Here is a 139,491-nt window from a genome sequence, read left to right on the forward strand (position 1 = left end):
TTTTAATTTACTGGGGCGAGGTGGCAAAACGCTTGACCTGAAAAGTCTAGAATAATAGATTTCACAATTCCATGAAAGTCGATTTACATAGGCGTGACGATATACTTTTTTTAAACACAAATAGTGTGATAATGCTGTTCAATTGATGCTCATATGTTATTTTTAACACGGAATGGAACATAATTTTATCATATTCATTTAATTATTTACTTCATCTACTACTCACCAGTTTTATATATACCCATGTCAGCAAACCATATCGCAGCGGTATGCAAACGCAACATTTTTTACATAAGGGCACTTTTCCAACATTTTTTTTTTCACTATTTGATTTTAGAACACACAGGAATAGTTAATCAGCCAATTTAGCTATATACTTCTTCTTGAATCTTTGCTTTTCTACATTATATCGTAAGTACTCAGTGATCGCACGACTCAGAAGTTATCAACTGACGTTATTGCACTTGAAAATACCTATATCAGAACTATATTTAGAAATTGTCACATGTGCGACATGTGCGATCGAATCTAGCGCTTAGCTTCAGCAGCTGCGCTATAGTTACACAATCCTTTAATCCAATACTTATGTGTCCAAACCTTTTAATTACTTCAAAACTACGCAACTTCTATTTTTTTTCTAGGTTTCAGATAGTTTTGTTCATGTTGTATATTATAACACTAAGTACAAAGGTTCGCCTCTGAAAACTTAAACATAAAACCCTATTTTTAAATATTTTTCTTTTAATATAACTTATTGCCTACATAATTTATCCTTATTCATACAAGTCGCACTTTTCATTCGGCTAATCGGCCTTTGTTTTTGTTTACTTTTTAATGTCAAAAGTCAAATCCAAATGTCAACTTGTTGATTACGCGTTTAGTTATTACGAAATAAAAGTTATGTTTAAGGCGTATTTATGCTAATAGATCCTTAAACAGTCATACTTGTATATTTGCCTTCTTAATTTTGCTTCTTAATAGCTGATTATGATATTAATAAATTTATGTTGGTAGATATTTTAACGGCTTTACGTTTTAATAGCAAATTTTAGTCTTAGTACTGTTACCCTCTTTGTTATTCTTATTCCTTCTAAATCGAAAATGATCCCACGGGATCATAAAATCGGTACAAAGATCCAATGTGTTAATCCAAGAAACAAATTATCTGTGTACCAAGTTTCGTCTAAACCACTGCCACTGTGTATAGGTAATCATTGCCGGAGTTAAACGATTTGGAAATTCGTGCCACTGTAGTACAACAAATTGCTATGTCAAAAGCAAAGTTTCAAGGAGTCGCAAATCTATCTTATTCAAGTTAGTATTGCTCGACGGCTCACTACGTCACAATACTTAAAAGTAAAACTCTTGCCATTGTAGAAGCGTGCTAGCAAAGCGAGAAAGAGAGATGCTGCTGTCACAACTGCAACAGTCATGCTTTAAGAAGTCTGAAGTGATAAAGATGAAGATGTGACCATTTTTTTTAAAAGAAATCTATGTTCAGGAGGGCTCTCCAAGCTTAAGCACATATAATATTTTGTAATTGGGTGGCATTTAATCAAGGTTACTAAAGAAAACAAGCAGTTACATTTTTAGGGTTTTTATTGATATACTATTTTTATTTATAATAATACATATTAAAAAAAGGTATTAAACTCCTCACGGCGGTCTCAAAAAAATCTCATAAAATAGATAATTCATATAAATACATATTGATATTGTCTCTCCGGATACAATAAGTGAACTTCTTCCGTTTCATGATTAAAGGTCTTCTTATTTTAGTGTCAAGTCCGAGTACGTCATGTCCGGGGTATGTAAGGTCTATTTGGACATCTAGACCTTACATAATCGTCGTTACCCTAGCAATTTGTGGGACATATAAAACGTCCCGTGGGGCATTGTAATGTACTTATGGCAGATTCAACTTTGCCTTTTCTTGAGTATAACTTCCAAGTTTGCCATTTCTTAAGGGGAGATCTTAAAAGTTTAACCTTAAATAGTGGAGATGGAAACACACACTTGATATTATATCTACTTATAAATATTATCCATACCTACCTAAAAGAAACTTTCTTAAGTAGGTAAAGATACTTATATCTACATGTAAAGCTATGCATCAAGATCGCAAAGTAGAAATACAATGTCAATGGCATAGCTTCAAAGGCTTACGCTAAATTTTAACATTACGCCTCAACATCGCCTGTGCATACACGAAATACTTTTTAAATAATAAGTAGCTCGTGTCCACCTCGGCTTCCATAAATTACTTATTGTGTCAACAATAAGTAATTTATGATAACTTCGGCTTCCACAAACTACTTATTACTAATCGTAGTTCGCTGCCGCCCCCACTAACTCAGTACTCACGAATTACTCAAGTTAGTTAGAGCATGAGTAATTTGTAAGTCCAAGTAACATTAGTTTCCTTTAATCTAGCCAATTCTGTCCGGCCATGGTGGATCTGGTGCTGCATCACCATGGCTGTACGCTGACCGGGAAAGACCTGGTGAACAGGAAAAGAAATTAAGTGTCTCCTATTTAAATTCACTCCTATCTTCCTTGATTTTGTTTTTGATAGTGAATTGATTAATTCAAATGTTAAGCTGGTTAGGTGAAAAATAGAAATTAACGAATATTAATTACCTTGGTCAAAGGTGGCGGCGATCCGCCGCACTCGGAAAGGTGTACTCCAGAGTGTCAGGTGAGGTCGCTCTCCGTCTGGAAATATAACAAAAACTAATTAACAAATTGCACAAAGAAAATGTATGTTGGGGGTTCAACAAGATTTTGAAAATTCAAAATTATTTTTGCCCTGATGTCAAAACGCCTGTGATAGTATTAAGCACTTTATGTCAAAAACTTTTAATCTAGAAGTACTGGACTAATGGGACCTGACCACGCCCTAATCTGATTCTATTACAAATGAATTTTACCAAAATGAATTTTATGACAAAATTATAGATCAAAATCGCAGTCACTGGTATACGCAAGCTACATTAGAATTTACAGGCAAATTAGTCGTGGGGGAAGTGGAAATAGCCTAAATGTATTGACATACATACCTTGGTATCAGCAGAACTCCAGAGGAGGCACGGCCCCAGCCGTGGCTGTCGTCAGAATGAGGGATGGACGGCGCTGCACCCGGATATAAATAGTCGCGGCCTGAATGCAACGCGCAGGTCTCGATCGATACTTCATTTCACATAGGTGATATTAATAGTACTAGGTACTAAGTACTGTTGCTGACAAAATGTTTGAGAAAAATGAATGATTTATTAGCCACCTGTGGACTACGAAATCTTAGTAATCCTTTCGATCTCATGGATTAAAGCATCTTGAAGGGAATAGAAAGAGTTTGCGTTAAACATCCCGCTTGCTCATTGTCATGTTGAAACCTACAATTTAGTTCATGAAACCTGTATAATGAATTGCCAGATAGACATAAGTCCCTATGCTGCATAAGGAAACAAAATGGGCTTAGTGCTAGCACAAAAACCAACTAAGGTGACTCGGAGACTGGATAAGTCACAAAGTTCGAAAATAATTCAATATTTTTTTGAAATGACTTTTGTAGCGGCCTGTACATGGAAGGTTCTAGAACGACTGAAAATTATATACCTCCACTACCACCATCACCCACCCCATCCAGTTTCCTTTGTTTAAAATTTTCCCTCCCAGCAAGGTATATTTGTGTGAGCTGAACAACATGGGAATCAAACTCACCCACACAAACGCACCAGGGGGAATGTTCCAGATTGTAATTATGAGGGATGTTTTGCTACTTGCACTCGGATACAGTTGCCTAATTGAAACGTGCATGCCATAATTAGCATTTCTTTAAAGATGGAAGATTGGCCTTTATCTAGCCATCTTAAATTTTTAGTAAGTAGTGGGCAAAAGGCGGTTTTATTCGACCAAACTTATCAGTCAGCCCATTGTGAGTAGGATCCTAAAGTACCGTGTAAACGTTAAGCTTCGGTAATTTCCCTTAATAAATGTGCGCAAATAGTAATGCCAAAATTTGGCTTCTTGTTGGTATATGAGTGAAATAGTGAGTATTGAAAACTGAGTAATTTAATCCTTACTTGTGTTACAAACTTACAAGACACCCAGACTCAGACCAAGCATTCGTGCTTCAAATTTTTGTGCTACGCGGGTATCGAACCCGCACACAGGTGGTTTGGAGTACTATTTTTTTTTTTTTTTATTAAAACGACTCCCGCATTAAGGAATTTAATCCTTGTGTCGCGGGAGGTTTCACAAACATACAAATCACATGCGCATTGACACCCAGGCTCAGAACAAGCATTCGCGGATCGCACAAATGCTTATCCTACACGGGGATCGAACCCGCGACACGACGCGCACTGGGTTCAAATGGTAGCACGTACATCATTTTACTACGTCATCATATGAGTACGTCAGAATTACTGTAAAAGCTTATTAAATCAACGCTGAGGGTTTTGAATCGGGGATAGTTAGTTCCCCGTTATCATTCGAGAAGATTCGTCTGAATGCAACGCGCATGTCGCGATCAATATTTGATTTATGACTGTAGCTAGTACTGATGTACAGGTCTAGAAAGCCTGTAGCGAGCCACCGCCCGCCACACCCTATTCGAAAGGTCAAAGGTGTATATTTCAATACTTCAAAACGAAAACTGGAACATTTTTAACTCGTGCCAGATTGTCTTACAGGCTTGCAAGAGGATTTTATTCAGAATCATGACCTAGCATCATTTCGCTTTGTCTTATTCTTGGAAATAAAAATGAAGTAACCGGTTCTAGAACCTAAACCTTCTTCTTTGATTTAAAGTTAATGTGCAATGTATGAGCCTTGAATTTTCAAGTGTGCTGGTGTCCTGGACATGTCTATTGTTTTCCTTCACCTTTGTTAGCAAGAGAAAATTACTTTCTACAACATTAATTTTAGGGGTTCGACCTTTACGTTGGCTTTCCTACTTCAAACCACTATACTACTATTTTTAGCGCAATGGTACGGTCCTTAAATGAAACTATGTTCACTATCCTACAACCTTACAAGTAACTTTCACCCTCTACATGTGAATGATTCTTTGGTCACTGGGACCACAAGAATTTGGCACGTCGCCAGTCTAACTCCACAAGTGGTTTAGCAGGGGTTCCTTAGACAGTTTCCACTTTAAACGTAGACGCTAGTCTTTTGAAAGCCGAAAAACGTACCACGTCATGTTTAGAATTTGTGATATGTTGGATGGTAGGATGTTGAAATGGCCTAGTATTTGCCAATCATTTGGCTATCCGGTCTATTACACACAAGAAACTAGCAGTAAAGAGATGTAAAACATTGAAACTTGGTGTCATCCATGATCCACAAGTGTTTTTAGATTTTTAGGAGAAAAACTTAACTGTTTGCTTTCATAAGGGGTCATGCAACGCGCATGTTGAAATTGATATTTGATTTATGACAATAGCTAGTCAGCCAAAGGGTTTTCGTCATTTCATTTCTCGTCATTTATGTTTCCATTTCAATATGACAATGTCTTGATCTACTCTGATGTTTCTCGAATTTTAAAATGGTGGATAGTCGGTTTACTGTAAGCCACCTATGCAACGCGCCGATTCCAATTAAAATTTGAATTCATTATGAATTTGAAGTTAATTACGAATATGAATTAATTACGGAAATGGGAGCCCGCGACCGAGTACCAAGAAGTTACTAATGTAGAAAATATATCTAGAGCGGATGTTGGTGGCCACACCCCGTATGAAGTAAGTCGTTTTTCTTTAATTTGTAAGTCTACCTAAAATGCAAAAAAAGCAATATTTTCAATCCTTAACAGGTCCTTTTTCTTTCGTTTTATCTGGACCTGTCCCATTTCGTTTAGTTATAATATATAATTTGTAACAACACGATATAGTCAGACACTAATGTAGAAATTAAGGCTTACACAAAATCTGTAGGGTATGGGCCTTCCACGTCGGTTCAAAATCAAGGGATTTGGCACGATGCCAGTCTAGCGCCACAAGTACTTTCAGTTTCTCAAACATTTTTCCATTCACAAACTTAACCTAGACCTAAAATTGAAAGATGTTGCTTGATTCTTAAACTTCGTAAGGGATACCGGACATGGTAATGTATAAGTTATCCTCAAAGTAAAATCCAGGAAAATCAACTAAACCTATTTTGTTCTATTCCAATATCACATTCTCTAGCCAATATCATATTAGGTTTTAAACATTTTCCATAGGTACTTGAAAATACGGGAGACTAAATACGTTCTGAACGCATTCGAGAGGAGCCATCTGTATGCAACGCGCATGTCACAATCGATTCTTGATTTACAACCATAGCTAGTATTCATATTTCATATAGATGTTGAGAGCCTGTAGCCGATCCACCCAACCCACCCACCACCCTTTGGAAGCGTTTTATAAATACTTTTATTTTGCCAGCACTAATTAATTCAACGAATGCGCCGCGAGTCACGAGAACTTTAGTGTTAAAATTTCTGATATCTCTTTAAAATTCGACACATTATATGTGATATTTGGGGACTTTCTTCGCCGTTTCTTCTCTCACAGCAAAAGAAGCACTTGGAAGCGGTGAAGGGTGGGCGAAACTGGGGGCTGTCGAATGTAACCTGACCTTCAAAAAGTGCTACTTAGTGGCCTAATTTGAATAAATGATTTTTGATTCTGAGTGAGTATGTCGAGTTTGCATTGAAAAGTGCACCTTGGCAATGCACGAACACCAATTTTAACATAATTCCTTTCAGCTTTTAGGTTCACATTATCCCATTCTCTGTAATCAAATCTTGCAAGTAACATTCGAGCTGAATTTTTATTCGTATATGACTATTGCGTGCCATTTGTGGTATACAAATGGCACGCAATAGTCACGGACGAGAACGGTTATTTTTCAGGCACAGGAGGTATTTAAAATAAGACGTTGTGAATTGATTATCTAGAAGCTTCAGTGACATGCACGAGAGAGAATAAATGTATTTATTATTATTTTTTATATCATAAACATTTTCATAAAAAAAGGAAATGTATGTTCATTTTGCTTTAACATTCAACAAGTCATAGATGTGGTGACGGTACCACTCGTTCCACATACTCTATGCAGTGAATTCTAAAATCAAATGTCGTGCAGAATATACAGAATAAACTTTGAAACAACTAGTTTTCAGGTATATAGGGTGGGTGGTTGGTTGCAAGTGGGAAGCACCACCCACCACCCATCCGCGACCCACCCTCTCCCGTATCCTGTTGCCAGGCTCCGATCGATAATTACTGAAGTACCTATCCGGTAATAGCCATCTAGAGAGCTGAAATAATTACTGCGTTATTGAAATGCCAATCTAGATTAAACCTACTGAGCGCTTGTTGTTACTTGTTATTAGTTACATATGTAATTATACAAACATCAATTTCACATTTCACGTCATCATCATCAGCCCATAATAAAGGCGAAAGTTTGTGAGTGTGTGTGTATGTTTGTTACTTCTTCACGTCAAAACGGCTGAACTGAATTTAATGAAATTTGGTGAGGGGTTAGCGGACACCCTGATTAACACATAGGCCGTTTTACTAAGAGAAAAGTCCTATTCCCATGGGAATATGAAAATTAATTGGGGAACTTTCGAAGCAAGCACTTGGTGTTCGATGGTAAGCACTTGGTGTTCGATGGTAAGCACTTGGTGTTCGATGGTAAGCACTTGGTGTTGGATTGTAAGTACTTGGTGTTCGATGGTAAGTACTTGGTGTTCTATGGTAAGTACTTGGTGTTGGATGGTAAGTTCTTGGTATTTGATTGTAAGCACTTGGTGCTCGATGGTAATTACTTGTTGTTGGATTGTAAGTACTTGGTGTTGGATTGTAAGTACTTGGTGTTCGATGGTAAGTACTTGGTGTTCTATGGTAAGTACTTGGTGTTGGATGGTAAGTTCTTGGTATTTGATTGTAAGCACTTGGTGCTCGATGGTAAGTACTTGTTGTTGGATTGTAAGTACTTAGTGTTCGATGGTAAGTACTTGGTGTTGTAATATTGTAAATATAAAGCTATTAAATAGTAAAAATACAGGGTGTAAGGAACACCGTACCACCAAAGTCGCATAATGACTTTAAAATAACGTGTTAATTAATATTAAAGAAGTCGCTACCGTCGGAGATTAATATTTATAGATTTAGTCATTTTTGAGCACGCAATGAATTGGTTACCGCGCGATCCTTACGCTCAGCGTACGTACTTACACGAACTGTAATGTGGTAGGAGGGCGACACTCGGCGACACGATCGAAACATTCGAAACGCGCGCGCATTTTATAAAAATGTTGTGATGTAACGAAAAACAATCACAAAAAAATACCAATCAATTTACACTATTCTGACTTCAATCTGTGTCTTGTGTATTATTAAATCAAACCTACTCTTACCTTAATCTCGCTCACTTCTAACCAGATAAGGTTCGAAAATTTCGAAATGTCCGCCATCTACGTGCACACAAATTTTGGCGCGGCGAAAAATCTGCTGCTGAACCCGGGGCAAAAAGTACCGCGTCCAGTAAATGTTCATCGCGAGACTTGCATTGCCACGTGCTTCGCCATAACACATTAGCATGTTGTCATTCTCCCGGGCGGTAAAATAACCTATCGAGCTACTAGGATCGTAATTTAAATAATACACACACAACACACGCACTTATATCACTTAACACAATAAAATTGTCTGCCTACACGATAATTAGTCCGCGAATTACCCGATTGCACATGCACATTCGATTAGCGTAAGGAACAAACTGAGTAAAAATAGGTACTGTTTTGAAAAAAGCCGAACTTTCGGTTTTACCTTTGAGTAGTGTTGGACCTAGGTACCTATGATTCTTTATCGATAAATTACATGAGGTCGAAGTGAATATCGTAAAATTATTCTTGACAATAAAGTACTTAACTTAAACCTTTAAAATTGATTAATCACAAAATGTACTTTTGTGTAAGAACATAATTGTTTTATGTGACTGGAATAATTATTCAGCAGTTCGTAGGAAAAAAAATTAAAAATTTTTAGGCAGGAATTTCATTAGTAGATGATGGATATTAGTAACAAAACAGACTTTAATTTTAGAAAAAATAAATGATTGTTTATAACAACATGTTTTAGAACTACAGAATTCTAAACAATAACAAACTGTTAATAATAAAAGGTTTTAATAAATTTCGTAGTACGATAAGTTGATAAACGCTGAGAAAGTGATTTTTTATTTTATAACATGGAACCCGTGTAACAAAAATCGATGTTGTAACGGAACGTTACATGAATAATCATGTTTTGTTTCTACAAATTATAAATTGAACTACCTACATATTGTTCATATTATAGTTGGCAGCGGTGGGTATATTTATTAAATTCTAACTAATACATAACTACTACAGGGGGGTACCTATCCCTGCAGAGGTGACTACAGACAAAGTTGTAATCCACGACCCATAAATCTTCGTGTGCCTCCGGCTGTGTTTTTTTTTATATAATATAAATTTTGAAGGTACACACCCGTTTTATTTTTTTATTAATCACCTACCTAGGTGGGAATAAACGGGTGGAGGTTACACTGGCGCCCAATTACGTGGTTTTGTCTGTTCTCGCTTCTGTAGTTAGTAGTTAGTTATTGTACGGTGAGTGGGTAATTTTATTTTTTTTATTTTGTAAAACGCTTTGTGTGTTTGCTTGCATCAACTGGAGTGAAGTCTTATAATCTCATCATTTCCGTTATTTTAGTATATTGTGTTAACGTTAAAAAAAAAAAAAAAAAAAAACAAAAAAAAAAACTCATATACAGGGTGTTTTTTTTATACAGGCTGTTCAATTTTTTTTATAATATTGCTATCAGCCGTGGTAACATTTGAATCGTGCTGTTTTTTTCCAATTCTTTCACACCAGTTGCAAAAATTGTTTTGTCTGCTTTTGTTCGCAATTTTTTGTTTCTTTCTTTCTGTTACTTCTTACTTACACAGCGTTCTGTTAAAGTAGATTATAACGGAACGGAGTATTTTTTTTCTTTCCATAAAATTTTGTGTGCTATTTACAACTTTCTCCCATTTTGATTTTTTTTACCCGTATTTAAAATGGCATACCCTATTAAGTTTCTATCATTACAAAAGTCGGAATTAGAATACGAGGTAGCCGTACGAGGTGAAACCCCAGCTAATACTGTGGCGGATCTTAGACGGCAGATCTGTAAGCTCAATCTTTGATCAAGTCCAAAAATCCTTGCATCACGCACATGTCAAAAATACATCATATTATAATTTAAGACGTAAAGCTTTCGAATTTAATATTGGTGATGTAGTATACAAACGTGCTTACGTCCTGAGCGATAAGGATAAGCACTTTAGCAAGAAATTAGCTCCCAAATACATTAAGTGCCGGGTCATTCAAAAGCTATCACCACTAGTGTATGTTTTGGAGGATATGTCTGGTAAAAATTTAGGGTCTTGGCATATTAAGGACTTAAAAATTCCTACCTACAAATGAATGTGATCTTTGTTACGTTTCCCCTTACACTATTAAACGATATTAAGACCTGTTACCAAAGTCAATGACGAATATATTAGTCGTTTGATTTTTTTTGTATGTTAGGACACGTCGCACAATTTTAATATTGTGTGTTGTTTATTATGACTGGTTTTGAGAGATGAGGGAATGATTGAAGTGAATGTATGAATAAAAGGATATCGTAACGAGTTTATCATGTCTGAACAACTTACCATAAAATATAACCTATACATGGTACTGGTAGCATGGTTGAAGAACTTACCAAAAAAATATCACCTATCCCAACTAACGATCCCCACAACCCTTTCATCGAATGGAGAAAATATGAATAGTCAGAATAAGAGATATTGTTTGCGGCCGCTGCCCGGGGGTCGCCGGGGCGCATCTGGAGCCGACGCTGGATGCCACAGCATGCGAACCGTAGGCGACGGGGGACTGAACAGGCGGGTTCCCCTCGAACAAAATGCTACAGCCGACCGATCATCGTCACCCTCATCGTCCGAACATTCATTATTTTCTAACATCCCATCTCCTTCATCGACACATACCTTATTTAGATCACCTATTTCATCTCCATCATCTATATACTCATCCCGTTCAACAAGGTCAACAGCTGTTGTGCAGGAGGCAATGGCCAACTGTCCTGCACCCACTGTTGGCCCATCTCGTGCGCGCAAAAAGTGGACAGAAAGTATGAACAGATTCATTTGGCGCACATACTTACAAATTACAAAATGTGAGACAACACAAATGAATAATTATCTAGAACCATTACACCAAGCATTTAACGAAATTTATCCCGAAATGCAAGCCACCCGGCAGCGTCTAGGAGACCAAAAAAGGGCTATATTAAGAAGAAAATTGTTGCCACAGCATGTATTAGATGAAATAGTTTCAGAAATTCAGGACCACATACAAACTAATGACTCTCATCATCTTACCATTCATAACCATAGTCAAATAGAATATAGCACACAAACAAATTTCAATAACAAAACCAGGTTAAAGTGGTCCGAGGAGGTCAATGAAGACATAATTAGGTGTTATTTTGAAGTGACCGAATTAGAGATAAATAAGACTGCATACCGAAAAAAGCTATTCGAATTATTCAAAGAAAGACACCCCCACCTGTCTCATGTAACAGAACAGCGGATTGCAGATCAGAGAAGGTTAGTATTCAATAATAAGTCGTATGAAAACAAAATTTTAGAAATAAGAAGAGAAGTAGAAATTAAATTAACAGCAGAGAATCATCAAGCAAGTATAGAACAAAATCTTAATTTAGAACACATGCAACTTATTCAAGATTGCTTGCTAGACAATACACCTGTAATTCCAGAAGATCCTACATCAGTTAGTGTTAACAGTATTAATGATAACAACTTAGCTTACAATAACATATATAGAAGAATAGAAACAGAATTTGATAGGGCCGTTTTACAGTTTAATAATACACACCCTGAGTCTAGACCATTCATTCCGAAACAAAAAACCTCACGAAAATTTGCTCAGATTGTAAATTACTTAAATAATATGATTCTACCTAAGTACTTGAGTCACGACCTAGATTTTAATTCCCTACACACATACATTTACTCAGCAGCCTATTCAGCTGCCACTTGTAATGGAACTAGATTTAAAACACAAGAAAATACAAACAGAAGTAGTGACAGCCGAAAGCCTACCTGGCAAAGAAGGATCGAAAGCAGAATCAAAAAGTATAGACTAGAATTAGGAAGACTCACACAGTATATAGCAGGAAGAAGAAATAGAAAAATCGTAAAAACAGTAAAAGAGATAATGATAAAATATAATACTCATTCAAAACACGAGGAACCGAATACAGAACCACAACATTTCCTTGACACCATTAAACAAAAATTAAATGCAATTTCAAGTAGACTCAGACGATATTTAGCTTGTACTCAACGGAAAAAACAAAATGCAACGTTTGTTAATAATGAAAAACAATTTTATAGAACATTAGGTAACTCTTCGCAAATCAACCCTGAGGTAGCCTCTGAAACACCATCCCCACAACTTCTACAACAGTTTTGGTCTAGGATATGGGAAAATCCAATACAACATAATGCTGATGCCGATTGGCTGCACAATACAGCAAAACACGTGCTGATTAATGAAATGGAGTTCGAAAACATCCCAATCGACACATTTGCACGAGTCATTAACAGCACTCATAATTGGAAAGCCCCTGGTACAGACCACATTCATAATTATTGGTACAAGAAATTTACTTGCACACACCCATTCATTCATAAACACATATGCCATTTCATACAGTCACCGGACATCATGCCTTCATTCATTACACACGGAATTACGTACATGCTACCAAAAAACTCAGATCCAACAGACCCTGCAAATTACAGACCGATCACTTGCTTACAGACTATATACAAAATTATTACTGGATGTATTAGTCAGCTCATTTACAAACACCTTGAGAGCCACAATATCCTTGCAGAACAGCAGAAAGGATGTAAGCAAAATAGTCAAGGCTGTAAAGAACAACTAACAATAGACGCAATAGTTATGAAACAGGCCCAAACTAAGAATAGAAATATTCACACAATGTTCATCGATTATAAAAAAGCCTTCGATTCTGTCCCACATAGCTGGTTAATATATATACTTAAACATTATAAAATTCATCCTAACATTATTTTATTTTTAAATACGAGCATGCTGCAGTGGGAAACTAAACTTAAATTAATAAAGAATAATCCTGTTACCACTGGGCCCATAAAAATACAGAGAGGCATATTTCAGGGTGATGCCTTGAGTCCCTTGTGGTTTTGCATGGCGTTGAATCCATTGTCGGAGCTTCTTAACAGCACTAATATTGGTTTTAAATTAAAGTATAATAATTCTGTACATAGTATTTCTCATCTTCTTTACATGGATGATATTAAATTATTTGCAGCCAGTCATACAGACCTTACAAAACTAGCCGACATAACGCAATTGTTCTCTACAGACATAAAAATGGAATTTGGGGTAGATAAATGTAAAATATTTTCAGTTAATCGGGGTAAGATACAAGCTAATTCATACATATTAGATTCAGGGGAACAAGTAGAGCCAATAGATGAAAACAGTACATATAAATATCTAGGATTTCATCAATCCAAACAAATTCACCAAAAAAATGCAAAGTTAGAATTAACAAATAAATTCAAAAGTAGATTAAATCAAATTTTAAAAACTCACTTAAATTCAAGAAATATCATTAAAGCCATAAACACCTTTGCGATACCGGTCCTTACATACTCTTTTGGAATAATAAAATGGTCGCAAAGTGATTTAATTAAACTACAACGTATCGTCAATACTCGTATGACTTCCAATAGAAAACACCACCCCAGATCGTGTATTCAACGACTTACATTACCCCGCCAAGATGGCGGCAGGGGACTTATAGATATACACAATCTACACAATAACATAATCGAAAAGCTACGTAAATATTTCTACTCTAAGGCCGAAGAGTCACAACTCCATACACATATAGTGGGAATAGATAACAAACTAACTCCATTAAACCTATGCAACTCTACTTGGCAAATAAAACTGGTAAGTAAAGAACAGAAAATGAATATGTGGTCACAAAAGTCTTTGCACGGGAGGCACTTTGCTGATCTAAGCCAAGAACACGTCGACAAGAATGCGTCGAACGAGTGGCTGCGGCGAGGTGAACTTTTCCCAGAAACAGAGGCTTTTGTGATCGCTATTCAAGATCAGGTAATTGACACTCGCAACTATCAAAAATTCATCACTCGTATCCCAAACTTACCCACAGATCTATGTAGACGATGCCACAGTAGTTCAGAAACAATTCAACACATCACTGGTGCTTGTAAATCAATAGTTCAGACCGATTACAAGCACAGACACGATCAAGTGGCATCTATAATTCACCAGAACTTAGCCCACAAACACTCTTTTATTCAACAAAAAATTGCATATTATAAATATAAACCCAGCACAGTTCTAGAAAATAATAGATTTAAAATTTATTGGGATCGGACAATAATAACAGATAAAACCGTACATTTTAACAGGCCAGATATCACAGTTTTAGACAAAGTTGAGAAGACTGTATTCCTAATAGATGTAGCAGTGTGCAATACACATAACCTTCTCACTACTTATACTGAAAAAATGTCCAAATATATAGACCTTGCGACTGAAATAAAGCGGCAGTGGCAAGTAGAGACTGTTAAAATAATACCTATTATAATATCGACGACTGGTGTCGTCCCGAAAAGCCTTCAGCCCAACTTAAACCTACTCGATATGCCCAAATCCACACTAACATTACTACAAAAAGCTACGTTGTTGAATACCTGTCGTCTCACACGCAAATTTCTCGCTTCATCATCATCATCATCGTAATATGCATATACATACATATTATATATATATATGATATTTATTTATCTATAAAAATACTTACTATAGCTAGCACACTTGGTCGTGACCCGTGTGTTAGCTTTCCTACCCCTTAGTAAAAAGGGAGACTACTATGGTAAAATTTCGAATAATATTAAAATAAATAAAATCAATTATAACTGTGCAAAACTTAATTAATAAAAATAAAATAACAACATGAAAATGAATGCATTGTTCTTTGTTTACGCGTGTTTTGGAACGCGCCGAATGAACCGAACGAACCAAGAATGAGTTCGATTGAGGGAGATGGGACATACTGGCCAGTCGCTCCTAGGCTGATGCGAGCGTGTTACCTCTGACCACTTTCCGTCCTGTCAAGCGTCCTAGCAGACACGGCCGTTAAATTCAAATTTAAAAAAAAAATAAGTTGAGAGTGTTCAAGTTGAATACTTGCACTTAATATTGTTGTGAAGATCCCGAATTAGGGTAAGTTTTAAATAGCACACAATTCACCCATCTTGATCATATAGTTGTTTGTTATATGTTTCTTTTTATTTGCAGCTTATTATGTTCTATGTGCCACTGTACCTTTGTCTTGCTTTGCCACTCGTTTGTTACTGTGCTGTGTTACTCGCTTTATGTTGCTTAATTCACCAAGCTAATGAGCTAACACTATTTAAGTAAAGTAGTAGTTTCAAATAAAATTATTGCTTCAATCTACCTGCAAGTAAAATAATATTTTTTTATTCAAAATTTAAATATCTCAACGGCCATAACCGTAATTTTATGTTTGTATTTTTTTTCCGTTAAACTGCTTTATGTGTAAACTCCGTTCTGGGTAGTACCGCCACGTCAATACTACTACATTTAGATAGGTATCGCTTCCTCGTTGTCGACGGTGGTACTCCAGCACGGAATTTATTAGGCCGAGTTCTGATTAGCTCGAACGGTGATTTCCAGGTTTTTTCTTCCGGCTTTAAGGAGCCAGCAGCATCCTCGCGTTCGGGCCTGCCTACCAACCGAGGTCATCCGAGGAGCCCGCTTCCGGCAACACCAGTCGCACGTGCGCGCCATCTCCATCACCGGTGAAGTCACCGTACAGCTCAGCACTGAACCTCGGCCTACTTCCATCTCCGGCCAGCGGCGGAATCCCGCCACAACTACAGGGGGGTACCTATCCCTGCAGAGGTGACTACAGACAAAGTTGTAATCCACGACCCATAAATCTTCGTGTGCCTCCGGCTGTGTTTTTTTTTATATAATATAAATTTTGAAGGTACACACCCGTTTTATTTTTTTATTAATCACCTACCTAGGTGGGAATAAACGGGTGGAGGTTACAATGTACTATTTTATCCAGTGTCACAGGTACGTCACTCGCCGATACCGCTGTAGGTGTTTGTCGGCGCGCTGGCGGTGTCGACAAAGGCGGCTAGCGGTGCCTACAAAGCGCGCGGCTTTTTTTAAAGGAATAGTAGGCAGGATTACGAATAATGCGTGCGAGTGCGCGCGCAATAGTTGCGCTATCTCTTACGCTTGTCGCTCATGAGTATTGGTTCGGTTTTGACGTCACTTTCGGTTAGATTTGCAAGAGAGCGATGACCGACGAGTACCTTCACGAATCAGCTGATCGGGAGCAGTTTTTAGTGTTTCATTTACATTGCCTTTTTTTGTGAAAACGGCTTAATAATGATTTTGTTTATGAAAATATTATTGAAATACGTAGGAAAAATGATTTTATGACACATAAAATTAAAAAAACGCGAAAAAAAACTGCAATTTTCATGAAAAGACCGATGAAAAATTCCAACGCAGTGGGGTCTGGAATCATGTCTAGAACTCAGGTCCCACGGAAAAGTCACGGTGTTCCTTACACCCTGTATAACCGCAATTACATTAAGTTCTTAATATTCTAGCTGTTGTCATTTTAAATACGAGCATTACTATAAACTATAGAATATTTAGGATACTAATTCCTTTTTTGAAAATATTTTTAAGGGTCTCCTAAAACAATATTGTAACGATAAGTTGAGACACTAAAAATGTACAATGGAGTCACTTTGTTTAACTCACAATAAACCTAGTTGTTTAATTCAGATGTTTTATTTTATATACCAAAGATTAAAGTAGTTATATATTACGCATGGCTTAGAAATTTATTTCTTTAGGTAGAACATGATAAGAGAGTAGGGATCTTACCCGACTGGTCACTCGCACAAACGTTTGTCACGGGTAGTGATCGAACCCGCTAGCTAAGGGAGTTAGAACAAAATGGACACAAAAACAAAAATTTGTAATTATCACACAAAACTTGGTGAAATGCCAAAAATTCAATCAATCCTCAATTCGGACACTTATTTTTAATGTTTACTTTGCTATTCAATTTACGAGGGAGAATGAGAGAAAATTTCTTCACCAAAAAAAAGATTTCTGAAGCAAGAACGAGTAAAGGAGTATGATTATGTTAACATTTTTTTTATCAAAACTTAATAGAAAAAACCGGGGTAAAGTCCGTCCAGGATATGCAAAATGACATCAACACTACGGGATCTGAAAGTCAAAGATAAAGAATACCCGCTCTCACGATAAACAAGCGCGTAATAACACTTATCACTTAGTTTTAAAGGTTAAATGTAATATGAATTTATAAAACTATAAACAACTGCTGCAGTACTTAACGAACGTTTAACGAGTGCAGAAGTGTTTAATTGAAAAAAAAAAAAAATTAATAAAAAAAAATACGTTTAAATATTCTCCTAAGCAGGTTTTTGGACTTTGCAAGACTTAAAGACGTTTGAAATTTTTAACGGTTTTTTTTGGAGTAATAGGATATTGAACATCATGCATTCAGAGCTCCCAGTTTTTAAAAGATGCTGCTGTTGTTTTCCACTTCGTTATGGTTTGCTAGTATGGGGATACATCAAATTGGTACGTATTGCCTAAATTATATTTAGAGTTTGGAATAATAGTGTTTATTTGTTGAGCTGATTATGCTATCGGCAGGATGTTTTGCGCATTTATAGTTATCGGTCACAGAAATTAATTGGAGATCATATTTACTTTGTTTTTTTTTTGGTACACTAAACAACTACTGACTATATCAATTTTATATTTTAGTCCTCATAATCTTATTTGGGTCAAAAATGCGTCGATAACCTTCTAGCCCTAAATTTTGACTGTAGAAAGATCTCTCGTGTTTGCTCTTACTCGGTATACAGAATGTTCTAGAAAGCTTAAACAAATCCTGAAGACGGCCCGTAATCTTACCCCTAACCTGTTGAATAATGAACAAACACTTTCTTTTCAGACCCTTTTACATATTTCTTCCATCTTTTCAGGCAATTGCTGCCCTCTTAATAGTGTCGATTGCAATGGTAATAAGGTCCTTAACGATGGCATATCATGTTTACGGACTACATGAAAGAGTGTTCACATTCAGACTGACTGTGTTTATCATTTTCTTGTTCCTGGTCACGTTGGATTTCGCGTTAAGCACCGTTTTCATCGTTGGAGGACATAAGGTATGTTTTTGTTTAATTCTCAGCTCATATTTTAATGAATTTGCAAGTGTGGTATGGGGTGGATTTAGATGACATTTTTCAAACTGGATCAGACCCAATCAATTAGGATGAAATATTTCATGGTTTACAAATGTTTTTTTTTTAATTATAATGTATCATAACTACTCTGCTACATTGTTAATTCGGGAAACAACACCGAATCAACTTTTTTAAACACAACTTAATGTGATTGTCTAAATTAGGTAACGAGCTTATTAGCGGTCTAATTTTTTAAACTAACGCCATCGAAGGAGGCTTTATATTTTACCCAATGTTCTTTTGTTTCCAGAAAAATCTGAAACTGCTAACTGTGTACTATTACTACAGTATCGGTGTATGGATCCTGAGCATTTTGTTCTCATTATTCATAATCAGTACTTACTTCATCTACAGAGGGCCATACCGAAGTACATCGTTTTATGCGGTGGCAGACAATATCTTGGAGTGTTCGAGTCATTTTGTTAGTATGGGTAGGTATTCATTCATTTTCTTCTTCTTTATTAAGTTCAATAACAGTCAATTGTTCACACCCCGGTTATGTGCTTTGGTGATGTTGAATAATTCAAAAAATTGGAGTTGCAATATATGAGCCCTTTTTTTTGTTAAGGCGGGGGGAATCCTTATCCCCACTCCGTCGGGGGAGGAAATGGGTAGTGTCTGACTCTGACTGGCTAAACCTGAACCACTGTGCTACGTCATTCGCGTTTTTGTGTAGGTGTATGGCAATACGATGCAATCCTTCATAAACCGCAATATATAAGCCTTCGAAGGACAAACGTCTTTTTCATACACGACTCCTTCTGTTGAGTCAGGGTGTCTTTGTGGATGTGACTTAAATGTTTGTGAACCCGCGATACAAAATTAAACGCCTAAGAGCGGGATTCCTTCTTTTCTATTATTTTTTTTTATTTGATTGAACATTTCACTTGATTGAACTTTTCTTTTCTTTTTTTTACGTACACTGCTGTATTTTAAGGTATTTTTTATTAATCCGAATTCAATCTTTTTCAGTATCACAAGGCTACTTCTTGCTTCTACTTAGGAGTGAAATGCTGAAGCTAAAAAGCAATTGCGAATTCAGATTCGTGAACAATGCAGCTCAGTCTGAATGCAAGATGAATTGCAGTAAAGGAAAAGATACTTTGGGCGAGAATAATGGAGTGGGATGCACAGCAGAGTGCCACAGAGTCATCAGCGACGTATAATTTAAAAAAAGTTTATTATATCTTTTGATTAAGGAAAATTCTCCGGTACAGGGGGTCTATTATCAACTCATTAAGCGTGTGTTTAGCATTTCGAGAGAGAGAAGAAAAAATGTCAAGAAAAGAGAGTAGAGATGTTATATTTCTCCGAATGCTAATATGGATTTATTTAGGGTTTAATTTATTGATGTATTGGTTATTCCCAATGTATGGAAGTGAAAAGTCATAATCACGTTTATCGAAAGGGAATGTCATTTTCGTGTGTGTTTTCAGTCTATTCTAATGCGATGGACGACTGGCCTTAATAATGCTATGAGAGGTGGTGATAGGCCCCCAAATCATACTTAAATGGTTTTTGCCGTTCTTATTTTAGCTCTTTAATATGATACTGATGTAAGATTCTTTGTGATTTGATTTTTGTTTTCATATGTAAGATAATACTAAAATTGATGAGAGAATCGTATGGTTAAACTGTAGGCAACGTAGAGTATTTTTATTACACATTTTATAAAGAAGATATCTTGTTTTTCTTTATTTAGCAAGTCTCAGAATGATTTGAAAAGTAAAACATCCGATATTTCAGACAATTTTAAGTCGTGATACCAACGATTTGAACCTAAATTATTTGATGTTTTAAGCTTTCATACTAAAAATGTTGTGAAATAATGTCCACAAAGTAACAGTATTTGCCTATTGCCTACATTTATAACCAAAGGTCAATTTTATTGTTCGCCTACTGATAATACCCAACTTCCTCTACAGTCACCACCATGCGTGATAACGGTGTTTTTATATGAAACTAGAATATTATTGGGAACTGACAGGATTTCCCGGCGTCAGTCAGATTAAGTATCTTCCTGCATTTTCATAGGCTAAAGCGATTATATCTATAGCCGAGTGGTTGAGGTCACCACGCCAAACCCAATGCGCGCGACGTGTTGCGTGTTCGATCCCCGCGTAGGATAAGCATTTGTGTGATCCACGAATGCTTGTCCTGAGGCTGGGTGTCTTGTGCACGTGATTTGTATGTCTGTGAAACCCCCCGCGACACAAGCATTATATTCCTTACTGCAGGAGTCGTTGTTTTTTTTTTAATGCTTATCGGTTGGAGTTTGTGGTAACTCTACTTCCTGAGGAAGGTCAAGAGTGTTTAGCTATGACTCAATGATTTATTTCGTAAATACAATACTTGCATTCAATAATGGTCCTAAACTACCACCTGTAACTTCATTATGAAAGCAAAAAAGAATTGAGATTTGAGTAAAACTTTCGGACAACGCCATCTAGCCAAGTTGCTTAGTTTATTAAGCAACTTATGTTATGAGTATGAGACAGTTTATAAACATACTTTTATATTTCTAAATACACACATATTAGAGATAAATTACACCCATTGTCACGCCCATCCCACAAATTTGTCCTGGCTGGCAATCGAACCCACGACCTCCGGTTTCTGACTACTAAACGAATAGTGTTTTAGACTAAATGCATATTTACTTATCGGCTATCATTGACTTTTTTTGCATGTTATTATTTTTTAAAGTTATTACAAAAGTTGACAAACGTTGAGGGAAAATGGTGGGGAAAAATGGCTTCCAAGTACTGGACTTTGAAATCGCCAACCCGCAGTAAGCTAGCGCGGTGACTGCTTCAGCGGTGAGTGCTTCAACCTTCCCTATGTGGGAGGAGGTCTGTGCCCAGCAGTGGGACGTACCTATGTAAGCTGACATTATGAACAGTCCATGCTCAGCCCAGCTGTAGTCTATGTTTAGGCTGTTATCGTTCTTCTAATGTATGGATTAAGCTGCACAAGTCACATTTTACACTAATGAAATCGCTTAAATGTTTGAAACAGATAAAATTCAAAACAATTACATAAACGAGTATTTTACTGAACAATACCTATATAAGACATACCTACATCTACATAAACATAAAGCTTTTAATTTTGAATAGCACTGGCAGTGTCAAAATTTAATGAAAATATTGGATTCTTGCTAAAAAAAAAACCCACGATTTTATACACTCACATTTCTTGTTTGTTTGTCGTTCCGGTTGAATTTTTGTCACTCAATTTTGAGGCCCTTCCCGATTAGCTGAAATTTTTAGGGTAGCTTCCGATGACAATGCAATTTACAAGTATAAAAACGGCTAGACTGATTATAATAGATAAAATTTTAATGTGTGCATTGAAAAACGTGGGTTATTAGATTTTTTAAAATCTATTAATTATATTAAATCAGCCCTTCTCTTAGAAAAACACAGTAGACAATTATTTTTCTTAAACTGTCTTCCAGGATGAATGAGTAAGTATTCTAAAATAAAAAACGATAAAATTTGAAAATACTTTATTCAAAGCTTTCGATTATGATGATTGTAATCATATACATTAAAAGGAGGTTGTATACTGTTTTCGGAGTATCCAGCAACTTCTGGCCGACGAGGAGAGCCTACGTTCGATAACTCGACGTCAGTATTAGGTTTTAACTTTTCTATTTCATTCTTGACCAGTAGAAGGACGTATGAGTTCATATCTGTAATTGAAGTAAGAATACTGTGTTTATATTGTAATAATAATGATAAACATTTATTTCAGACTATGCGTCCATATTTTTGTTAGTAACAATATCTATACCTTAAAAAACTTATGTTAGTATTCGACAATTTGTGATTTACAAACGCTCGAATACACATTACCTATAGAAACTAGCAATTTTTTAATCGATACCTTTTCAATTGTTTCCCGAAAGAGGATTTTCTCAACTCTGATTTTTGTATATACCGATTACTTTGAGATTTTTTATTCGATTACGTGTTTTTTTGTTTGGTGCCAAATAGCCACCAACTTAAGTCAGCCCTTGGTGGAAAATATGATATTCTTTAGCCATTCAGTTAATGTTTCACTTAAAAGCCCACTTTAAATTTCTGTTTATAATATTTATTGCAATCATAAGCAAGAAATGTGGATAACAGTTATTTATGAAGAAGAGAAATAGGCTTTTGAAACGACAATAGACTTTCAGAATGAAATTGTTGGCACCTGGAAACAAACGCGTAGTTAGGTAGTAATCTAACTGCCAAATGTCAAAACTTCAATACAGGAATAGGCGAGAACCCACAAGTAAAGAACAATTTATCAGTTGTCATGATGAATACTTACAAACTTGTAGAAATAAAATCGCCACGGGAAACGCATTAGTCCAAATGGTGAAATAGTTTAAAACGATTTTCTCGTTGTTCTGGTAATATTGATACAGCCAATAGCTTGTATATAGACCGATGGCCAAGTTATATAATACGAACAGGATAAATATTGCTATGAAACCAATGTGGTATAGTTTCAAGATCTGCAGGTTTTCCTGAAACAAAGAAATATTGGCATTACCAATAGTGGACACAAAATGCTCAGACTAACAGCATAGCCTTTATAAATTAAATGTTGCCTATGACATGAATGTTTGTGAAACCCCCCGCGACACGAGGATCCAATTCCTTAATGCAGGAGTCGTTTTAAAAAATAGTTCGACTAAGTTCGACCTGATTTTTTTATGTAACTTTGTTGCACAACCATCCGACTAGTGGTGGTCGCCACACCAAATATACTGTGCGTGACGTGTCGCAGGTTCGATGCCCGCATGGGATAAGTATTTGTGTGATTCACGAATCCTTGTCTTGAGTGTTCTTATGACTTGAATGTTTGTGCAACATTACGTGATACAAGGATTACACATTATTCAATTAATTGTTAAAATTATAGTAGTAGTAGTTATTAAAATTATTATTTTGTCTGGTAGAAATAATTCAAATTTCCAATATAGTTTATTGTAGTTATAACTTAAAAAAAAAACTTCTGTGAATAACTAAATAGCAAAGGTTTACTTACGGTATGTGCTCCAGCGATGAGCAGAACCATGACAACTAGTTCAGTTAAAATCAGTAGAATGTACACCATATTCCTAATGTTGGTTAGAGCATGGTCACTTATCGCCATAAATCCAAAGAAGCTTACGATGAACAGATTTATTAAATTGAAGATCTGAAAATGATGAGCAAAATGATTAGCCTTAAATATTGACTTGAATTATAAAGAAGTATAGTATAGTTGCAACAGTATCAAAAAATGGACCCTCACAGACCATTTTGAGGGTCTACGCAATGTGCTGCATTGTCACACTGGCGCTGACGTGATGATACACCCTCAGGTATCAGGACTTACATGTAAAGTATGGTCCAAAATAAGACTAAGTTATACATGAGATAACTTGTTCCGACACAAACCAGACTCTCCAAAGAAATAAATTGTAAAGGCTGTTCAACAAAAGGTGTTTGAAGTGATTTAGTAAATTGCAATGTTTTAAAACATACCAGAATTGTATATCCCCATACAAATAATATGTATCGCTGTGGTAAACAATAACACAATTTATTCGTTTGAAAGTATTTTAAACACATCTTGACGGTAAGTTATTGCGATCAATTATTTAACAATCTTCGTAACATAAGTGGTCTTATTTTGCTTGTTCACAATGTTATAAAGACAAAACAAAAAAAATAGAAGAATTAAATATACAAAACACAATTGTTCCCTACGACAGTCACCAGGATACTGGAAGGACTATAAAGTTATTGTGAAGTTAAGCCTAAATCGTGTAAATTATAATATTTTGCTTGTTTTATCAGAGGATTCACTGATCGGTATTTTCGTGGGATGTTCCAGATAACAATTGTCAGATGTACCTAGAACTACGCTATGACTCAGGAGCGGATAAAACCAGTGGAAAATCATCAACTTTCAATTTTGTTTTTTTTAAACACGCTCTCTTGTTTTTTGGATGGGGGTCATGAAATCACTCCTTCCGCTTTGGATTGAGCGTGTGGGTTCGCGGTAGTGGTATGTCTGGACGTTGTCTATAAAGAAATTCTGTAACGAATCAGTCTCACATAGTTTGAAGGCGGAACGGGTTGCTAGTTATGGATAAATTACACCTAGATTCAGAACAAATGATCGTAAGTATTACAAAAATATTTTTCCTGTGGAAATCGACCTCCGGTCTAGTAGCCCGAGCGTCTAACCACTAGAGCAACTGCGCCGTCACATTAGCAGTTTAACAATACAATCAAAATCAACATATTGAAAATATACACTAACTTGTTCTGTACTTGTATAAATTGTACTCGCAAAACAATTTAACATTTTTATGTGATCATATTTTTAATGTAGTCTTTGAAGTAGTAGTAGAATGTGATTTGGAAATAATTTATTTTACCTTGAAACCTTGGAATTAAGGGAAATGAAACAAAAACATAAAATTTTGCAAAAATATTATTGAAGTCACGATACCTGGGTACAAACGGGGAGCACATTGAAAAACTAATGTCTTACATTAAAAAAACTGCTGAAATAAAATTTATTTTTCCAAACTTGAGATTCCCATAATTATAATAATTTAATTTTGCTCCGTAACCCGTCCAATGTTCAGAAATAATGTGTTTATATTCATACCAATTTTTTCTCCAGTCACCCTGACTTTCGGTACCTGAAGCTTAACATTTATTTATACAACTCTGCTAAACAATAGTCTATCTATAGTCTAAAGTTAATCAGTTTCGTTCAATCAAGTCATTTTTAACTTCTTCTTCGCTCTCTATTCCTTCTCCTCCCTTCTTAGTTCCTTCTCCGCCGTTCTCCACTCCTTCCTCGAGCTGCATCATACAGTCACTCTCAGCTGCGTTGTTCACGAATCTGAATTGACAGTTGCTGCTGAGTTTCTTTATTTCGCTTCTTACTAATAGCAGGATATATCCTTGTATAACTGAAAAATAATATTAAATAGGCTTTTAAGGGTTGAACATATTAGATGAATTTATATAATGGTCCTATTATATTCATTTAATAATCGGTAACGATTTCAAGTATAACACAAAATGAAGAAGACTTCAAAAATGTGAGGTTTTCGTATCTACAAAATTCTTGTGATTATTTTACTTTCGATGAGAAATAGCTTCTATTTGTTTCCGAAATAAAAATTCTTACTGTTAAGAAAAGTCCAATAAATTTTTGAATCACTAGAATTTTGAGAATTGCGGGTTATTTTTTAAGAACCACTCACGAATTTAATGTTTATGTCGCGAGATTTTCACGAACATACAAATCATCTGCGCAAAGACACAGAAAAAGCATTCGTCGATGACACAAATGCTCGTCCTACGCGGGGATCGAACCGACGACACTACGCGCTCAGTGTTTTTGGTGTGGTGACCTCAACCTATCCCTGCAGTTAAAACGAGTTCACAATGAACCGTTACGATAATTTTTGTGTTCAACATAACTAAGAAGTTCTTTATCCAAAAGTGGAACAGTTTCGTAATATAATAACAGTAGCATACTCACGTATGATTCCAGTAAGCATTATAAGGTTGGTAAGAAGTTTCCAAGAAGTTGAATAAGGACTAAAATGACCCAAACCGTACTTGTTCAAAATATGGTAAATATATATGAAGAATATTGCTATCGCGATGACCAACAGGCAAAAAATGATGAACTCCCCGAAACTAAAATAAAAGTAGATTTTCAACAGCAACACGTTTTTCTGAAAAAGGAAGTTTATTATTAGCAAGGTATCAATCGAACACTAGAGATTATAGTGATATAGTTACTTCTATTCTAGTAAGACGGTACACTACATTGAACTAGTTTCGACATTGCCATCAGCCCTTTATTTTTGGTACAGCTAAAAAAAAACAAAGAGTTGATCAACGTATTTTTTACTAGCTATTGCCTACGAGCCCTCACACTTCAAATCGGAAATTATCCCACGGGAACATAAAATCGGGATCAAAACTATCCTACCTGTTAATCCTGGTTATAAACTACATTTGTGTGACTCCGGTTGGGTCCGAAACTAGTCGGGCTACCCCGATAAATACGCGTGAGTAAACCGGTACATCATTTAATAATCAGAAAATGTATAACTGATAATTTTCAAATCTTCCCAATTTTCCTCCTATTGTCAAGATTGAAGTTACCAACTGAGAAATATATTGAAATCGTTATACACAAACCTTATGAGCTCCAATAATAAAAATTATGTTGATTACAAAATCAATTGAATCCAAAGCGATAGTGATGCATGTTACGATAAACCGGAAGCTTGTATATTCTTTTTCCGTAGCTAGTTGTATCGTTTCTACGTTCGAATAAAAGGACGCGATTATTTGAATCTGAAAAGGATAATTAGTATTAGTCTAAGTTAAAATCAACGAGATGTGGAAATGGAATATTGTACAAAAATCTTTAGAACATGAAAATTCTGTTCGGGGGTAGATCCTCACGTAGGACAAGCGCTTGGATCTGGTCTTTCTACATGTGACTTTAATGATTGTGGAACCTGTGCATTTCATGGTGCGGGCGTCAAATAAATAAAAAATACTTGCAGGAGCAGGAGAGAGGTTCACACACGTAAAAGGTTAGTTAATCCCCAATTCCGCTTCCGCAAATGGCCTTTGGATTAAATTTGACACTATACGTATTCTCCTCAGCATTTTTCAGCACAATAATTTTAAATTCAGTACGGAGCAAAACACTCACGGTCAATACAAAGAATTTCCAATTATTGTGTATAGAATACGAAGTTTCATTTTAATACAATTTCCAATGATTCATCGGCAATTGTAAATAGCAGAGTCAAAGTTCACTCCATCACGATAATCAGAAAGAAAAAACTGTATGGAGCAGCAGACATACAAACACTCATTTATTTTATAGATTAAATGTACTTACAAATCGGAAATATCCCCAAAACACCAAGCCATATCGTAGAGGCACACAACAGATGCATCGCTTAAACTCAGGTAATTCGACACGCATTTTAATACTTGACAGAAATTCTTGAAATATCCTTCTTCTTCCACTTCTTTTTCAGTATTGTTAATGACTCCTTATAAATAAACTTATAATATAATCGGAAAAATTTTTTTCACAGTTAAATTGTATTACTGTTGAAGTGCTATTTTTTTTGTTATATTGACGCCCATACGTCCACAGGGTTGAGATAAAATAGTTTTAAACGCTTTTTCGCACAACTACACTTTTTATATGATAAGTTGACATTGATGAATCATAAACACTATATTATTTACGACGAACATTATGATATTTTGGAATATCCCTAGAGATAAGATGTTTTAAAAACATCCTCTTACAGTTAGGTAGACAAAAGTTTGAGAGTGGAAGCTAATATTGATTATTTAAAAGATGCGATGATGAAGACATATATATTTTCTCTACTTCTTTACATACACGGTGATTTTTTAGTCGTCTTACAAAGCAGCCCAGTTCATGTATCCGACGAAATACCCGACGACGAAAATACCCCTAGGCGAGATTATTATTTTTTTATCATCAACTAAGATAGTAAGTACGAAGAAAAATTAAACAAGAGAAATGTGAAATATACTCATAAAAATGATAAAAACGCCGCCGCCCGCGCCCCTCGCCATTGTTACAAGGCTCGGACCGCACTCGCAACAGAGCTGTATTTCTAAAAACCTACGACTGGCATAATAATATTGAATAAAAATTGCATTTTAAACTTATTCAAATCTCATAAATACCTATTTTTTTTATCATGAACGTGTTCTAGTCATTGGATACATGAACTGGGCTGCTTTTGTAAGACGACTAAAAAATCACGGTGTATAAAACTGAAGAGTTTGTTTGTTTGAACGCACTAATATCAGGAACTACTGGTTCAAATTGAAAAAAATATTTTTGTGTTGAATAGACCATTAATCGAGGTAGGTTTTAGACTATATACCATCACACTGCGACTAATAGGAGCGAAGATACAATGGAAAATGTAGAAAAAACAGGGAAAATTATTCATCTTCGAGGGCTTCCGTTGCATGCGCTGCGAAAACGGTTCAAGATACCTAAAACAAAAGCTTTTCTTTAAAAACTGAACCGAATAAAAAAATATCATAACATATCTTCTTCGCACGCGGACGAAGTCGCGGGCAACAGCTAGTGTTACCTAGCTGCCTAGCTACCTAGCTAGTCAGTTACCTGGCTAACGTTGTTTTGCCATATAAGTTATTTGTAAAAGGGTGAATTTCAACAGGTCCTATATAGTCTTAATTTCCGTGGATTTTTTATTTTTCAACTTTAGAACAAGACAAAATAGTGTGTTCTCAAGTTTTTGTTCAGTTATGCAGTTTTGCTTAATATCTAGAAGATAGCTTTAAAACTAACGAGATATACAAGATTGAAAATTCCGTGCCACGGCGATGAAATGCATGCACGGCTATGAAACATGCGTCCATGGCAATGAAATGTTATTACAAATGTGTACAATATATATCAATGATAGAGTTAATAATTAAAATAGAAATAAATGAATAAATAAATACTATTAATTTATACTATTAGAAGTAAAATTAAAATACATACCTATAAATTTACACTTAATATTTAGATATTCAATAAAAATAAAAATACACATATACAGTATAGTTTTTTTTCTTAATCATGCAGTGGCGATGAAAACATAAGACACGGAAATGAAACACGTGGCCACGGCAATGAAACGAAACTGTTTTACAAGGCACGGCAATGATTTCTTTTTCATTTCCGTGTATTTTTCTTCATTACCATAGCAAATTTTGTCCACGGAAACCACGGCAATGAGAGCACGGTGATGAAAATCAATTAATATACATCAATTTACTAAAAAACTGTTAATAATTCACTGTAATGAACACTTTACAAATAAACTTAATATAAATGGCATTGTATTGAATGCTCAATCGAGCTTAAAAACTTATTAAAATAGAAGTTAGACCTATCCACGGCGATGAAAGAAAAAATGTCCAGTACCAAAAAAATCGGATACTTTTAATTATGGCTCGAAAACGCAAGCACGTACACACGTCGTTCCTTGTTTTTTCCCCTTCGTCCCTTCGACGTTACTTATATGCAACGTTTAACGCACAACGGGAGCGACGCAAAACGTTAGAATATGCAACATTCTCAAATATGTTTAGGACATGGCGATGAAAGGCAGTTCTGGGACAAACGGTTTTTTAATAATCATACGTTGTATTGTTTAAATATTTGAATAAATGTATTACGAGACAATACTTTAACTATTCATGAATCAAATAAAACTAGGTTTTAATATAAATAACGATACATTTTTGTCAATGAGGTATTTTTTTTAAAACCTACTAATTCTATTAATAAAATATTTAGTGCTACAGATAGATTTCTATTTCATCTACCTAAAAAAAATCTTAGAACATTATCACAATGTTTTAGTACCGATTTCATCGTTGCCACTCAATTTTTGGAAAAATACGAATAAAAAAATGTTTGGGGTCGACAAAACTTATCTTTTATCAATAAATTTTTTTCAAACTACATAGGTACTGAATATGCGTTTTTAATTTCATATAAATCTGCCAAGCCGTTTTGGAGGACTATGATAACAATAATTGTGATACATTGATTTAATATAGGTATAAGATATAGTAAGTGCTTGGGTCGCTCCATTCATTTGTCATTTAAAGCTTACTGCTAAAAAACAAAAGTTTGCTGCGCCTTCCTGAGAAAAAGCGTCCTGACAGACAGAAGGACGGCCGACTACTTTGCTTTAAATAAAAGCATGATGGGATCCAGTAAAAGCCAAAATACAAAACATTAAATATATTGACTTAATATAATTGCATTGACTCACTTAAAATCTAATATTTTACATAAGTACTTTCAACTAATTTAAGGAAATAATTATTGTACCTACTTAGTGCAAAATAATGGCACGGTCAAAATATAGAATCTCTTTGTCAGTACGTGGACCTATCTTGTTTCTATATTTGGATAACAACCTCATTTTTATATATTGGAAAGGGCTCACTTTATTTCGCCCATTAAGAAAACACTTTTAAAATCAATAAGGTTCATTATTCTTTGACACGTATCCTATAAATTCGCAAGCGTCTTTGGCACTAGTATCGTTTTCTGTGAAACCATTTGCGTCTCTATTTGCTATTTCTGCATTGTATCTCATTGTGCACTCTGATTCTGCGGCGTTGTTCACGAATCGGAACTGGCATTTGCTTCTCAGTTTGATCATCTCGCTCCTCACTAGAAGTATCACGTAGGCTTGGATCACTGAAATATGAGAAGGATTTATTGTAAAATCTTTTCTGTACAAAATTTGAGACAAAACTCTGGTTTCGAAATAGTTGATCAAGAGAAAATCAGTAAAGTACGAGTCGCCACACTGAGGATTAAGTATTAATCAGCTAAAAAAGAATGCTCAAAATGGCCAAAACCAGAATATATTTATTCTAATGTTTTAAACTGGGATTCAAAATTAGATTGAGTAAGCTTGATGTTTATTTTATTTTAAAGTAAAAAGATGAAAGGCGAATTTATTAAATTGAAATCAGAATCGTGTACTGGAACAAAAATCATTACGTGTTAACAGCGAAATTAGTTTATTAAACTATGTCGCAAATGGTAGCGCCTAACTCCAAGAATTGGAATAATGGAACTTTTACTAAGCTAACATAGTACACAAAAAAGCTTATAACTCTTAGTTTCTTTCAATATTCGAATAACATACTTAAGATAAGTTTCATTTTTCCTCACCATATTTTAAAAGCAACTGTGTACCTTCTTTCAGAAGAAAGTAACAAACGTAAGGTTTATTTTCCTTTAACACCATATTTTAAAAGCAACCGAGTACTTGAAAACTTACAAATCTGAGCCAACAGTGATGATACGTCCATGAGTACGATCCAGATGTGGAGAGAGATGTCGATCTCACCGAGCTTGATCAGAGTCATCGTGTAGATACAGGACGCTATGCCCAGCAGTGTGGTGGTTGTCCACAGAATGAGGCTGTAGATGTAGTACGCTCGTAGCATCTTCACGTTTTTCTGTAAGGAGAAGTAGATTTTTGTAATAAATCTAGGTGGCATAGGTACATAGTTATAGATCGTCGGTTTAAGATAGTTAGTAATTAGTCTAATGATTTAGTTCACAAGCATTTATTACGTAGGTAAGTGTTAATTTTGTAAAATATAGGCTGAAGCACAGTTTTCATCGAACAAGAGTGGACCTTATCTAGTTTAATCCGTGTTTCGGAAAGCACGTTAAATTGTGGGTACGGTATTTTCACATCTTTCATTCAGTCGTTACGGGTACTCAAAAGCTACAAAGTCTGACCAAGGGGTATTGCTCAGATTACTGGTTTAAGGACGTCAGATAGGCAGTCGCTTCTTGTAAAACAATGGTTCTTAGCTGCAGCCGGTTAGACTGGAAGCCGACTCCAACATAGAACTTGGGAAAAAGTTATGGTGTTTTTTTATACCTAAGGTTTTATTATGAAGTTACAAATAAAAGCTTACCTTATGTCCTCCAATAATGAATATCGTGTTGAGGATTACATCGTTTAGGGCTAACAGTACGACGAAACCCAGTACGACCGAGTACACTGTGTACTCGACGAGGGGGTAGTTGAGCGCCATGCCCAGCATGCCGTAGAACGTGAGGGTGGCGCCCGCTGTCAGCAAAATAGCGATTATCTGAAAATTTAATATTAACAAAGTTAATTATTCAAAAAATAAATACTAATTTCGTAGTTCTATTTGATTGCATTTCCCACAGTTTTTGAATCTGCTGTGTTGAGTTTTACTAGCGGTAATTAAATAAACGACAGACTCAGAACAAGCAATCGTAATACATACAAATACTCGTCTGATGATGATCTGTTATCGATGAAATTGAAATTTAGTACGGAGGTAGAAAACACCTTGCATTAGCAAGTAGGCTTTTATTCGACTGATTTAAAAAGATAATGATATCGGAGCTATAAAAGGCGGGCGAAGCTAAGCAACAGCTAGTAAGTATCCTAAATTCTTTTGTTCATCGCTAATATTGTCCTAAAACAACTAGTATCACTAGGTTTAAACGCATGGCTTTCGATTTACTCAACAAATCAAACAGTTTAATTCTCCAAGGAACTAGTTAACAGCTTTGAATGGGAACGCGCCCTAAATACCAAAACGGAATTAGATGAAACTACTATACCGCATTCGTTTCGGCGATGCGTCATAGATTTTCATTTGTTTACAATTTAACGGAATGTAAATAACGTACGGTTCTTAGCTCGCTATTCATGAATTGAAAATTACCTATTGGTAATTATTTAGTTAATGGAATGAATAAATCTTCTTGTAATAATTCGTTTTCAAATCTGGGGCTAACCCTGTGGACGTTAGGCGAATCAGGGTGCCGTCCAATTTCGAGTTAGGTTTTCGATAAGTTTTATTGCTACACAATAACGTAATTTATAACAAGTACAAGATGCAAGTCACTAAACTATATTCTGCACTATTCTATATTCTGTGATTGAAGTCACAACTACAACTAGGATCTCGTAAAATCACTCGTTTTTCTAAACTTTTCTATTCATCAATTACGACACCCAGAATCGCAGCTGTTTCGAAATATCTATTGATTAAATTATTGGAGAGGGACGTCCATTCCTATCACGAACAGAACTCTGTTAAATAATATGTAAAAATCATCTTCAAAAAGATCTGATTGCTTGCATCCAGTAGAATTTTTGGAACATGGAATTTCTTAATAGGATTATGGATATTTGAGCTTAGCTTATTACCGGGCGGTGAAGACGAATGCCCTGGATTCGTTCTTATCGACCTGGTCAGTCACACCGATGCTAGAGAGTCAAGCGTAGGAAGAGTTAGGAGACCTTTGCTCAGCATTGGGCGAATAGAATATAACATTTAAATGTTGTTGGTTTACCATTGTTGTTAACGTAAATTAATGTTTAGAAATTTGTGATCTACATGTTTTATCTTGGGTCACTATTCCACACACGGGAAGTAATTTAGTTTAGTCTTATCTGAGGTTATCGTTAAAAGTCGGATGCCTAATTAGTAGTATCATACATAATTCTTTCTGGGCATTCTATACAGCTCATTACGACAAATACAAAGGAATTTAATCCTTGTGTCGCGGGGGCTGCACAAGTTTGAATTTTTGTCATACTTAAACACACCCGGATTGAGACCAAGCGTTCGTGGTTTACAAAAATTCTTGACCTACGCTCGGATTAAACTTGAAACGTCGTCTGAAAGTTTAAGGCTATAAGTCACATCTCAATCAAAATGGTCCAGCAATCCCAAACAAATTGAAGAATTTCAGGGTTACAACGATAAACTTCAAAGATTTCGCGTATAAGACACAGCATTTGCATAAATATAATAAATGCTACGGAACAGTGACCTTGAACCAACCAATATATAGCTCTGCAATACCAGCATCTTCCTCAAAACTTGGAAAACAACTACAAAGAAAAATGTTTCGATACTGGCATAAGAAAGAAGGTTGTCTATGTCCAGATATCAATTGGCTACAAGATTACGAAAAAGAGAAAGATACAGCAGAAAGGTATTTAATAAAGTATAGATCTGTGACACCCAGTAGCTGAGTGGAAGCCAGTAGGGCTGATGCTTGCCGGTGCAGCGAGATTGTACGAAAGGGTTACCGTGGCCCCCCTGGTATATGAAGGACAAAAGAAGGAACATGGGTGGGTCAGTAGAAGTTTGACACTCCCTTCTGGGAGAACAAAGAAAAAACGGAGAGTATCAAGTGCCTCCAAAAATATTTAAATAATTAAAATACTTAACAGTAGCTAAATCATAACATGATGTTACAGCAAATGAATTTACGTGTCGTTCCCACAATAATGATAAGGAATCATCTTTTATCTATTTAATTGATGGTAAGGGTAAAATGTCAACGTTTATAATAACAGAACACATTCATTCTCCATTCATGAGACACGATACCAACTATTGCGGAAGAAAAACACTTTGTATACACTTATGATAAAAGTAAATCTTAAAAAGTAACACGCAACAAAAAAAGTTTATATTCCAAATGTAGTGATGAGCATTAAAATTCGTTCTATTTTGTTCCCTATTAATCCAAGTTATTTAGTGCAAAATAATTAGAAACATCCATTCATCGTATAGTAAATACACGAGCAAACATTTGACATAAATGTAGAAAAGCATTTCAGGAAATTAATAACAAAAAACACTTGCGTTTCGTTAAATATTTTGAGTAATTCTCGGTTTCTTTGTTCATCCTTTTATTTTTAACAAACGAATGCAAAGCCCTTACGGGGTTTAGCATCGTCTTAGTTTATACTTCATGTAAAGGGCGTTAATAACCCTTGATTATCATTTGAATACCATTAAAATTTCTGACTAAACTGAAGAACACAAAAATACTCACTAATCGTATATATCCCCATGTTATAAGACCATAACGCAACGGCAAACAGAAACAACACCGCTCACACACTGGCAACTCAGAATGCATTCTAAAATTAAAACAGAACTAAAAATACACAGACGCGACGAATAAAAACTATTTTCTTTAAACTTTTTTAAAACACTTGTGTTCAGGCAACAGGTTGAATACGTACTGATAGCGTTAATGTCCAGTTTCTTATATTTAGAAGATACGTAACCGGTATTTATAAATAAGTTTCGTTCATTCAATAACAGAACTGTATCCCGGTCACAGGGCTATTGTCACTGTAATTAGTGACGTTAATGCATTTGTTATTATTTTTTCTATTGTTGTTTTGGTTACGGGGAAAGATTTAAACCCTTAAGAGCTAATGTGGTGATAAAACATTTTTGTTTCAATCGTTTTTTTGCTGTGGTTTTTTGAATCTCGTATCGCAACAAATTATTTGCGAAGACCAGTGGAAAATGGTAGCAAAAAATTTTCTTCTTCTTAAAACTTCAGTTTTGTGACAAATCTTGCAAACCAGTCGTGAAAACAATGAAACATAATTTAAGTCAAGTTTGATCATCTCGAGCCAATATTGGGTAATTGTTAGTTGAATTTGGAACTGTCAAACCATAGAACGCAAACGTCGTGATCAGAAGCCCTACAGCTACGTCTTAAAGGAATATTATAGCGCGTGTCGGAGAGAGATGACGCTCTACACCGTGTGTAGTGCTGTCACGCATCCAGAAACATAATAATATTACCTTAAGACTTGATTGTAGACCCTCAGAGGGCAATAAACAGGATAGTCATATTATACTAACATATATCAGTTGACCTTTGTCATATTATCTATTTCGTGACCTTTACAGTGTTATGTCATGTTATGTGATATTAGATTATGATACTGTATGTTATATCTCTTATTTAGTGACTAATTCTTTGTGCAAATTTATTTCTCTTTAGCCTTTTTTTACTGACCGAATCCTTTAGTGATGGAAGTTTGATTCATATTTGATCGCTTTCAGATCGATCGATTCCAGACGCCCCTGCGTTAGAATTACAATAATAAAAACACAAACATGCTTTAATACATTTATTCCTCAACTTCTCTTGTCCATTGTCTCCTCAGAGGCGGATCCACGAAGACCTGTGCTATATGGTTGGTGAAGCTGGACCGACCTTCTTGATAGCGATCCTTGCTTAGCTCACTCCTTATCAGAAGCAGAAGATATATCTGTAACACTGTAGATAATTGGTTTAAAAAAAAGAGTACTTCATCAGTAAATGATCTTTTTATTTTGATTATTGAAATTTTAATGTATTTATTAAACAACAGCTGATTTATGAATCAATTGAACTAACTCTTATTCAAATTTTCACATCGTACTTTCGGCTCAGACTTTTCTGAAATTATGTTTTTTGCGACCAACTTATCATCATCAGCTATTTTTGCATACCTGTAACATCAAAATTGCGTCTAAGAATTTGAAGTTAATCTAATCAAGTAATGCCTGACGGTTAGCCACGCCCCGCAATGATTGTTTTTCCTGAGTTTGCGTGTCTTTGTGTATATGATTGCATATCTGTGAAACCAGCCGCAACACATACCTAATACACGAGTCTTTATAAAAAAAAAAGAAAATATTGGAGCAAAATATGTTACCAAATCCAGTGAACGCGATGGACAGCTCAGTGAGAGCGATGCCGAGGCTCCCGAAGTGCCTGATGTCGTGGTACGAGAGCATCACCACCAGGAAGCTGGCGATCATCGTAGACAGCTGGTAGTAGTAGTACGCATGCATCAGAAGACGCCTTTTCTGTAAACACCATAAGATTGGGTATCGATGCCTACTAAACATTCATTAAAAAACCAATCAACAAAACAATTAACAAATCCTTTAAGTTTAATAGGTACCTACAACCTGTCTAATACATTTAGACCAGAGAATTAGGCGTGTCTATATTAGAAACCGATTTCCCGAAGAAAATCAATAAACAGGTGGTTGATATTATGTTGTCTTTGATGTAATTCCCTTTCCGGTTTTGTTTGGTACTAGTGACCTTAGTTGCTCATGTAAAACATGATCTTTAGAGGCGTAAGTGGCTAAGCTGCATCTGGACTTGGTGACCGATCAACATACTTAGCTGCATCCGGTTAGACTAGTAGCCGACCGACCAACGTATTCGGAGAAAAGGCGCTTCTGATGATCATGATTATTATATTATATGAGCATCATCATCGTCATTCCAGCCTTTTGACAACTATGCTGGGGTCGGCTTCCAGTCTAACCGGTTTCAGCTAAGTAGCAGTGTTTTACAAGGAGCGACTGCCTATCCGAACTCCTCATCCCAGTTAACTGGGCCGCTTTTATGACAAAGATGGCCACCCTGTGATCGATCCAACTATGCAGTTATAGCTTAGCCACGAGCTTTTCGATGATATTATTAATTGTATTTACGTAAAACATCTTACCAAGTGTGCCCCAATTATCAATACGATGTTGAAGACGAGGTCAAGTGCGTACAGTATGAAAATGACAAAGTATTGCGCTTCCATCACGACTCCTCGGTACAGCGCCATCGTGGTGACCGCCTTCTCCGTTTTGAACATCTGCCACATCAGAACTTGCATTCCTATAAAGAGGCATGTCACCACCTGGAAATGAACAGGAATTGTTTAATTAGGTCTTATTTGGATCTCACGAGGATTTATACCCAGCCATATTACCACTTTTAAGAAAAAAAAAACATATTGATCCTAAGTAAAATTACCTTAGGTAACGTTACTCTCAGAAAGTATAGACGATGTAAATGTCTCATGTCCAAAACGGACTGGACTCTAAAGACAAATTATATTTCTCCGAGTCTTTCGACGAACCGCTCAAAAATATTTAACTGTTGGTTGGGTTTATTTTGGAAGGTACATAAAATACACAGAATTCAGCGTCCTTATTTTTTTCCCTTTGGAATATCATTTTTGACTTCCAGTTACAAAAAAGACGGGTTAGCAGCTTGACGCGTATACTGATGCGCCCTGTGGCATCGTAACTCATCATTGGCAAAAAATATTTTTTATTATTATTCATGAACGGTTTTTAGCTTTTGGATGAGAATTTGTACAAAATGGGCTCCTAAAATGTTAGCGGGGTAAGCCTGCATAAAAGGGCTTGACTTTTATGCAGTTTTGAAATGGTCTCCACGAATGTCTCTTCAGTCTCACAACTTATAATTGTTTGTGTATTTGTGTGTTTCTATATGTATAAAGATATAGCATTTAACTTCGGTAAGCGGTAAAAATGAGATGAACCGCAGCTTAACAAGCGCTGATTAGATTATCAGACAAGAATGTTGCTTAGTAAAGGTCACACATGATCATTAGTTAAGTGATGTGTCCTGTCTGCGTCGTTTACGACAGTGTATAGGAACAGATACCTAACTGATACATTGTACGGATATCTATGATGCGTGAATTAAAACTGACTGTCTCACTCGACATGGCCCGAGTATTGTAGTTTCCGGGGATTTTAGGTTATGCGGAACACTTTCTAGTGTTCAAACCTATATGTAGACCAAAATAACCCGAAAAGGCTTATCAAAATCGGACCAGACGTTTTGAAAATTCACAAATAAATAAATAATCACTAGTAATTATTTTGTTTTGGTTACAGAATGGTTGGACAAAGGGCTGTTATCGTTATCAAATGCTCCTTAATTAATCTTAATGAGCTTCTAAGAATAAGTTAATATGGTAATCTTTTCTTGTATTTAAATGTAATGTCAGTCGAGTGCCTACAATATTTGCAGACCAGAGGAACACATAAATAATGTTTATGACATCCGGCACAATATTACGAATGTCTAAGAAAAGTTTGAACTCTAAAAATACATCTCTGAACTAATTATACCTGTATATTTAAGAAACAAATTTAGAAATAAAATAAAAACTGATCTGAAAAAAAGAATGGAAAAAATTACATCCATCACATTTATAACCGTAAGGGAAAAATACCTCGATTGTTTTAGCTGACATAGCAACAGAAATACATCATATGTAGCAATTTCCATCATATATAACCATATCATATGGCAACCAGTCTGGTGACAGCCGAACGGATAAACAGCGGAACATTAACTAATAATGATTGAAATAATATGGGCCGATTATTATTTAAAGCCAACGATTAGCAAAGGCTTAAGGAACCCTAGAAACGAAAAAAACAACTTACTAATCAATACTAGACATACATACTAACCAGAGTAAGATACCCGAACACGAGAATACCTCGCCTCAGAGGGCAACAAAAGCAACATCTTTTAAACGTAGGCAGGTCCACCAACATGATTCAAACTTTCACAATTATAACATAACACTCCTTCCCAGTCGGATAAGGAACATGTCTTGTGGTCTATAATGTTCGGACTACGACGCGGACGCGGAGAATAGAAACTGAGTTTGATGATCAATTTGTAGGGTTGTCGAATGTTGACTTAGATGCCAACTAAAAAAGGAATAAAGGACCATTTCTTCCGGGCTTACTTTAAGATCACTGGGTGTTAAACGATATGGTTTATCAATTACTGGAACTGGAAATGTTGAAACTTAACCTTTTTTGGAATCTTGTAGTCTTCTACCTCACTACATATTTTTATGATGCTTAAAGGCTGAGTATGCTCAATTTACTGCGTGAGGCTTTTAATTTGTCTAACTAATTGTTGTTAAGTTGAAGATGCTCCCTTCAATCGACTTCCCGCAATTATCAAAACATAGGGTTACGTAATCGCTAAAATAAACTTAATCGTTACGCCTTTGGAGGGTTTCAAAATTGCTCGTCAACTAAATGTTAACACGTAATAACGTTTTTGACTTTATAGTCAACTAGCTTTTCGCCCGCGGCTTCGCAAGCGTCGAGGTCGGTTATACCTATCGCGTTTCCAAGAGAACTCTTCAAAAGTTCGGGATAAAAACTATCCTTTGTTCTTTCTCAAGGTCAACTGTATCTCTGTACCAAATTTCATTAAAATCAGTTCAGTGGTTTAGCGTAGCAGACAGACAGAGTTACATTCGCATTTATAATATTAGTAGGAATAGTAGGGATTGAAAACTAGGTAAATAGCAGATGAATAAGAATGACAAAAATCTATTTATAAAAGATTCTTTGACAGCCCTAGGGTATGATTATCCTATTTGCTAGCGCCGCAGGACATGACGCCATGGAAACGTCATGGACTTGACGATTACTTGGTAGATAAGACAGCTCGGATGGAGATTGAGCAAAGAATGTTGAAAATCGTTAGTATGTTTTGCTTTGCCATTCAGGTTAATAAGGAATCTGTAGGTACCTACATTATTTTAATGATGTATTTTAGACTGTTTTCATTCTCTAGGAACTGAATTTCTCCATTAAAATCAGATAAGAAAATAATTAAATGACTACAAAGAGGAATTTCTTCAAAAGTACTTCACTATTTTGCCAAAATGCCATGATGAAGAAAGGAAAACTGTTTAAAGTTCTACTTTCTACTAAATCATCTTCTAATTATTTTGAAATTTTTATTCTGTTACAGCTGTAACAAAAAAACGAGATTGTAAGTCAAATAATAAATAACAAATTCCTCTCCCACACACACGTAAGCCTACAGTATTAATGCTGGCAATCTGCAGCACAGTGCATTGTTAATTCTTTAAATTTATGGAACTGAGGTATTCATTCTGAACCTACTACCAAAGCACACTTACAAACAGATTAACAAAGAACACAGAAACCTTACGTGAAATACATTGACGCTCCTATATGAGATGACAGTATTCTGTAACTTAGAAAAACAGCAATGGACTTAAAAATATAAGCTTGGCAGAAAAAGTCGGTTTAACTCGCATTTACAGGAAGTATCTGATAAAACAGAGCAAAGAAGGATGCAATTTTGGACGAGAGACGCTCAGTTCCAGTCGACGATAAGATTTGATGTGAAATGTATGTTAAGTGATAAAACATGATAGATCTGTGCAAATTAAAATGTCCCAAGATCCCAGTTGTTAGGAAATGTTGCTTCTGCATACCCACATACGTTGGTATTGCCATTTTCGGATACGCCGATTTAGTAAGTAACAACGTTTTTAACTTTCGCAAGCCTACTGCATAAACAATCTAGCAAAATATGTTTACTGTTCCTTTTGGTTTTCTTTGCTTTGTGTATAGCTTAATGGTAATTAATAAGTTTTGGTGGTAATTGATAATTGAATTAAAACGGAACAAGTTGTTTTTGGTACTCCCAATGTTTTTTTTTTGCCATTGCAATATCTATTTCTGTTTTTCCAAAAAAATGTTTAGGCACAGATCAACAGAATTTTTTAAGACTCAAATCTGTTTTCAGACGCTGGCCCTAGTTGCTTTCCCGATGCTTGTTTACGAGATGGTTGATGAACTGACGAGTGGTCGGCAAAGAGAAGACATCCACTACAGCGACCCTGCCGTCCACCTGCCTGTTATAGTGGCCGCAGCACTTGCTGATATATTGCTGACCGTGTTGCTACTGATCGGTGCTCATAGGGTAATGATTTGAGATTATTAAGATATCGACATTTGTAGAAGTGGTCTTGTAAAAGCAATACTGAAAATGACAATCTGAAATAAGACTAATCATTTAAGACAGAAAACACTAGGACTGGCCATTTAATCATAAACTCCGTTCAAGGAGTATAAAAATTTTGATGGATCTCAGTATTCAATAGATTAAGCGTCATCGTTCATTGAGAAAATAATAACGCCTGCAAGTTTCAGACCAGCAAACCATATTCTGATAATATTTGCTATAACATTAATTTTAGACTTTGTAACTTACTTTCAAATGAACGTTAATTTTTTAAAGGCATATACAAAATTAATTGTTATTTGATTTCACCAATGTCATAAATTGTTCTCGTTACGAGAAAATTATATTCTCCGACGTCGGTGTCCCAGTTTTCTATCATCACCAACTTTACTACTAAATGCTTTCTCTTGCCGGCACGCACTATACTTAAAGAAAGCTTGTAATTAAACTCGTGTGTATTATGAAAAAATATAGTTTTCAAGTAGTACTTATTAGCAAAAATCAGAGACCAAATATTTTATTAATGGTAAGCGGTGAGGCTATCAAGGATATTAAGTGGAATCGAAGTAAATTAAAACACCAGCCTCGTCCGAGAAAAAGCCTGGCAGAAAATCTTCGCTAGTTGCACCTTTTATTCCTACTTTTACCAAATCAGAGGGTCTATAATTGTGGAAGTGTGACGGCGCACTATACGCCGTAAAGCTGCCATATCTCTCTTCCAAACCCTCAATAATTTAAGACGACTAGTTTCGGACTCAACCGGAGTGTTGACACAGCGTAAATATATGTGAGTGAAAACCGTTGTAACAAATCATTATTTATCCAAATATTCCAGAAGAACAAGCTCATCCTGAAGATATACTTCTACTTCGCTACGTTCTCTCAGCTGATGACTCTGTTTGCTGACCTCCCGTTCGTCGACTACACGGAGTACAAGAAAAGTTTAATTTATATTTTCTTCGTCTGTAAGTATTCTTTTGTAACCTAATTTAATCTTCCGATTGGGCAATTTCCAATGCCTGAATAATTTTCTCACTTTAGTTATGTACTAATACTAGATTGTTCCCTTTACTATTTTAAATTATGGATGTAGGTATATTATATTTTATAAGACATGGCTCTAATTGTTTTTTTGGTGACAAAAATAATTCTTACTTTTTTGTACAGATCATTTCGATGAGCAATAGGATTAATCCTTCCAAATGCATTCCCTGATTTTATGATAAAAATTTAAGGAAAACGCAAAGCATCCATACAAAATAAGTGTAAACACAGAGTGCCTTCAAACTAAAAATAATAAAAAACAGATAGAATTCTGACATACTTCAATTTACGTGATTTTTTTGCTTTTACGCAACGATATCGTCACTTGGATTGCGTAAGCGCCGATCTTGCATTTTCATGATTGCAACAACAATAGATATTATATTTCAAAATATAATTTCATATGTAAATGAAGACTGGTTTAATGTCTTTATTGTCTGAATGCATGAAAGCATCCTAAGGTATTTCACATAGAACCGCTGAAATAAATGAGCCTGGGTATCCAGATGATATGAGAAAAATACATTAAAAGCATATTTCTTATTCGTTAAGTATTCTTTTAATCATGTGGACGGTTGAAGGATTAATATACTCTTATTTCAACTCATTTAAAATTTAGGATGATTTTTGTCATCTTCCATCTCAGCACAATTGAGACTATGGACCGCATCAAATTTCTTTAAAAACTTTTGATACTTACTAATTGGAAGATATATTGTCGAAAACTATGGTTGCAAGACCATTGCTAGTAACTATACTGGCTGATAAAACATACTATACATATATTTCTGTCTTCTTGCCCACAGTCCTGAACATTTACCTGCTATTCCTGGTTCACAATGTGGTGTACGTGAGAGAAGACAGTCTGGAGATCCAGTACAGAGCTTACGAGCCGCATCGAGTCAGCGTCTAAACAACACTTAATACTTCAACATTGTAAATACAACTTAGCTATAAAGTATTCTAGTTCTTTCATTTATGAAAACCTCTGATTAGTCCAAAGAGTTCCAATGTTATAAGTAAAATATATAGTAAAATATAAAGTTTAATTAATGCAATTTTTAAGAATTAATTTATTAAATGTTTATAATCATTTATTACGAGTGTCTAACAAATCAGCTTCAAAATTAATTTACTTCTACCTTATACGGGGACTACAGCAGTTGTGTGTGGTAAGGGTTTTTTAATATGTATATATGCCTGTTACGGCTGTTACTTCTTCATATTCAAACACCTGACCCTTCTATTATCTTGATAAAATTAATTTGAAGGTGTTAACCTGGATCGAAATTAAATGAAAGGATAGGAGGCAAGCGGAATTTATCATCACTTTTACATGACTTTTTTTCAAGCATGATGGAGTCAACATTTCCAATCTGAATTTATAAACAAACTCGGGAGTTGTTATCTCTTTTTATTAGCCCAAACACGTTTTTCAGCTGACCTCTTTTCATGCGAAGGAAACACGTAGGTATATCTATAATCTAAGTGTATTAGAATTAACACAGAATCACAAAACAACATGAAGTCATAACAGCGATCATCTCAGAAAACAAGATGAATAGTAAAACAAGATAAAAGAGGAAACAAACGACTGTAACACAAAACATTGTGATCTTCCCACGGTGCATGCACATCACATGAACCTAGATCTTACAAAGGTATCTGACTACTTTATGAGAATATGTTGGTTTGTATGGGCTGAGATACTTTCATACTTACCTAAATGCCACTAGAATTCATTCAGGTTTAGCAGATGTGAAAATGTTTCCTATTTTTTGGTGGGGTAGTAAAGTAATCTAAAATCTTCGAAAAATATAGACGGATTGTGCCTGCTTCGATGGGAAAGAATCTAGATAAGACAATTTTCAGAAAGGTACAAGAAAGTTTTACCTTCTAAGCTGAAGATAAGTTTGATATCGCATTACCCACTCACTGCGTCATGTAAAATGGTTCAAAAATTTAACGCATGTAGCCGGAATATGTGTAGCATCGATTTTTATGAAAATTATTCACGATCAACTCTCTAAAGAACTTAGGGGTTTCGTTACAGGTAACTAGGTTGAAGTGGTCAGATAGGCAGTCGCTCTTTGTAAAACAATGGTACTTATCTGAATCAGGTTAGACTGGAAGCCTTTACCCAACATGGTTGGGAAAAGGCTAAGACGATGACGATGACGAACTGTCTTTGCATATAACGATGTTGGAGATTTTTTTACAATATTGAATCCAATAGGCAAGTGAATGTAGAACTTTATTATACCTACTTATTTTATTGTATAAAAAAAAAACTACCAGTCCTGAGAAATAGTTACAGCTACAGTACAACGATATAAAATAACACACATCGGACTGAGAAAAAAAGTAAAAACTACAAACATAAACAGTTGAACGTTTGTCGAAGCGCTTGTCAACTCTTGCGCAGGCCGCGGGTCAGTGTTGCACCGATCGTCGCCGTAGACGCACGCGCCGCGATGGCTACCTCTATCGAAACTAGTTTGAAGTAAGTGATGTGAGCGAAAGTTTTATATTTGGGACACGTGTGGAGTGATATCTCGAATATTTTCTTAACTAAATTGATAAAATGTTTTGCGTTATTTTATTATTATTTACGTTTTTCCAGAGGAATCGTTTAGAAATCTTACGAGTTTTTAAGTTCTTTTGCGTCGATTAATCACTGTTTTATGTTAATCACGTTAAAAGGGGGTATTTCTTTTTCTAGTGTATAGTGTTCGTTTTGCCATTACAAGTATCAGTATTATTTTTAGGATATCCGTGTTTTTTTCAAACGATTCAAGTGTTTTATTTTGTGTACGATACGCGATTAGGCCAGCATTCAAGAACGGTTTTTAAATTTGTTCCTTTTTTAAATGCGAGAGGTTAAGCCTTAATTGAGTTTTACTTGACAATCGATCTATTTGCTATGTTTTGTGACATCATTGAGCCCTTTTTTAAAGCTGGAAAGTCACTTATTGTTATTTTAAAAAAATCTTTTTCTGGTCTTTCTTTGTTTTTAGACAATCTCTAAAGGGACGTGTAACTTATTCTTTTTTTGTATACCATATCTCAAAACAGAACCCATTTAGAACCTCTTTTTTCCGACCTTCATCAAGATCTTTTCAAACATCTCTCATTAATTTCTTCTACGCGTAAAATATTGCCAACATTCTACAACCACTAACCAAGAATGGAAAATCCTTTCTCGGAATATTTACTTACTAATCTTATCTTATCTTATCAGTAAAACTAATAGTAAAAATTATTCACCATGTTAGGAGATGTTCTTACAACAGACATATCTCTGCTTCCATCATTATAGTCAAACCAATCGAAAGAGGTTTTGCTGTTCGCCTTTTTGTGCATGTTACGTGGTTCTCACAATGAATTCCATGCATTATGTACAACGGATGGTATTATGATGTTATTATGTCATCTTTGACTGATCTACTCTGCAACATAAAGGTTTATCTCGGCTCTCGCTATTTTCAATGTCCGATATATGAATGGGAATTGGATTAAATTGGCGCTATTCGTAATAATGTAAGCATTTTCCAACGCAATCACTGGAAATTTCTAATTATTGAGTTGGCAAAATGCTTAAGAGAGCTAAGGAATAGTTTCAAATTTAATTTAATTGCCATTCATTCATTGTAAATAGCAGAATCGGGGCCCTGGTAAAATGCAATTTTGAATAATTTATTATGAAATCTTGAATCTCAATCGTTTTGTAGCCGAAACTTGACAAGACAATCTTAATTATTTGTGTGCTTTTCTGATAGCGCAGTATAAAAACCTCTTTAAAGTGTCATGTTAATTTATTGTTGTTGATTTTGTAATTAAGATGACTGCTGTTTGTTCATTATTCTTGATGTCAACTTCTTAATTGCCGTAGCCTAAGTTGTGTGTTGTAGTGTTACACAGGTGCCTCTCTTTTGTCGTGAAGAAACATTCTGCCCTCTTATCAGTGCTAGGCACGCGTCGGTGTAGCTACTTCCACTTTCTTTCATTCGATATATATTCCTTCTATGGAATACGGTGAATAGCCCTATATACCAGACTAGCTGTTGCCCGCGACTTCGTCCGCGTGGTGAGAAGATATAAGCTGTGATTTATACCTGCCCTGTTCCACATTTTCCATTGTATCTTCGCTCCTATTAGTCGCAGCTTGATGGTATATAGCCTAAAACCTTCCTCGATAAATGGTCTATTCAACACAAAAAGATTTTTTTAATTTGAACCAGTAGTTTCTGAAATTAGCGCATTCAAACAAACAAACAAACTCTTTATACATATATTAGTATAGATAGAAATAGATTAGGCCCTGTCACCATAACCGTTACTAAAGCAGATCCAGCTAAACCTTATTAAGCTAATAAGTGCTAGTCAGTCATCAAAAAGTCATGAAAATTAGCAACACAAATAGTAATTTACAGCATGTCTTGAAACTTAATACAAATCTCATTTCTCTATGCTTGATGGCTAGCCTTATTTTGTTACACAAATCATATTTAATAGTTCACTTTTAATAGTAATCGAATTGAAATTGAAATGAATTTTCCAATTGTATTTTTTCCTATTTACAAAGAATGTTATTATAGATAAAGGCAATGGGCACTGCTACTCATTGAATATACTTTTTGGTGTTAAATACTGCAATCTATGTTCAGATATATATATATATGCAGATTTTTAAAATTTTCAGTTATTGATCGTGTAGAAATTATTCAGATTTAAAATATTAGATATTCTAGTTTATTTTGTTTTATGTCTTAGAGCAAGAGGCATTATTGTATTTTTTATTTAATTTAATAATTCTAATGGATGGGTACCATTCCATTTCGTAAATGAGTGTAATTATAATTCAGTTTGTGTTAGTGCTTGTTTTACGGCAATGTTTACAGTTTCTATCGCGATAGTTCGGTTTGTACCTAGTGTGACTAAGTATAGATTAGAGCAGTTTCGTAGTTTACAACCAAACAGCTGATTGGCAGAGCTACAGTTATAAGATTTATAGTTTCAAGTTTTTGAATGGTGATAGTTTAGAAGGAAGTTGATAAAAGTTGGCCAAGTATTCGGTTTTTTCTGTCCTGTAAGAACACTTCAGCCTAATGTCTAACTGCTAAACACAGAATTTTTCCAATATAGGGAAGGCTAGAGCTGTCTGTATTGTTACTATTCAATCAATCAATCAATTCAACCTCCTTATCCTCTAAACAAAGGCCTCCAGCAAGTTGTGCCACAACACCCCCCCTCCTCCACCCTCCAAATCCATTCCTAACTGTGTATATTGATTATAATTAGTTTATAACTTGGGGTTGTTTTAACTTCTTTCTTCTATCAAGTCTTTGAGTCGGGAAAGGGAGACGCCGTCATATGCTTTATAAATCGCCATCTTACCTCCACAACTGCAATATTCTTAGTTTAAAACGAGGATTATATTACGACCAAACTCCTCTTCTTACTAATATTTAAGTGACTTCATATACATGTATTATTCTATAAAAATCAATGACTACTATTTTCTTAATATTTATTGACTTGGACCGCAAAACCACAAACGGTTTAGTTTATGAATTATTGTGATATCAAGACGCGTTCATGTTGTGTTTTCTTGTTTTTGTATGCTGCGTCAAACTGTAAGTATTCAATCATTATGTCATAAAAATAATCCAGAAATTACACAAACATATAATTTATTAACGTATTCAAAATATTCGCCGCGAATCGCTGCGAAAACACGTTTTTAAATTCGCAATGGTTTTAATTTACGGTTAAAACAACCACTTATTTTTAATAGCTTTAAAAAACGTTATTATAGTGCGTGTATTACGCATTCCAACCACAATGCGCGGTGGCGGAAAAATACGCACAATATTACCGTCAACATTTTTAATTCGGAAGTCGCTACAAATGTCATAGGAATTATGGCCATGTTTTAGAAAACACATCTAGAAATGAGAGTATGTACATCTGTACTCTCATAACTCTCATTGTCTCTTATTTTTATCCCACTTGACAGCGACGAAGATGAAAAGGAGATTGTTTCTTAGCTAAAACTACGAAATAAGATTAGCTAGTATTTCAATTTTATACCCAGTTTCTACAACAGTAATGTAAAAATAGGACCACAATAATATTTTGAAACAGGCTTTGTAGCTTGACCTATGAATGTAGGGTCGTCTGTTCGATGCTCGGGTTGGGCAAATCTGGCATTTGCGTGTTTATAACGCAACAGTGAAAGTCGAGGTATTAGTGGTTTAACTAGAATCTAGCCCTCCTTACTAACACGCAATTTATAGTATCTAAAGATAAAAGACGTTAAATATAAAATACGTGACTTAATTTCAACTTGTTTTGTAACTGAATAATAGGGATGCGGGCGTTAGTGCACAACTTCAAATACATGAAAATAATTCAGAGAATTCTCTTTTATCTGTATTTTATTGTAGATACTTACATACAAATGCTCTATTTCTTTAAAGTGGTAGAAACGTAAATTAAAAGTTTGATGTCTACATTAACCTTAACAAGGCTTAAAAGAGTGTTAAACTAACATTAGAATTCGGACCCTTTAGAGAAGGCGAACCACTTTCAGTGTAGCTGTTAGCAATGTAAGTCGTTTGCTTAACTTATTTTTAAAACATACATTCGACTAAAAACGAATGATTGTACTGTGTATGCACACCCGCATAAAATCAGTGAAAAATCGTAAAATTCTCTTTAAATGAATACTCAGTATAATTTGTTACATGTAGGTACAGTTAACAGCAAAAGTAGACGATCTAAATCAGAAATTCAAAACTAATGGAGTTCATCGCATTCCATAACGCAAGTGCTTTAGCAACTTACTTTGGGTTCAGAACAATGTATGTGAACATGTTTTGAACTTTTCTTTTTGATCATCGCATTTTGCCGTTGCCTGTACACAGAAACCTTAAAAAACAGCCTAAAGTTACATCTCCAAAACCTCAGATAAAACCTGTTTTGTACAGATAACCGCGAATCTGTGAAGGTCATGATTGACCTTGACTTAACACTAGTAACTTGGTAAGTACTTACGTAAAGTAAATATTCATTCAGATGTGGCGAGAAATATCGCGCGAATTGCAGTAGACTGCGGAGCCGAGTAGCCCTGGCTCTCTAGAAAAGCAACATTTTCATAAAGAACGCTTTAATGTATGAAAACTACGTTATAGATTCGATAAACTACGTGATATTGAAGTGTCATTTCAACAAATTAGAGCGTTGTCTAATAAAAAAAACGACTCTCGCACTAAGTAATTTAATTCTAGCTTCACATCCAAAAAGAAATCCCGACTTAAGACATACATTCGTGGATCACACAAACGCTTGATTTCCACGGGGATCGAACTTGCAAAAGGTCGCGTAGAGTAGGTTTGACGTAGCGTCCTCAACCACTCGTCTATCCGCGCAGTCAGCATTATTGACGAACGATTTAAGTAATGTCACTTGATATCAAAACTGATGTATCATCGCCGTCAATATATTTCCAACTCGCACAATAATCGGTTTGTCTAAACAAACCTTTATATTAAGTAATGCTAACTTCACGGTTTGCACGTTCATGCAAAATAAGAGTCGTGTGCGTTATAAAGCATCCATTAATTAATAGCAGGAAAATAACAGTGACTGGCACGACTCTGAACGAGTGAACAAAGGTTAACAATTATTCCTTTTTCGGTATGGGTTCTGTAGACTCATCATTTTTTTTATTACTATTTTCTTAACCCATTATGACCCACAGTAAGGGTTAGTCGTTTCACGATGCTCTATCCTTCGCCATCTTCGAATAGTATCAGTTTTAGACTGCAACTATAGTCTAACAATACCAGTTACTAAGTAACTGAGGTTAATGATCGACCGTTCAAATTCACCCTACAGTTGGAAAAAGTGTTTTCCATTATGTTTCATCTATCAATTTCCCCATTATATCAAGATAGTGAAAACTAACACGTCAAGGGTAAGGTTTTCCGTATAAGGCTTTAAACTTAACCAAATGACGTCACGAGTAGATTATTAGGTGAAGGTCATTGAGGTCGACATCGTCCAAATAGAAACAGATGCAATGATTTAAATAACAGTTTTTTATGTTCATATTATGTTTTATCGTTCTATCATAATCGTAGCTATGTACGTCAATTCTTAGAAAAACTTATTACAAAGTTTATGAAGGGAAAAACACCGGTGGCTATGGTGTTCAGAATTTATTTTTTTAAAGGAAAACATATTTTTTAAAGTCTTTTAACAAATTAAAATCTACTAAAATGGAGAAAATAGTAATAATAACAAGCTTGGTGAATCTATTTTGTATGTATTTATATTATCACATAAAATTTCACACCATTTCATTTGTGGTTATATAGACATAAAAAGACCATTAGTTAAAGATATATTTTATTTACTTATCCTTATTTTTATGTTACATTGGTTACAAGAGTTTTTAGAAAAGAAAAACAAGGTTTTTGCCGATGATTTAAATACCTAGACAGATAGAGTGTAGACTATTTACACACCTGTGCCTATTATTATGATCCTACCGTTTGTTTCAAGCACAAAACATTTTATTTAACTCTACTTCAGTTAATTCTACTAAAATTATAAACGCGAACGTTTGTATGTATGGATATCTGTTGCTCTTTCATTTAAAACAGATACATTTAGTTTGTATCTTGGATTTTTTTGTTATTTATTTAATTATCACACTAATCTACCATTACAGGTTACTTAACCTAATGCGGTAGCTAGGACTAAACAATGGTCTAAGTATTTATGTGAACTATTGTTTCAAAAATTGAATTATTATACACAACTAACTAATTAGTTAACTTAACTCATTAACTCATAGGAATTTTTATCCCGATTTTATATTCCCCTTTGATCATTTTCGATTTATAGCGGGCAGAAACGCGGGCAACAGCTAGTAAAACATACATAATGTATAATTGATAACAGTAAGGAATCCCGTATTGCTAATATAACCGTTTGAGATAAAAACGAGTTTCCTCGAATGATTATCAAGTAACGGTTACGTTAACTCGTTAAACGTTAATTAAAGTGCTAAATATCATTTTGCGTTATAGCAAAATTGTATTTATATTGAAGTACTCGATAATTCGTCATCATTTTGATATTGAACCTTCTGTCATTCCGGGGAAATCCTCATAGGGATCTTGACCCTGAAGAACAAGACAAGTGTTAGAGACATACTGTGGACTCTTTCTGGCTTAATCCACGAGAATGCTTGAACACTTTGGTTTTCCCTTGCACCTTGGTGTAAATGAACGTGATGCAAATTATATTTATATTTAACTAATTATATTTTGGATTAATGCATTGTTAACTTTTTGTAGTTTTTGCTGCCTTCTAAATACGTGAGCAATGAGTGAAAACTAAGCAAAATATCTGGCTTGGAATCGCTATTCTAGAGACACTAATTGACATGTTTTATAGCTCTCAGTAAGTGCAAATTATACCTACTGTATTAATAGTAAACCGCAACACAAACAAAAACTTATAATTCAATTGGGTTTTTATACTAAGGAAAACTCATTTTTAGGAAGCCAAGTAAGTGTTAGGTACGTACACAGTTTATGTTTAAGCTTATAATTTCAAAAAATCTTTTTTCAACAATATGATGTCTAGTCGAAATGAAATTACTTTCAAACCACTGACATTTGAACCAAATAGAAAAAAAATAAAACATTTTAATCCGTCTTTAAGCTACGGAACTCTACAAATAAAGGTCGTTTGTGACTAACAGCAAGCAAGGAGGACAGAAGTAGAAGCAAATCTTTTGTTTGTTCAACGAACCACAGAACTGTTGTTTTAATGATACACTGAGGCAATACGTGAGCTAACGGCTTTGCAAAGATCAAAGATTCATGCCGTGTGGCGTAACTATGTCGTTTGAAGCTATAAGCAAATATATCGAACAAGCTGTTGCCCGCGGGCCCGTCCGTTACAAATCGAAAATGATCGGGGTAAAAACTATGTTGAAAATGTTCGGATACCCGATTTGATTAAACACAGTACAAGAAAACAACGGGGACAATAGAATAATATAGTTCGGTGATATTCTTAATTTCTCGTGTAAACAAACCATAGCGCGATTCAGGATTCATCTAAAAACTAACAACGCCATCTATTGAGGCACTGTGTAAACTTTTTCTTAATACATCTTGGCGAGTGTTATTCTTGGTTTTAAAATATCTATGTACAAAGTTTCGTCTAGATCTATTTTGTGGTTTTTGCGTGAAAGAGAAGTTATAAACAACACACACATAGAAGCTTTTATAATATTTGTAGGATGGTTTTGTAACAAACAATATGAAGGATTAGAATAATATATATATTATATTAATAGAATAATAGGTTTCCGTGAGACTGATTCTTAATAATTACTTATTTAGTATCAGTTTAATCACGCGTATTTATCGGGATCGCCCGACTAATTTTGGTCTTAACCGGAGTCCTCAATCATAAGCTGACAGGTCTGCTCATTTTGGAGGACTCTCCATAAAAAATAAGCGTAAGTAAATCCATTCAATAAAAATAGAACAATTATTGAATAGAATTATTTTTTGACAATATACAACAATTGGGATGCCGGGTCTATTGTTACACCATGATAATCTTATCGCTTTTTACTCTCAAATGGTATGCTGATACAATAAAGAGGAAAAACGAAAAAAAAGGATTTTTATTGAATTTGTTGTATCCTAAATTCTGTATAGGTAAAACTCGGCCGTCTTTTAAACATACTCGTAGCTTCTGTGCAAGGTAAAAAACAACTCAGGCGTAGTTTTGGATCCAACCGAGACTCCAAGCGAGATATTTCGACTTTGAAACTAGTCGGGCGATTCAAATACGGGTAAACTATCTACGAGCATTAGCCATAACTATTATAATCTTGTTTGTGTTTTTGCGATGAACCTTTATCCGTCGTATAGTAATTTGTTTCGATAGCGCGGAAACAGGTAGTGATTAACGTGCTAAAATTCAACCTTGAACGTTGTTTGCTCATGTATGCTTGTGTGAGTCATTGCTCACTTTCTTCCGATAAAGAATGCTGTTGCGAAAATTATACCCATTTATCGTACTTAGCACTTTCAGCAATGAAAGTCTTCGCGAATTAGAATACAAGAATGTTTACATTACAAAGATTGGTTATAAAAAGTGAAAACTTTGTTTAGTCCAAAGTCAGTGTTATTTTTTGTTTGTCTGCGGTTGTGACAGTTTGATTCCGTGGTTATGACGCGACAGTTTTTTGCTGTAAATAGAGTATAAAACAAAGAATTGAAACTCATCCAAGCTTTAATCTAACGAATTTAAACTGGAATGTTAAATGGAAAATTCAACCTTTTTACCGCTCTGTAATGCACATATTCGTTTACCCAATTCATTTCCTTCAAATTCTCGTGATTTATGTGCATTATGATTCATAAATATGGTGAATTTACTATTAACTTACTTTGATAATTATACTAATTGACAATTTTTATAAATAAGATGTTGTCGAAAACGATCCCACGGGATAAAATTGTAATAAAAACTATCTTGTGTTAATACAGGTTATTAACTATCTGCGTACCAATTTCGGAAAAATCCGCTAAATAGTTTTTGCGTGAAAGTATTTAATTAGTAGCATTGATTAACTTAGCGTCTAAGCATACCTACTTCTTAAACTTCTGACGTAATTAAATGCGGTTTTGTTGTATTTTTTGCTTTTATTGTTTAGTCTTAGTAAGGTATCACCTTCACTATGAAAAGTTATTTTTAGGCGTGATTATTACCTTATTTTGGTACCGGCCATGACCTTATAACTACCAATTCATGCTTTGCATCTCATCCATTGCCCGTCGGAAGAGTCAAAGCTTCTTGTATCAAAGGTCAGAGTGAGCAATGAACGATGTTTGGAAAGGTCATGGTAAATACCCTGAGATACATGAAGGTGATTTTTTATCGATTTCTAGGAAAATTACATAATAAATCAATATTTGAAATTTGGCTTTATCTTTTCGTACATATACATATAAATCTTGTGACATGTCGCGGCAGTAAAATAAAACTCATCTCACAGTCAAAAACACCCAAACTCGGAACAAGCAATCACGGATCATACAAAGTCTTAACAAAGTCGTAACAAGTGGTGACCTCAGCCACTGGGCAAACTGTGCAGCCAAGAATCATTAAAATTAAATTGTTATTGTGTATCTCAAGTATGAGAAAACCTGTGAAACCTCGGAATCCCCGCACTTCCAAACTAATACAGAATTTGTAGTCTATTAATCTGTAACTATTTAAAAAATCAACTTCATTCAGACCAAAAAGCTAGCAAACAAGTTGACAAACAGATATTTTGTAAGTAGACAAATACACAAAAGCTTTTGATTTCGTTTTGTGTTTCTTTTTTCTTCATGTAGGTATTTAGGTATATTAAAGCAAAAGGTTTTTAATGTATTCTATTCTCGTCGACGTAAGTCCCCAATTCGTCATGTCAGGCAAACATATTTCTTAACTAGCTGAAGCCCGCGACTTCGTCCCCGTGGGTAGAAGATATAAGTTGTGATTTAGGTATACCTGTCCGGTTTTTTTTACACATTTTCCATTATATCTTAGCTGTTGCAGTGATGATTTATAGCCTAAAGCCTTCCTCGATGAATGGTCTATACAACACAAAAAGATTTTTTCAATTTCGACCAGTAGTTCCTGAGATTAGCGCGTTTTAACAAACAAACAAACTCTTCAGCTTTATATATTAGTATTGATTACTATTGCGCTTTTCGTTGCAAAGAATGAGCATTAACAATTATGTGTGACAATAAACATTGGTTTATCTCATAAAATTAACTAAATTTATTCGGTCAAAATGTTGCGTGAACATTAATATAATCGTGTAATTACCTAGAGATAATCAATTAACCAGTAGTAGCTTTGAGACTTAGGCATACTAAGACATGGTTCTGTACCTTTTGCATTAGTTTAGAATTAGATTAGAATATTATTTATGGAATTACAGCAGTGATTCTTAATGCATACAATGTTAGGGTACAATGGCGGTCTTATCGCTATAAGCGATATCTTCCAGACAACCTTTGGATGGACAGGAAAATTATCATTATGTACAGAAGTAGATGGTGCACTATTGTTAAAAACATGTAAAGGTATACATACATAACACAGAAATAAGAAATAAAATGAATACATACAATAATCAGATAATCAGTGTTTAAGATGGCTACTTTAAAGAAAGGAGATGGTCTTTTACCAGTTTTTTAAAGGTGCTAAGTGTTTGAGCCTTTCTGATTGATGCATTCCAAAAAAAAAACAACTATTTAAGTACTCACTACTTTTTACTTCGTTAACAGAAAATGTAAGTTAAATAAATAAGTAAACAGATGTGTATAAAATAATTGGGTCGAGTGTTGCGATGTCGCAAACGTTGGATGCATCGGCATTTCTTGCAATGCTTTGCAACATTTGCGTGTCTGACTTTGATTGCAGTGAAATTACACACCTAAATCACGCTATGTGTTCTTTTTAGGTAAGCAGGAACTAAAATAAGATATGAGTGATTCCAGTCGAATATAGATAGGTGGAAAAAGTACCTATGAGTAAATGGAAATATCATATGAATTTCCACAATGCCATCTTCTCTCCAACTTAGCATTTTGTAGGTTCTGTAATGAGGTGTAGAAATCTGATAAACATGTAAATATTATTGAATGATATAGTATATTCCCAGACACAAGGTGGGAATCGAACCCACCACATAAGGTAGGATTGCAGATAGGGCTAGGGCTAACCACTAGTCCAAAAGGCCAGTAATCATTTTCGAGATAAAGTATGATGAGCCGGCTGCAACGGCATGCAACATGGCTGCAAGCCTAACTGGGCAGCCCAAATGGGCTAGATGGAACTACTTCCGACTCCCTGTAACTCATAGATAAGAAAATGATTAATCAGAGAGGAAATATGACATTATTTTGAATTTTTCCTAGTTTTTAACAAAGAGGTGATTAAGATTTGTTTTGTACGCGATAAGGTCTGTACCCTGCTTTGAAACTGTTTAATTCAAATTTTATAACTATTTCGATGACTTTTCTTGTGTACAATGTGCTAAAATTTTTATTGCGAACATATCATGTTACAATTAAAATTTTTAAAATTACAATTGTAATTAACATAATATGTAGTGTTGAGGATGGAGTGTTTTTTGGATGGAGATATAACTACCTGGTAGATGTCTATGAACAAAAAAACATTATTATATGCAGCAATTTTTTGACTACAATCACAATAGTTTGACCTCGGATCGTATCTAAGCGCACAATACGCTAATGTTTCAGTTAACATTGAGTTAATTACTTACTTTGTAAACTTTATAAATGCATATTTAGTTAAGAGTATATTTAGAAGCTTATTTCGGTACAATCATAATTGAGACAATAGTTATTGTACAAAAACGACGACGACGCTAGAAAATCTTTCGAAATTAATAGTGAAATGACTTTTGCACTAGCAACAAACGTCATTTTGACAGCGACAAGCTTCCTCGGTGCTCTTTTTGTGGAAAAGTAACGGCGCAATCATTTTCATAGCACACAGCACACATACCACATTTTAACATACCTACATGTTCGACAAGTGACGTAATTTTGACTATTTCGTTCAAAATATTTGCGATTCTTCAGTGTTAACTATTGGAGAATGTATATTTTCTATAGACCCCGCCCACACGCGTACACAATTCGCATTCATGAAGTTATTTCTATACATTGACAATGGTATGAAATATTTAATTGTATGCAAATAATATAAGTACGATAAACCACACTACTTTGAATTGTGACTTCCATACATTTGAGCGATAGTTTCGATATTAAATTTTTAAGAGATTTTCGATATTAGATAGTTTATAAGCAGATTAACACATAGGAAAGGTTTTATTCCGATTTATGTTCCCGTGGGTTCATTTCCGCGGGCAACAGCTTGTTTCCAATACAAGTACTGGTGATACATATTCCGGAAGGAATTACAAACTAATTAAATCAATAAAACTCTTTTATAATTATACGTCAACCACTCATAATTATGTTGACGCGGAAAACGTCCATTCACAATAAACTTGTCCTTGGTTCTTCGTAATTCACCGTTAGCAGTAACGCTCCTGAATACATAAGTATTTTAAACTTGGTCGCAGAGTCATTGTACCCATAGAATATATTATAATACACTCTTGTTATTTTGGAATTTGTGAATCATTCTTGTCCAATGCAACCGGTTTTTTTTTTGCAAATGTATTTTTAGGGAGATTGAATCTTCTTTCTTCCTCTTATTTCTTTTGTTTTTAAGAACGTTCACCTGATCGGAACGTAAATGCAGTGTCATTTTTAGCTTGTGTAGGTGTGTCCAAATATACGTCGTTTATGCTTCAGCATTATTTGTAATATCAGTAAAAATCCCTTTGGAAACTTTAAAATACATTGCATTAACTTTTACTTTAAAGCACGCCAAACATTTTTTGTGAAAATATTGTGCTCATATGATGAAGGGGTGTCTAGTTAATGCCTTTGAAGATCCACGGCCCTAGTCCACCATATATTGACCTCTACACCATTTGTTTATTGTGAAAACTTCTTACAAATAAAATTCTCATGTTCAATGTTTGTTACCATACTGCTCCAAAACGATTTGACCATTTTCTATGATTTTTTATTCATATTTAATAGGTCTGTGAATCGGTCTAATCAATACAATAATTTCTCATTATTAATCAAACATATTTAATAGGTTTTCTAAACCAGATATTCTCAGAAATAATTCATATTGCATCAAAAAGTTATCCCGATCAGCTAGTTAACAATAAAATTTTAATATTGATCCGAAGACAATAAGGCTTGTCCAACTTTCACTCGGACATAGCATAGCTTTCGGAAACCATCTCTTCACTAAGTTTGGTCACGGCATGCTAATGACGGACAGATTCAGATGCGATATGCGCACATTACCATGTGTTAGCGTGAAATCGAAATTTGCATGCTCGTGCGTGGGTTAATGAAAATATTCATTGATCGAGTGGGAATCGGAAGATGGCAGGAGATATGGACAGCCGGCCAGAGTGGCGCTGAGCATGCGCGAGCGATCCCGTGGTTCAGAGTCAGGCAGTTGAACGGGCCCAGGATGTTTTTAGTCGGTGGGAGTCCTACATATCCCAACAGCATGCCCTTGGCGTGGGTTGAAGTAATTATCGTTAAAAAAAGTAGATATGGGTAGTGGGTTAGAAGTCTGATGAAGCAGGGCTAGCTTGATATTATCCTTATATCTGTTGAAAAAGGAAGGGTCGGCAAAGATAACTCGGTGGTATGACCGTTAGACTGCCAAGTAGAAGGCACCAATTTAAAAACATTTGACATGTGACTTGAATTTTTTTGGAACCCCAGCGACACAAAGATTACTGTTTTTAGGGCTTTTTAAAAAAGTAATTATCTCTTACTAAAAATCGTTAGAAGCTTAGCTTTTTCATTAATCTTTTCCCAACTAATATGGAACCGTAAAATTTACTTTTGGTCAATTATTCGTCCTAATAATCCTAATATATTGTTTTCGTCATCTCCTCCCATCTTATACTCGGCTTACTAGACCAAGCTGCATAGTAAAGTGCGAAGATATACTATATTCAGTGCCAATTGTTCCAAGTCAATTGATACTATTGTCATCTTAATCAACTTTCGATTCTGTAATCCGACTATTTTCACTTGCACAACAATGGTTGGCAGTGACCCACTTGATGGACGAAATAAGGGTCATTAGAAAGTACGAGATTAGTGTCGTGAATATTTTAATGCTGATTGTCATTTGTTTGGTGGACCATTGAATAATGTGATTTCTAATATTATTGTATTGTTTCAACTTGCTACGTGTAACGTCTTAAAAGTGCCAGGAAAACGGCCTATTTGAGATAAACACTTTTGACTTTGATTTTGAGGCAGTCATTAGAAAATATGTGGGATTCACTTGAATCCGGTAAATTGCAAGTAAAACAAAAATGATAAAAAGGAAAATTTTTATACAGAATTCAGTAGAGTACTTTTATTTTGCATCCAACAAAATTAACGGAGTTGATTGTGTAAACTTCTCAATACAGTTTTTTTCTAAAAAACCGTTTACAACAACAAAGCGATACAATTCTAGTGAAACATGTAAGAAGGTCTTATTAGAAGTATTACCTACCTCTGTAGAAATGCTTCGATAAATCATAGGTTTACATAAATACAGGTCCATCTCTAACAAAAGCAATCATGGGAATAGAATAAAGAATAACTGTTAAACATATGTTTGTAAAATTCACTTTCCGTTGTGAATTACAGCACAGCTGTCATCGTGTGATGTAACACGTGACTGTGGGAAGAATATTCTATGGATTCGTGCTGACGATGGGAAACACTCGAATACCTACATTAGTATGTCTTTACCCTTTGTTTAGATACAAAACGTTGTAAGGAATGGAAATTATGTTGTATTTCAATCGGATACACTCGATTGCACGGATAGCCGACCGGTATATCGACCTTCTCGTAGGAGAAAAGCATTCGTGTAATCTACGAATATTTGTCCTGAGTCTGGGTGTCTTTGAGCATGTAATTTGACTTAAATGTTTATAAAGCCCCCAGCGACAAAAGCATTGATTCCTTAGTGCAGTAGACGTCTTTCAAAAAAGAAAATTTGCCTAAAGAAAGCCTCTAATTCTGTACAATAATTGGTTACGATAAAATTGACATTTTTTAGTTGTAGTTTAGTTCAAGCACCAATTAAGTATAAAGGATATACCGATGTCCGTTTCTCGTTCAATGGTCGTTGACGTAAAGTCATGTCTAGCCATTTAACCAGTCAAAGCGTTTCCGTCCCCAATAGGCATTGTATCTAGAACCTTGTGCTTAATAGCTGTGCCAAACACTTTTAGGAACTACGGAACTTTTTGGTCTGACCTCTTTATTCATTCAGACATTCGAGTAGGAAATTGTAACTAGAAAGGTGTTTTTAAAAACCAATAGAATTGCTTTATTCGTTCCTGAAAATTGGTTACGGGCAAGTGAGACACAACATTGTGGGTTCCGCACTACAAGACTAACCAGGCCCGGTAAAAACATCCACTTTCTGTTTCGTCATGGATCTTATTGACAAACGAGAGGATTGGGTCTTGAAATTAGTCAGAATGGAGTTATTTTTATAATTACTTTTGTAAGGGTGATTAGATGCACCGTGCTATCGCTCCGCCCCGTCTGCTCATGATTTAAGCACTCCGGTTGGGTCCGAGCAATCCCGATTAAACCGTTGCATCTTGAACGAGGAAACATTGCTTCTTTTCTAGATACCTATGTAAAATACATTCTTAAACATAACATAACTTTCTCCCACTAAGTTTTCTCTTTCATAAAATAATATTATTGTATCATGGGAATAGTTTGAAGTTATGTGAATAGTTTTATAACTTCACCAGTGTGTTATTAAATCCGCAGATTTTATAACTTGTCGTTAAACTAATCAATAGCAAGTTGAGTGTAAAAAATAATGTAAATTGTTGTAAAATCTAAGGTATTGTGTTACGGTTGGGACAATGATGGTGTTACTTAGTTATTAAATATAGGTTGCATTTTAAAACAAATTGTTCATTACAAATTAATAAAGAGCATAATTACCGATTGATGAAAATCTTACAGCTACTTGAAAGTTCACAGATGAAATATTTATGTTGCCGCTATATATAACAAATGAAAATAAGCATAGAGGTTAAGTTACAGTTGGTACGGTCATATTTGACAGGTAACTAATTTTTGTTGGAAATTTGTTTTTCGTCAGGCAAATTGTAAGGAAGCCTATTTTCGTAAAGGATATCATTAAAAGATTCCTAATGTTGTGGGTTAAGTGAAAGTGTTCTAAAACCTACCTATGTTCTATCTTTTGCACTTTGAGTACCGGGGCTGCGATGACCCTTTGTAGGTAATAATGACTCCCGCGCTAAGAAATTTGAACCTTGTCGAAGAGAGTTTCACAAATATTCAAGTCACACTCACAAATACACCTATCCATCAAACTTTATTTTTGATAACGAAATCAAATAAAATCTAAGTCATTATACTATTACACTCTTCACTTTCCTGCACGGTTCGATAAAATTTTATTTTTGTCATTTGTTTTGGGCCTTGGCAAATTTTTCATAGAAACATCACATTTTATACTTATAAAGATCATATTCTCACTATTGAGGGTTAATCTATCACTTTGGCTTACCTTGCCTTGAATAACATTTGCTTTTGCATTAACAATTTAACGATAAAATAGTTTAATTGCTTAGTTTAAGTAATTTTTCAAACAAGACAACAGAAGTCATGAGACTTTAAAACAATAATAACACTTCAAAAAGCTTTACTTGACACATAATTAAGCGTAATCACTCCACTCTAGTCAACAAATAAACAATTCACCTCGCTCGGGAATGGAACCGCGACCCGTAGCGGAAGGCCACCACTGCACCATTACGGTGTAATTTCCCATGATTTGTCGTTGTAGCGTGCGAATCACGAATTATACCATCATTCTGTTATTGTGAAAATGGCATGCATAATACGATTAGGGCTGGCTATGTAGAGCGGGTAATCGTTTAATATTATCGATAAAACGTAAAAGAGCAATTCAAAAATGTTATACCAGCACAACTGTGAAATTAAATGCAAGTAATGCACAGGACCGTAGAAATTGGCACGAAAAAGGGGAGCCCTATGCCCAGCAGTGGGAGGATAAAGGCTTTAGATGATGATGATGATGAATAGTTCCATCATCGGAATCAGATCGCTCAACTTTGACTGCCAAATTACACAAATGATATTGAAAAAGGAAATCGAAACGAATTAGGTTAAACGTCTAAAATGGACGCGTCTTAACGACCGCGCCTTGGTTATTTATTGTCAAAAAAAGAAACAAATAAATTGTGAATTGAAGCTTTATGGATAAGAAGAAGATAACATCGCTAAGAACTGCTACTTTTTAGCTTTTCATACCCAAAGGGTAAAAACGGAGCACTATTACCGAGTCCGTCTTTCCGGCTGTGTATGACCGTCCGTCTGCCCAGGCTGTATCACTTGAACCTTTACAGTGAGATAGTTGCAGTTGTCATTGATGTCATATTTCTGTTGCCGCTATAACAACATTTACTAAAATAAAGATCGGAGTTAAGGTACGCTTGGTAAGGTCATACAACCGTTCCTCATCGTTATGTTAACGATTTCTTTTAATTTTGTTTCGCGAGTCCGACTCGAGCACGGACAACCAAAAAAGGGAAAAAGGTATTTTTAACTATTATATATCTTTTCTATTAAAAAACTATTACTCAATCAACACGATAAAGATACTTTAACTTTGACTTTAACTATGAATGACAGCCCTAACTACTATTACTAAAATTGCGTCACTACAATTACTATAAAACCACATGTAAAATATGCGTAATTCCTAAAACTGTTTGAACTTGAGCAAAATGTCGCGATTAAGTTTATTGAATGATTATATTTACCAGTACCTAGGGTAAAACCCAAGATTAACCTACAATAACTATTAAAGTAATCGCTTCTCCAGTATTTGAAAAGGAATTAAAAAGATCAATTAAACAGCGACAAAATTGTTATTTATTGTTATTTTTAATGTAAGTATGACTTTACTTTGAATTTTTAGTTCAATACATTTCAGCGATTGCTTTACAATATAACCCCTACACAATACCCCTAGTGAAAGACTGTTTGTCAGAGGCCCTCGCTTCTTAATACCTAAAACGACTGTCAAAGGTGTACAACTATAAGCCGGGACCAACAATTTAACATGCCTTCCGAAACTCGGAGGAACTCGATATGACATACGTAAACGTAGATGGGGGTAAACCATTTATGGCATAACCCTCGCATAGCTTAACCTGTGATCGATCAACTTGTGCCGTGGTAGCTTCGGCATGAGCTCCTCTAAAATAAATAGATAACAATACCACAAATGACAAATGATACGACGACATATAACAATGTCCCACTTTATTATAAAATCTACGTGAGCGAAAAAAAAACAATAGTGTTGAATAAATTATGCAAGTACTTGAAGCAAGCTGCCTTTTCATGCTCCTATTAAAAGCATACAAGGCAACATTGTAAAGCAACCTACGATTACATTATCCACGTGTCTTTAAAAGACAATAACAAAAGTTATTTACAAAACTCGACCTTATGCGTCTTGTTATAAGGTATGTTTATCAGGGATTGAACAATGGTGGGCTAAGACCGCGACCTGACGGATATTAGCGCTCACTGAATTACATCTAATCGTTCGGCCTTCATTCATTAATGAACTATCATCAGAGCTCGGCTGGTCACGTGTTGGCCATCATGTATAATCACATGTGGAATACTGAGGCTCGTCAAACATAGACACAAATCTTAGGTAGACGTCGCTTTATTTTGTTATCATGAATCTTGATCGAAGGAAACAACAGAAGGTAACAAAAACGTCATAGAAATAGAATAAGATTGAACAGTTGTACTGAAGAGTTTAGGCCTTCGCCTTAACTCTTAAATTACTTTCCAAGTATGGTAGAAGATTTAAGAAAGAGGATATAAGAGGCCAATACATCATCATCTGCCTAGCCTTTTCCCAACTATGTTGGGGTCGGCTACCAGTCCAACCGGTTTCAGCTGAGTACCTGTGTTTTACAAAGAGCGACTGCCTCCTCAACCCAGTTACCTGACACCCCTTCGTTAGACTGGCTGTCAGACTTTTTCAAGCTTCTGACTACCTGTTACGACTGTCAAAGATGTAGGAATAACAGCTGGGACCCACAATTTAACGTGCCTTCCGAAACACGGAGGAACTTGCTATGACAAAGATGGTCACCCATCTACGGACCAACCGCGCCAGGCATAGCTTGATCTGTGATCGAATCACTTATGCGGTTATAGCACAGCCACGAGCTCCTCAATACATAATAGTTTCTTTTTATTTGTAAGGTTACAATAGGGATTAAGTCAAGACCATAATCTGCTACTTACAGCGTACAAATATTCTACTGTCTAGAACGAAAAAGAAAAAGAAAATGGCGGTCTTGATTATAAAATACAAAACATCGAAAAAAAAATCCAAAATTCTTAACCACAGACCTCAATCATTTAATATTTCCCCCTAGTCCCTTAAAATGGGACAAAACTTTTATGACAAAAACCGTATAGTCCTTAATCGTCTAAGTCATCCGCGAACACTTCCAACCTTGTCCACACGAATCCGGTTATTACAATAGACAAGACAAGTGCTAGGAAGTTTCGCAAGTCCCTTTGAAGTCCGCTAAATGTATACATCATTGTTTGTGTCCGTAGAACTGTACACATTACCTCCTATGAAACCTAACTCGAGTAAACATTGCTAACAATTCAATTCACAGTTTTCGTTGCGAAATATCTCGTACCTTCGTTTGGGAAACTGTGGTTCAACCTTTGTTTTTTAATAACTTGTTAATCTGCATTCTCATGATTAATCGCAAGGTTGGTAGCTTAATATACATTTGAACGCTTATTTCTTTTTTATCTGGCCCACTGAGCGAGCATAGATTTTGGGGTCGCCTATTGTCCGGCAGTAAGACATCACTGCTGGGCAAAGGGCTCCCCCACAATCTTCCACGATTCACTATCATGGGATACATGGAAACACGTAAAAAAAACGCTCTTGATTTTGAAGACAAATAAGAACGACAAACCTCTTTTTTAAAGGAACCACAACTTGCTCTAGTACTTACAATAGTAGAAATAACTGTTTGAACCTTATACAACTAAGTTCTTTTAAACCTTGCGTCGCCGTTTGCTTGTCTTAAAAAAACTAAAAGTGTAATAATATCCATAGATCTTGTTTCATTACAAAACTTTATCATTAGATATTAATCTTAACTATCCGAGTAGGTAGCGTCACTTGTGTGAGGCGAAAAGTGCTTAATGACCACCGGGGAAGCCCACGAACCGTAATAACAAAACATTCACGTGTTTTTTGCAAAATTATCGTAAATAATTAGATTCTTTATAAAAAATGGCAGACAACTGAACGTTTTGTTTGTCATTATGAATGTAAACATAGCCATATATAGCCATACAAACGTACACTGTCTTATTTAATACATTGCCGCAGTCATTTTATAAGAGCCCATTTCATATAGGTCATCTTAGTAAGGATACAGAAGGCCTACTCTAAAAAAGAAATACTTTCTTTCTTGCTGCACGGCTACCCGAGTGGTTAAGTCATCACGCAAAAACCGTTGTGTGATCCACGAATGCTTGTCCTGCGTCTGGGTGTCTTTGTGCATGAGACATGAATTTTTGTGATCCCTTGCGCGACACAAGGATTATAATTATTGTTGAAAGAGACTTTCTTTAACAAAGGAAAAGACTAGCAGCAGTCAACAGATTGTTTCTATTCCATATATAAAAGGGTGTCAGCTAGATAGTGGGTAGTCTGCTATCCAAGTTAGACCAACATATTTCACCCGGAAGAGGAAAAGGAAGGCGCGATAACAATGTAAACACAACAAAAAAACTCACATCAAATTAAAATAATTTTAATACGTAAATGTTTACAAAAAAAAAAAGCAAATTATATTTACAAAACCTTGTAGAGTAACTAATACACGCATTTCCTTCAATTATCGACATTACTGAACGAAATAGAGACTTTAATAATAATCGCTTGCTACGTAACCGCGTACCATGAAACGCGATAGTTATATAAGGTGAGCTAATGAGGGCTGTGGGATAAGTTATGACGAGAAAAATGATGTAGTAACGTGGTACAAGTTAGTGACTTAGTGAAGGTGATGATTCTCTTAATAGCGAAATAAAAGGAACTTTGTGTTTTTAATTTTAATTGCTGTCTCTTACTAATATATAGAGGGAGAAGAGGGCAGAATTAAACTGCGAGTTTGAAGCAGGAAATAGACTAAACATAATCGAGTTTTCTAAAATCGTTTGCCGTCAGCCTGTATTTGTATAAATTTTTTATAACTTAATATATATTATAACTAAATTCTTTGTAACTTAAACCCCTTCACTATTATTATTATTTTCGGGATGGAAAATCATCAAATGACCCATACTTTGTGGTCTACAATTTATCATAGGTCGTCATTCAAAATGCCTTTTTACAACTTTTCTTTACATGCACAATACTTACGAAGATCTCTGTCACAATGTATTTTGTTTTTCCTTAAGAAGATATATATATTATATATATACTACATACATGTATACACATGAAGAAACAGTTCCATGACATGTTTGAGCCAAAACTGCAAAAAAAAAAGACTTGCAGTTTTATTTTCGTGCCGTTCTCTGGTTGGGAGAGTCGTTGACCCTTACGCAAGATAAAATATCAGTGAACATTGCACATTATGCGTTTTTGAGTCATATTCAAGTATAATTGTGGATGTGGATGTACTGTATAATATTTATTTCATTTTTTCACGTTTTTTTTTAATTATAAGGTAGATTTATAAAATCATACAGCCAACGATAACTTTCTTATTGTAAGAATGACAATATTTCTAATTAGGAATCCTCCTTCAATAGTTCAATAGTCCTCTTTCACGCAAAAATCCCTTAACGGTTTTAGACGAAACTTGGTACACAGATAGTTTATAAGCAGGATTAACGCATCGGACCTTAATTCCGACTTTATATTAACTTGGTATAATTTTCGATAAAAATCAGTATTTTTCTTCATAATTGTATCACATGATTCTATGAGCAGGAAATTAAAACTCTTGTTATAAAACAAAGTTTAAAGTGTAACTGCTTCTAATCACAGTCATAGGTAACGTACAATAATTGTGTAAACGATGCAAACACTCGCTTATCTTATATGTTCAAGTAATGACAAACTCCAAACGGTTTTAGCTACGTGTTGATGCAACACTTACGTCATTGTCAACCTCTGTAACTAATGACAGAGCAAGCTGAGATATGAAAGATTTTATATCTAAGATTTTAATCTTTTCTTACATACTGGTCTTTATAACTAAATAAGGAAAAAAGTGCGGAAATTCAATATAATTGTGAGAAGGAATGTTGGATCAGAGTTTTCACTTGTAAATACTTAAGCCATTCATCATCATATCTACTTATTAGTAGCAACCATATTGCGTAATAAAAAGCTATAACAAAAAATGGTTATGTTGTGATCAACCAATTGCCAGTCAATGTAGATGATGAACTATAGACATGTTAAAACATATCAAACTGTTTAGCTTACATAGCTTGCCAAGTATACATCCTCTTGTACGTCTTATTTTTTCTAATTCAAAGGCACCACTTGGCACTTGCAAACGCCTAAAGAACTCAGATTACATTTCTTTAACTTGTTTTAAAAACAAACTAAAATGATATTTGAATCTCGAATCGATGATTCACAATGAGCAAACTCTGCTAACCATGCGTAATCATCCCCTCATAAAGAAAACGGTTTCTGCCCGGCAGGATGGTGGGTTAACTATAATTTTATTTATAGTTTTGACGTAGCTTAGCTGTCAGTGTAGTTCGGTTCACGTCAACTGCAGGTGAGTGAGTGCCGTTCGTGATCATTATCTCGTATTGTCAGCTAATTGCCCCGAATATGGGACAACGGCCAGGAGTAATTAACACGCCAAGTCCGCTGCAGTAGGTGGAAGTCACTGCTGAATATGTTCAAAATTAAATAATTTGTGTAATAAAATATTCACCAGATAAAATATTAGTTAGTACCATAATTTCTAAAATGTTAATAGGACATGGAGAGTCTATTATCGTTTTAAAAACGTTAGATAATAATAATATTGTAGTATCTCCTCTTTTTCAATGGTATCGGTCTCGATAGCTGTGACAGATGTCCAAAAGACTAACAAATAATCGAAGACTAAACTGTTATTAACCAATTATTTCTTTGATTAATTATTCAATAATTCATAATTATCACTTTTATGTACAAAATATAAAAGGAATATTATCTTTAGAGGGTTATGATCCTCTTAAACTTCAACATACGCTAAGTGAAAGGGATAGTAAATGAAAAAATACAGTATCAGAATGGTAACCCAGAGATGGGAAAAGACGCAAAGGGCGACAACCAAAATGCTAGGAAGATAACCTAAATAGAACTTCTGGAATGGATGAGAATTGAGAGGGATATATATTACTTAATGGAATTTTAGAGGAGGCCTATGTCAAAGGAATATCTAAAGATAAGAGTAGCGGTCCATAATAAATATTAAAAAAATGTTGTAATCTCAGCAATAAAGGCCTATCTAATATATAATCTCGTGTCACGGTGTACGTTATTGAAATCCTCCGAATCGACTCGACCGATTCTCATGAAACTTCGTAGAATCGGACAACATCTATTTTCCGAGCCCCTTTTTTTTATTCCCTAGAAATGTTGTACATGGCAAAACAACGCTTACGGGGACATCAAGTTTTATTAATAAAAAGAGAATATTTTTACATTCCTATCGTGTACATTCGAAACCCTCCTGGCACAAAGATACTGGTGTCTACAGGACTATCGCGCCTCCCACGCGCTTGACCTTTGACCCACAATAACATTATCGTTTACAACCCAATATATCACATTCACTGATAATGAGGATGCTCTTTTGTTTATGGTAGCTACAGACAATGAAAAATTTACTTGTGGAAGTCAGAAGCGAAAAGAGATTTAATTGCAGAATTGCTGATTTGTAATACTTAACTGTGCAAATTTTGCTGTCACTTTTAAGTCTATCTTTTTTTCGATTTTATTTTGACTTTAGTTTTGCAATAAGAGTTTACATCAAGAAAAGTCTGCGAAGCGAAGCGAAAGTCCATCGAGTTAATTTTGAGGAGTCTAGGCTTAGGTGTTGAGTTGAGTTTGTTTACGATTATTTTCTATCTTGTTAGGAAAGTTGTTGTATTGTTAAATCTCTACAGCACGGTGGTATCTAGGCTCAAATGGACATTCGTAAATTCCGTCATCGTCTTTTGTTTAGTGGCCCTTTGGAACTCGTTGGTTTATTACTGTATTTTGCGATCGTTACTTTCTAGCTTAAGAAATGTGTGGTGGGCTAATTCCAAAACTGATGTCAATCTTGAATTTTGAAAGCCTAGATTATTAAGTTCAATATATTCAATTACGGATCCTTCTGTTTTCAGGAACAAGATCAAAGATGCTGTGGAGATCCCCATCCTCACACGATGCTGCTTCTGCTTCCCGCTACGGAAAGGACTCGTCGCGTTTGCCTACATAAACTTGGTAATATTAGCTTAGCATTATGTTCTCATTCCTTATTCACAAAATCATCCTTGATTATTATGCTATTTATGTCAGCCTAAAGAGGAATGTACACACAAACAAACATCTCTAAATATGATCAAATACAGGGCAGTCATGGTCTGCACTTCCTTTCTTTAAACACTTTTGGTCTTCACAATTACTGATCCTCAACCATATTGCGCGTACTCTTATATTTCTACATTGACTCTGGGTGATGTCAAAGGGAAAATAAAGTTTAAGATACACTTATTTCATTCATCCTTGCATCAAAAAAACACACTTTCCATTACTTTCCTTACACTATTCTTACCCGAAGCGAGGTAGAGTACTGACCCTTCGACTATTTATCATTTTTTTCTTTACTATTTCAGGTGCTCACAGTGGTCGTGACATCGTTCCTCTCCCTCTACATATCGTACATAAGGAACTCGACGGAGGCTGACCAGGCGGCTTTAGCCTCAGAGTTCGCGAGACTGATCACCGATGTGGTAGCTCTTCTCATCGAAGTTATTATGACTGTGGTCTTCATCATCGCTTTACATAAGGTGAGATCTTTTTGTTTTATTGAGTCGTGATTGAGTACTAGTAGTGAAGACAGTGATGTCTATGTTGCTGCTTGACGTTTTTGTCGTGGCATAAAATGCCTTATAGAGAAAACTACGTATCTAATACTAAAATTGCAAGGAGAACAGTCAAGTACGATAAAAAAAACTGTTTTGTATCACACAGTCAACAGCAAAGACTATAAAACCTCGTCAACAGTGACAAAACTGTCTGTTCCACCTAACAGTTTTATATTTTTTAACCAATATTCTACATTAAGTGCGATATGTTGAGTATGAATATTAGCCTAGTGGCAGTGGCAGATTCATAATTATTTGATGTTTACTCACGACTATTATTTCACTTTAGATATCCTTCTTAGTCTTATTATAAAGTGCATCGGGGCTCAACAGGCAAGTGCCAGTGCAGTTAATTCTAGAGATGACGCCTCTCCTTCACAACAACGAAATGACACGTCGCCTTCAGTACATGGTATCTTCGTAACCTTAATACCTTAACCTTTGACCTGTTCCAGAAACACGTGTTGCTGATGAAAATCTACTTGTACTTCGAGATCGTGTATTCCATATTCGCCTTCGTGTACAGCCTCGCCTTCCTCGTCAAGGAGACTGCCAGTGAGCTGTTCCTAGTACTATTCCAATTGAGTAAGTTGTATTTGATTTGCTAAAAATAGATCAACTGTTACAGTAGAAGATGAAGGTATTCATTTAAAAGAGTAATTTAGGAAATACTTAATGCCAATTGCAGTATTATCCATGTTTCTCCAAGTTTGTAGTTTTAGTTGTGGGGTGAAAAAGTTGCTGACTTGATTCAACGCTAAGGGCACACCTCAGTGTTTCTACACTTGATAGTCAGTCCATTTTATGGGTTTCATCATAAATTCGTAATTGCGTCTAAAATTATACTTACCCATTACACATAAGGGCACTGAAGAACACTATACTTTATCTGCCGACAGTAAAATACATTTTTGTATAATTTCCAGCACTTCAAATGTACCTGGTGATCCTGATCTGGAGCTCAATAGTGAAGATGGAGCGAGATGGTTCAGTGAAGTACTCGCGAGAAAGAGATCCCGCCTAATTTACAAACTAATTAATTTAAAACTGACCAGCAACATAAAAACTACACGAAACATATTTTTATAACTATTTTTAGATATAGCAACATTGCGGGAAGTGTCAAACAATTCAAACTCGGAACGTCATTCTCATGGAAATAATGACAGAAGTTATAAGTGTTCCTAGTTGAAGGAATTGATTTTTATACCATGTTGAAAGTTTTCGTTGCTGTTTTAGTTTAATTATAGGTTTTTAAAGTATAAGATCTTAAAATAATTATTTACGACTACATAGAACGTAAAGAAGTTTATAAAAGTGTAAATATTAGATTTTATATTCGTATGTTGCAACATTGCGGCTTGATCAATTAAATGGCACTGTAGTTAATTTAGGGACTTATTTTATTTCTTAAGACAATTTAATTGGTATTAGGCGCATTTGATACTTTTTTAAAGTCCTTTTTTATAATTTTACGAAAGCTGGCACTAACGCTTACCGAGCGGGCTAGCTTCATGCGGCCCGGAAGTATCCCGGAGAATCGTGGAAGGATTTGTAGGAGGCCTTTGCCCAGCAGTGGGACACAGCTAGATGAAAAAAAACTTTATCACTATTTCTTCTTGGCGCCCGCGTAGGACAAGCACTCGTTTTAGCCACAAATGCTTGTTCGGAGTCTGAGTTTTTATTCTTGTGACTTGAACTTTTTTGAATAGAATCAAATTCCTTACAGTTCGTTTAAATGTTGGTTTACTCTTTACGTAGCGGGTGTATAAATAATAATCTTGTTTTTTTTTAGAAAATAAAATTGTTAGATGCCTTGATCGAGTACAGAAAACAAATAAATAGCTCTAAATTTAAAAGTGATACTAATTACGAATATGATTTAATTATTAAGTTACCTCTACCATATTTTTTCAGCGCTAGATTAGTTAAACATATTCGTTAAAGTAATGTAACTAATTTTCATAATTTATAATATGGACGCTTATCATAATTCTATACAAAGTTATCTTTAATTATATTTTGAGTAAAAGTTTCAAGCAAAAATATTTATGTTTTTATCGAAAACTTTATGCGCCATGTGCTTTCATAATATTTTTCGACGTATTTTTGAAAGACTATTATCAAATTCGTAAGTTTAGCCAGTCCGTACTATATCTATGTAATGTTATTAAATATTTTACGTATTAATGTTACCTATACGCTAAGTTATATTTTAATTGATAAGAAATTGTAAATAGATTTTTTGTAAGTTCATAAGAAATATTATGCCAAATAAAAATACATTTAAAATTTATTTTTTTGTTTAATTCTAAGTTTTTATTTACAAATTTTTGAGCTAACATAATTCAATATTATTTAATTCATTAATATACAAAAGACAGTCAATCCATACACATATTACCTCATTTAATCAAATATATTAGTACCTAATGAAATACTGACCGTATGGGATATTTATGTACATAAAAATACAAATATTAATTTTATATTTCATAAACAACCACGATATCACGATCTTTGGCCGACTACTGCCAAGGAAAGGCAGCCATTGCTTATATTTAATCTTTTACAAATATAATAACATATAAATAATCTACGGATTTAAAATAGTACATTTAAATACGTACGTCATAAGAAAACACGCATACAAAATCACATTATCACTACAAGGTTTTTATTAAAATCTATACACATTTTAAATTGGTTTTGTTTATTTAGTTATTCACACAAATACAGATAAAATGAATAAATGAACTATGAAATAATGAATGTACTTATTTCAAAATTAATCTACAAAACACTTGATAAAAAGATCACTAATGGAACTTTTCATACCAACCAAAATTTCATCGGCCGATCATTTTTTTTTAGAAAACCATATTTCTGGAAATATTATTTTACGTATTTTAAATCTGACTATCCTAAAAAGTTGCATATAAAAGAAAATAACCACATCACAGATTTACATTTCAACTTTACATACGTCATATCATTCACGACTATTCATTCTTATTTCACGTTTTGGCCTCAGCGTTTGTCTTTATCTTTTTTCTTTTACCTCATCCATTCCTCTTTTTAACCTTATTCCTTGTTTAACTCAGCTGATCTATCTCAAGGTACCGTCGCGTGCGTCTCTACAAAAGAAGTCACATAACAAAATCAGATTTTTAAAACAACTGAAACTGGAAACTAGAAATTCAATTAGCTGTTATTGCAAAATATGCTTATAAACACCAAATCCTGTATATCACCGAAAAATGGTGTTTATTTGTATCATCTTATTTGTAATGCTCTACTCGAGCGTCTTTATAAGGATCGCCCGACTAGTTGGGTCTGAAACTAGTCAGGCAATCAATAATTGAGCATACAACGGCAAGATCCGCCAATCGAACATATACATGGGTATAGGTACCATTATTAAATAAATACCTATTTATTCGCCTCTCAATAGGTACTATATTAACATACGGGTACTTGGTTAATCGGATTATGTAACTTCTTGTTATCTGACTTCTGTTGCTGACCACCAGCTGTTCCTACTACGCCGAGTACCACGTGTCGGTGTTCAGTAGAGTCTTCATCCTCTCCGCTGACTCCTCAATCAGCTGTCTGTAGTAGCTGGACACCAGCATCAGCATGTAGAATCGGATTACTGCAGCAGGGGAAAACAAATTCGATTAATAGAAGTTTTATGTTGTATTTTTTGGTGAGTTGCTTTTCATTTGTTTTCAAAATTGAGGAGTAGATTGTTATTTGATGTTATGTGATGGTGATGTCAGTTAAGTAAAGCATGTTGGGACATATAAACGTTGCTTTTTAAATTTTCTATATAGCTTCTATATAGATTTGTTGAATGTTAATGTTTTTTTCAGTGCCTTAACAAGTTAAATAGCAAAGTTGTTGAGTACTTATGATCAATGATTTTGCCCTAAAGTAATGAAGAAAATTAGTATATTTCATCTTAGCCTTAGCCGTGTAAGACTGAAATTTATGAAATTAAAGTTGTGGAAACTTAACCTTAAACTTCTAATTAAAATTTAACTCTAACTTACTTAAAATCAAGAAGGCAACCACGTAGATGAGGAAAGAGCTGTCATCGATGTGGTTGAAGACGACGGTGATGGTTGTCCAGTAGACCATGAGTAGCAGGTTGCCCATCACCAGGCAAGACGTCCAGATCACCCACGGCTTCATCAAGTTTGGTTTCTCCTGGAAGTACATGAATGATAATGTTAGAATTTGTCGAATGATTTACTCCATTCCTGATTTAAGCGCCAGTTAATATGAATCTCGATTGAATACCAGTTTTTATTGTTTATAAATTGGAAATCTATTGTAATACTTGTAGACTAAAATCCAAAACTTTTTTGTTTGCATATGTTTTCGCTTGATAACAGTTCAAAATATATAAACAATCCATTACTATACATAACATTTTCATAGATCTGTTGGGGCTATGAATGTTGCACGAACTCTTCTTACAGTACAAATATTGAAGATATAGAAACAAAACATCACTGCACAGCATTGAGCGGGATCTCTGTTCCACAACAGCATCTATCTTACTTTAACATTTATAAGAAACTTCGTCCTCAAATCTTTTGCCCAATACAACAGTCTTTTTGTTTCCTATATTTTCTAGCTGTCTACTTACCCTTAGTGTACCAGCTAACATGATAGCCGTGAGGACGAGCGTGATGCAGTGGCTGATGATGATGGAGATCGCGAAGAGGTACATTGTGACGCTCTCCCGGTTGGACCAGCTGACCTCGCTCGGGATCAGCTGGTCGATGGTGGCCATGCATTGTGCGAGGGCGAGGATTGTGTACAACTTTAAATAGAGAAAGGAGGATATTTAGTATTCCGATGTAAGTATCTGGAGGTCTACCAGGATCTTTTGAAGTGTGATTTTTTTTGTTGAAATTACAGCGTTCCGCATCCACATCTGCGAAAGTATTTGAAGATACAATAGTAGGTCTCCTAAATAATAGAATTTAGTATCTTTGAGAGGTTCCGCAATTATTTAAATAACGCAATAATGTCAAGATTTATCAAAGGCACAAGTGGATCATAGCAGAGTTTGTCTTACTCCCTTTGATTACAAGATTGTGTGAATGTGTGAATGGTTCAGCATAGAATCATTCAACCAGAAAGACAATATAGGTACAAAATCTTAAGACATTTCGTACCTGAAAGAAAATAAGGAAATTTCATGAACTGACTCATAGATACTTACAATAATAGTTAAAGCTGAGAATATGCTTCCAAATTTGAGTGAGAGACATCCGAAACTCCTCTGCCTCGGTATTGTTTCTATGAAGGGGATTTCTGAAACCAACAAAACAAATATCTGAAGTAATGCTTCTATTATTCCAAAATAATTAATAAGACTTGAATTTGAAGTTAAAGAAGATTTAGGAAAGACATAAAGGACCAAACAAAATATAGATAAAAGGGGGTGTACCTTTGTTCAGGAGTGTAGTCAGTTTTCATAAAAGGGTAACATGGTTTTATTTTAAACTGAAAAACGTTTTGCACCTGTTATATTTAGGTAGGTACAATCGGAAACAAAAATCGTTCAATAGAAACAAATTTTCATCTCAAATCTCAAAAGATACTGTATATTCACATTAATAAAATTTATTTTGTTCTATAAGTTGTAAAAATAAGTTAAAGAATTTGTAAAGTTAAGACGCACGTGCGTCCGATCATGATCGTGTCCGAAAAAAATGGGCGATTCTAATAAGTGAATATCCATTGGATTATTGGATTGTGTTAAGTGACTTCTGTTGCTAGCTGTAGGTACAAAGTACTCTATAACATGAGTTGAATATGAATGTCTATAATTATCTTATCGCAGTAACGATATCTGTATCGTTCGATGTGGGTTTTGGCGAAAATATCTATCAACGGACAACAAAGAAGTAATTTTGTAAATTATTAAACGGTCCTGAAGTAAATGCGTCTTTTCTCAGTTCTTGTTTATAATTAAGCTTAAGCTGCACCAGATTGAGCTTTTTAAAAAACGTCCATATCAGTATTACCTTTTCAAGTTGAACGACAGCTATTTGTTTTATCTACAAAAAATAATGTTTCTGAACAGTTTTTGTGAAAGTTGTGAAGCATTGGCTTTTTACTGATTTCTGAATTATTTTTAAAGAAATTTATCCTTCGGTACTTACTTAATTTTATTAAAAAAAGATTGTTTTTGTTGCTGTTATGATTTTGGATGTTTTGAGGTTACTCTTTCACGCAAAAGCTATTGAACCTATACCTATTGATGAAATTTCGTTAGTCTAGCTTAATATTTGGACAACTTTTTTGTCTGAAAAACGAATTCTAGCGTGAAACGGTATAAACGCGGGCGCAGCCGAGGGCGATTGCTGGTTAGGCATATCATATTATTTCATTTTTTTAACTATTTAATTTAATATCAATACAAAATAAACAACATACATAATCTAAAGCGCGTCAAAAAATGCATCTTCATTCGTGTCAGAGTTGGGAAACGTGCCCAAAAGGGCTGGCTGCATTGCCACGTAGTATGGTATCTTATTATTATGCTCTATTTATGCAATCAGTATATTCAGCTATGGACCACATTGGGTTAACGATGCTGATGAGTACGATCAGTAAGTGAATATAATAGGTAACGCCTACAAGTTTTGCATTCGCAATGATTCACAAGTAAAAATCAATTATAACATAAACAGCAGGCGTTAAACATTGGTAACAGAATAAACTTTATCTTTTATCTATGATACAAGATATCAAGTTCACGAGTGCGATAGTGGCCATGGAAGTACATTACGTAGGTACTTAATACTACTAAAAACTACTCGAATTCCATTATACTTTAAATGTAGTACGTATGTTTCAATGAAAATTACAAATCATTGCACAGATCAGCACTGGGGGAAAATTTGGATTGTGAGGACTTTTGGGGAGCATTAGGTATTAAGGACTATAAAATTGGTTTTGGATCGGCGAAAAGTATCAAAGTGGAAAATGGCTTACTACCTTATACTTCTTATTGAACTCATGGTACTTCGCTATATTACGCGCATTTTGCTAATCCTTGGATATCATAGAAGTATTCTCGCAACTTGTCCCAAGAGAGAATATAGGTTAAGTTGCACCGCACAGACTAATAGGGTAAGGTCGCCTTAGTCGTACCAGTTCAAGGAAAATAGCTATAATTTCTATTGTAATATAAATAAAAGAAAAATCTTTGCATATATAAATACTTCATTTATTAACGAATCAACAAAGACTAATAAGACATATAACAATCTTTTAATAAAGTGTTTTTTATAGGTTTTACAAAAACCTTCCTTCGGTACGACTTAGGCAACCGGTTGCCTTAATCGTACCACCCATGGCCTAAGCCGTACTTAGAGTAAACATATATATTTCCAACTAGAATTCTAAGGACAATTAAAAAACTGCGTAGACTTATATGCTACGAGACCAGTTTCAGTCTTACTTATAAATATAACAATAAAAAGTACCTTTGGGAAATAAAACTATCATTTTTTAATTGCATATATCACAAATGTAATTTTTAGTTTTAATTTCGAGATCTGCACATAAATCATGTACCCATCCTTTGCATTTAAAACATAGTGTCATATTTTCTTTGCGATCTTGTTCAGTGTTGTAAGTTTGCGGAACCAATTTTCTTTAGCATCTAGTTTCTTATCTTTGTTAGATTTTCTGTCTATCTTTCTTTTTTTATTTGTGAATTGTGTTCCTTTTTGTGTTCATCTATGTCATCTTGCTTCCAATAGTTATAAATTTTCTTTGCCATATTGATCACCTAAAGGAAAAAAAATAAATTAGCAAAAAATATCTCTGTAACACCTAAGTCGTACCGGTACGAATTAGGAAGTTTATGCAGGTACGAGTTAGGCAGCGGGGTGTACAAAGTTAAGAACCAAATTTTAAAACATAACCTAGAAACCGTTCACCATTTAACCTAGCTCATATCAACCAGAAAACACTATAAAAACAGACATGAATCAAAAAAATATTCGTTTCAACACAATCTTTTGTGAAATTGCTTATGAATGACGTAAAAAAATTAGTGAAAACTGTGCAAAAAACTTACTTTTCCATTATTTTTTGATCGCGAATTCCGGCAAGCCGCCGCGCGTTGCTGTTTACCCGTGGTACTTAGTAGAATCATATTGCACTGCTAGATGCCACCTTTTCATGACGGATGCGCAGATATCGACGTGGTACGACTTAAGCGCTGGTACGACTAAAGGTACTTTACCCTAATTAGCAATTCACGCAGGCACATCGAAATCAGACCAAAAAACCAGGACAAAATAATATTAGGCATCCTTGAATACGTTTACTTTTCAGTTGACTTTCTAAATCTGTAAGTATACTTTGGAGCTCAAATAATATTTGCTTTTACGCAAGTACATACTAATACGTCGGTATGTATTCATATGTTATCAATTAGAAGTCACTGCTTCCATTAGAGAAAGACACAATAGCTACGTTTGATAATCTTGCTGGCCGAAGCAATGTTCTGTTGACAAATGACTAATGGTTGTGTTATCAAATGCCGAAAAGAAAAAACAAATGACTTGAGTTTTAACCACTGTAACTATGGACATAACACACACTGCACTATATTGAGGAGAATTTACATAATATTTAAACAGAGAATTGAAGAAATAGGATACCTACACGGACCTTGGACATGCTTGCAATATTCTGTTTAGGAAAATTAACATATTTTAAATGGCTGAAAATCTGACAAATAAAATGGGCATCAAAACTAATATGACCATGTTGTACTGTGAGCCTAGTTTTAGAAATATAATAATGTTTTCCTTTAAGATAATCTTTGAGAATTCCTAGTATGCTAGGCCCGAAAATAATGGTGTCTGAAAAGCCGTGAAATAACAAGAATAAAATCATGAGGACAAACTCAAGTGCTAAAAGTAAAAATAACGTTTTTAGCATTTGACGTGTTAACCGTTTAATGTAGCTAAATTATTACTTTTTCTATCGGTTACGTATTAAATTCTTATCAAAACTATCGATAACTAATTAAAAGGTTGTTTGAGCGTATAATGAGTAAAAATAATCACAATTATTTTTACGATAAACACTTCCGTTAACTAAGAATTTCACAGTTATATCGTGATATATAATCAATATTGTATAATTGAACTTGCATATTAACTATTAACGTTATAATTAATTATAATCTATACTAATATATAAAGCTGAAGAGTTTGTTTGTTTGTTTGAACGCGCTAATCTCAAGAACTACTGGTTTAAATTGAAAAATTATTTTTGTGTTGAATAGACCATTCGTCGAGGTAGGTTTTAGGCTATATACCATCACGCTGGGACTAATATGAGCGAAAATACAATGAAAATTTGGAAATAACAGGGCAGGTATAAACCATAACTTATATCTTCTAACCACGCGGTCAATGTCGCGGGGAACAGCTAGTATAGCATATATGTACAAATTAAACTCGAAATGTTATTAGAAACAAAGTATACAGTGAAAAGAAAACCTCAACGGGACTTGAACCGGCAACAAACTATTTGTTTAATGTACGCCTAAAAGAAACTATGACCGATTGCAACGATTTTAGATTAGATATTTATTTTGTCGATACTAGAGTAAATGTAAACGAATTATTTAAAAAAGCAGCACAGCAGAAAAAAATACACAAGGTAAGATTGTTGTTTATTTCGTTTGTCAAGGTTATGACGCTGTTTTACAAGAAACTCTACCATCCCGTGATAAAAAAAAGGTCGATATTGGCAGGCGACACATAAATTATATAAAACCTATCTACTTTTCAAGCTCTTCTTAAAAAGTACCGAAACCCAAGTTGTCCAACACAAGGTTAAAGAAAGCAACATAAACAACAATTTATAATTCTATACTGTTTTTTGTAACAATATCTTATTCCTTTAATATGCTTTCATTTATAAACCGTTGATTAAATTGTATGGAAACACTAAAATACTTTTAATATGATAACTTCTTTTTTTAATAACCTATGAAATTAACTTAAGAAATACAACAAATTAGAATCCTACATTTACTCAAATCAAAACTTACGTGAATACATTTTCGCCGACAAATATTCTCCAAAAACAATCTTCTAAACACTCAAATCACTTTTCTAAACAAAAAAGAAATACTTTAATAAAATAAACACACGAGCGTTCCGTTGGCCCAAATAGGATGTACTGATAGGAACGTATCACTGCGATAAGCCTTATCAGGTAAATATCAAAAAAAATTGTGCCGTACTAATGATAATGGCAGATAATCCGATTGTTTTAACCCTAGGGAAACGTGACCAGATATGTATTCTAGAAAATAATTATGAAGTAAAAACAAATTTGTTGATTAATTTGTTTTTGTGATGAAAGTTATGTTTATCAGTACCTAATATGTTTTGTTGTTGAATCTTGGTGGTCAGTGTTTCAGCCTTTTTAGGATTCTGTACTCAAATTATACTCAGGCACCCCTGTGTGTTCGTCAGTTACGAGGCTATATCTTATGATCCGTAATCGCTAGAGAGTTGGAATTTTAATAGATGATGTACATATACGAGTATTATCGTCGCCTTAGCAACAAACAAAAATAAAACTGAAAATACAGTTCAAAGTTAAGCCGCGTTTGCTGAGGTCATAATATAGTTGATTTTGTCATTTAACCGATTTATTTCTTTAGCCTTCTTAAAGTCTATCAATCATCAGTGTCGCGAGGCTGACTCGCACTTGACCAGTGTTTGAATAAACTCCGAGGACAGTAAATATCTAAATAAATAAGAGTATGTTGGGTTTGGGATAGTTAAAACAAATCAAGCATTTAATTATGTATTATATTATATATTTATAAAACTTATGCACCTTATATAATATGACTATATACATCAGTCGAAATTGGGATACAGCTTTATAATATCGAACCATATTAAAACAAGTTCTGTTCCATTTATTTAAGTCTTAACTCTACTCTTATCAATAAACTTAATACATAGTAAAACGGGGAAAATAATTAGAGGTACATAATAAACTAAGCAACAAATAATTTCCAATTATTGGTCTATATCTATAAAAGTAGTCATTTCATCGGCCTAGCCTTTTCCCAACTATGTTGGGGTCGGCTACCAGTCCAACCGGTTTCAGCTAGATACCAGTGTTTTACAAGGAGCGACTGCCTATCTGACCTCCTTAACCCAGTTACCTAGGCAACACGATACCTCTCGGTTAGACTGGCTGTCAGACTTTTTCAAGCTTCTGACTACCTGTAACGACTGTCAAAGATGTAGGAATAACAGCCGGGACCCACAATTTAACGTGCCTTCCGAAACACGGACAGTAGTATGCAGATAAAATGATAGCCTCAAAAACAGAAAAAACTAAACAAAAAAGTTCACGGAAAGAATTACATTTAAAGAAAAATATTGTTTGCAATGTAGTGTTGACACCTCTATTTATAACGGTGTGCACACCTATTAACACACCACCGCAAATTAAACCTAAACAGTATATAAAAAAGCTCTAAATAGGTAACAAGTACAGTCTTGCAATACAAAACGAAAAAAAAACTCAAGTGATTTGAGAAAATATCGTTCGTCATGGTGCGTCATGATAGAATCATTGTTAGCAGACTACATCATAATCATTATTTCAACGAGAAAGCAAAGTCCTCCATGATTGTAAAGATTATTAAAAAATATACAACTTAAGACACAGTTTATCGCATGGGGTTACTTACTCATTTTCTGACATTGATAAACGAAGGATGAATTGGGTATAATTTTCTCATGCAATTCGTCTCTATCATAGCATTCTAGCTGGCAAAGTAAAATAGCTCGTTATATGTATATATATATACAATACTATCCTAATTGTTCTTTATATTTACATTTTTAAACTTCTATAAATATTTGACTGAAGGGTCAGTAATGATGCCCATGCGCATATTGCCCATGGGCAGCAATCGCGCTGCTGTAACTACCCGATAGAGGTTGAGAGATAATTGCAGAATGACCTGCAATAGGCCCAATACCGTAAGATCCGTGACCAATACCACTGATACCGCCTATTCCGATCCCTCTAATACCAACAATTCCACCAATTCCACCGATTCCGCCTCCTCCTAAACCACCTCCGCCGATTGAAACTGGAACGGCAACGGGTTGAGGTACCCTTACTGGTACTGGAGCTGGCACACCAACAGCGTACGGCTGAGGTACGGGGATCCCAACTCCTTGGGTCACAGTCACAGGTACTGGCTGCGCGTAGGGGTACGGGAATGGGCGGTCCACGGGTACCGCGACAGGTCGGGCTATTACTTGGGCTACTGGCTGGGGTACAGCCACAGGGACGGGCCTAGGAGCGTCCACTGGTACCCCAACATGGACCGGGTATGGTACTGCCCTAGGTATCCCAATAGGTACAGGTTGAGGTACAGGTATAGCCACTCGATTATGGAATTCGGAATAGGAATGGCGGATGGGTATGCCTCCAACTGATCGCTTGGCCTGATCAGCGCTCGCTGCGTATTGAATGCAGAGGAACAGCAAAATCTGGAAGAAAAATTCACACATATAATACAAGGCGATAAGTTAAGCTATCTGTTAAGCCGTGTAGGATAAAGCTTATCTAAAATGCTGCTTTATAACCATAATTAACTGTCGTCTTTCCTAAAATACATATTTATATTTAAAAGACAGACTTAACTACATTGATCAAATTTTCACGATAAGCTTAATACAAATGTACTGAGGATTATCAGTACACTTGCAATCAGCTACTAATTTTATAAATGCGATTCTTTTACGCAATAAAGTATTTGTAAGAAGCAAGTAACTTGATAGACGAAACTAGGTACACAAATAATTATAATCAAAGATAATTGCTTTAGCACAATTTGCATGAAAGACAACATAAAACTATCCAAAATACTGATTAAAATTCTTTGTCATGTGTGCACCAAAAATGTATATGACTGTTTTGAAAATAAAAAAACCAAAGTAGGTACCCAGATTATCTCTATCGCGTGATTGTTGACACATTAGTATAATAAGGTCAATACTATTGAGGTCTAATGTATTATCATTAGCTTTAGATAAACTTTAATCCCAGAACGCTGACACATTTTTTGCAAGGACGTCATTTACGTGCTAAACAAAATTGATTAGGTCCAGAATTTGCTACTATTAATATTAGTATAACATATTCAATGGATCCTGGCCATGTTTTCAATGCCGTTTTTGAACACAAATTGCTACCAAAGAAAAACAATATTCAATTAAAAAAAAAATACTTAGAACCCGTTAAAGAATCAAACCATAGCTGATCAAAAAACATCAAAAGACCAGGATCTACATTTTTTTAATGAAATGATCTTAAATAACTAGATATAACACAAAATAAATAACTTATTATCGCATTGTGAATAGTCAACACTCTTTAATGAGACTGTTTTCGAAGAAATTCATTAAAATTGTAAACAAAACAATAAGATAAGGATACTCGCTCAACGGCCTATTACTGTGTGATTAATTCATGAGTAATGAATGAATCTATCTTTCTAACCGACTTTGTAAAGGAAGAAATTCTCTTCTCGGTTCATTTTTTTCCCAAATTTTGAATTTGTTAATAAACCTCAAAAAATAAGAAATCCCTTAAAGTAATCCCTTATAATCCAATTAATAAAAACAAACTTACATAATTAAACCGTATCATTTCGTCCGACTATTCAAGCTGAAGTGAGGAAAGAAAGTGAACTGACCAAGAAAGTAATGGTATTTATAACACCATGTGTAGCTACGGAAACAGGATTTATATACACCCTGTATAGGAAAGCTTGAGGCGATGTATATGGAGCTGTTAATGAAGAAAATGAATTGGTTGAGACTGTGAAGCATGAGGAAGAAATGTGAAATGCAAATGTCGGGAAAATAAATCTGGTTGATGAGGTGAAGAGTTAATTAGTAATTGATGCTTTGGATCTTCAGCTATGTGTGTTATGTTTCAATGATAGTTTAGTATGTAAACTGATACGTTTAATTATAGGTAGCATGTTAAGTGATCTGTAAGGAATGGGATGGAATGAAGACATCTTTGATTGGAGATGACATAGGTACTGGTCGTTGGGTTGTTTAAGTTATTTATTCGATTTCAATTTTTTATGTATTTATGAGAGTCTTCTTCTTTCTTATGAATTCTTCATACTTGTATGAAAAATAAAACATGTCATGTACTAAAACAAAATTTACAAGACCTCTTTTAGAAATATGACTACACGGCTAGCCAAGTAACTCACAATGGCAAATCTACAGCATGTGACGTACTGGTTCCATCCCAGCGTATTTGTGATCCACGAAAGCTTGTCCTGAGTCTAGGCGTCTTTATTAATTTTATCAAACCACAGCGTCACAAGGATTCAATTCCTAAATTCAGGAGTCTTTAAAAAACAAGACACTGAAAGGTGGATTAATAACTTTCCGAGATCTGGGGCAAACACAAAATTATTAAGGTTGTATATAACAAGAGTATAAACAGCAAGCAGCTCTATAAACATCCACATAAGTGACACATACGGTCACCTATCAGTCTCGATCCAGTTAGCGAGTTTATCTAGTATTTAGCCAGGTACCGGTAGGGACACGTAATAACCTACGCCGCCCTTATGTAATGCGAGAATTGTTTATGTTGAACTTATTTACTACGTTATTTAATAACATTTATGTAGTGGTCAAGGATTTTTTTTGTTATCTCTGACGAAAATTGTGTGTGACGTAAATGCTTCAAGTAACTGAACTAACGCTGTCCTACGCCCCTTTTTGAGCCAATGGAAACCTTTTAGAACTTCATTCATCCTGGGGAAAGCAGACTCTTACCAGCTAAAACCTCTGGAATGCTTCCTCGTTCTCTTTAGTCGGGAGTCTTGAGCCAAGCGGAGACGATATCGCAGACTACCGCCCAATCCTCTAACATCCCTAGGCAGAAATATTACTTAGCATTTTAGCCATGAAGAAGGATAACCCTATGCAGTGGCCAAAAAAAATATATTTTACCTGTTAAGAATAAAAAAACTCTCAGAAAGCTCTTTTTGGCTAAACGACTCTTTGTCAGGGCTGTACATTAGATTTAGGAGCTACTGTGTGGCTCTTGATGTAGGGCTAAACACAATGTGCCAAATGTTTGTTACTTTTAATCTGTGGAACCAATTTAAAGACTGTCTTTGGTGAATATTTTCATTTTTTTTTATATATTTTGAAAATTCATATTTTAGTCAATAACTAATGCAGCTGGCTCTTTGATAGCCTTATTGTAATAAAAAGAATCGTTATAATGTTGTTTGACAACTGAAACATATAATTACCGAGGTCAACTAAGAACTACTGAACACACTTGATGAAATTCTAAGGAAAAATGCATAAAAATGACGAATTTAGCATTCCCTCCTTTTTAAGACTGTTGAAAAGTAAAGAAAGCAGCTGTCAAAATAATCCTATTATAAAATTTAAAAAAAAATCCAAGGATCATAATGAAAGCCATATAGCTTGTTGCAAAGTAAAATAAATCTACAAACACCTAATAAACCATGCATCGGCAAATTGGTAATAACATACGATATATTAGTAACACAAGATATTTGTTCATTGATCAGTCATTGAGAACGAAAGGTGAGCACTAAATGAGATTCCTTTTCTTCATAGGGCTGGCTTTAAGGTAAGATCGTATAAGAAGCGAAAAGCGATGAAAATAAAGTCTTGCTAAGATTCCCACTAATATTTTTTCTAGGTCCAGAATTCGACTTTTAATGGCAGGTAAACAATTTCGATCTTTTTTTTGGATCCTCCTGTCCTCCGATCCGCCGATCTTCAATTGCCTCTTTCCGCTTTAGGTAGAGCGGAAGCTCTGTTAGAAATTTTATGGCATAAACCTTTGCCGTTCGTGTACCGAGGCCGACGTTAAACTTTCGGACAATCCCGCTGGATCTGCCCATGCACCCCTGACAGTTTTGCTAAGATAGTTGTTTTTAGTTCCTTTTAAAACTATCACACAACTGGAGCACTAAATTCTTCTCCTGTCAAAAAATGTCTAAATACCTGCCCAAAATAAAGTTCGCAATACCCCAAAAAAGACCACCACAAAAAGGTTTTCTCCGAAACGAACATATTTTTTCACTCATCTCAGCTTTATTACTGGTTTATTAAATTTTCCACATGTTTCCACCAGCCAATCCTCACCTTAACGAAGAGTTACGTAGTCACCTAGTGAGTGTGCACCATACTAGTCGGAGAATGTGGTTTTGTCACTGGACAGTTATGGTCAAGGAATTTCCCTCTTCAGAGTTTTTCATGGGCTGTCTGTCTGTCAGGCTGTTTTATAAATGTGTTCCTGAGATAGCTATGCGATGCGGTAATGTAGCTATTATTGTTTTATAAGCAAATCGTAGAAAGATTTAGACAAACTTAGGACGTGGGCTTCTAAAAAAAAGACCAAATTTCAGATCAGAAATGATCACCCATCAAAAGGGAAGGAAGTATCGTTACTTAACCCCAATCTTTACTTTAATGACGTTGCGACATAAAGACATATCTATGAAATTTTAGAATGTCGGCTTACTAATTAATGAGACACAGCCTTGTGACAGACGGCCTTTGTAACAGAGTTTTTTTCTTACTCTTTTGGAAACCGCAAAATACCTCATATATAATTAAAAACATCTCTCACTTAGCTATACGTGTGTGACAGCCTTTAGCGCTAGTTAAAACGTACGCTCTGGATTACAGCTTCCTCATTAATTAACATGGCGGAGCCGCGGCTTTTTGTACAGAGATACGGGATCACAAATTATGTAGGTACCAACTTATAGGTATGTAGGACTGTAGACTAAGTAAAGTTGAAAAATTACCTATGTTACAAAGAATTATTTTAATTATTATTTTTTGTTCCCTTGGAAGATGGGTAGGCCTTTAGTGTGGGACGCCACTTGTGTCGATACTCTTGCGCCATCTCACCTTCCCGGCTCTTCGAGCTGCGCTGGCTCTGCTGCCGCGGCTGCTGAAAACCTCAAACGGCGCAAATATGGTAATCTAGTTGGTAGTTACTTCTTTGAGCCGTTTGGGGTTGAAACTTTTGGGCCGTGGGGGCCGAGTGCCAAAACGCTTTTTAAAGACCTAGCAAAGCGTCTCGTTGATACTTTTCGTGACCCAAAGGCTGGCTTTTACCTCGCTCAGAGGATTAGCATTGCCATTCAACGTGGCAATGCTGCCAGCCTTTTGGGCACACTCCCAGCCGGCAGCGATGCCGATGAATTTTTTGATGCTTTAATTTATTTATTTTTTTTGTTTTTTAACTTGTAAATATTTAACTTTATGTAGATTAAACGACGTTAATATCAGAAAGTCAAACTTGTATAATTATTTTTTTCTTTTCTAATTTTAGGTTAACAATGTTTTACTGAAATTCTTTACTGAATTGAATAGTTAACATCTATGCTTCACACATTACGAATAAGCCTATAGACTTGTTAAATGGGTTAAGACTATAAAACCTGTTAAAAATTGTTTTTGAGGTTATAAATATATTTTCCACCTACTCTTAAGAAAAACGACCTAAGTAAACAGTCGACACGTTCACGGCAGGCATAATAGAGACACCGTCCAGCATAATCTCGTAAAGGCAATTTACTTAAAATATCGACTCTTAAAGCTAAGAACGTAAGCGAACCACGTCCTCCTAAGTCTTGTGAAAATGTAACAATGCATAGCAAACTTTGTGATCAAAATTAATTAAACTTTAAGGATCTTCCGCATTCGCACAACAACCTAGTTTTAACGGCATTTTAATCAGTAACGCATCAATTAAACGTTTGCACAACACACGAATCACTTCATCATCATCATCATCCACAGCCTTTATCCTCTCACTGCTGGGAGGCCTCCCCTTTTTCGTGACAATTTCTTAGTTCAAACAAAATTTATAGAACAAAAATTTTGTGTTTAAGACAGTCAGACTTTTACTGACTAAAACCCGCCCATGTTCCTTCAGCATTCGGCCGAGCGGCATCAGCCCTAAAGGACTCCACAAAGCTTGCTGACTTATAACAATAAATTTTCTAAATATCTGAATTTGGAATCGTCCACTCGTAGTGAGCAAGCATGGCGGTAATGCCCAATTTACCCACCAGTATCTGAAAACGATAAAATCAGAACAATATCATTCAAAGATGGCACCAAAAGATGTCTTAAATCAAAACAGATACAAGACACAATTATTGCTACAGAACAAGTACAAAAATCAACAAATCCATTACGAAATCATTAAAATAGAACACTCTGTGACTACAATAATGAATGCATCGTCGCCTTTGAATCTTCCGCGTAGCACCGCTAACCCAGTTGTTACCATTACCATCAGCTCCCAGTCGCATGCAAATGACGTGACGGCAGAAAGGTCGCGCTCATAATTGGTTATTCCGATCAGGATTTGGCTAAGAATACTATTGCTGTTAATGTCCCATTGATGCGCCGACTCGTCTCAATTGGCCATTTCTAGGAATCTGTTGAAAAAGTTTTTATGCATATATATTACTTTATAAGAATTTTCTTTGAAAAATTAAATATTGAAGCGAAGTAGGGAGAGTAGTGAGAGTTGATGCAAGTAGTAAAAATATAGTCTTTAAATCAGACCACATTGTACAACATGTTAAACCTCAAAATATTGTTCCAATATAAGGTAAGTCAACCTCTAAAAAAATCATGGAACCAATTTATGACTGTCAACAGTCATACACTGGTAAAGTGATTTTTTTTTCTTCCCTCCAAATAGAAAGATGCAACTTTTTATTTACGCGCATTTATCGGGATTGCCCGATTGATTTCGGACCCACCGGAGTCCTTAATCGCGGCCGAATACTGTTAAAGCTGACAACCCTTTAAAGTCGTTGATCTATACATACTCTATGCCTTCTACGAACGTAACAAGAGACAATTCAATCTCCAACATGATTTTCTTTATTTATGTTAACTTCTTTTATTATCAGGCTTCCTTGCCACACCATCCGAACAAACTAAGGTCCACAAAGAATACAAAAGATTATAAAACCCCACTAATGTAGGACATTCCGAAAATTCTACACACATGGCTCTGGTGACGTAACACAGGTCCAACGAAATGGTGATCTCAACGAGTAGGATCGTCGAAAGTACCGTCAGCAAAAAAACAGCTTCAAATGCCTCATGGTTTTACCTTGAGGAAAATTAAAGCTTATATCAGAAAATGGACTTAGATACATATAAACATTTTTAACTTTTAAGCAATACAATATAAACTTTATGAGAAAATTATCTTTTTGTTGATGTGTGTTTGTTTGCTGACCTTACCTCACGTACCCTTGTTACATAATGACGTTACAATCGGTGACAAAACAGCACATTCTTGTAATACTTATGATGAAGACTACTTCTTTTATTTCGTATGAGACCTTGAAAAAAACGTGTGACACTTTAATTTTTGCGCACTTGCAGTAGTTTGCAATGTACGTGGAAATCTGAGGAGAATCTTAATGAAAAAGCTCTGTGAAGACATTTCAATGAATTTTGATGCAAGCTCTGGTTGGTATAAGTATTGTTCGCTGTCAGATAGGCTGAACGAAATAAAGTCTGGCCATGCTTTTTAGCTGTTGCAAGCTTGTGTAGTATTTTTTCAACAAATCCAACAACTTGCTGTATAAGAATTAGTGGACAAGCATATATTATGTGATGCTTGTCCTACACGGGGAATTAACCCGTGGTAACCAACACCACTATTGGGCCTGGGCTATTAGTGCAGTCAAATTGATTTCCTGTAGGTAAGGATAGTTGCGGAAAAAAACAACAAAATAACAATTTCTATAGTTTAAAAAATACTATGTTTAAAACTTGATCTTTATTTCTTTAAACTAATATAATTCATCATAATCATCTTCTCTCATGATTTTCATTTCCATACATTTTTTACTGCTCGTTCTCTGTAGCGGGAAAAATATACAAAATGTATGAACACATATGTCGTTGCTATGATGTATTATCTAATAATTAGTTAATATTAATAACTGCAGTAGTACGTCAATCACGGTTGAGTAATTGATAAACCATGTCTTTACACTTCGTACGCGGCGCATTACCGTTGCATATGAGTTCGGCTGGGGGCGTACTGCTTGCTCAATCTAATATAGCTTCTTTTTCTTCTATTTATTAAAGACTCCTCTATAAAAGAAGATTCTTTTATCCAATAACAGGCTGCCAATTGAATGTTTTAACCGTCTTAATTATTAAATAAAAAAAATAGTATTGATCTTATTTTATTTAGAGAATTTGAGACTTATTTCTGTGGTGTTTTTTTGTGACCGTCTTTAGTTTTCTCTCTTCTGTACCTACATTCGTTCAATCAAAATTGATTATGAAATCAATCATTTCATAATCTTAAAAAATAAAGTCAAGTACGAATCAGACTTGCTACAATTTTTCAAGAAAATATGATCACCCATTAAATTAATGACAGTGCCATTCCTTACTTAACTTCGATGCTTGTTTTCATTCTAATTATCTGTAAAATCTCTACCTACCACAATTCTTGTGATGCAGGATGGTGTAGGACGGACAATCGTACAGACAGTAATAAAGAATATTTCACGTCGCCTATGAACACTGCCCCTAACTCCCAGTGACGTGGACGCATGCGCGCGGACGGCATGAGGTGTTGACACTCGCACCGCTAATCCTGCGCGTGCGACGCATGCATACATGCGCTGACGCACAAATCTACGTACTTTGTTGAGAATTTATTACATTTATATGTATTTTATAAATGTACTCCTTAATTTTAGCTATAGACTTCGCGTTTTGAGACGATGGTGTTGCAGTAAAGATTTTATTACTTAAGATGAATGATTAAGATATAATTACTTCATTGTTCTTGTAACGCATGACAAATAATTATTAGAAAGAAACATTTAAGGAGTTCATTAAATACGAAATTTAACTAATTTGTTTTCCTTCTGTAGAAAAGTCAACAATATATTCTAGATATTATTACGTCACCTGAATAATGATGGATGAAACGAAACCGTACAAATATAGGAACGCATTGTGTTATTGATAATATCATTAACTTATTACATAAAGGTGAGCCTATTGGTGCAATACCATTAGATCCGTATTCTGAGGTCAGGGTCACAGGTTCTAATCCGATGTACAATTAAATTTTTCTGTTATACAATTTTATATGCTACAGGATGGATAGCATGTTAATTGTGCGACAAACATTTGTATTTCAGTGATGAGGAGACATAGCCCTTTAAATATTTTTTTGAGAAAAAAAACTTAGAGTTGAAAAACTAAAATGTTCTGTCGCTGGGGTTTTACAAATATTCAAGTCACATGCCTAATTCACCCAGACTCAGGAGGTTCAGGGTTGGGCTGTGACAGGCTGGGTTAATTAAACCAAGTCAGTTGTCAGTCAAGTCAGTTGGGCACAGGCCTCTTAAGTTACGCCACAGCTTCCTCCAACTGAAATAAGTAGAAAAAAATCGTTACTAAATGCATTGTCAACCGATCACATTAGTCTAACACTACAATTAACAATAGAAACATAAGACAAAAACGACTAAAGTCGTTTACAATTGTCTATTATTCACGTTCTCCAAAAAACTTGTGGACATTGTCGTGTTGTGTCCTATTGATTTCTAGGAAGTGATATTGACTTATTATGTTAAATTGTGTGTTTTGTCTAATTATAACTGAACAGTGTGAACACATGCATTTAATAACAAAATAGTTCCCTTATGTGACGAGTGGTTGAGGTCACCAAGCCAAACCTACTGAGCGCGACATGTCGCGGGTTCGAACCCCGCGTAGGTTTTTAGATATATTTTTTTAAATTTTTCCTTTCAACTGTTTTCATCTTGAAATCGCTTTCTGGGACAGTCTACTTATATTCACATACCTGATGAAAAGGTTTTTTAAATGTATATTTTAATATGTTACTAACACACCACAATAGTTAATGAAATCAATGACATCAAAAAGTACCATCTCCTAAGTCTATCAAGACCATCTAATTACTCATCTATAATCTATATCTATACTAATCTACACTAATATATAAAACTGAAGAGTTTGTTTGTTTGTTTGTTTGAACGCGCTAGTCTCAGGAACTATTGGTTCAAATTGAAAAAATTTTTTTTTTGTTGAGTAGACCATTCATCGAGGAAGGTTTTAGGCTATATACCATTACGTTGCGACTAATAGGAGCGAAGCTACAATGGAAAAGGTGGAACAGGGCAGGTATAATTCCTAACTTATATCTTCTACACACGCGGACGAAGTCGCGGGCAACAGCTAGTTACTCATATATTCTAGAATTTCATGATAAAGTAATAAATATACCGTCTATAAATCTACGTGAACAGGTCTCAAGTAACATGACATCATCTGGTTAGAAATTATTACATTTTTTATAGAGCTGGCCCACTGCCGGCCTCCTTATATGAAGCCGTCAGTTATGTCATATGCGAGTGAAAATGTAATAAAATTGATACCATCTGACACCGTAGACTCCTTGGTAAGGATTGTATGTAGAATAATGAATAATGATTTTGTATAAATAATGAATAGTTTGACACTTCTGCAATCGTTAATGTTAATTGAAAATGCTTATATATGTGAAGATGACAGTTATAATAATAACAGCCTATAAACGTCCCGAAGCTATTTACATTGGTCGATGAATGAGTGAAAATTGGAATAAATTTGAAAATATTCGTATTCTTCTAAGCGATTTTTTAAATAAATAATAAATGCGGACAACATCACATACATTGTTCTGAACCCAAAGTAAGTTGCTAAAGCACTTGTGTTATGGAATTCAGATACAGCGAAGGTACCACAAACACCCAGACCGGAGACAATGTAGAAATGTAAATTTTTACATTGACCCGACCGGGGATCGAACCCGGGACCTCAGAGCTAGCGACACCTTGAAACCGGTGCGTACGCCACTCGACCACGGAGGTCGTCACAATTTGCCAACTCAATAATTAGAAATTCATTGTTTTGACAGTGGGGTCCGCCTTGCACTATACGCTTAGGACAACACAAATAATGACAATTTTATCGAATTTTCATTGAGTAATCGGCCATTGTAAATAGCGAAATCGGGGCCCAGGCCTCTTCCCGTATAGGGGTTTGGGCATTTGATCACTATGAAGTCCAAAGCAGTCCAGAAACAGGAATTAAAAAATAATAAGTATGTAACATGTACTCTAGTTATGCCATAAAAATAATAGTTACTTATAATTTTATATCCTTGAAAGAATTTGGTCTCATTAATGAAAACACAAACAGAATGTCAATTAAAAATTTTACTCACTTTGATTAAGTTGCTAGCTCGACGACTTAAATAGGCACAAGTATCGCTCATTAGCACTATCACTTAGCTAGTTTACTTAAAGGTTTACACTTAACGGGGTAAGCAGTAATTAGGACTAATATTGAAACGGTAGAGGCTGCAATTTATTTGAAAGATAATGATAAAGTTAAAAACGTAATTAAAATCTTCTACTTTTTCCCCATAAAAACAAACTTCATAAAAAATTTGGACTTTTTTAAAGGATAAATTTATTGTCTCTCTTCGCAATGATCACTCTTGTTGTTTGATGAACACTTTGTGTTTTAATTTAACTATGTCCTATAAGGCCAGAAAAATAAGCTTAGCTTATATCTTGGAGGCTTTTGATGTGGTAGATAACTACTACACGTACTAGAAGTATGCCTGTCAGTATGCTATGAACAAAAAAGGAAGTTTTTGCATTTACACAAATTGTGTTTTTCAGGGCTGCCTACACATTCTTTTTTAATTTAGGCATTTTGCGTTTCGAAAAGAAATATGATTTTAACAAGTATTTAGTAAGAAAGGAGTATCTAGCTGTAATAATAATACATAAGCAATAGCCCTAAGGAGTAAAACTAGTACTGAGACCAATAAAATCCTTGAGACACTGGAAAGTAGAGCATCGATGCATTCTTCGCGTGTCAATTGATACGAATCACAAAACCTAAAACCAACCTTAAGCCCTCACACCAAAGTTCAAATTCTCTTTTAAATTTTGAGGGTTTTAGGCCTTTGTTAGTATTTAGCTCAGAATCTAGATTTAAGTAGCTGTGGGAACTGTCCCTTTCGATTGCTGTGTTTATTTTGTGTTAGTAATATGCAAAACTGTAGGATACACTCGGAATGCTGAGCTGTGGGAGTGAGTTCGGAGATTTATTACACATTGCGTGATTTGTCATCGAGTTCTTGTATTCTCTATGTCAGTTGGAATAGTATTCAAATGATGTGTAGGTGGAAAGTAGTCAGCGTTCTGAATTCGGTTGTCCCTTAGAGGGTAATGGTGTAGGTACTATTAACGAATGTACTTTTTTTCAGGTGATTACGGAAAGAGTGGAAGTCGTCTGTAACTAAAGAGGATCATTTGTTTTTATTAATAATTCTATTTACAAATGTAATCGTTCATTTTTTGTTTTTTTTTGTCATGTTTTTTGTTGCATGCTATAATTAAGAACTGCAGAGTTATTTAATAGTACAATGCCAAGATTTCCTTTATAATGATGTCCTTCCTTTATAACCGGCGTCAAAAAGGAGGAAGTTCTCAATTCGGTCAATATGTTTATTTTTATCCATTTATGTATATCGATTATTTTTATGATGGCCTAAATCCTCAAGACCGTTGGGGATCGACTACAAGTTATATTAAAACCAGGACACCTGGCGACCCACCAAGCCAATTGTCGACATTATTAATTAATGCTAATTCAACATGCAGGGAATATTGTGCAACAATTAGCAATACAACTCATTAATTGAGTTAAAGTTGTTTTCTATTCAGAATGTTCAATTGGCAAGTTTAATATCTCCAAGTTAAGAACTGAAAATAATACATTTTATGAATTATTTGATCGATAAGGTTTAAGTGTCTCGGAAGCTACGTTAAATTGTGGGTCCCGGCTGTTATTCCTACATCTTTGACAGTCGTTACAGGTAGTCAGAAGATTGGAAACTGACAACCAGTCTAACCAAGGGGTACCGTGTTGCCCAGGTACCTGGGTTGAGGAGGTCAGATAGGCAGTCGCTCCTTGTGAAACACTGGTAATTAGCTGAAACCATTTAGATTGGTAGCCGACCCCAATATAGTTGGGAAAAGGCTAGGCCAATGATGATATTTGGTTGATAAGGGCGAAGACAGCTCCATAATTAATATTAAATTGTATTTGCTGCGCGATCAAAAAGGACCTCCAACTTAGAGGGCACTCAAATATTCCTTTACCTTTTATTTGACCCTCCTTCGCAAAAAATGTTGTGATGTAAGTTTAGGGTATTTGTCTATCTGTTTATGGCATAATTAAAAATAACAATAACAATAAAGAACGACTGATCGATAGTCAAGTGGTTGAGGTTACCACGCCAAACCCGCTGTGCGCGACGTGTCGCGGATTCGATCCCCGCATTTGATGAGCCTTTGTGTGACCCACAAATGTTTGTTCTGAGTTTGAGCATGTGATTTGTATGTTTGTAAAACCCCGGGAAACAAGGATTAAAACCCCTATTGCGGGAGTCGTTTTTTTAAGAAGAAAAAGGAATGATAAAAGAATTTTTGGTTATTGTTGTTGAGCTTTAAAAAAGATTTTATTTCGTGACGTATTGACATCCCCCGTTGTATATTACCCAGTATTCTAGTAACAAACAATCTCATAAAAACGCTTAACATTTCCGTAAATATCGAGTAAGGGAGTAATTCTCAACTGAGAGCACGTTTCGTTGCGACACAGCGGCCAGCGGGCAGCACTGTCTTCGTAAATGAAATCCTTTTATTGTGTAACTAGAACAATATGGCTCGGATTTAATTAGGGTTGACACTTTTGAGTTCATGAAAGTAGAGATGTTCTTGTTTTCTGTTTATGCTAATATGTCTTGTTGAAATTAACTTTTGTGGAATAAATAAAGAAATATCGATATTATATACAAAATAGGTATTTTTTAAAGCATAATGTGAAAGCGACATATAATTGCAATATCTATAAGAGAGGTTTGACTAACACAGTACGTTTTGTGGTTTCCAAAATATATACAGGCAGAATGCTTATAAAAACAGTTTTATCAAAATTTCAAAGTACTAAATAATAAAAGTTAAAAAAAACATGATCCCCAAATCAGAAGTGTAAATTAGGAAAACAAAACATCGTTGTTCCGCTTAACATACTTTTTACTTAAGCAATTGATTCAAATAATAGTCTATGAATGTAGTTACATCAGTGACAACCCTAGCCCGAACTGTTGCAGGAGATAATAAATAAAGTCACTTTGTAAGCGATGTATATTACACGAGGGCCTGTTTTTTGTGCCTCTGATTTAAATCTAAACCTCTTCTAATTAACTATTATAGTGATGTGGCTACTTTATTCGTAGCATTTATTTGTGAAACAGAGTTACACTACGATATATTGGTATTGGATAATTCTAATTTGGTCTGTATATATATGAACCTCTTTGGTTACAGGCCATACTTCTTTACATTATTAAAAAAAAAACATTCAATACAATAATTGTTAGTCTATGTTTAATTTATCTTGCCATCATCTTAATATCAGGCCATGTTTTATGTACCGGTAATTATAACACAGGTACCTATTTAAATGTTATTAATTTACGAGAAACAGGTCTGTTTGACCAGAATTTAATATAGCTCCTAAATAATGGGCAGATAAATTGGAACCAGTTCGAATCGCGTCCGGGGTTGCATCATGCCTTCCCGCACTTAGTCAACGACGCAGATTATGTACCTAATGGAAATATCACGGGTACATGCTGTGTACTTTATTAAAAAGCTGAAATAGGGAAAATGAGAAAATATCTTTGTATAAGACTTTTTTAATACATTATGTTTATCACGGATAAAATAATAGAATAGAATGCAGTTTGATGAGTTAAAATCGTCCGAACTTGACAGTTCCTTTACAAACTCGCATCTTCGCGTTCGAGGCGTGCAATAAATATGTAGTGGATTATGTTTTTTCTGAAAAACTACATTAACCCATTTAAAACAATTACCAATTTATGGGAAAAAATCTAAATCAGAAGTTAAAAAAGCTTCAACGAAGTAATTTCAAGATACACTGTAAAAAAACGATCGCTTCTCCATTAACTTGCTAATCTGTGGCAGCACCTACGTACCTTCCCCAGTACTCAGGTACAGATACGATATTTATGCACTATTGTGCAAGTCCTCTAATGCCTTTTTGATATTGCATCCTGGAGTTAGATATTTGAGGCAGTTAAACTATATTGTAATTAAGGTTCGATTAACTGCTACAAGTACGTATTAAGTAAAGGTGCTTGTACAAAACAGTTGTCGATATGTTTTTATTGCAAGTAAAGACAATCAATAGATGAAGTGGATTTGCTCTATGAGTTGCAGGTTCGAATCCTCATAGGATGGATACTTATTTTGTGTGACGCACGGTATTTTTTGATGAGTTAGAAAGTAGTCCTCACTGGATGTAGAAGTAGGTATTTACTTCGTGTGACCCATGTCAATATGTGAAGTCTCTTGTAAAAAATATAATTGTCTTTACACTCATGCCAAAATCAACATGATCATTGTAGTAATGCTATTTTTAGGGTACGAAGCAAAAACGGAATTCTATTTCTGAGGCTCCACTGTCTGTCACCAGGCTTTATCTTATAAACCGTAATATCTAGACAGTTAAAGCTTTTGATGATGTTAAAAACCAAAATAATAACATCGAGGTTAAGTAACACTTGGTGCAGTCATGAATTCGATGGTTGCTCAATTTTTCTTCTTTTTTTCTTTAGTTTGTTTGCAGAGAACTCTTAGTGTTGCGAGACTTATTTACAGTTTTTCATAGTGAAAGGTTGTATTACAGCCTACACAGAGTTTAGTACTAGTAGAGGTGCACTGAGTACAATGTCGTGTCTACGTGACATTTTGTTGAAGGTCAAAGGCGAAGGGCTCTTCGCAACAGTAACAATACATTTCTATTACTAAGTAAATAAACTTGTGATGGTTGATAATGTATTTAATTGTGAAGTAGCTAGCTATTTATTTAGTATTTTTATAAATATGTAGGGAGAGAGAGAGGGGAGATATCACTGTAACCTTTTCTAAATCCTGTCTTTTAAAACCCAGTCCTGCGCTAAAGAATTAAATATTTGAGTCACGGGAATTATCATAACATTCATGAAATTCGTAACATGGGCCAATAAATCAAAATCAGAACAAGCATTTGTAGATCACACTATTGTCCTGCGCCGGGATCGAACCCGCTACTCGTCGCCAACACTAAGTTTGGCGTTGTGACCACAAAAACACTCGGCTATCTGTGGAGACATTAATTAATGTATCTTTTAGGGATGTTTTTAAGAACATAGGTAATGTTTAAGAAGGTTTTAGACTTACAGTTGGTGTAATTTTGTCGATTCCATCAATGAACACAAATATTAAACATGTTTGGAAGCTTCTAGTTCTAAAATCAAGATAACCAAGCCATCTTACTTACAGTCCAATAAAAGAAATTCAATGGAATATTTTCGTTAGCTCATTTCTTTTGTTTCCATTACTATTTCTCATATACTTGCAGAATGTGTGGGTGGGTGTAAACTGTATGGGAATCAAAGAGGAGTGAAGTAATAGTCAGTGACCTTGTGACTTGCTAATTACTAAGGCATTGCTATATTGGCTTCTCTAGTGACCTACATGTGTCATTTAGGCCATGTCAGTTGGAACCTATCCAATGGAAAAACCTTTAATTATCAAACTACTTGTATGAACTTGATGACGGACCTGTTGGTCTAGTGGTTAGCGACCCTGACTGCTATACCGGAGGTCGTGGGTTCGATTCCCGCCCAGGACAAATCTTGTGTGATGAGCATGATCATTTTTTCTGGTGTCTGGGTGTTATTTATCTATTATATGTTTGTATTTAGAAGTCAGTTGTCACTTCAGCCAGTGTAAGTTTATCAGTTGTCTGGGTACCATAACACAAGCTCTGCTTAGCTTAGGATCAGATAACCGTGTGTGAGTTGTCCCAGGATATATTATTATATGAAGTAGGTTCAGCTAATTAAGCGTGTAGGTTATAAGAAATAAGACAATAGTATTTGTGGTAGATGGACTCTTGAAACCAGTATGTGATCGCGCAGTGGCGGATTTGAAACTTGAAAAACAATCCAGTCTGATTCGTCAAACTGAGGATTCCGCGTAAAAAGATGTATAAAAGAAATTGAAAATAGTCTTCAATCTTAATTTACAATACCGTTTATCTGCCAAAGCCATCATGACCCAAACTTCAAAATCGACCATTGTTCCTACCTATGTTGGGAGCATTCGCTGACAAACTTTCAGCTTTTATAAAATAACGTAGGTCTGGGGTCACGGCTTCTTAGACCATTAGGAAAATGAAAAATGTGTTGCATTTTTAGATGAGAAGTCCTAATTTTCATATATATATTTTTTTATTATTCATTCAAAAATTAGAAAATTACATAAAGAATCGCCAAACTGCAAAGTAGTTTGTTGGCGATAATAGAACTCTTTAATATACAAAACTGCTCAAACTAATTTGACTAATATTTGTACAAATAACCAGTACCGATTACCAAGAAAAGTCAACCCAACTACCAGTTTAAACGAAATATTAATTAAGATACAATCAATAAACTTTACGAATAAATTACTTGAGACACTAAACTTACTAACTTGCGTATCAGAAACAACGCTGTCAAAATTAATCGGACACTACTTTAAGATGACCAGTTTAGATGACCCCTGAAATATGTAGAGTACAGGAAAAGTAGAGCAAAGACGATAGAGATCGTCTGGACGAACTATGAGCAGAGGTCTTATAATGTTGGACAGGGAAGCTAGTAAAATGTGTAGCAGTAATAGTACGAATTGAATGAAATTGTTATTATTTGTTTAGTTAAAGACTATATTTTAAGGTTTCTTTTGAACGACATAAGGAGATTATGAAATTTGTAATAATATTCGTATAATGTTAAATTAATAAAATGATATTTAATAAAACCACAAAAATAATTTGGATATTTCTCTTTAAAATCAGCAATATCTTAACATACATAACCTACTTGTTAGTTCACTAGATCATAATAATTAATAATTTAATTTATTCGATATAATTATAATACTTACGACGTTATACTACGAGTTTACTTTCGACCAACAACCATTGTCTTAAAAAAAATAAGCTAATCATACAAAAAAAAACCAGCCAATTCAATCAAAATCTATATTCCCACCTTTCAACTACACAAAACTTAAGTGTCGCAAATACTGGCGATCTATGTTAAGCTTAAACGGTTGATAGTGGGGTGTTGTGCGCTGCGCCTTATATAAGTGGTGGCCGGGACCCACAGCACATATGAACAGTGTGAGTTGCCCCTTACAGTGTTAATTGCAGTTCAGTGTTAACTTTACATAATGAAGGCTTTCGTAAGTGTTTGTTTTATTTAGGGGTTGTATTTAAATGTAGAAGTGTTTTGGAGTGGTTGGTTATGATTATTTTAATATTTTTAAAAAAGATAGATATTATTAGAGAAATTATTAAAATAATTAATTATTTACTAGTATATTCGAATTTAATTAAAACATAATTATTTAAAAATGCATTTCATCATGTTTTAATCAAGGCAAGTTTCGCGAATTAATTAGTAATTGCTAATACGTTTACAATAACTCAGTGGTTAATTGTCGAGATCTTGAAGTCTCGAGTTCGATTCCCATGAAATGTACCTTTCATTTTTTAGTGCTTTTCGTCTCTAAATTACTGAAGGACCCAAAATACTAGCGTCAAATTTCAAATATGTATTTGTTTAATATTTGTTGTAACGTAGCAATAAATATGATTATCATTTATTTCATCCTTTAAAATCAGTTTTAATTTTAGCACAACCATTTTTATTTACTTTTAATTTTTATTTCATTAATTCATTAGATTTAAATATAATAATCATAAGGTAAAATAAACGACAGATTTAGATAAGTTAAAATTTGTGTCTGCCTGTCTGTCTGTATATACTATTTTTTCACGTCACTCCTGATTTATAGTTCAATTACAGTCTTTTACGTAATAAATCTCACAAAAGTTATTTTCCAAAAAAAAATATAGCTCCTGGCTATTTAATTGTCCCCACTTGTACCTCATTTTAGTTACAAAGCAACTTCATACTAGCAAAGTTTTTACTGTCATTTCATTGGCCTAGCCTTTTCCCAACTATGTTGGGGTCGGCTACCAGTCCAACCGGTTTCAGCTAAGTACCAGTGTTTTACAAGGAGCGACTGCCTATCTGACCTCCTTAACCCAGTTACCTGGGCAACACGATACCCCTTGGTCTAGACTGGCTGTCAGACTTTTTTTCAAGCTTCTGACTACCTGTAACGACTGTCAAAGATGTAGGAAAAACAGCCGGGACCCACAATTTAACGTGCCTTCCGAAACACGGAGGAACTCGTTATGACAAAAATGGTCACCCATCTACAGACCAACCGCGTCAAGCATAGCTTAACCTGTGATTGAATCACTTATGCGGTTATAGCTTAGCCACTGTAACGCTCTAAAAAAAAGTGATAATATCTTAGAACTTGTTAGTTTAGTTTTCAGTTACATAACACACGGGTTCCACTATCCCGGCTCTTAGCTTTCCCTGGCTAGGTAACCGTATTAGTCCGAGCAAGTAAATTGATACACATCCGTTAGATGATATAGTAATTAAAACGTAATTATCCTTTCAAGATTTGCCGACAGAAATATTTGTACGTTCCTTGATTCGTTTTTTGTCGAGATTAGATTATAAAAATTGTAATAGGTAAATTGTGTTTGGATTTTTTTTAACATAGTTTCTCTTTTTTCTAAAGGTGTAATTATGGGTTAAATGCATTAACTTATAAATTTTATATTGAATAAGGGTAAAATGGACCAAATAACAAAAAGATCTATGTAATGTTTAAATTTTGCAATATTTAATCTAATATTATCATCATAATTATTTTTAAATATCATAAATTAAAGTTCGGCGTGATATAATTTATTAACTTTATCCAACATCATAACTAAAAACAATGTCAAACCGATATTCAAAATGCAACGTATTTATGAACTCGGTTCATGTGATAAACATCGATTCGCGCACAAACATTTCCCAACACCATTCATTGTTTCTATGTCGCAATAACCCACTAATCATGTCACTTTGAATCGATAGTACACTAGACCACACAAGTATGTACATTAGGATATACAAATAAGCTTTATTTCAAAGGCAATAAAGTTCAATTTGGTAATATATAGCTAAAGCTTTGTTGTCAGTACAACCTAGTACCTACCGTTTATCAAGTTCTAATAACCATAGTATACACAGCCCTATGGTATTCAATCAGCGTCTCGATTTTCGTTTTCGTCGAGCCACAATCGAATACTAATCGATTTGATGAAGTCATATCACGCAACGAGTAAAAGTAATCGAATGCATTGTTTATAAGCTGTATGCGTTAATGCATCGGCCAGTTTTGGCTACTGCTGTACTTTTCTCTTTATTTGCATATGTCCGGTGTTTTCGTTGATTTGCGTCACGCTTTTTTTCTTGATCGTGGAATACTGATATCCATGATATCTCGAATGTCTAAGTTACGTTTTCCTCAAGCAGATTGTAGAGATTTTAAATTCGAATGGTACCGCTCTGAATCGAAAAGAGTCCAATGCGATGGAAAAAATAAACAATGAACTTAATGACACAATACTAAATTAATTAATGTTTTTGTATTTTGTCCAACACAATTTATTTACTAATTATTTGAATGTTTCTTCACTTCCAGGTCGCAGTCCTTATCCTGGCAGCCTCAGTTCTGGCGGATCCTGAACCGAGCAAAGTTGTCCAGAAGCGAAGTGGCCTTGTCGGACATTATGGCGCGCCTCTGATAGGCCACGGACTGGCCTTCGGGCACGGATACGCGGCTGGGCCAATCGGCCATCTGTCCGCGGGGCCAATAGGTGCGGCCTACGCTGCAGGTCCTTACGGTGGACCTCTAGGGGGCACTATCGTTGGAGCTGATGTCCATACCACAGTCACCAAGCATGTCGGTGTACCAGTTCCCGCGCCCTACCCTGTCGCTGTGGACAGGCCTTACCCTGTGCCCGTTAAGGTTTGTTTTAGTTTCTTCTCCAATTCAAAATCTTCCAGTAAAGCTAAACTGTGGAGTATCTTGCATTTAGTTATCGTCCTGGCTTAAAACCACTATAATCTACTTCTAAATCAACACATATTCCCTTATTCACGCCTTTATCTACTTCTATCCATGTACGTTCCTCCCTACTCGGATCAAAAATGAAATCACTCCCTAAGGCAATACTTCTCAAATCACATCTTTACAAAACCGGTTTCTAAAACCTTTCTTCACATTACAGGTGGCCGTCCCAGTGCCGGTTGACCGTCCGTACGCCGTGCCGGTGCCCAAGCCGTACCCGGTGGCCGTTGAGAAGCACATCCCCGTTCCCGTCGACAGGCCCGTACCGGTGCCCGTGCCGCACGCCGTGCCGTACCCCGTCATCAAACAAGTGAGTATTTTGCAAGAACTGGACTTGAGCTATTGAACAAAATTCAAATCTTGGTCATTGTTCTTTTTAGTTGGTAAAGCTACAGGCATGTGTAGCTAGATGTGGTAGGTTCGAGACCTATTTAAGGTATGAATTTTCTCAATTTTGAGAATTTCATGGAGACTATCGTTCCATAAAGTAAGATTGAAATAGTAGTGAAATAGAGATGTAAATACAAGATGTAAAATGTTTAGGTGCAGAATGTTCTATATTTGAGATGAGACATTAATGCTATAAATCTATCACATAATTGGCTACATAAACAGGATTTCCGAGTGTCTACTCAAGAGAAAATCTACTACGCAATCGAACGCTAATTACAAAACCAAAAATATTTGTTTAAACTACTCCGATCTGAAAATGGTTTTTTATCAAAATCTTCAGCCCCAGATATTGTCCTTAAAATCCTTTCTACTTCTCTAAACATGAAAACTTCTAACACCTCATGAATCTCAACCTAAATATTCTAACCTCATTCTCCACTTTGTATAACAATTAAAATTCAACACTTGTCTGTGGTGTGTGAAGATTGTGCTAACTTTAGAAGTATTATACTGTTGCTTGATGGCACTAGGGTAATGATGCGATTAAAATTACCAGCTGTCTGTAAGATTGGATAACAGTGGAGTTACATTATGTCATGTGGATGGACCTTGGCACAATCATCAATATGGATTGACTTGTTGGAAATTTTGATTGGTCATCGGAGCACATTTTCGTATTTCATTTATTTCCCTGTCGAATGAGACAGTTTTTTTATAATTGTTATTAGAAAGAGATACAATGTCATAAAGTACTTCATTAAGAAGTACACAAACGATGTTCCAAATAACAAATGAGGTTCTCTAAATAGTTCATCGTTTCGGAGTTGTGTGTTGTTTTTTCGCGACAACCTGCAATGGTCTGATGCATGCTTCAATCTGTTGCTTTATACTTTATCCTTTTACTTGGATTCAATCAATTACATTAATACAAACTTAAACAGTCTCATTAAATTGCTAAGCGTTTACTTTAAGCTTCCCAGAGTCCACAGTAACGAGATAATGATCAAGATTAGTTGCGTTTCCGTCACGCCAGACAGCGCGTGCCACTCAATTGAACACGATTCTTGATACTAGCTTATACGGGGCACTTGTTCCACCAGGTGATATACGTGGTCTAGTAAACGGTGATTTATTTTGTCATGTTTCCTGTGACGTAATTTAGTAGACATTTTGCATTATACAGCTAGCTAGTATATGAAAGTTATAAGGATCTTCCCTCATAACTTGGGTAAGGAGTGTTTTTATAGATAAAAATGTTGTGGTGAAACCTCAAACCCAAAGAATCATCATTTGCCTGTTTTCGAGATTTTAATAAGTGCGTGAGATTCAGAAGCAACGTTCGTTTACCTATAGTTTCAACTACTTATTTAATTATTTCTTACTTACTTAGATATTTTGGCTGCTTCACAGAGAGAGGTCTAATAAAAACCTTTTTATTTACAGGTCGGCGTCCCCGTGCCCCACCCATACCCTGTAGCTGTGCCCAAGCCAGTAGCCGTGCCAGTGCCCGCGCCAGTCGCCGTGCCAGTCGTCAAGTCCTACGCCAGCGCGCCCATCTTCCACGACTTCCACGCTCACGGCCACTCTCTCCACTCCAAGTACGGATGGTAAACTGTCTAAAACGTCACAAAATGACAGATTCAAATCAAATTTCGAATGGATGTGTTTTTGTTTTTTGAAGTCTGATTGTCAGCCAGTATGGTGAGAATTCTAAATACAAACTTCAAGGGAGTTGACGCTTTGGTCTTTATGATTATGAGTTGTTTAGCCCTTGATTTAATTTAAAAAATGAATCTGTCATAGAGTGAAAACCAATATGAAATGTTAAAAGGCATTTTCATGGATTTTTTGTACGTAGTCAGAACGGTATTATGTGATGTAGATAAGTAGCTATAGGTGTGAGTGTGACTTCTAGAACTTATTTTCGTATGTTAAAAGTGACAGATTCCAACGGTTTCGAATCGAACATCATTTGAAACAGCCAATCACACGCCGCGATGAAAACTTACGACCAATAGCGGCTCAACATGACCTATGACGTCACTAACTTGCGAATTTAAGTTCAGGTTTTGTGAGAAAAGTTAGGGATTAAGTGCAATCACAAGAAGCCTGACGTCATTCTGAATTTATTGTAATTTAATATGTATAAATTTTTATTATTGCCAATATTATATTTTTAAATGATTAAAATTAAAAAGACTTGGGTTTGTAAACCCCTGTCAGTGTATTTAGTATATGTATGTTTACGTATAAAATATTTTACATTTTATGTATGTTTACCACTGACTGCTATTATAATACGCTGTGCTAGCAATAGCCAACAACATCTTGCTATTTAAAAATCGCCATCTAGGCATACGGAGCAGTGAAAGAGAAGGAAAAACTAATGTTTTTTCAATAAACACTAAAATTTTCAGTCCAACTATTTCACGGCTAATCCATTTTGCCTTAGATCTTTACCATAGGAAACTGCCAGTGCCACTTTACAAGATCTAGCCAATTCAGCGTATGATAATACAGGCCAGGACTATATGATATGAATTATAGTTATACCTAATTTGTGTGGGTTCATGTTTCCACATGATCTCTCCCAAATAATGTCGAGAAGGCTTCACAAGTACCTGGCTATGCACTGTTGTATATAGTTGTTCTTTTTTCATATTTTTTTAGCTTTAAACTTGATGAACGAGGTTTATTTCGACCGCAGTCGACTAAATACTATTTAATGTACGAACTTTTTTTAATAAAATGTGTATCAAATATTCTATCGTTTTTATTACCTTTTAATACAATATCTTTACTTTGACTTTTGTAGTATTTAATTTATATAATATCAATTGACATCATGAGTATAAAACATGCTAACTTGTCTACTGAGCAGCATGGTTTTAGAACCAAAAAATCAGTAGACACAAATTTACTCACTCTAGTCGACTACATATCCTCTAAACTCGATAATCATTGCCAAGTTGACGTATTGTATTTCGAATACAAAAAGGCGTTCGATAGAGTCAATAATGACATTTTATTGTCCAAACTTAGCAACATAGGATTCTCCCCAAAACTTGTAAGGTTCTTTGCTGACTACCTCTGTGATCGTCAACAATTTGTGAGACTAGGTATTTACGACTCTAAGTCATATCACACGCGATCCGGAGTGAGTCAGGGATCGGTTCTCGGACCTCTGCTCTTCTTACTTATGATCAATGACCTTCCTTCAGTTCTCAAGCACAGTAAATGTCTTTTGTATGCAGACGATTTAAAAATATATCGTGAAATAAAATCTGAATCTGATTGTTTAGCTATTCAAGAGGACATCGACGCGATTTGTAGGTGGGGTTTGGACAATAAAATGGAGTTCAATATCAATAAGTGTCATGTGATGACCTTTGCTCGAATACGACGTCCAATTTACGCTGATTACAAATTAGATAACACCACCATAGAAAGAACCATGACTATTAAAGATTTGGGCGTCACATTCGACCAAAGGTTAACATTTCACGATCACATGACATTAGTCGCAAAAGAGGCTTTTCGTAGGCTTGGATTTGTGCTTCGCAACACGCGTGAGTTTCATAGTCAGCACGTAATTAAATTATTGTACAATACTCTCGTACGCAGTAAACTTGAATCCAGTGCTGCTGTCTGGAATCCCTATGAAAGTAGTTACATATTGTTAATTGAGAAAGTACAAAAGGCATTTCTGCGATACCTTTACAAACGGATTTATGGTTATTACCCATTCTTGTACCCGACCTTATTCTTACTAGGATGCTTAGGTTATAACTCTTTGCAGATTAGACGTACAATGCAACAAATCATCACCGTATATAAGATTATCCATGGACAGACCGATGCGCCTGAACTGCATAATGACCTTCTTCGTATTTTCGCACCAAATAATTACTGTCGCAATAGAAAGCATCAGTTTTTTGCAATACCATCATGTAGAACGGTTAGTAGAGCAAAATCCCCCTTACCCCGAACGCTTCAGTTACTTAACCAATTCCTGGACTCAACACCTGAGTGTGACGTGTTTGCGAGTGAAAAGATGCTATTTTTGTCTGAATGTTTAAAGTTTTGTGAGAGAACTGATTGCTGAGAGGTTTATGTTATAATTTTGGAAGTAGTTATTTCTGTTATGATTTTTATTTTTCATTTGAACGTTTATATGTTTTGTTATTTTGTTATTATTATTTTTATACAGATATTTTTTACTTTCTTTGTTTGAAAGCATTTTTTTATTTTATTTTTGTAATTTTGTCATTGTTTAAATGAGGCATAAATAAATAAATAAATAAATAAATGAGATGAGACAGATCCATCAACTACTGTCACTTTTCAAAAGAGGAAACAAGAATTAGCTACAAGCTTTTCAAACGAGAATTAGCTACAAGCTAGAATTTTAGTTTTTAAAAGTAATCCTCATCGGAAACAATAAATTAAACATGAAAAAACCAATCAAGAAATATGAGGTCCTATCTTGACATGACTTTTCGAGTGTTTACCAAAAACATTTTCAGAAAATGAACATAAATAAATTACAAAAAAAAAACAAATCAACTTCGAAGAATACCTCATTAAAAAATACCAACAATTAAAATACTCCAAATATCATAAGACCACCAAAGACATATACACCGTGATTTTTAGTCGTCTTACAGAAGCAGCCCCGTTCATGTATCCAATGACTAGAACACGTTCATGATAATAAAATAGGTATTTATGAGATTTGAATAAATTTAAAATGCAATTTTTATTCAATATTATGATGCAATTCGTAGCTTATTAGAAACACAGCTCTGTTGCGAGCGTGGTCCGAGCCTTGTAACAATGGGGGCGGCGGCGTTTTATCATTTTTAAGAGTATATTTCAGATATCTCTGGTTTAATTTTTCTTCGTACTTACTATCTTAGTTAATGATAAAAAAAAATCGCGTCTAGGGGTATTTTACGTCGGATACATGAACTGGGCTGCTTTTGTAAGACGACTAACAAATCAGCGTGTATATGTATAACACATTGTATACACAACTATATACACGTGTTTTTATAAAAACATTACGTAAACAGAATCCCTGCATGTTGACCACTTTCTATAGGAAAAAGGACGTGCCATGAATTACTAAGTGATGGCTAGCTGGTGACGTCATTTGCAAGTTATACCGAGTTACGTAACACACCATGGTTGGATAGAAAGCATGGTCTAATGGATATGGGGTGTGGATGTAGAGTGATTTGTACTGTTGAAGGGACCCGGGTTGTTTTTAGTCAGCGATAGTCCGACATATCCCGACAAAGTTCCCTAAGCGAACGAGTGAAGGTGTTAGCTTTTCATCCTAGTAAAAATAGGCTTTCTCCAGATCTGGAGTATTTCTGATTTTGTATTTCGTTCGGTTTTCAAGTCCGTTTGATATGGTACTATCGAAACAAAGGAAGGTCGAGTAGCTATCCCGTGTCATCACGAATTAACGCCAGTTTTTATTTTGACAATACCAACTCGACTCGACCGATACTAAGTCTAAAATGTAAATTAAATGTATTTTAGTGTCAACGGAATGTAACCAAAGTAGCACAACTATTATAAGTTGCAATGAATCGAAACGATCAGCTATTTCAAGTGTGACATTTTGGAACGATTTAGAAAAAAAAAATCAATGGTTTACTTTAAATTTTAATTTCAGCGGCTTGTTAGCACGTTAATCCACACCCAAAAATGAGTCATAATGTTCACCCATTGCCCACAAAGGATTGCACAAGTTAACGTGACCGGCATCGAACGCGGAACTCCCTGATTCAGCCAGCTGTCCGTTACGTCACTGGGAAGGAGGTTGCGCTACAGTGACTCGGTCACTAGGAATCGAGGACCGAACAATGTAATTGATTTTGACAGCCATGGTTAGGAAGCAATGAGGTTGTATAGAGGTTGCTAGAAATTATAACTTTTGCTAGCGGTTTCGACCGCGTAGAGTGTAAAGTAACTTCTGTCCTGTCTAGGAGATCAAACTAAGCTCATACTAAATTGATTTGAGAGGGTAAAGTACTATACTATGGAACTCTACTTACCACTATGTAAAGCCTCGATTATTAAGTGAAGCAAAGCTCTCGGTATGACTAAAAACATGGTATCAAAGTGCGATTATAATGTCTCAACGTTATCGTTCACAGAACTCTATCTTTTGCGATTTCAACAACGTGTGCCCCGAGTGTTTAAATAATTTCGGAACTCGAACAAGCTCATAAAAAATATGTGAAACAGTTTGACTCATCTTAACTCATAGAATTCTAACCTTTTAATCGGCAGCAATAACATATTTTGTTCTTACGGAAAACATTTTTACTATTCGCAATATAAATAAATAAATATAATTGATGCAAAAGTATTTCGCTTAACAGCTAGCAGAGCGTGGTTTCGATCCACGGACCTCTGGGTTATGGGCCCAGCACGCTTCCACTGCGCCACTCTGCTTGTGTGGATCAACGCAAAATGTTGTTTTCGTTTTTGAATCTGATGCCATAAATTACTTGTGGTGCTAAGGTGATGTGAATGATTAATTTTAGATGATACCCAGGGTGTTGGTGGCGTAGTTTGCAAACACTGGTGACCACACCCTTTTTATTGGGTGACGGGAATACTAAAACTCAACACTAAAGCTGGAAGAAATATAAAATTAAACGGAAGAAGTTATATGATCACTTAGTACAAACATGTATTTTTAAAAGCAAAAATATCTCAAAGTTGTAGATGTATTGTGGAAACAAAGATTGACGTGACAACTTTGAACAGTAACCAGACTCTCCTTATTCTAAAAACTTATCTAGTCTTCCCATCTTTCAATGGTCAATATAATATTAAAAATAACTAAAAAAGCAATATTCATGAGATGGTAATAGGTATATAAAACTGGACTTAAAAGAATATGTATTGGAGACCCTCCAATTAGCGTAGTTGTCTTGGTCATGAAAAGTTCGATACTCCCACCTAGGTGTTACCTTCGGTACTAGGAGTAAACTAGATCTTGCATAATTTTGAACGTAACCAACCAACAAATAGGTTCGCGCACGTGGCCAGCCTTTTTAGTGACACCAGGATTAGATAGATGGCGCTACACTACCTATTTTTATTATCAAATTAATTAAAAAATAATGTAACTGAATAGTTTTAATAACAAATAACACAGGATATATATTTAAAAGTATTGTATATATATAGTATATTTAAAAATTGCAGCTTCTGGATCTTCTAAATTTGTGAGACCATGAAAAAATACTAAGTTCTGGTATCCGATCTTACAGCTGCAGCTTACCTACTTTAATCACTCTTATACCTACGCGTAAAAATCATTGGCATAAGAAAGTGGAGTTTGACATATCCCGCAGAATAAACGAATTCATTACGTTTCATACATTGGGCAAGTAATGCTGTATTTTAGATCCAAACTCCACCATTTTTTTATATAATAATTTAAATATGCATGATGATAAAAATGACAATTGAATTTAATCATTAAAAAAAATGTCGTACAGAGCCCACGTAAAAGATTAACCACTTGACAACATGAGAATTTTTACACAAGCATGGGTCATCAGAAAAGCATAAACTGAAAAATCAAACAAAGAAATACCTTATTGTTGGAAATAAGGTAGCCCATTAACCAGAAAGAAAAGAAAATCAAAATGACAATATTACTCATACCTTCACACACTAATAAAAACTTTCACCTGTTACCACCCACACTTTTTAGGTATTCTGTACCTACCAACAAATCCTTAGTAGACAGTTCAAACAAAATCCCTCAAAAGCGAGACGAAATACCACAAGTGTAGAGCGCCATTTCTCTCCCACAACAGCATATTACTTCGTGGTACGGAGGTCCCCCCTATGTGAACTAAACTGCTGAACTTTGTAATATGAGTCAAGGAAAACTTTATGAATATTATATGTGTTTTCAATTACCGACTGACGGTACAGTTTTAAACTATAACTGGGGTAATAGCTGTCATGGACTGAGGTAATTAAGCTTCAAAATCGAGAATAAGGATTTAGAGAATATTGATTAATGGTCTTCACTTAGAATCATTAACTTGTGGACTTGTGGTGTATAATTATATATAAGTAGTATATGTTTAATGCTAAGTAGGTCCTCCGCAATTGATTATTTTTAAAATGGTAGAGTTTTTAATTCAGACAATATTTCTTGGAGGTAATATTTTATATATTTATTTTTGAGGCCTTGTGACCAGAAGTGGGGTGCAATAAGCTTAGTTCAAATAGGCTTAAATCAGGTTTAATATAAAAACCCCTTACATCATTTATTTTCAATTCATTTCATGATATTATTTTATAAGCAACTTTAGTATGAATTAGGTTCCCAACGTTTTGGTGCAAAATCTTAAATCACGCCGAGGCTGCCCATATATGACGAAGCTCCAAAAGAGGTTAAATTGTCACTTAACTGCCAATTTAGAGTTATCTAACTCGTCACGGATATGTCTTTAAAATCTAGTTTGTAACATGATTTTGCTAAGTAAACATACAAACAGTAGGTACCTTAAAACTGGTCTCCTTAACCATTGCGTCCTGCCCTCTATGACCTATGGTGCCGAGTCTTGGACGCTCACACTTGAGCCTGACCGTAAGATTAATGACCAAAAATAAAAGAGCCATGGAGCAAGCTATGCTAGGCATCAAACTCCAATACTGAGTCCGTAATTTGGATATTCACAACAATAATGTGTCATGGTGGGTGCCACAACAACAAGGCAGAAGTCGAGCTGGGTATTCCACTTGGCCAAACGAAATGACGGCAGGTGGACTAAGGCGGTGACAGAATGATGGAAAAAGCAAGGCAAAAGAAGTGACGGTCGTGAAAGCAAGATGTGAGGCTTAGGTTCTCAAATTCTTCTGTTAATTTTGATGAGCTATCTAACTAATGTATAGTACAGTGTAAAAACTACAAACATTTTTTTTTAAGTGTGGTTCACCTTTTCCATACATTCGGACCAATCTTACAACTAGTCAGAACAATCAGTACCATGTAGAAAGGATCTGCTACTCAGAATCATTTAACCTCAAAATCAATATGGTATTGATTCTATTAATGAAAAATATATTATGTACCGTAACATTTAACACGATTACCAGCCCATTTGGTACCTAAGAGCCGAAATTAGTAACTAATCCACGTAGTTTCTAAGAATCGCTTAATATGTTTGTATTCCATTAAATCATGAATTTAAATAGCTTAAAATTACTTAAAACCCATTAACAATGTTGCCTTACTCTATTTTTACTTAAGTTAATTTAAGTCTGTACAAAAATAGAAGCAAATTAACCTTTAAAATTCCGATTCAAACATGCGTGTTTATAATAGTATGTATGGAGTTGGTATACTTACCATGTGTATGCTGCATTCGGAAACTTTTGAATATATAATTTGTCTGTAGGTATAATCGGAGGACTTGAGTTGTGATTGCCATAATTGTGGTAGTGATAGGTATAGGCCAGTCTCTGATTCAAAATCTGTATCTTTTTAATTCATTACGAAAGTTTGTTTTTTTTAAAGAGTCACAAGAGTCTTTTAGGAGTCTTTGATAAATACATGGCATAAAAGAAAAGAAACAGTTATCAGAGCCCAATTTAAGTTTTCAAAATTCGAACACCAATAAAGAAACAAAGACTATCAGCGCCATGCTTTAATTGTGTCACGTCGTTTAGTTTAAATTCACTATTATAGTGAATTTCATTATTATCTGTATTAATTGATACAAAAAAGTTGTTCCAGTTAATTTAAGGAAAAAAATATGAGTCAGTCGCGTCAGACACTCGTTATAAATTCCATAATCAGGTTGACACAATCCCATAGAAGTCGCGTGACTGCTATCGGCCCGCCATCAGCTGATCGATGCCTATGCATCATTTATGGAGTATTGATTACTTGTGAAGTTGTGACCCATATTATTTACCCACTTCTATATTCGTTTTGTATGTTTGTCAATATTTTGTTTGAGTCAGATTAAAATCGATTGGTTTTAAAAAAGGTTTCACAGATAAAAAATATCGTAAGAAGAATGTAATAGTATTCGCACAAAAAATAAATATTTTTAAATCTCGACCTAGTATCAATTAGTTCATAAATTCATGGAGTGGATCTCTTAAAATAAATAAATTACTATAAAAAAAAACAATACAAAAAGTTCACGATAAAAATCTTATAGGCATGGATAAAAAACCGTATAACGATTTTTCATCTTAATTCCTAAATGCACGCAATTTAAAACTAAATTCTATTTTAAATTAGGAATCGAAACACTTCAGTCACGATTATTTGAAATTTACCTAATAGGTACAGTTCGCCTTCCAAGTTTGACCATAAAAAGCGGTATACATACTTATTAATGGGGGCAATTCATTATGCGTTCCACGGCAAACTTATTGGGCGGGGTAGCCGTAGGTATTCCACACATTTCATTCCTGTTTAGGACGATTAGCTTAAACGGAATCCAATAAAATAATTGGTTAATTGTAAGTAGAGTATTTTAAATAATGGTTGATTGTGCTTTTAATGTGTATGGCATGGCAATAAATTGTATGCTCATTTTTTGCATATATTTTCATAGACCTTCCGGACAATTTTATAATATCAGATTGTTTTGTAATTGCAAGGCTTGAAACTTAGAGTTAGGGTCAATATTATAACGATTTAAAAGACTGGAAAACGGCCTACTGAAATAAAAACATTTGATTTTGTCATGACTGATAAACCTTTTTGCTTTTATTATTTTGAAAACTATAATAGTTACAAAAAACCACCTTTAATTCCCAAAAACTGAAAAATCATAGAAATCCTACAATAAAATGATAAAAAAAATACCATGATACTTGAGATTAAGTAAAAACATTTAAAATTCAAATTAATGTTTGCAATGAGCACCTAATTAAATGTCCACCTCGGACGCGGTCTACTATGTGATCGGTGACCGTATTCGGTATATACCGACAATATCTGCCGGCTGGTTGCTGGCGAATTTGTAACTCGAATATCGATCCAATGTGTTGTAATTCGCGTAAAATTAATGGTCTGACCATTCTTTATATAGCTGTTAGGCATAACGGAGGAAATAGCAATGAAAATTGCTTTCTGTATGTGTTCTTAGATGGCGATTTGGTGGAAATGTTTCATGTGCAACGGTAAAAACTATGGTTTAATATTCTCGTCATAGATGTAAAATTATTAAGGTAAGATGTAGGATGTTGTTCTTATTGGCATGTTTCACTTCTCAGGCTGAAAAGAACAAGATTAATTTTGATTAATATATTAGTTTGGATCTGTTTTCATTATACAAAAAGCTTATCAAGTTATCAGTACTCAGAATAACATTAGGCGTAAAACGGGGTGAATAGATTATGAAAAGCTTGAGATTTATGCCCAAATCTTAACAAAAACTATGTTTCTATCCTCTCCTAAAAATACCTTTAATCATCCTGTTTTATCGTTATTTATTAGGTGTTACCTAGATAACTAGTTGTCAGCAACATATCCATTGGAACGTGGAACCACATCATTCTATTTTTAAAATATCAACGCTACCGGTAATCGTGCGATCGATAAGAGAAATATTTTCACATCGAATCGATTGACACACATCGGACGATTCCGTAACGTCCAGCACTACCTAGCTCCATTTTCAAATATATTCCACTTTTTATTCGAACTAATCAAACGCTTATATCTGTTACAAGACAAAAACTCGGCGAAAAAATATCGATTGCCGTTGTATCGATACTTCGGCGAATCGAGTTGAGTTGAAATCAATTATGAAACGTCTTGAAGTTTTCTCATGTCATCGAAATAATGCGTTTTCTTAGAACTAGGGCTGTGACATAGTAAGCTGTGATTTAAGGACGATTGTGACAGGAATCGGTTCGGTACACTCTTGCGCAGTCCGGTCAAAACGAGGACCAATTACATTTGATGCATTACGGTATGGGTTGGTTGATTTAGACATGGAAATCTGTCGAGTCGTATTTTCTCATATAATTTGAAAGATTTAAAAGTGTCCTTATTTTTTATTTACAATTATTGATAAAAAGAGTAGAATCTGAAAAAAATAATTTACAACTTTTTATAGTAATCACAGACAAATACATATTCCTAAGGATAATTAAAATGCAAATAAAAATCAATGCACTAAAAATTTTTTTTCATCACGCTGTATTTTAGGATTAAATGCCTAAAAGGTAAAAACGGAACCCAAAGGCTCTGCTACCTAACCGTGGTTCAATTTTAACTGTCTACCCATAGAACAACAATTACTCAAAATAGAGATCAATCAAAATCAAAATTCATTTATTCAAATTAGGCTACTAAGTAGCACTTTTTGAAGGTCAGGTTACATTGGACAGCACCCAGTTTCGCTCACCCATCACCGCTTCCTAAGCGCTTTTTCTGTGAGAAAAGAAACGGTGCAACAAACTCCCCAGCAGCACGCTGTCAATAAACTGCTGCTGATCGAGTAAGTCTCATAATTTTTTGATATTTAATTAGCTCCATGCCTTTATTGTTCCAACCAGACCGTATTTCGTTCATCCGCATAACCCGTCTAGACTTCTGTAACACTCCTACATTCACTGTATTCACTTGACGACGGAAACTTGCTCCAAATTCACTATAATTTATAATCAAGTGTCAAAGTGCCTGGCTTATAGCCGTTTTATCATCAGGAACCTGTTCGTGGTCTATCAATATCAGGATTAAGACAAAGATCAAATGATACTGATCACATCTACTCAAACATCGAAATCTGGATAGTAGCACTTTAGCAATAAACGCGTTATTTATTTATGTAAATACGTTGCACTAATAGTGTTTAAAACAATTGTAATTTTAACTTCTAAATCTGTAACAAAATGGCGTCTGAAAACTTACTTTAAACTATCTTTCTTATTTGTAATTGATGCATCGTCAAAGATCATCAAAATAATTCAAGATACTTTGCTATCCAATTTTAAGATTTACTACAAAAAAATCTGATATGAACAAGTACTTACTTATCAATTTAATATCACGATAAATACGCGTGAGTAAGCCGTTTCATCATTTAATAATTTAATATCAGTTCCTAACAAGACGACTCCATACATTTTGCTAACAACTCTCCTATTTAGTACATCCTCATAATACTGATTTCTGCCCTTACACATCACACATGTACGTACTAAGGCATTCACTAACGGAAACTTGTCCCACATTTAAGTAAGCTTCATTAGGCTGCGTTTCCACCAGAGATGTGCTATGATAATGTGTCGTGCGAGGATGTCCGCTGAGCCGTTTCCACCAGAGCTGTACGGACCGAGGCGAAGTTAATGAAGCGATTTTATTGGTACCTTACAAACACATCCCTCGCTTAGCATCCTCGCACATCTCTGGTTTAAACGCAGCCTTAGTCTTAAGTAATGATGATTCACTCGTGGAAGCCCCGTGTTGAAGGTGAATCTTTATTCATTTATACATGTTGAGAGTTTACCTACCGCAACATCTAAGGACCTTAGCATACTAGCGGTTTCGAAGCGGCTGAGACTAAAAAGATATTCACACACGATGACTTTCTGTTGGAGTTGTAACTATACATAATAAAAAAGGGGTAAGCTACGGTTGGCACGGTCAAAAATGTAATGAGTATTTTTTTTTACATTTATGCTTTCTTACCCTTTTTTTTGCGGAATCCTCAATGTAAAGAGTTATAGAATTAGAAATAGACAATAGCAAAAATACGGAATGCATACAGTTAAAATGAGACTTAAGAGTTGGAACTTTTCATATGATTTATATAATTTTAAAATAAATATATAACTTTAAATATTTATATGTTTTAGAATAAACGATCAACTATCACAATTAGTCTCAAACTATCTAATATCCAATGAATGATCAAATTTCAAAATAAGATCCCTTACTATAGAATCCAGTCAAAACTCTTCATAAAAAATAAAGAATGTATGTAGGACATATTTATTTAAAATAATAAATTGATATTTGATTTTGTATTCTCATTTGGTACAGAGATAGAGTCGACCTTCCCGGACTTCTGAAGAGTTCTCTTAAAGCGATATAACCGACCTCGACGCGGGCGAAAAGCTAGTATTTTCATAAAACAATAAGTAACATATGACCTCTTTACAGCTATTGATTGATATTCTTACAATACTTTGTAAGTACCTATTTAGGTCATTAACCTACGGTAGGTTTAATTTTTAATGAGTCCCTGAAGTTATTACGTATAGGCCGATTGGTAAAATGACTGATATATTTTTAACATAATGTATATTATCATACAATCATTTTAATGTTTTATATAAACGGACACTTATTTGCTATAAGTAAAACGTTAGTTACAATAATTGTCCGTTCCAATCAATAAACTCAAATATTGGTTGTTATCAGAGTTTTTTAATTAATATCAATCTCTAAGGTTGTCTGCTAAAATATATTTTTACCATCATTATACTCACCTTTAGAAATCAGGATTGAAACCTCTGAGAAAAATTTGTAATTAATAAAAAATAATCGACCAAATACGACGAGACGAAATACTTAGGTATTTATGTAACATAAGTCGAAAAAAAAACTTATTTCAATGATACAAACACGTGTCTAATATCGATTACACATAATTTCTAATGCAACATTAAAATTCCACTTTTTATTGAATTCAATGTGATAACTTATTGATCGACCATTCATAACTAAAATGGTCTTTAATTTATGTTATGGCTTCATAAATATGCTATGGTGACCCGATACATAACACATAAGTTAACGTCTACCACCTTACTTCAAAATAATATTACTGCACGTGTGTAAGAGGGACAACGCTCTACACCATACATAGCTCCGTCACGTTTCCTCAATTCCTACAATAATTTACGTCGTAGAGGTAGGAACACGGTTCACATTAATTATATAATTGCACAGAGTTGTTTGATGGCGAAAATGGTAGAAAACTTTATGGATTTTGAACTATGCTGTTATTAATGTGAACACATGTTTTTTAATCAATATAATTGTAAACGACACTTTAATTAACAGCGTACTATGTTTGAAGTTGTACGTAGAGCAGAACAAACAGAGATTGAAATTGTAGTGGCTTATCGTAATATAATGATACCGCCTTTTTTACTTTCTGTACAGATTAATTTTTCGACCACCACACACTTTTCCTTAATATCGTACTTCCGAGAGAAAGTTCTCTATAATACTCTCATCTCTTTCAATTTAAATGAAAATAAGCTGTTTTTTTTTCTAGAGGACTAAATCTTTTGACGTGTTGCGTAATACAATGACCATAGGGATGATTTGACTAATATTTTTTTTTATTTAATTCGGCGCGTATTTATCGGAATAGCCCTAGTAGTTTCGCACCTATCCGGAGTCGTTAAACATCGCGGTGTCGCGAGTTCATCTAGTCGGGCTATCCCGGTAAATATGCCGGTGCAAACTGTTATTAAATAAAATATGACTGCACTGATAGCCGAATTATTGAGGTCAACACTCAAAACACGCTGTTTAATTCCCGATTACTACAATCGTTTGTGTAATTCACGAATGCTTGTCCTGAGTCTGGATGTCTTTGTGCATGTGACTTGAATGTTTGTAAAACCCCCTCGACACTGGGATAAAAGACGTTAGTGCATTATCCGTAAAAAAAGAGTATCCGCCTCGTAGAAGTTATTCTATGATTGATTAAATCAAGTCATATCTCTTGTCGCCATCTGCTATAGAATACCATAAAGATATTGGTTATAGACACCCAAGTTCGTTTTAAAAGTCCGTCCTCAATATGCGATTACCTTAAGAGGTAAAACATTAAGTTCACTCCAATTTATTAATTAAAATTAGAACGAATTATGGTAATTATCAATAATGTATAAGTGGCTAAAGACACGTATGTTTAAATATACTAAAGAACAGTTGCTATATAAAGATAAGCAGTGTGAAGCGATTTTTGTGCGTTATAATTTATATATTTTATGCCTTCCACATTTTTATGCTTTCAATCATCAGTATATTATGTGCTGTATTTAAAAAATATTTTCCATATTTTTAACATTGAATAACAATAAATTAATATGTATTTCTTTGTAGCTTAAGTTTGACTCTGAAAAGCAATCAGAAAATAGCAAACGAAACACAGATCTATTGAACGCAGAGACAGAAAGAATACAGATTAAACTAATAAACATTACTTAAAAATAGACATATGTAAATTGCATATCTTTTCACTAATAATAGTTGTACGCCTTCACGGCAAGACGTAGCGCCCTCCACACACATAGTGTAAATTACCTATGTTTAACAAATAAATTATTCTAATACACTAAAATAAAGCATCAGTATAAATCGAGAGCACATCCTTTAGTGGTCACCGATCTTTAAAGATGTGAGACCTAGATCGGCTTCGTCTGAAAATTCCGCGTAAGTATATAAGGTGCGCGGGCGATCATAATTGCACACTCCACATTCTTAGTCCAGTAGCTACGGTAAACGACATGCGGGCCCTTGTGAGTAACGTCATTTTTATATATTTACTTGAGGTTTTAAAAAAAAACGGTAAAAATAATGCCAATGAAAACACAGTAAAAAGGATGTAGGTATTCGATAATTTTTAAAACAGGCTCAAAGCGTAGATCCTTTTGTGTTTCAAAAAACTTTTTTCAATGTCAGAATAGGATTATTCTGCATATAAAGGATCTATAACTCAAATAAGAGTATTATGCAATAACCCCATAATAATAGAAACATATGAATTAAATATTTTGTAAAAGAAAAAGAATACAAAAATCTAAAAAATTTTGCATTTTTACACCAACAGATTAAGCAAATAACACATTTTTTTATAAAAAAAATGCCATTTTAGATATAAGTGTTGGGGTTATTAGTGCTATTAACTTCAACGAGCATTCCAGTCTAGATTTAAAAGAAAAATATCTGTCGAAGCTAGCTTGAAGGTTTTGAGGTAAAATCGATGGACCCAACCATTAAAGTTGACGACATGACGTACACAGTACGCACATACTTAAAATTGATTGGATACTAGTTACAGCTTGCGGATTCTGTCGCCTGGGTAACGGAAAAGACGCAAAATATGACCGCTTAACGAAGTCGGATAACAATAGCCTATGTGTTAACCCAAAGTGTCAGCTTACTTTATACCTAATCATATAGAAATTGGTTCAGCCGTCTGAGTGTTAGAAGCAACAAACCTGCACATACATACTAACACGCGGGTTCGATACCAGCGGACAAGAATTTGTGTGACCCACGAATGTCATAAGCCTGAGTGTCTTTGAAAACCTGTGAAAACCCCCTCTACACAAGGATCACATTCTTTGGCAAATGTTTCGACGCAAGGATTACTTCCGTCGTTTTTTTAAATCCATTTTTTCTCAGATTTTTTATTTGAAAAACAATATCGTATGTCTTACAATTGACATTACTTTCAGATTGTTTTCGCGATACTCTCGGTGGCCGCCGCTAAACCTAAGCCGGGCGGTATTATTGATGACTGGGGAGCACCTTCAGTAAGTAAACAACGTTTTTTGTAAAGGCCCGGCAATCTTGACCTACTTACTGTTAATATCTTTTTTACGATTAAATGAATAAGTTGCTGCAAAATTTCATAATACTGGACGGAGGTGGTCTGTTTAAAATTGTTTGCTTTACATTTTCTGCCGTATAGGGCGATTAGGCGATAAGGCGATAAGGCGATAAGGCGTTTTAAAATATAATCATGAAAAAATGTATTTTTAAAAATCATCGCTCTTCAGAACCTAATCGAGATTTACCATAAAAAAGGTTGCTTTTAATATATGAACCCATAACCGACTGCGTAAAGTCTGTAAACCTTCATTTCCCTAACTTAAGTTTTTTTAATAACTTTTCATTTGTATCCACATGTATATATTTTTAAAACAAACGCTAGTCATAAGTTAGATGCCGCACAAGCGCGTATCAAATCGTTCTGAAGGATTTCCATATTTTTAGAAAAAATCATTCCGGCGTATGACAATATTTACAATATAATCTAGAAGTAAGACTAATTTTCTTTATCATGTTATCGCTAGTGTGCCAAATTTGCAAAACCCACAGTGGTTTGACTGCAAAACTGCCAAGTCGAAGGTATCGAGTTCGAATCCTAGGGCCGCAACTTTACTTTTTGAATGTTGTGGGTGTTATAGAAAATAAATATCACACCATTGTCTCATCAGACTCTCCCTCCCTCATTTGTTCCAGTATATTACCGTATCTACTGTATATCGGAAACGGGGCCATGAAAGTTAGGCTGCGTTTCCACCAGAGATGTGCGAGGATGTGCTTGTAAGGAACCAATAGAATAGCCATTACCTCGCTTTGGTCAGCATAACTCTGGTGGAAACGGCTCAGCGGACGTCCTCGCACGACACATTTCCATCGCACATCTCTAACGGAACCATGCAGCCTAAGGGAATAGAGCGTTGTTGCCCACATTTATGCCAAAAGTCGTTCAACCTATTACTGCACTTGTTCCTACCCTGTATCGTATGTCCACCAGCTACCATCAGTGAGTTACGTGCACCAGCCCGCAGTGGCGGTCGCTCAGCCCGTGGCGGTCGCTCAGCCGGTGGTGCACGCCGCTCCCGTGGCCGTCGCCAAGCCCGCCACCAGCTACGCTTCATTCCAACAGGTAACCTTATCAGTTTAATAATTATCTCGCCCGTATTTATTGAGATTGCTCGACTAGTTTCGGAGCTAACTGGAGAATTTGAATCGTGAGCTGACGCGACTTCGGGTTTGGGAGTTGAACTGATAAGAAACTAATGTTGTTTCTATTAAGAAGAAATGTTCCGATTTCCATTTTGTATCTTCTAAGACAGTCAATTGTTTCCTTGCGTCATTTAACATAAAGAACACACAAAATGATTAAAATGTTTGGCTCGAGATATTGAACTATATATGTAGTTCTCGAGCACCTTTAATATTAATCTACTTTATATTTGGTAATTTACGTAGAATACTATTTACAGGAAAACTATAAATACAACCTGGCTATAGTGATAACAACATAGATCCTTTATAAATAGTCCTCTATGAGAAGGACACATTTGTTTTCACCACAAAGCCTATCGAAACTCCAGCACTAATCTAAATCCTCACTTTACAACAGTTTTCTGAATGTGCCATAGAATCTTTTATAGACAAACTTTTAAGTGCCCCATTAACCCACTGCATAAGTCCATATTATGTGTGAAAACTTTTAACTGTCCTAAAACACTTATGAATTCTGCTCCATAAAATATTTTCGAAAACTAATATTTATTGGTACCAAAAAGATTTTCGCAATAAATTATTTTCAACTAATAGAATGAGTAGAGCGGCTTTTTCATGCACTAAGAAAAAGCGGCTCAAGCCTACAAGATTATTATCAATAATTGACTTGTTATCTACATATACATGCCAAAGGTCATCTTAACTTTTCTAGAACCAATAAGAAAATATAAAATACAATAATTGACACCAAAATATGTAAAATTAATCATAACTGGGTCACAGAAAAAAGTATGTCATTAAGTAAAATGAGGTGATTAGAACAAGGTTTTTTCTAGCCCAGTGACGTATTCAAGATGCTAATCTAGAACACATAGACTGTCAAACACATAACAAATGACAGCTAACCTATAAATTACAGTTATATTGTGTTTAAAAAAAAAAGGAACATCAACTCCCTCACTATAAATTGCTAAAAAAGTTTGTCAATGTTGTGGGAGCAAGACAAGGCTAGATAGAGTATTGTGACGTCTCGCTTCAACAACGACATTAGCAAAGGTTAATGTGTTCATAGTACAGGCAGTGATTTGAAATGCATTGGGAAATTAAAGCCCTATTAATGGAAACCCGCGGTTTTCTGATTAATCAAAATGATTACTAGCTTCCGAACGACCGCAAACGCTGGTCTGTTTGTAATTGGGACTGTAATTATCGTATTGAATGAAAATGGTTTTAGGGTTGAGTCTGAATTCTGAACTAATCGTAGTATCCCGATCATTATCTGTAAAAGATGATTTAATATTCCGCCTTCATTATTTTATTAACAGTAGTCATAACCACATCCAGTTTCTTTTATCCAAGGATTTCTTTTCAACTTCCTATGATTTTAATGCTAATAGTAGTATTTTCACTCTATTTTTGGTAAACATTGTGAATTCATTAATTACTATTACGTATGTTAATTTAAGCAGTGAGTTGCATGTACCATGGTAATAACACATCCAATGACATAAATCTGATGATTTTAATAGAATTGACATATTTTGAAAGAATATAAAGATAATTCACTCTAACTACGTACTTTAAACTCAAAGAATCTTAGATTAAAATACCCGATGTTAAGTATGAAAAAACTCTATGTCATTCTTGAAAATCCACCCATTTACTATACCTTTGGTTCAATATCACAATCTTAGTCCAAAGCTTCTAGTATCGGCAGACCAAAACTTTTTACGTTTCAGCATCAGTCGCATCAGACATGTTTTAAGTTTGAGATGTCTGTCTATCTATCGGATGTCAGTTTAGTTATAATTATGCGAGTGTCCTTAGACCCCTTCCGATACCAAATGATGAGTGTCACTAGACGCGTTTTAATAAAAATCGATAAAGCCATTTAAAAGTGGTTGGCGTCAAAGTTATTAGTAAAACAGTTATCTTGTTTCTGAAGTCCATGACATTTTTGTCTACAGATCGTGCACCCAGTGCAAGTAGCCCAGCAAGTTGTCCACGCTGCTCCTGTGGTCTCACAGCCAGTCGTCCACGCCGCCCCTGTGGTACAAACCGTTGCCCAGCACGTGGTCGCCCAGCCCGTGGTCCATGCCGCCCCAGTAGTCCAGGCCTATGCCCAGCCTGTAGTTCAGAAGTATGTGTCTGTGGGATCTTACGGCGGTTCCTACGGGGGCTACGGACACGGATGGTAAACGATGACGTAATGACGTCACAAGTGTAAATATTTTTTTGTTCTAGCGTTAAGATTTTGTCCGTATTGTTGATGTGGTGCAAATAAAGGTTATCAGTACTGAATATTCGTTTTATTTTGTTTTCATTTCTTTTAAATAAAAATGTAAAGTTTTTTTTCTATAACCTTTAAAATAAATGCTCGACTGAATTAACATATTTCGCACCCTATCTAGGTTAAGTAAATGTTTCCCAAATTCTTTCGTAGTATAACGAAGCCAAAATTCCATTTTTATTGACAAGCTATCTACGCGTCAAGCCCTAATTGACGTAAAGAAAATGTTAAGTTATAATGAAGCTACCGTCAACATGATGGTAGCGTAAATAGGGAGTCTTTGGTAATAATAATAATAATAAAATCTTTTATTGGTTCTAAAAACATATAACAAAATAATTAAACCCACCAAACTGTGTGACAGTTTGTCGGCGGGAATAGCGCTCGATAGATATTACACGTATTAAAGTTTAAAAATACAAATAAACATACAAATACAAAATACAAAATACAAAGGAACATGAAACTACTTATAAAATTATTCTTTAAGTAACATATTGCGTAACTTATTCTTTAAGGTTAGCTTACTTATTTTAGGATTTAGTTTTCTAAGCCAGTCGTAATTATTATATATCGAGGGGATCAAATACTTGTTGGTTCTTTCACCATAATAGTTCTTTATCGTTGGACGGATCAATTGCTGTTCTCTTACACGTCTTGTATTATAACTATTCTTTATTTTTATTTTAAAATTATCACTATAAAATTGTTCTAAAATCACCAAGTATTTGACCCTTTCATGAATAGGAAGTATTTTACACACTTGAAACAGTTGTTCATAATTATGGTTACATTTACGTTTTGTTTTAGGGGTAACAAGGAATTTCATAAAGCGGGTTTGCAATGACTTAATAATATCTAAATAAGTTTTAAATGTCCGGCCATATGTGCTCAGTCCATGGCTACTTAATGACTCAACTAATGCAAAGTAAACAATACGTAATGTCTTTCTGCTCAACGGTGCCTTTAATGCATGAAACTTGCTCAGGACTGCCCTAAGTTTCGTGCACACTGAATCAACATGCGTCTTCCAGTTAGCGTTACAGTCCACCCACAGACCTAGGTATTTAAAAGTTTTAACATATTCTATATTTTTACAGACACAGTTTATGTAAGTCGCGTGCAAGCACTCATATGTGTGTCCCTGTATACTGATATCTGAAATGGAGATATGTTTTGCTATTAGGTTATGTGGTGAATATATGTGCATTACTTTAGTTTTGCTAATATTTAATATAATACCATTATCGTGTGCCCATTTGGTGATGTTATTGAAGTCCGCTTGGATTACAGCTCTGGCCTCTTGTATGTTTTTGGACGAGTATAGCAAGCACATATCGTCGGCGTACATGTACACTCGACAATTTTTAATAACATTAGCGACGCTATTTACATGCATGATATAACCAACTGGTCCGAACACGGAGCCGGTTGGCACACCCAGAGTCACTGCGGCTTCCTTCCCAGTCACACCCGATATGCTAGTCTGAATCGTTCTGTCACTTAAATAATTTTGAAACCATTTATTAGTTGGACCCCTGATGCCACACTCATCCATCGCCTGAAGCAGTACCTCGTGATTTAAGGTGTCAAACGCCTTTCTGTAGTCTATAAATAACGCCAGTACCTGGTGACCCAGGTCCAGTCTATCATTTATAAACTCAGAAAAACTCGTGAGCGCCGTCGTGGTACTACGACCGCGCCTAAAGCCGTGCTGAGCATCGGATAGAATTTGTTGCTGCTCTAAGTATTCGCTGACCTGACCTACTACAATTTTTTCTACAATTTTATTAATAACAGATAAGATAGCAATCGGTCTATAGTTAGTATAATCAGTGCGATCTCCTTGTTTGTATATCGGTCTTATTATGGCTTTTTTTAGTAGGCTAGGGTATTGACCTCCCGAGAGACACATATTGACAAAGTGTGCCAAAACCGGCGCAATTTTTGTTTTTATTAGCTTCAAGTCTATAACACGAATACAGTCTATTCCTGGCGCCTTTTCACTGCTTAGATTATCTATAACTTTACATACTGAATTACTTGTCACTGGCTGATAACGAAATGATACATTACTTGGCTTAACATACTGAGATCTATCTAGGAACTTTAAAGTACAATTATGCTTTATATTATTTATCTCTTCAGTAAATGTATTTGAAAACTTATTACATATATTATACATTGTATCATTATTACCAAAATATTTATTTACTATATCATCTATATTAGCTTTCTTATTACCTAACCAACTATTTATTTTTTCCCATATTTTTTTAGGATCACTTTTACATTTTTTTATTTCTTCCTGTCTATATTTATTTTTTTCTCTAAATAACACTTTATTAACCCTATTTCTATACCGCGTATACTCTAATCTTCTAGTATTATTATTTGGCATTTCTTTCCAGTCTCTGAATAGTTGGTCCCTACGCAATAACATATTTTTTAAGATTTCGTTTATCCACGGTTGTGTTTCTCTTTTTTTATTGCTAGGCAAAACCTTTTTACTATCATTATAAATCTCACTAAATACTAATAATAACTTATCATATAACTCTAACGGACATTCAATAGACAACAGCTGAGACCAGTTATAATCACTTATTTTCTTAAAAACTAATTTACTGTTAATTATACAACGGCAATTTGAATTCAAACTGTCCATGACTATTTTAGAAGCTAAAGGAAATGATACACCAATAATATGATGATCCGATAAATAACATTCAATAACGTAGGACGCGCAGTTACGCAGCTGTCTCGCTCGCACCCACGCGTGGTCGATGCTCGACCTTTCACTTACACCCGCGACGATCGCTTCCCGCGTCACCTCGCCGGCCGGTATGGCACACTGTAGGCCTAGTTCACACAAGCAGTCCTTATATTTGGATACATAGCGTATATCACTTACTCCTATTAGATTTATGTTGATGTCGCCTATTACAATAATATTTTCATTTTCTGGGATATTTCTTATGATTTGTTCTAGGTCCGATATAAATTGTAATTTATTCGTCTTTGGTGGCCTGTAAACTGCGATGATATTTAAAATATAATTGTCCACATTGAGCTCACCATGCAACACTTCTGCTGATTGTATCTGTGTTCTTTTTTCTAGAAAATTAAGGTCTTTTTTGACGTATATAATTAATCCACCTCCTCTTTTGTTCTCTCTTGTTTTTGAAAATAAGCTGTATCCTTCTATACCATATAATTGTATCTCATCTGCTCTAACATTAACCTCGGACAACACCAACACATGTATGTTTTGTATGCTGTATTTTAATAATACAAGAAGTTCATTAAAGTTTTTTCTCAGTGAACGAATATTTAAATGTAATATATTTAAATTGTTTATTCTACTTGAAATAGTTTGGTTCCAAGCTGTAAAATTTAAAAAACGATCATAATGACACTCCTGTGTAACAATAGCTTCGTAAGGATCCATTTTTATTTATTGTTGTGAACACGCTGTGTACACTCCGCACTATGTGCGCTTGCGACCTGTGTAGGTATAACTAGCGGGCCTCGAAAGGTGGGTCGTTGTTTACAATTTTTTGAATGTCGCTTTCGTTACGAATTGACATAATTTTTTTCTGATCGTCACTTTTTCTTATTAGTATCTTACCATCTTGTACCCAAATGTATTTATGGGTTTTTTTAAGCTGAATCTTTGTAGACCATAGTAAGCTTCGCTTATATCGGGTTAGGTTTTCGTTGATGTAAACACGGTTCTCATTAGGTGTGCCATATATTTGGCCATTCGTCAGGTTTGTTTTACGTTTCCCAATCCATTCGTTACGCGCAGCTTTTGTTTTTAGCGTGACTACTACCGGCGGCGGTTTCTCTGAACCAGGTTTTTCTCGTCCAACCCTCTCTGCGTGCTCAATCTCGCTGGATTCGAGCTGTAGTTTTTGAGCCATTTGGACTACCACCTTAGTAATATCCTCGTTATTCTTCTTCTCCAAGCCACATAACTCCACCTTTTTCTCCCTGTCTACTTCTTCCAAATCGTTCACCCGCTCCTCTAGGGATTTATTACATTTTTCCAGAAATTCGTTTTTGTTTTCTAAAGCCTTTATCTTTTTTTCTGTTAAGACTTGATGCTCACACAGCTTGTCGTATTTTTCAGATATAAAATCGACTAAGTCTGTCAACTCGCTTAGCTTTTTCTCCATATTGTAGATAATATCCATTTTTCTATTCATTTCAGCCAGAATACATCTTAAATTGGAGTCGTCAAGACTAGGCGAGTCGAGCGCGGACACACAATCTTCACATTTTTCGTTTTTAAATGTCGTTTTTGTGATACATTTTTTATGAAACACTAAATCACATGTCCCTTTACATTTTATAAAATCGTCTTTCGCCAATGACACATTCTTGTTGCATTTCTTGCACTGCACCATTATTGAAACTTTTTATCAAATGTTCACACAAATAAATAAACGGACTAATTTCCGGGAATTACACGACACAGCCGGACGCCGAGCGCACGAGTCGCGAACTGTAGTAGCACACATTTATAGAAAATCGTTATCAATACTTCTTAAAACATAAAATTTACCTTAGTATGCTAAAAATAGAATTGCTCTATACTGCTCCCACTGAAACGCAATGAAGCAATACACTACACGTCATAGCAACAATCTTTTAAATAACATCCTAGCTTCTCATAATATTTGAAGGGATTGTGCTAAAGGGTAAACATCGCCTCGATACTCAATGGGCAAAAGAAGAAAAGAGTCTGTCGCTCCCTTCCGCTGTACTCAAAGCGGGAGAAGTAATTTGATCATAAGCCATTCAGGCGTTAGTACCAATTATTTCATTTAAAACATGAACCATTTTACCGCCATCTCGTATTAAGTTTCCATGAGCATCGAGCTTGAATGACTAACCACCGTGTGGCGTGTGGAAACTCAATAACCTAGGTCATTTGTAAATACTGTACCTAGTGTACCTAGATAGAATGTGATGCAAATATACACACAGCAATTAAAAAAGGCTTTTTTCAAACACTAGGGAAAATGGGCAGGTAGTAGTGTTATAAGCAATAGTAGAATATTCATAATGCACGTGCTTTTCGGGATCAAATTCCAAATGTTGGCAGTATTAGCAAGTCAGTATTCCCGATTTCCATACCTTTTTCCCTTTTCCCCATTTATTTTTGGGTACTTCAGTAGTTTAGTAGGTTCAGTAGTTTTAGGTACTTCAGAAAAGGTTAACCATCCGAGTTTTGTCTTTCAGTTAAAAAAAATCATTAGAAAATAAAACGCGATCAAAGGCAAGTTAAAAAATACTACATTTATAAATTAGAAATCATTGAAGATTTTTTTAAAGGTAAGTTTACATTTTTAACAGAAAAACAATCTAACTCCCAGTCTTAATGAGCCTAGAGCTGCAATGGAGGAATCAGTAGGTAGGTGTAGGAAAACCCCACTGACCTGTCGCGGATTCGATCCCCGCATCGGACAAGCTTTTGTGTGATCCGCGAATGCTTGTTGTAAGTCTGTGTGTCTTTGTGAAAGAGACTTGAAAGTTTGCGAAAACCCCCCGCGACACAAGGATGAAGATGATGAAGAAGTCGATTTTCTTAAGAAAAAAAAATCAATTTTTAATTACCCTAAGCCACACAAATTAGCCTCATGTCAAGCCTTATTTAATGTATAGACCCAAACCACTTCTAGAAACTGATTTAAACGGCCCACTTAAGAAAACACACAAATATATTCATGTAGAAGTATCGATCTATAATAGTGCTGCGCTTGTTACTAGGTACCCTAGATATACTAATGATGTACCTTAATAGAGTTGCCATGGCAACTAGGACATTCATGAAAACTGTTTCGACTTCGAGCTAACCTAGGCTTTAACACTACCTTTTAGAGTAAAACAGTGGCAGATGCTAAAGAGAGACACAGCTCTATACGTGATATTGCGATCTCTCTCTTTTATATAGGCAACGGCAGAGTAACGATAAAGCCAGCATCGGCCTAATATCTTAAAACTATATGTAATATATTAACTGGATATTAGTAGACTCATGTTGTGAAGAAAATGGTCTATCGTTAAGCTTTCGTGGCTAAATTGAACAACCGATTTTGGTAAACTTGAGTCTATAGATGAAATATCTTCACAATCAATAGAAGACAAAAATATTTTGCATTACCTCGCAAGCGAAACCGCGGGCAATGACTAGCTTTTACTCATGACGAAAAATCTGAAAGCTATCAAATCAGGTTCTAATCGTACTAGAACTGTAACTTCCATGACCTAACCCTAAAATTATCCACTCGTAACATAATTGACCTTGACAAAAACAAAACATAAAAATAAACAATAAAACAGGCATCGTATTGTAAACACTAAATATTCATCCATCCTGCATCGAAAGATAGTCGTAAAACGATGTTGAATCGATACCTAGAGGCACATCACTAGCGATCGCGTGCCGCACTGCACATCACCACAACTACTGTCCTGTGTTGTGGTGACACCATGGTTCGCGTGGGAATTGGGACAATTGGGGGCAATTAAAATTGTTTTGTAGCAGTTCCTGTTATGCCCTACCTTTATTTTTCCCTAATATTTATGAGTGAGTTATGTTTTTCGAGTAAAAGATACGAATCATTCAATTAATTAATGGCCTAATAAATTGGTGAATACATAGAAGTATAAAAATAGCACTTTTTTCAACTGTTATCTTGGTCTGATCAACGGGTATCGTGATGCCCAGGTAACCGGGTTGAGGAGGTCAGATAGGCAGTCGCTCCTTGTAAAACACTGGTACTTAGCTGACACCGGTTAGACTGGTAGCCGACCCCAACAAAGTTGGGAAAAGGCTAGGCCAATGAAGATCTTGGTCTGACACGAATGAACTCTTTGACTGTCTTTTCTTTCTCTAATTGAACATGGTTTCAAAATAAATGATTTGCAAAAATGTGGAACAACTTGCATGTTAAAATATATTTAAAAGTAAAGTATGTAGTAAAAGAAAATAAAAATTGTTTTATCGTGGTTTTATTAATTTGAAAAGCATAATATATCTGTAGCATTAAAATAAATTAAATACTTTTCGCAATCATGCATGCATTAATTAAGTTTTCAATCGCTTTTGCTTACCATATTCACCTCATACTTATGAGGTATTTCTACTTTAAGTCTAGAACTAATTATTTGTTTTTGAGTTTGTAACATTTAAACTACCTACTCATATTTATTTAATAATTCAAAGGTTCGATCCGTTCAATGCCAAACAATTATAATTACCCCGAGAAAAAACATAAACGATATATGCAGCAATTGCAGCATAAATTGTCGATAAAAAAATCACACTAAAACAAAAGGCTTATAATATGTAAGGTGTGTTTTTTTTCTATTTTATTCATAAACCGGTCAAGTGCGAGTTGGACTCGCAATAACAAGATTTCCGTAAAAATAAACTAGAACAACGGATCAGTTGGATAATTTAGGGTTCCCAAAAATTTGTGACTGTGAAAAAAGTCTTTATTTCTATTTGTTATCTATCATCTGTAAAACAAACTAATACAGACTAATGACAGACGGACAGAAGAAAAAACAGAGGAACTTCAGTATTCAGATTAAGTTTTTATCTAAAATACAATTTAACAAGGAAATTATTATTTGGAATTTGCAAAATGAAATCATTAGTTTTCGTTCTATTAAGTACGCTAATCCTTATGACTTAGACGTGCGCGAGGATTCTAATAATAGCCCGCAAATGGGACAAACCAATTGTCTTTATTGGTTCAAGTTCAGACGTAATGCCACAGAATATAAAATAGTATGACGCAGTAATACTTTCATGATAATCTTTATGATATAAATCTACTATGGTCCATTGTTCCTTATTCAATATAAAGAAATGGCTAAAAATTAAATGCATTTCTTTTTCAACGAATAATTATTTTGTAAATTTCGTAATTCATAGAAGTTGAGAATGTGAATACATGATGTATTTCCTATTTTCATTAACTACTATTGTCGTACTTTCATTTCATAAAACTAAAAAAGAAACGAATTCCTCAACATATACTTAATTATGAGAGGCACCAACAATTAAAATAAATACTATATTCATTAATCTTATATCCATCAAACATAACGTCAACATATAATCAGTTAAACAAACAATAAGGCACTCTATATTATTAAAAAAGACCGAAATCATATCCACCCTACACAGTCACGTTTCAGTAAACCGACGAGCTTTCAGTGAGGCAAACGTTGCCACACCGCAATGTAGCCTTTATAACCTTAAATATAATGTTTATGTTCATTACCGGCTAACTTAAGACTTCAGTATAAACTTAGAAGTTAAAACAAGCAATGTATGAGGCATCACTATTCAAAATTTAAATACTTAAAGTAAAAAGAAAATTGTTGGCGGTTTGAAGTTTCTATTTGAAAAACACGAAAGAGGTTTTATTTAAAGTGAATCCTAGATGTTTGATAGAAACTTCTTGGAGTTGTACAATGATTATTTTATGTGTTTATAGTGGTGTTTTTAATTGATATCTAAGAAAATAAAAATGAATGCCTGGTCAGGCCAAGAGGGGGATGTTATGGGACCCACTGTCACACGTAAGTCAAGTTTAAAGTTTCAAAACATAAGATTATGAATGAAAGATAATTAGATTTTTAAATAGTGCTTATATGTATATGGAAAGCCAATGGATAACCAGCTTCGTATTAAAATATATACTGTCGTCTTAGCTCATAATTAAGTTAATCTAATCAATAGCAAAAGTTATGGTGTTTCGCACACAATAACTATTGTTAGGCGGATTTTTAATTACTTGGTTCGGTTTACTATCGTATTTATAAGAAAAGCTCGACTAGTTTCAGACTTAAATACGGTCCTTTATCTTGAGCTGGCGCAGAGAACATGTTATAAAAGAGAGTGTTAAAACTTAGGCACGTATTTTTTTTTAATATTCTGTCAGTCTTGCTAACATCGTCGGCCTAGCCTTTTCTCAACTATGTTGGGGTCGGCTACCAGTCCAACCGGTTTCAGCTAAGTACCAGTGTTTTACAAAGAGCGACTGCCTATCTGACCTCCTCAACCCAGTTACTTGGGCAACACGATACCCCTTGGTTAGACTGGCTGTCAGACTTTTCAAGCTTCTGACTACTTGTAACGACTGTCAAAGATGTAGGAATAACAGCCGGGACCCACAATTTAACGTGCCTTCCGAAACACGGAGGAACTCTTTATGACAAAGATGGTCACCCATCTACGGACTAACCGCGTCAAGCATAGTTTAACCTGTGATCGAATCACTTATGCGGTTATAGCTTAGCCACGAGCTCCTCTCAGTCTTCCTAACGTGTTCCTATAATAAATAGTGATTCTTGATGCTTTAGATCAGACTAAAGGTAAGTACGATTTTTCTAGTAGGTTCGATTCCTGCAAAAGATCGATATATACCTCAATTTTAATTTGGTATTTTACATTCACTCTCGAAGACAAATTACAGATAGCTACTATTCTTTGTTGTTGAATTTCAATTTCCTATATTTGTCACAGATTCTACCTATTAGCCCCTTTTGATACAAAAAATATTTTACACATTTAAAATAATATTTTACTTTTTTTACCTTAAAAGTAAGTGCAATATCTTATTAAATTTAAATTATATTTGTGATGTTACTTATATAGTGTATATCAGTAACAAATAAACTTTATAAAAATCGCAAATTTCTCATGAACCAAGGTCTATCCCAGCCTAAACAATCCACTTCCAAAAAATTCCAACATCTACAAAAAAAAAAATATATTCCACTAAACTCCACGTTAACTTAGCCTTCGTTTCGGGCTATCGTAAAGCATTAAAATACCTAGCGGGTGAAATGTTATCTAGATTGCACGTTTCACGTACTTATGTACTTGACCGGTTGAATAACTTAGAAAAGCGACTGAACGCCGCATGTTTTCAAGGTCATTATTTTCTTGGGCCTAACTTTTTACAACTTAGCAACTCAGTCTCCAACTGAGCGTTGACCTGATGTCCAGTTTTTATTTTACTTACAAATGTTTTATTAAACCTCCTTGCTATTAGATTTAAATAATTTCAGTTGTCCTGTGCTTGGGGTCGAATTTCACTATTTCTAAAAAACAAACAATAAATCGCCGATTTTAATTAAATAATTTGTAAATCACTATCCAATCCTTGTCTTACTGTCGCTTTTGTTCCTCGAGCATTCTTCACCCATTTTCATCTTACTCCGGTCATAATTGATCAGTTTCAGCTTCAGCAAAAAAACGCTGAAATGAAGTAATGTAAAGCTCACATGTGCCTCGTAATTTCTTCTTAATGGCTGATTTGCCTAGAGATTGGCCGCTCAGGATTATTACACTCATATAATCATGAGTAAATAATGGATTAAATAAAAAGCAATCATCATTATATGGTACCAAGGGAAGATAAACGGAACCCTAATATAGAGACAGCGCTTTCTGATCGTCTGTCACCACGTTTGTCGCAGTTGAAATGTTCATAGATTATGTATTTCTGTTGCCCATATAAGAACAAAACTAAAAATATAGATCGAGGCTAAGGTAAAGTTGTTGTTACAGTCATAAAATGGTTGGTAAAAAAATGAATTTCAGGCTAAGACGCTTTTGTAATCAAACCATCATTTTTCGAAACAATACGGAATCCTTAGAATAGCGAGTCCGACTAATTGGTTTGAGATTAAATTAATTATAATAATCTACTCTTTGCAATTAATAACGAGAAAATAATTCTTGGTTTTTTACAACATAATGAGTAAATCACAGGACTTAATGTCATATTGACGTGAAGTTCTCTGGAAGTACAATACTCATAGTACCAGACTCTATGCGTTGTAGGGCACAGGACTTTTCACATAGAGGGACAGTTTGGGCACAGATCCACTCATTCCAATATAGGGAATCTGGGCTTCCACAAGATGTTCTCTTCACCTTTGACAGCGATATCTAAGAATAATTAACAAAGAAGCTATTAGTTTGGAAAAGTCATTTCGCTACAACAGACAGATCTTGATTTAACCTGCACCTAGTCTTACAAAACCATAGTCGCCTAGAGTCTCAATATTCAATACTTAGTCACATTATAATAAAACAAAATATTAAACCTAAATTATTAAAACCCCATCTTTTCGCCTCTTACTTGCTGAGGATGGAAGTGGAAAATATATTTCCTATTCCTCGTATTATTGATGCGGGTTCTAAGACAGTTAGTCGTTTCGTTCACACGGAGCTTAAGTTCTAGATGGTTTTCTTTGGTTATCATTATTGATCCTGGTTTATACGACTTGCAATGATGGTAAATGTGTGGCAGGATTGTTACAAAAAAATATATAAACATAATATTCCTACGTCATCTTTCCAGGTACGGGCAGTGCCAAGCCCAATACTCCACCTCTGAAGAACGGCAATGATTTGAGAGAGTCCGGTTATCTGATAGCAGTTGGTTCCAGAACTTCCAGGTAGTGTAATGAACGTCTAAGCACCAAGAGAAATCGGCTGACACGATCCTAAACACAATATGATTTTTATAACTTCAAACTGGACGCACCAATTTTGTTTTCATTTATCGTGAAATATCTATTTTGTTCAAAAGAATGACATTTTTTCTATTAGCACAACAGGAACTCTTTCAATTGATTATAAGTATTTGCATGAATGAATTCTGTTTATTATAATTATTACTAGCCTGGAATGTGGAAAGGCGTCACCAGTCTTCATCTACTTGTGAACTGCGAGTGACTAGTTCGGTATTTTGTTTATCTTAAAAAATTTGAAATCTAAAATACAGAGCCGCAAAAGCTGCTTGAGCAGTTTAACTGTTTTGGAAAATTCTGCTGAGAATGGAAATATTTTGCTAACCGACTTAGTTTGCTGACTGTCAACGATTTGGTGTAACTGTTGTTGTGTATGTTATTTGATAAATAATTCACAGTGGATCGTTTTTGAGGACTACCACGAGCTCTTAAAGTAGTAGTATTGCGAATGTGTCTTACTTTAAGAGGTGGTGGTAAATCTCCAAGTAAATCGATTTGAAATCTGTTTCTCATTATTGATTTCTTTGCAGGTTCAGAAGAAAATACAAGAAAAGATTGCCGTTTTTTCGTCATTATCATCATATTTCTACTGTTACTGATAGCTTTTATAATAATTACTATTTTAATGTAAGTATTGTCATCGTCATTTTTCGTCAATTCTCGGAATCGCATCTATTTTTTACCTTAACCGTGTCGTGTGACTCATTTCTGTCGTGAGTATTGTGTGTTATCAGTTAGCAACTGAACGGATGAGTTTAGTTGATTATGAAAACTCTATATGAGGATAATCATTACCAAGGCAATAGGTAAATGCTACAGACTGAACAATTTACAACATCCTTTCGTTGTTATCTTTCACCGAATGAAAAACAAAAAGTGAATGTATTCCATGCGCGACGTGACATGGATTCCTTCCTCACGTAGGACGAGCATTTGTGTGATCCATTTGTGTGGGTGGGAGTCTGGGTGTCTTTGTCTTGAATGTTAGTGAAACCCCCCACACCGGCGACACAGGGCACATATTTCTCGCAATCTGTCTATGTATCTCTATAAATACATGTACTCTATCTATATTAACGATTTTTTTGCTTCAACCAGATGAGTCCCTCACCTTAACTTGATTATTTACCTTCTGTTATATTTACTCCACTTGCGGCTTGAGTTATGCCTACCACATTGCTCACCTTTTCATGTCTGCTTGTCATCAAAAGAAAACAAATTCGCCAACAATATCAGTGTAATATATTATATAAACAGGTTTTGGTGCATTATGTGAATCATTTTAAACTGCTTTTATTGTAAATTCAGCCTTAGACTCTAAGTGCAAGCAATCAGTTACAAGCTGAATTTTTAAGTCAAAAAAAGCTTATGACATTAAGATAGCAGAAGCGAAATTTTAAAATATATCGTAATATGTTTCCTAATTCAAACGCGTTTTTTTCTCGAAGTTATAATATATAGCTTGAGATTTGAAATTCGATTCAAACAGAATTAATTGTTTCACTCTTTTTAATACTCATCGTCCTAGCCTTTTTCCCGACTATGTTGGGATCGGCTTCAGATAAGTACCAGTGTTATATCAGGACATCTACGTACTGACTCCGACGATCGAACTTCGAACTCTTTTTAAATACAACAGTCTTACTGAATTCTAAGTGTATAAGGCCTGTTTTACAGATGCCCTAGCAGTACATAAGAAACCAGTGAAACTCTGCAAGAGCACCGAATGTCTGCGCTCAGCGGCGAACCTCGCTCTCTCAATGGACCCCAGTGCGAATCCTTGTGATAACTTTTATCAGGTAAATATTCTACTATTGGATATTGATGTAGACATTGATTCCGTACTCTTAGATTTGATTTTAAAACAAAAGTATCCAAATTCTCAGACATAAAACAAATATTCTTTAAAGCACGTCAGTTCTAGACTAATTGTAATTTGGCACATGGCATATGGTCTGGGTGATAGGTACTTCTATATTAAAAAGCTATTATCGAAAATGTTTTTCCGCTACTCTTTGACATCAATCTATGTGATGTCTAGAACAGTCGAGAGTTATAGGATCTTAATTAAGGTCCTATATCCCACATAGGACCTTAAATAGTTTAAGGTATAAATTTAGTTTTTTCTCTAATATTTTTTCATACTAAACCACACACGTCGTCACACAGTACGCGTGTGGCAACTGGGGCTCCGACCACCCGAGACCGGACACGTATCGCTCTTAACGACTGGTTTCGGGACAAGCAGACGGTGTACACGATAGTGAGGGACTTCCTCAACAGGAATACGAGCAACCAGCCGAAGGCTGTGCAGCAGGCTAAAGAGATGTATGTCGGATGTATGGATACCGG

General features: G+C 35.0%; 11 protein-coding genes, 2 long non-coding RNA genes and 1 other non-coding gene across 16 annotated transcripts; 6 read left to right on the plus strand and 8 right to left on the minus strand.

The window, feature by feature from the left end:
• Window positions 1-2,451: 2,451 nt before the first annotated feature.
• LOC113503709 lies at window positions 2,452-3,303 on the minus strand. Its single transcript, XR_003401495.1, has 3 exons — window positions 3,060-3,303; window positions 2,641-2,715; window positions 2,452-2,500 (listed from the first exon to the last, which is right to left on the minus strand). It is a non-coding gene; the product is annotated as an uncharacterized LOC113503709 (long non-coding RNA).
• Window positions 3,304-17,639: 14,336 nt separating this feature from the next.
• On the plus strand, window positions 17,640-20,224 carry LOC113503855. Its single transcript, XM_026885967.1, has 4 exons — window positions 17,640-17,873; window positions 18,284-18,466; window positions 18,795-18,975; window positions 19,517-20,224. Exons 1-4 carry the CDS (start codon window positions 17,787-17,789, stop codon window positions 19,708-19,710), a joined length of 645 nt encoding a protein of 214 aa, XP_026741768.1. The 5' UTR covers window positions 17,640-17,786; the 3' UTR covers window positions 19,711-20,224.
• A 581-nt stretch (window positions 20,225-20,805) lies between these two features.
• Window positions 20,806-24,245, minus strand: LOC113503962. Its single transcript, XM_026886107.1, has 5 exons — window positions 24,073-24,245; window positions 23,591-23,743; window positions 22,868-23,066; window positions 22,116-22,241; window positions 20,806-20,837 (listed from the first exon to the last, which is right to left on the minus strand). The coding sequence occupies exons 1-5, from the start codon at window positions 24,157-24,159 to the stop codon at window positions 20,806-20,808; spliced, it is 597 nt and encodes a 198-aa protein (XP_026741908.1). The 5' UTR covers window positions 24,160-24,245.
• Window positions 24,246-25,029: 784 nt separating this feature from the next.
• Window positions 25,030-27,857, minus strand: LOC113503963. Its single transcript, XM_026886108.1, has 4 exons — window positions 27,488-27,857; window positions 26,770-26,952; window positions 26,099-26,297; window positions 25,030-25,520 (listed from the first exon to the last, which is right to left on the minus strand). Exons 1-4 carry the CDS (start codon window positions 27,572-27,574, stop codon window positions 25,309-25,311), a joined length of 681 nt encoding a protein of 226 aa, XP_026741909.1. The 5' UTR covers window positions 27,575-27,857; the 3' UTR covers window positions 25,030-25,308.
• A 2,659-nt stretch (window positions 27,858-30,516) lies between these two features.
• On the minus strand, window positions 30,517-35,320 carry LOC113503851. The gene is made up of 4 exons (XM_026885961.1): window positions 35,039-35,320; window positions 32,119-32,295; window positions 31,467-31,647; window positions 30,517-30,874 (listed from the first exon to the last, which is right to left on the minus strand). Exons 1-4 carry the CDS (start codon window positions 35,123-35,125, stop codon window positions 30,651-30,653), a joined length of 669 nt encoding a protein of 222 aa, XP_026741762.1. The 5' UTR covers window positions 35,126-35,320; the 3' UTR covers window positions 30,517-30,650.
• An 807-nt stretch (window positions 35,321-36,127) lies between these two features.
• Window positions 36,128-39,483, minus strand: LOC113503852. 2 transcript variants are annotated; one of them, XM_026885963.1, is made up of 4 exons: window positions 39,301-39,483; window positions 37,521-37,703; window positions 36,711-36,825; window positions 36,128-36,289 (listed from the first exon to the last, which is right to left on the minus strand). In XM_026885963.1, the coding sequence occupies exons 1-4, from the start codon at window positions 39,385-39,387 to the stop codon at window positions 36,141-36,143; spliced, it is 534 nt and encodes a 177-aa protein (XP_026741764.1). In that variant the 5' UTR covers window positions 39,388-39,483; the 3' UTR covers window positions 36,128-36,140. The 2 variants fall into 2 exon arrangements, with proteins under 2 accessions (XP_026741764.1, XP_026741763.1); XM_026885962.1 differs by having other exon boundaries at window positions 36,711-36,864.
• Window positions 39,484-40,984: 1,501 nt separating this feature from the next.
• On the plus strand, window positions 40,985-43,643 carry LOC113503853. Of its 2 annotated transcripts, none has more exons than XM_026885964.1 (4): window positions 40,985-41,146; window positions 41,420-41,596; window positions 42,474-42,603; window positions 43,489-43,643. In XM_026885964.1, the coding sequence occupies exons 1-4, from the start codon at window positions 41,039-41,041 to the stop codon at window positions 43,593-43,595; spliced, it is 522 nt and encodes a 173-aa protein (XP_026741765.1). In that variant the 5' UTR covers window positions 40,985-41,038; the 3' UTR covers window positions 43,596-43,643. The 2 variants fall into 2 exon arrangements, with proteins under 2 accessions (XP_026741765.1, XP_026741766.1); XM_026885965.1 differs by having other exon boundaries at window positions 42,477-42,603.
• A 1,449-nt stretch (window positions 43,644-45,092) lies between these two features.
• On the plus strand, window positions 45,093-71,743 carry LOC113503802. The gene is made up of 5 exons (XM_026885901.1): window positions 45,093-45,185; window positions 69,931-70,030; window positions 70,423-70,596; window positions 71,130-71,259; window positions 71,601-71,743. Exons 1-5 carry the CDS (start codon window positions 45,157-45,159, stop codon window positions 71,696-71,698), a joined length of 531 nt encoding a protein of 176 aa, XP_026741702.1. The 5' UTR covers window positions 45,093-45,156; the 3' UTR covers window positions 71,699-71,743.
• A 1,882-nt stretch (window positions 71,744-73,625) lies between these two features.
• Window positions 73,626-80,902, minus strand: LOC113503781. Its single transcript, XM_026885867.1, has 5 exons — window positions 80,783-80,902; window positions 75,914-76,005; window positions 75,332-75,508; window positions 74,730-74,886; window positions 73,626-74,329 (listed from the first exon to the last, which is right to left on the minus strand). Exons 1-5 carry the CDS (start codon window positions 80,790-80,792, stop codon window positions 74,217-74,219), a joined length of 549 nt encoding a protein of 182 aa, XP_026741668.1. The 5' UTR covers window positions 80,793-80,902; the 3' UTR covers window positions 73,626-74,216.
• Window positions 80,903-82,637: 1,735 nt separating this feature from the next.
• LOC113503964 (tetra-peptide repeat homeobox protein 1-like) lies at window positions 82,638-84,429 on the minus strand. Its single transcript, XM_026886109.1, has 2 exons — window positions 84,412-84,429; window positions 82,638-83,267 (listed from the first exon to the last, which is right to left on the minus strand). Exons 1-2 carry the CDS (start codon window positions 84,427-84,429, stop codon window positions 82,638-82,640), a joined length of 648 nt encoding a protein of 215 aa, XP_026741910.1.
• Window positions 84,430-89,403: 4,974 nt separating this feature from the next.
• On the plus strand, window positions 89,404-106,078 carry LOC113503965 (tetra-peptide repeat homeobox protein 1-like). The gene is made up of 4 exons (XM_026886110.1): window positions 89,404-89,436; window positions 103,646-103,972; window positions 104,235-104,384; window positions 105,911-106,078. Exons 1-4 carry the CDS (start codon window positions 89,404-89,406, stop codon window positions 106,076-106,078), a joined length of 678 nt encoding a protein of 225 aa, XP_026741911.1.
• A 4,788-nt stretch (window positions 106,079-110,866) lies between these two features.
• On the minus strand, window positions 110,867-110,938 carry Trnam-cau. The gene has a single exon. It is a non-coding gene; the product is annotated as a tRNA-Met (tRNA).
• A 10,583-nt stretch (window positions 110,939-121,521) lies between these two features.
• Window positions 121,522-125,824, plus strand: LOC113503966 (cuticle protein 16.5-like). The gene is made up of 4 exons (XM_026886111.1): window positions 121,522-121,533; window positions 121,973-122,050; window positions 122,980-123,192; window positions 125,243-125,824. Exons 1-4 carry the CDS (start codon window positions 121,522-121,524, stop codon window positions 125,471-125,473), a joined length of 534 nt encoding a protein of 177 aa, XP_026741912.1. The 3' UTR covers window positions 125,474-125,824.
• A 7,316-nt stretch (window positions 125,825-133,140) lies between these two features.
• On the plus strand, window positions 133,141-137,705 carry LOC113503900. The gene is made up of 3 exons (XR_003401523.1): window positions 133,141-134,172; window positions 136,968-137,064; window positions 137,670-137,705. It is a non-coding gene; the product is annotated as an uncharacterized LOC113503900 (long non-coding RNA).
• The last annotated feature ends 1,786 nt before the right edge of the window (window positions 137,706-139,491 follow it).

Source organism: Trichoplusia ni, chromosome 20, assembly GCF_003590095.1.
Source record: "Trichoplusia ni isolate ovarian cell line Hi5 chromosome 20, tn1, whole genome shotgun sequence".
Lineage (NCBI taxonomy): Eukaryota > Metazoa > Arthropoda > Insecta > Lepidoptera > Noctuidae > Trichoplusia > Trichoplusia ni.

Coding starts and splice junctions, on each gene's coding strand:
- LOC113503855 (XM_026885967.1), top strand. CDS start 17,787: ATGCATTCAGAGCTCCCAGTTTTTAAAAGATGCTGCTGTTGTTTTCCA. Junction 17,874..18,283: donor TATGGGGATACATCAAATTG/GTACGTATTGCC, acceptor CCATCTTTTCAG/GCAATTGCTGCCCTCTTAAT. Junction 18,467..18,794: donor TCATCGTTGGAGGACATAAG/GTATGTTTTTGT, acceptor TTTTGTTTCCAG/AAAAATCTGAAACTGCTAAC.
- LOC113503962 (XM_026886107.1), bottom strand. CDS start 24,159: ATGTGTTTAAAATACTTTCAAACGAATAAATTGTGTTATTGTTTACCA. Junction 23,744..24,072: donor TATGGGGATATACAATTCTG/GTATGTTTTAAA, acceptor CATCATTTTCAG/ATCTTCAATTTAATAAATCT. Junction 20,838..22,115: donor TGCTGGATACTCCGAAAACA/GTATACAACCTC, acceptor GACCTTCCTCAG/GAAGTAGAGTTACCACAAAC.
- LOC113503963 (XM_026886108.1), bottom strand. CDS start 27,574: ATGCGTGTCGAATTACCTGAGTTTAAGCGATGCATCTGTTGTGTGCCT. Junction 26,953..27,487: donor TTTGGGGATATTTCCGATTT/GTAAGTACATTT, acceptor ATTTTAACTTAG/ACTAATACTAATTATCCTTT. Junction 26,298..26,769: donor TTATTATTGGAGCTCATAAG/GTTTGTGTATAA, acceptor TTCCTTTTTCAG/AAAAACGTGTTGCTGTTGAA.
- LOC113503851 (XM_026885961.1), bottom strand. CDS start 35,125: ATGCATTCTGAGTTGCCAGTGTGTGAGCGGTGTTGTTTCTGTTTGCCG. Junction 32,296..35,038: donor CATGGGGATATATACGATTA/GTGAGTATTTTT, acceptor TTAAATTTTCAG/ATAATCGCTATTTTGCTGAC. Junction 30,875..31,466: donor ATCACTGTTGGCTCAGATTT/GTAAGTTTTCAA, acceptor CTCATATTTCAG/TGATCCAAGCCTACGTGATA.
- LOC113503852 (XM_026885962.1), bottom strand. CDS start 39,387: ATGTTGGTGGACCTGCCTACGTTTAAAAGATGTTGCTTTTGTTGCCCT. Junction 37,704..39,300: donor TGTTCGGGTATCTTACTCTG/GTTAGTATGTAT, acceptor GTTCATTTCCAG/GTGGTGACATGCCTCTTTAT. Junction 36,865..37,520: donor TGATAATTGGGGCACACTTG/GTAAGATGTTTT, acceptor TGGTGTTTACAG/AAAAGGCGTCTTCTGATGCA.
- LOC113503853 (XM_026885964.1), top strand. CDS start 41,039: ATGATAGATCTGTGCAAATTAAAATGTCCCAAGATCCCAGTTGTTAGG. Junction 41,597..42,473: donor TACTGATCGGTGCTCATAGG/GTAATGATTTGA, acceptor CAAATATTCCAG/AAGAACAAGCTCATCCTGAA. Junction 42,604..43,488: donor AATTTATATTTTCTTCGTCT/GTAAGTATTCTT, acceptor TCTTGCCCACAG/TCCTGAACATTTACCTGCTA.
- LOC113503802 (XM_026885901.1), top strand. CDS start 45,157: ATGGCTACCTCTATCGAAACTAGTTTGAA. Junction 70,031..70,422: donor CGTTTGCCTACATAAACTTG/GTAATATTAGCT, acceptor TTACTATTTCAG/GTGCTCACAGTGGTCGTGAC. Junction 70,597..71,129: donor TCATCATCGCTTTACATAAG/GTGAGATCTTTT, acceptor GACCTGTTCCAG/AAACACGTGTTGCTGATGAA.
- LOC113503781 (XM_026885867.1), bottom strand. Junction 75,509..75,913: donor TCTCAGCTTTAACTATTATT/GTAAGTATCTAT, acceptor CTCTATTTAAAG/TTGTACACAATCCTCGCCCT. Junction 74,330..74,729: donor GGTTGCCTTCTTGATTTTAA/GTAAGTTAGAGT, acceptor CCCCTGCTGCAG/TAATCCGATTCTACATGCTG.
- LOC113503965 (XM_026886110.1), top strand. CDS start 89,404: ATGTTAAACCTCAAAATATTGTTCCAATATAAG. Junction 89,437..103,645: donor AAATATTGTTCCAATATAAG/GTAAGTCAACCT, acceptor CTTCACTTCCAG/GTCGCAGTCCTTATCCTGGC. Junction 104,385..105,910: donor CGTACCCCGTCATCAAACAA/GTGAGTATTTTG, acceptor TTTTATTTACAG/GTCGGCGTCCCCGTGCCCCA.
- LOC113503966 (XM_026886111.1), top strand. Junction 122,051..122,979: donor ATGACTGGGGAGCACCTTCA/GTAAGTAAACAA, acceptor CTAAGGGAATAG/AGCGTTGTTGCCCACATTTA. Junction 123,193..125,242: donor GCTACGCTTCATTCCAACAG/GTAACCTTATCA, acceptor TTTTGTCTACAG/ATCGTGCACCCAGTGCAAGT.